The following is a 144,179-nucleotide window of genomic DNA, read 5'->3' as shown; positions in this document are numbered from 1 at the left end:
ATTGAAGTCAATGAAAACAGCGTTTAAATGCCGCGGGGAGTGTTTTAAACATCATTTGGCGTACTTTAGCATACAAGCGAGCAAGTGATATTTGTCTTGGAAATTAATGGTTAATGAGCTAGGAAATGCTTCAGAACAGTAGAAAATGTGCTGTTATCAAATGTTTCACCATTCCTATACTTTGTGGTAGTTTATATGCTTTATCACTTTCTAAGCTTAAAGAAGCCTTTTTGAGAGATATGCGTGCTCCCCTAAGGCAGATAATGCTTATATTTGAATCTGGATTAAAGTCAATGAAAACACCTTTTAAATACCGCGGGGAGTGTTTTAAACATCATTTGGCGTGCTTTAGCATACAAGCGGGCAAGTGATATTTGTCTTGAAAATCAATGGTTCATGAGCTAGGAAATGCTTCAGAACAGTAGAAAATGTGCTGTTATCTAATGTTCCACCATTCCTATACTTTGTGGTAGTTTATATGCGTTATCACTTTCTAAGCCAAAATAAGCCTTTTAGAGCAATATACGTGCTCCCCTAACAGGTCATGTCCTTGGGGTGTGCAACCAGGTCACAAAACTGCCTTGATGCCCTATTGCATGGAGCAATGATATCCCTTTTTTGCTTTAGTGGTATGGAGAGGCTAATGCCAAAGATCTTGGCTAGTTATGCGCTGCGCGCGCGTGAATGGTCAATTTCTTGGCGCACGTATCCTTGGCTGCAGCGCACAGAGACAGCACACTGCTGCACACAGTGGAAAAAAATTAGAGGGAACATTGGGGGGGAGTAGTAAAGATTTGACTTACCAGAGTCCAGTCCTCCTGCTACTCCTGCCAGGCCCTCAGGATGCATGATCGCCAAGACTTGCTCCTCCCATGTTGTTAGATGTGGGGGAGGAGGTGGGGGTCCACCGCCAGTCCTCTGTACAGCTATCTGGTGTCTTGCAACCACGGAAGGCACCTTCCACCATAGGACGTTCCACCTCTTCCTGATGTCATCCCTTGTTCTGGGGTGCTGTCCCACGGCATTGACCCTGTCCACGACTCTCTGCCATAGCTCCATCTTCCTTGCAATGGATGTCTGCTGCACCTGTGATCCGAATAGCTGTGGCTCTACCCGGATGATTTCCTCCACCATGACTTTTAGCTCCTTCTCTGAGAACCTGGGGTGTCTTTGTGGTGCCATGGGTGTAGTGTGTGTGGTATGTGTCAGTGTGTGTGGGGTGATGTGTTGGGGTGTGTGCTGTGAGGTGCATGGATGGTGTATGGGTGATGGTGTTCTATGGCTCTGATTCAGTGGGTGCTCCTGGCGTGTCTCTCTCTCAGTTGTCAATTTTTTTTAGTCGTAAAGGGTTGTGGGTAGTGTGGGTGTGTGTTTTATAGTGTTGTGGGTGTGGTGTGTCTATGTGTGTCAAGTGTGTGTAGTTTAAATTGTCCAATGTGATGTTGTTTTGTTTGGTTGTGTGTATTTTGAGCGCGGCTGTATGTGCCAATGGTTTACCACGGTTGAATGTCCGCCGCGATGATTCGTGGGTCATAATGCTGTGGGCGTATTTCTGTTGGCGTTCGCTACCACCATTTTATCACTGAACTTTGGGCTGGCGGACTTATGTGTGTGTCTCTATAGTGGGAGTTTTTTATGCGTGGGTCATATTACGCGTAGCGGTATACCGCTGTGGTTGCGGTATGTTGCCGGCAGTCAGCATGGCGGTAAACAGCACTTACCGCCAATGTCATAATGAGGGCCTTAATGTCTGTTATTTGAGCATGCTATTTAAGCAACAAAGTTTTAGATCCTTGTGAAAAACTTTATCTTCTATCTGTATGAACCTTGATCAAGGCCCAAGCCTTTAATTTGCCTGTTGACTGATCAAGATGAAACTTGCTGTTTCAGAGGTAGTGAGCTTCTTATGCAAAGCCTCAACACTACAAATCAGTCATGAAAATAAGTTTAATCGAGTGAAGAAGATGATGGGTGGCTCCAAGACAGTTTTGATCAGAAGACAGATCTTATTTTGTGCAGCTTACTTCAATAAATTTCACGTTCGTGCACTGTACAATCTCCCTTCAGTTTAGCCACTGTTCAGATCTTAACACATTGTGCTTCAGTGATGGGGTCTGCTGACCAAATAGTTTCCAGTGACCTTGATCTGGCTTAAATGACAGCCTCTTTACAATATTTGTTATGTTTCCCTATTTCCCATTGCTATGGTGATGTGCTGCCAAAGGGCAAGATACTTAGACCCATATTTATACTTTGTTTGCGCTGAATTAGTGTCATTTTTTTTTTTACGCTAATTCAGCACAAACCTAACTCCATATTTATACTTTGGCGCTAGACACGTCTAGTGCCGAAGTAATTGAGTTTACAATGTTTTTTGGAGGGCAAACCTACCTTGCGTCAATGAGATGCAATGTAGACATTCCTGTCCAGAAAAGGATGATATGGCCGCTGCGCCATGTTGGACTTCTTGCCTTATGCAGGGTCATCCCCAGTCTTTTTGCCTCCTTCCTCCTGGTGTTTCTGACCTCTCGCTGTTGGCTCTAGGACTCTGAGCACTTTATCACTGCTGACCAGTGCTAAAGTGCAGGTGCTCTCCCAACTAAAGTTGGTATGATTGGCTTATACCTAATTGGCATATTTAATTTACCCAGAAGTCCCTTATACAGTGGTATCTCTATACCCAGGGCCTGCAAATTAAATACCACTAGTGGGCCTGCAGCGCTGCTTGCGCCACCCACTGAAGTAGACTTTCAAACCTGTCTCAGGCCTGCTAGCGCAGGGCCGGTGTGCACAGTTTTCTGCCACAGGGACCTAGCATCTAAACTTACTTGCCAGGCCCAGAACTCCCCTTTTACTACATGTAAGTCACCCCTAAGGTACGCCCTAGCTAGCCCTATGGGCAGGGTGCCATGTATGTAGAAAGGCAGGACATGTGCAATATTGCATGGCCTGTCCTGGTAGTGACAAACAGCCTAACTTGGTGTCTCACTCCTGTGAGTGCTGCCTTCTCATAGGATTGCATTAGAAATTCCCTGCCTTATGTGTAAAGGGTATTGTCTGATTTATGAGGGGTAGCGTAGGCGTGTTTGGTATGGTTGTGATGGTGATAATAAATACTGCTTACTGGTGTGGGTGTATTTTTTATTACTATCACAGAAATGCCACTTCTAGAAAGTGCGCATTTATCTGTGCTTATGACTCTGGTGTTTTGCAGCTTGACTCCAATCCATGTCTGGGCAGAGTGACAGTTGGGGCTTTGTGCATACTTTTCAGGCAGCCTGTACACAGGGAGGGTGGAGGTGTCACAGAGGTGCATCTGCATACTAAATAGTCTTCCTGGGCTGAGAGAAGGGAGAGGTGGGGCACACCTACATTTGTAAAGGCTGTGCCCTGGCCTCACACAATAGGGTTGTTAACCCCCCACTGATGTTTGGCGCCTGTGCTGAAAGGAGAGAGGGGGCACTCCCAGAACCAGTTGTAACCGGCTGGAACCTCCTCTCCCTACCATTGTAAAACACTGTAAGAACTGACTATAAGTACAGGGGAATTTTCCCCACAATTTGGAGACTCTTGGAATCATCTTGGAACTGGACACCAAAGGCTTAAAGGACTCACCAGGAACCGCCATGGACTGCTGCTGCTGTGCTGACCTGTGACCTGCTTGGTCACTGTGAAGGTCTTGCCACTTGCTGCCTTCCCCTTGTGCTGGCCTGTTGCTGGGCCCTCCACCTGAGGACCTTTTCTTAAAGCTCTGCTCCCCAGGGGCAGGGTGCTGTGGCCCCTGACCCCTGACCCCTGCATCCATCAATGGCACGAAGAGTGCTCCAAGATCTTCTTTCTTACTAAATGCGCTTTGGAAAATGCTTCATATATGGAGGCCTAGCGCTGGAGGTAGGAAAGCGCTGCCTCTGTTGGTAGCCTAGTGTGTCAGTCGCGCTTTTCACTTGCCAAAGGATCACAGCCGCGATAAGGGCCGTCTTGAAGGCAGCGCCAAAGTCGCGCTGTGGTCTGTGCCCCCGGGGCACGAAGGACACTGCAAAACTAGAGGATTGGAGCGAGCACGCTCCTATCGTGCCCCCGGGGTAAAGCGCGCTCCGTGGAGCACCCCTGGGGCACAAGCAGGCACCAGCTTTGGTGCCTGCTGCTTCACTTGGCCCGGGTAGGCCGTGCTGTGTGTCTGCAGCCAGGCGGGGGGAAGGAGGCCTCATCGGAGGTGCCCCTGCCCCACGGGCCCCTTTTTCCTCGACCCCGAGGGACAGGGGAGAAGGAGGTCTCTCCCTGCCCCGAGCGAGCACTCTACTGAGCCGCGGGCGGGGCGGAAGCCTCATCGGAGGCTCCCCGTGCTGCTGGGCTGAGTTTTGAACTTGGTCGTGGTCCCCCCCGTGAAATGGCCAGTGAAAGGCCTAGGGGGGCCCCCAGGGATCGCGGGCTCCCAGAGGGGCCCGTCACTAAAACCGGAGGGGGTGCGTGGCGCCCCCCTCCTTCACCTTTTCTCTTGTTGTTGGTGGCCCCTCCTTTTTGAAGGCCGCTTGAGGCCTGGAGGGGGCCCCAAAGATCAAAGGCCCCAGGAGGGACCCAGTAAGGATCAGGGAGGGTGCATGCTGCCCCTCTCCCTCTACAGCATCACGAGGCCCGCGTTTTGCGCAGGGAGCGCCGGGGGCCCCCTTGTTTCCGTTTCTTAGGCACTGGAGGTGCCTTTATCATCTACCAGGTATTTCAAAGGGACAATATATATCAGAAGTTCTTATTAGAGACTTTATTGCATTATATATTGCCTACCTGTTTTATGATGTTTTTTGTGTGCATATGCAAATGTTCCTTTTATGGACATGCTTGCTAATTTGTTTTCCTAACTTGCCATATGTTGTCTAATGTTCCTACTATGGGTGTTTTATGATATTCTTATGACAAGTGTTCTAATGTGATAACGTGTTTCCTGACTACTGCTGATGTTGCAGAATACTGAGTAACCTGTGTGTTATGTGTGACTACTGCTAGTTTGCAGGGTAACTAATGTTTAAACGTTCTGACAACTGCTAAGGTAGCAGGATGGTACTGATATGTGATGTTTGGTCTGATAATTGCGTTGTGTACAATACAGTATATTTTCATATAATCTGGTGTTGTGTTTCCTTTGTGGTGGGGATATTGCGTCACATGTGTGTGTGTGTTGTGCAAACGCTTTACACATTGTCTCCGGGTTAAGCCTGACTGCTCGTGCCAAGCTACCAAGGGGGTGAGCAGGGGTTATCTTGGACGTGTAACTCCCTTGCCCTGACTAGAGTGGGTAAATTCTGCCTGGCTGAGGTGCATACCCTAGCCAACCAGAAACCCCATTTCTAACACGCCATATTTGCGCCTCTGCGCCAGGTGCGATTCCCTGTCCCCAGGGACACCCCCATCCACCCCCACCCGTACCAGGAGGTCACCTAAGGATGCGGGACACATCCCAGGTAAGTCCTGGTGAGTATATAAATATTTTTTCCAACACCGCTCGGGGGCCCTGACTCGGGGCCCTCTGCACGGCGCTGGCCCCAATGGCCATGCCCAGGGGACATTCATCCCCTGGGCATGGTAATTGGGGTGATGGGCATGGCTCCTGCCTTTACTGAGACAGGAGCCATGTCCATGGGGCTTGTGCACCAGAACATGGCACTACACTGCTCAGAGGCAATTTTTTTGCCTCTAATGAGTGTAGCGCCATAATTTGGCGCACAATCCCCGGTTCCCCCTATGCCTCCCCGGCCATGTTAGCATCCTTTACAAGGACGCTAACAGCGTCTTAGTGCCGGCTAGCACCATTCCATAAATATGGCGCCCGGCCGGCGTCATGGAATGGCGCTAGCCAGCGCTATACTTTTTGACGCAAACCTGCCCTAATGCAGGTTTGTGTCAAAAAGAATAAATCTGCCCCTTGATATCTGGTCTTTTGCTCCTCCAGCCTCATAATTCAGTGAGGCTTCATGGAATACAACCAACCTGTAGAATGTTTATGTCTCACAGTTGAGTTGTGTTGTGAAATGCAGCGAAAATGTTTTGTGTTTGTATTCAGGTGTTGCTTCTCAGAACAGAGGCAAAGTGAATGAAATTACGTTTTCTCGCATTGATCGCCTTCTACTCTCTCTAAGAATCAGAGCTTTGCAGATAATTATTTTCATAAATGATAGTGAAGAGGAAGGCCTGCCTGTGTCTGCAGTGAATGTATCGATTATTGATAGGAAGCAGCAAGGTTTGCCTGTCCCTGTAGTTACTCCTGGGCATAGGTATGGGAACACACCAGCAGCAGGACTGGGAAAAAGTCACCCATCCTGAGGAAGAAATAATGGACCAATTGGTCCTCTTTCACTAATCTCCCAGAGTCTTTCTTATTACTCTGGAACATTGAGAAACACATTTTAATTGGAATACGAGACGCATTCCTCATAAATGCTCTATGCCATGTCCAGGTACCCTGCCTATGAGAAAACCTCATATGGATTCTTGTAGGTTTGGGTTCATCCAGGCAGATATCCAGCATTTAGGGTCAGTTGGACATTGGCCATTGACTGCAGAACACTCTCATGACGAGTTTCTTCTCTGTCCCCAGTCCGTTCCCAACCCAGCAGCCATAAATATGGCCTGTTGGGAAAAATAAAAAACAGACGATTCTTCCCATGAGACTGTAATGGGCCCAGAGTCTAAGCTAAGTGGTTGTCGATTGTTGCACTATACAGAATCCACTCGACCATTATAAGAAACCCACATGCCTTTGGGAAAGTATACCTCAAAAAAACAGATAAAGGCACTGGTACACGGAGACAAGAGATCATGGAAAATAGAGAGGTACATTACAAAGATAGGGATGTCCTGATGAAAAACCCCAGAGAAACAATTACCTATTTTTAACGACCACCTCAATAAATGTAAACCTTAGCTCTAGGATTACACAAATCGACAGCTCAGGATTCATTTATGTGTGCCTACTTGAACACTTTTTTTCACACCATTGGAACTTTCTAGAGTGTACATTTTTCTAGTACACCTGCCACCTCATTACTATGCACCTAAGACAGAAACTGGCATACATGCTTATTGCACTTGACACATTTAGCACATACCTTTTCTTTCCACTTGGATCAAGAGCTGATGTTTTACAAAAACTTCCAAATGCTGATTTTCACTGATATACCTATATATTTTCCACTACTGTTGTCAATTTCCGAAGCTACTGTAGGTCTTTTTTTGTCTTATTAAAGATTTTTTGCGTTTAACTTTCCTACACTCAATAAAACGCTGACTGTGACAGCATGGGTTCTGCTATGCTTTCAATGCATGTCTACTTTTACTGATGTGGTGGGCTTCTGGCTAAGCAATGACAAACAAGATGAAAAAAAAAACAATTACAACATGTTTTTGTAATTTTTCATATATTCACCTAGGACCTCATTTACAAGGCCTTTGCACCACTGTTGTGTCATTTTTTTTTCCTTCCCGCAATGGTGGCGCAAGTAGTGCTCTACACTGCTCCACATTTACAGGCTGACGCATTGGGCCCAATGCGTCAGTTTATAAAGACTTGCGTCACATTACACCTGCAACAGGTATTATGTATGCAAGGTAGGCGTTCCCGCAGGAAAAGCCACGCAGAACTGATGCAGTGTAATTTATAACATTTCACTGTGTCATTCTGTGAATTCACTGCATCAGAATTTTACTGCCTGCTCAGAGCAGGCGTAAAACTGATGAAGGTTTTTTCTCAATGAGGGCCTCCTGGCATTGCTGGAGTAGATTCATTTTTTTGACACTAGTCCAGCAATGCATCAGTTTAGCGCCACAGATGCATCAGAATTTCTGATGCATCTGTGAAAACATGGGCCATGGAACTCTGTATTGTAAATACAGCACATCCATGGCGTCGATAGGTGGGGTCGTAGGGCAGTGCAAGAAATCTGACACATCAAAGCTGATGCATCAGATTCTTGTAAATGAGGCCTCTAGTATGCAAGCAAGATTCTAATTTTTATCAAGATACATTCTCACATCATTAGGTTTATGGGGAATGACAAAACTGTGAACTTGTGTAGAGATACAGTGCAGATCTGTCCCACACCGGGTAGGCATGTTCAACCCAATATTCAACTCCATTTTGACTATGGATAGATGAACCTCCTCCTCAACAGTATGCATATCTAAGTAAATGCTACAGTAGAATAAGGTACTAGACATTGCTGAAAAGATTGACTTTTGTGGAGTCTGAGCCATGGATTCGAACCACCGCTGATAAATCAATGCAGCATTACCACACCTGCAGATTGTGATATTTGATGTGCATTACATTCAGATTTAGGCATTATGATGGAGGATACACTGTTATTTAAGATTTAACAGTGTCTAAGAGAGCAATGTAGAAATGTGTGGTGTAGGCCTGCAGAATTTGCACACGAGCAAACAACACAGGGTGCAGGAATTATAGCAAAAGTGAGACTCTTCATTCAGGTGCAAACTTTTGTTTGTCCTGAATCGGTATTTTACACCTGATGTAGAATGAGAACCTGTGTGCGGCACACTTATTTATTATTGCATAGGTGTTAATGTGACACACATAGAAGTCACACCTTTGGAAATAGCAACTTTGTTGTCCTGCTTTGATTGCTGCCTTCACGCAGACAATATGAAAGAAACAGCTCACTAAAAGCTTTTAAATCTAACACTATTAATTGTTAAGAGGTCAAGCTTGACTTTTTGTGGCCCTTTTTCATGGCTTAGTGTCTTCTCCTATTTAAGCATTTCAGTGTATTTTTTCAGCCAGCTACCTGGATGTGAGCAGTAGTCTGTTATATATTGAGTACTTTACATTTAGAAGCAACATAGACTCTATTACTTTTTCAATATATAGTAAATTATTACATCATGAACTATCTAGATGTTTCACAAACCACATGTGCAATTGAAAGTGCGTCTGGCGTGAGGTGGCCCCCTGTCAGGAGTCAAATGTAGACACGTTTATAAGAGGCAGCCGTAGCCACTTCTGCTGTTGCAAACTAAACCATAGTGCAAAGGATGTACCCATAGAGAAGGTTCAATGCGTAGACGTCAGTATTAAACTACAGACTGCAGACACTGTCACAACTCATTCGGATGAAGAAGGCACGATTTACCTTCTTAAAGTTTTGAAAGTTTGCAGGCCGGGCCGCACAGCAGACCAGTTAGGGTCCCGAGGCGAATGCCTTCCGAGGGCACAAACAGATGCCTAGAGGAGATCTAAGCCCGCAAATTCTAGGCAAGCTGATTGGAAAGCATGAGCTAAACCAGCCAATCAGGCGGGCCAGCGACAGGCTTCGTGGCGCAAAAAAGGGGTGCAGGTCAGCACCCTACCTCATTGCGACCACCAGCGTTGACCCATCCACACCATCAGCACGGGTGTCGCAGCCGTGTAATTTTTGTCCTGGAGTTGGGGCTGAAAGAGCTCAGTAAAAAGCACAGCACATTAGCCTAAAGAATAAGAGATGCTCGGGTAGGTAGTATCCTTGGGTTCCCTCACTGCAGGGATAAGAGGGAGCAGACAGAGGCCAACAAGGGTTAGCAGTGGGCCAACACAGCACTTGCGGCCCAGGCAAGGCCAAGGACCCCCCTACTGCGATTGGCATCAAGGGAAGCCTAGCAGCAGTAGCGCTGACTGCGGGCCCTCAGGAGAAAAGGCTGTGCTCTAACACTGGTGATTAGCAACATAACCACAAAGAAAACTGAAAGGACAGAAGAATGGTTATCATTATGTGTCAACTGATCTTGCAACCTGCATGAGATGTTTATGTGTATGATGTACATTGAATAAACTGTGGCCGTTAGAATCCCAGCAATGTCGCCCCTTGCTATGTTGGTGGGGCAGGAAGAGGTAGCATGGGGCAGAAACCAAGAATGGCCGGAAGAGGGATCTGGTCTGTAGCCCGTTTGGGAGGGGTTACTCGTTGAGTCCGAAAAAGGTAGAAATTCGAAAGGAATGGTAACGAATCAAACCACTTTTCCAAAAAGAAGAACAATGAAACACCCAGGCTATCTTCTCCCATTGCTTGATAGTATATTAGGGTACCTCTAATGGCATACTACATTCGGAAAGCCATATCTGACTTGGCACACCTTTTTGGGAGTCTTAAAGATGTCTTAATCAACCATAACGGTGTAAATAATTGGTATACAATTCTAACCATTTCCCAATGTAAAGGAATTGTCATTTACATTTGTCACTCACTTTGCCTCGAAATGAAATATTGTGCACAAATTAAAAAAAAGAAATTAAATATTATGCTCGAATTTCAAATAAGTGAAAGTATACTAAAAGAAAGGTAACAGCGTTAATAGTGTGTGAATGTAAAGTACTCAAAATGTTACAGACTGCTACTTCTAGCCATCTTGCAAGTTAAAATTATCGTTGTAAGTATCTAATTAGATGAAGAACCTAACTATAGGTAATGAAACAAGGGCTGTGAAATTGAAAGGTAACCTATAGACTATACTAAACAGTGCTTGATTAATAACATACTAGAGATTGGTCTGCGGTTAAACAATGGGTTTCACCCCTTCTTTCAGCACTTGGACAAATAAACAAATGAGAAAAGTTGACAAGAATATAACTGCAGCAGCGGCAATAAATAATGGAGGAACAGCTACTCAAGGTGAGCTACAGCTATTAAAGCACATGTTTATTCTTTGGTATATGGAACAAAACAACATTTCAACATATCGATATAAAAACATCATGAAAAATGCATTTTCCCAACCGGAGTCAGGGGAAAATGAACAAGTTCAAAACATAAATTTCAAATACGAATAGATAAATGTGGAGACAAAAGGGGCGTGATTAGCACACTGGGGAAAATAGGTGGGACAGAAAAAGAAAAGATTAGTGATACATCAAAAACATATACATCATTTAATTAGACTCAGTGGTGATAACGCGTCCAGCCCTTATAAATTACCTGTACCTGGACACGTTGGAGGTCGGTGAATCTTTTAACCGAGTCGGGCTCTCCTCATCCTCAATAGTCGAGTCACTCAGATCAATAATCAATAACTGTTGTAATCGGTAATCAATACTCAATTAATAGATCAATATAACACATCAGAAATCAATAACAGTTGGTATTTCGGCGCACCATGACCTTTCAGTCATGAATAACCACACCAGTTTATTAAAAGTTAGTGAATTTATTTCCCTATATTAACAAAGCTAGCACGATATATATATGTCTCAAGACCAATTGATATATGTATATGAACATTACTAGCTGTCCATAACGGCGGAAGAAACGCAATCTATGTAAAATCTGAATGATGATACACTCTGTTATAGCAATGCAAATCACTAATGAGACTAACTGTATTTGACTAATTGCATACATTCGGTCAGCATAACAAGATTTCAATTCTTCATGATACATTGAATGAAAACCTCGACTAACCTCTAATTAGCATTGGCATGTGGGACTTCATGCAAAACGAATTTAGTCAACACAAATTTGGAAAACTTCTAGCTAGGACCCTATCAAAATAGCAGTTGGTACCTAAAAGGAAAAACACAATGCATAATACATTTATCCTTTCATATTTACCAAATACAATCAGCATTCAAGAAAAGTCTTCGTCCTTCAGGTACCGGTTGATCAGCATGGGGCAAATTTCAAAGGGGGCAAAGTTAAGGGCAAGCTTCCTTGCAACGGCAAGGAGGATGGGGCAAAGTTACTGCATGGGCAAAACGGGGGCAAATCAAAGTTAAAGTCTCTAGGGTGAGAATTCTTAAAGTCTCTTTCTCTCAGATAGAGAAAAGGGCATCAGGGTGTCGTCCAAAATGGAGTCTGGCATCAGGCTTCAAACTGGCATCGAGGAAAATGGCTGACTTCTCTTTGTCCGGTGGGTTTAAGTAAGAAACATTCCAAATTCTGTAGGGTCTTCCATTGGAGGGTTCATAGGTTGGCTTCAAATTGTCCAATCAAAAATTGTCTTTTACTAGCGCCCATTTATGCATACACTGTCCTTGGAGCCTTGGAACACAAATTATATCATGGTTTGCCAATTATTTTACTATCTGTACCTTCATTGTCCGCACCTGCAGAGACTGACCTTGTATCAAAGGGGATGTAACCGGCCTAGCACGAAACCTTGGAGATAAGTGTACCAGCCAGTTTCTACTGGAAAAATACAACTTCAAGCAAGAATATATGTTTCATTAGTTCAAGGAAAAAAATCACGCAGTTAGAATTTGAAACCAAGCAACTAGGCCAAAGCCTGTACTAAATTTAAGCTAAGCAAAACAGTTTTCAAACAAGAAATCATGGCATACAATTGCGATTATGACGGATTACTACATTTTTAATACTTCATGATTAATAAAGCTCGTTTATAATGATGGCGAACTACCCCGAGGGCACAATTTCCCTCGTACATTATTTCTTTTACTAAAATCACACTTCATTATGTGTATTCGATTACACGGTATACATGAATATATGTCGGACCTTCTTTTTCTGCGTCATCAGTGGCGTAGCATAAACTTTTTCCACCGAAACCGCCAACCCCCACGGCGAAAAGATACAGTAAGGGGGCCCCTCAGATCTTAGTGGCATCCTTATTCTCCCTCAGGACGTCTATCCCGAAGACTACACAAGCCCAAATGCTTCGGAATCAGAATGCTAAACTAACCGTAAGGTAAAACTGAAGGTACGGAGCGCGACTTAGACCACACTGTCAGCCGAGATGTACATTGCTTCATTTGCGTGACTGCTTAAATATCACTTAGATCAAGGAGAAAGTGGTGAGTGTCACTCCAAAAATCAGCAAGGTGCAGGGAACACCACATTTGAACTTGAAGTTCTGCCTCTTAAGGATGTTTCCTTACCCTAGGCTCATATCTTGTGGAACTCGGTAAGGTAATAGCAGACGTTTTAAATACCGTTATATTTTAATGGCCACTGATAGCGCGTCCAGTCTTTATAAATTTCTCGTACTTGGACACGCTGGAGGTCGGTGAACCTTTTAACCGAGTTGGGTTCTCCTCATCCAAGAATAGTCGGATCCCTCAAATCAATAATCAATAACCATTTATAATCAATACCCAATACTCATTCAATAGTCAAACAACACATTAGGAATCAATAACAATCAGTATTTTGACGCACCATGACCTTTCAGTCATGAATAACCACACCAGTTTATTAAAGTTAATGAGTTTATTTCCCTATATTAACAAAGCTAACACAATATAAGTAAGTCTCAAAATCAAATGATATACGTATACGAACATTACTAACTGTCCATAGCGACGGAAGAAACGCAATCTACGCAAAATCTGGATTATAATGCACTCGGTTATAGCAATACAAATCACTAATATAAGTAACTGAACTTGACTAATTGCATACATCGGTCAGCATAACAAGGTTTCAATTTAGCATGGTGCATCCAGTAAATACCTCAACTAACCTCTAATTAGCATTGGCATGTGGGGCTTCATGCAAAACTAATTTAGTCAACACAAATTTAGAAAACTTCTAGCTTGGGTTCTGTCAATATAAGCAGTTGGTACCTCAGAAGGAAAACACAATGCATAATACAATTATCCTTTCATATTTACCAAATACAATCAGCATTCAAGGAAAAGTCTTTGTCCTTCAGGTACCGGTTCGATCAGCATGGGGCAGATTTTAAAGGGGCAAAGTTAAAGCAAGTTTCCTTGCGACAGCAAGGAAAATGGGGCAAAAGTTACTGCATGGACAAGATGGGGCAAAAATAAAGTTAAAGTCTCTAGGGTGAGAATTCTTAAAGTCTCTTTCTCTGCGACAGAGAAAAGGCATCAAATGGTCATTTCAAATGGCATCTTGGATCTGGCTTGAAAATGGCATCAAAGAAAATGGCTGACTTCTCTTTGTCCGGTGGGTTTAAGTAAGAAACATTCCAAATTCTTCAGGGTCTTCCATTGGAGGGTTCATAGGGTGGCTTCCTTTTGACCAATGAACAGTGTCTTTCTCTTAGTACTCATTTATGCATAAGGTGTCCTTGGAGCCTTGGAACACAAGTTGCAACAAAGTTTGCCAATTATTTCTGTATCAGAGTCTTTATTGTCTGCACCTGCAGAAACTGACCTTGCTTCAAAGGGGATGAAACTAGCCTAGCACAAAACCTTGAGATAAGTGTATTAGTCATTTCTACTGGAAAAATACACCTTAAAGTTAAAATACGTTTTCGTTAATACAAGTGAAAACCACGCAGTTAAATTTGACCAGGCAACTAGGCCAAAGCCTCTGCTAAATTTAAGCTAAGCATAAAACAGTTTCAACAAGAAAATCATGGAATACATCTTCAATTATGACGGATTACTACATTGTTAATTCTTCATGATTAATTAAGCTCGTTTATAATAATGGCGAACTACCTCATGGGCACATTTTCCCACGTACTTTATTTTTCTTTGCTAAAATTACACTACCTTATACGATTTTGTTACATGATATATGAATATTTGTTATGAAGTCCGATTGGGAGCACACTGCCTAACATTCCAGTCGAGTTCGGCCCTTGCATCCTGGTACATGCAGTTTGAACAATTAACGCTTCCTTGAAAAAATCTGTAGTATTTCACTAAAGTTAGTGCAGACAGTACTGTTCATCTCTAGACACGTGTTTCTGGGTTAGTGCCCTTCATCAGTAGAGACCAAAGAACAACAAAAATATCTGGGGTTGCTGGAAATGCCGCCGATATCGTCTCAGGTTTAGTACCACTCCCCGGCTCACAGGTGCGTCTCCAGAGCTTGTCAGCTCAATGGCTCGAGGGAGCCTTTTAAACATGAAGTCCGATTGGGAGCACACTGCCTAACATTCCAGTCGAGTTCACCCCTTGCATCCTGGTACATGCAGTTTGAACAATTAACGCTTCCTTGAAAAAATCTGTAGTATTTCACTAAAGTTAGTGCAGAGAGTACTGTTCATCTCTAGACACGTGTTTCTGGGTTAGTGCCCTTCATCAGTAGAGACCAAAGAACAACAAAAATATCTGGGGTTGCTGGAAATGCCGCCGATATCGTCTCAGGTTTAGTACCACTCCCCGGCTCACAGGTGCGTCTCCAGAGCTCGTCAGCTCAATGGCTCGAGGGAGTCTTTTAAACATGAAGTCCGATTGGGAGCACACTGCCTAACATTCCAGTCGAGTTCGCCCCTTGCATCCTGGTACATGCAGTTTGAACAATTAACGCTTCCTTGAAAAAATCTGTAGTATTTCACTAAAGTTAGTGTAGACAGTACTGTTCATCTCTAGACACGTGTTTCTGGGTTAGTGCCCTTCATCAGTAGAGACCAAAGAACAACAAAAATATCTGGGGTTGCTGGAAATGCCGCCGATATCGTCTCAGGTTTAGTACCACTCCTCGGCTCACAGGTGCGTCTCCAGAGCTCGTCAGCTCAATGGCTCGAGGGAGCCTTTTAAACATGAAGTCCGATTGGGAGCACACTGCCTAACATTCCAGTCGAGTTCGCCCCTTGCATCCTGGTACATGCAGTTTGAACAATTAACGCTTCCTTGAAAAAATCTGTAGTATTTCACTAAAGTTAGTGCAGACAGTACTGTTCCTCTCTAGACACGTGTTTCTGGGTTAGTGCCCTTCATCAGTAGAGACCAAAGAACAACAAAAATATCTGGGGTTGCTGGAAATGCCGCCGATATCGTCTCAGGTTTAGTACCACTTCCCGGCTCACAGGTGCGTCTCCAGAGCTCGTCAGCTCAAAGGCTCGAGGGAGCCTTTTAAACATGAAGTCCGATTGGGAGCACACTGCCTAACATTCCAGTCGAGTTCGCCCCTTGCATCCTGGTACATGCAGTTTGAACAATTAACGCTTCCTTGAAAAAATCTGTAGTATTTCACTAAAGTTAGTGCAGACAGTACTGTTCATCTCTAGACACGTGTTTCTGGGTTAGTGCCCTTCATCAGTAGAGACCAAAGAACAACAAAAATATCTGGGGTTGCTGGAAATGCCGCCGATATCGTCTCAGGTTTAGTACCACTCCCCGGCTCACAGGTGCGTCTCCAGAGCTCGTCAGCTCAATGGCTCGAGGGAGCCTTTTAAACATGAAGTCCGATTGGGAGCACACTGCCTAACATTCCAGTCGAGTTCGCCCCTTGCATCCTGGTACATGCAGTTTGAACAAGTAACGCTTCCTTGAAAAAATCTGTAGTATTTCACTAAAGTTAGTGCAGACAGTACTGTTCATCTCTAGACACGTGTTTCTGGGTTAGTGCCCTTCATCAGTAGAGACCAAAGAACAACAAAAATATCTGGGGTTGCTGGAAATGCCGCCGATATCGTCTCAGGTTTAGTACCACTCCCCGGCTCACAGATGCGTCTCCAGAGCTCGTCAGCTCAATGGCTCGAGGGAGCCTTTTAAACATGAAGTCCGATTGGGAGCACACTGCCTAACATTCCAGTCGAGTTCGCCCCTTGCATCCTGGTACATGCAGTTTGAACAATTAACGCTTCCTTGAAAAAATCTGTAGTATTTCACTAAATTTAGTGCAGACAGTACTGTTCATCTCTAGACACATGTTTCTGGGTTAGTGCCCTTCATCAGTAGAGACCAAAGAACAACAAAAATATCTGGGGTTGCTGGAAATGCCGCCGATATCGTCTCAGGTTTAGTACCACTCCCCGGCTCACAGATGCGTCTCCAGAGCTCGTCAGCTCAATGGCTCGAGGGAGCCTTATAAACATGAAGTCCGATTGGGAGCACACTGCCTAACATTCCAGTCGAGTTCGCCCCTTGCATCCTGGTACATGCAGTTTGAACAATTAACGCTTCCTTGAAAAAATCTGTAGTATTTCACTAAAGTTAGTGCAGACAGTACTGTTCATCTCTAGACACATGTTTCTGGGTTAGTGCCCTTCATCAGTAGAGACCAAAGAACAACAAAAATATCTGGGGTTGCTGGAAATGCCGCCGATATCGTCTCAGGTTTAGTACCACTCCCCGGCTTACAGGTGCATCTCCAGAGCTCCTCAGCTCAATGGCTCGAGGGAGCCTTTTAAACATGAAGTCCGATTGGGAGCACACTGCCTAACATTCCAGTCGAGTTCGCCCCTTGCATCCTGGTACATGCAGTTTGAACAATTAACGCTTCCTTGAAAAAATCTGTAGTATTTCACTAAAGTTAGTGCAGACAGTACTGTTCATCTCTAGACACGTGTTTCTGGGTTAGTGCCCTTCATCAGTAGAGACCAAAGAACAACAAAAATATCTGGGGTTGCTGGAAATGCCGCCGATATCGTCTCAGGTTTAGTACCACTCCCCGGCTCACAGATGCGTCTCCAGAGCTCGTCAGCTCAATGGCTCGAGGGAGCCTTTTAAACATGAAGTCCGATTGGGAGCACACTGCCTAACATTCCAGTCGAGTTCACCCCTTGCATCCTGGTACATGCAGTTTGAACAATTAACGCTTCCTTGAAAAAATCTGTAGTATTTCACTAAAGTTAGTGCAGACAGTACTGTTCATCTCTAGACACGTGTTTCTGGGTTAGTGCCCTTCATCAGTAGAGACCAAAGAACATCATCAATCCCACCTCTGATGACTAATTATGTCATCACATTAAATCTTCCATCACAAATATTATTTCATTAAAATTCTGTTTTAGTAATTTGGCACTTCAGTCAATTCCCTCTTCCTTTTGTTCCCTTTGATTTTTTCCTGTATATTTCTACTATTTTATTTTGTTCTTTCTCTTCTCTTCTCCTTTTGCTTCTTGATTTCAATATTTTAATAGCTTTCCATATTCCCCAAATACCTAATAAGCAAATTAATATTATTAATATTCCTTTTACCATTTTTAGTAATATTCCGTTCCAAATGTTGCTGAGCCAATTTCCCACGGAAGCAAATCCTTTTCCAACCTTTTCCCATACTCCTTGTTCTTTCAATTCTTTCAAATCTGCACTCTCGTTAGTTAAATTTGTAAGCATTTTCCTAATTTGCCCACTGTTGTCCGGAATATAAGAACAACAGTGACGTGCACTAAGCATTTTGCAAACGGCGCCATTCTTTGCTAAAAGAATGTCTAAAGCAAGCCGATTTTGAAGAGTCATAGCTCTTTCTGCAGCAAGTTCAGCATCAATAAGGATTATGGCTCCTGAGAATTTTGTCAGCATGTTATCCACAATAGTAGACAACTTTCGTATTTTAATTGAATTCAATATGACTCCTACTGAAGGAATCATTGCTCCAAATATATCTCCTACCAGACCAGAAGCTGTCTCCCTTTTCTGAATGCGATGTGATTCAGACAGCTTTGGAAACTTCTTTAAGTCATCCAGTTGATAAATCTTTGGAAATACTATTCCCAAATAACACATCCCATACCATCCTTTAGGAAGACGATAATAGGCGTTAAGTCCACAAATATAATATACCCCTGGAATAGCTGGGTCTTGTTCATTTAGCATGAACGTCCACTCTAGCCTGAAATGAAAACGTATGTTTACATTCACTCGTTCCCACAAAGATTGTGTCATAATATGATTTAGGTCTATATATGCAAAGTTTCCCTATATGTGATGCATCTAAAGCTAATTTCCCTGTGTCTTTATTGTGGCAAAAGCATAGTTATCTACAGATGTTCTTTTGTGTAATTCCCTTTCTAATTTCTCCTTTACCATTTTACTTCTATCTTCAGTGTGATCTAAAAAACTATTTTCTACAGGTGAAAGTAAGCATGTAAGGTTGTCTCTATGAGCGTGGACTACAGGAAAAGGCAATAGTGGTTCAAAGAAACCTCTAACTAATTTTATATAATAATCTCTTGCTGTTTTACTCAAATATTCAATTATGGGGATAAATGAAAATACGACGTCCTGACTGGAATAAAAGTATTGAATATACTCCTGGTTATAGAATCTGGTTAGTAACAAACTACATGAAATTCCATACGTAAGAGGCATGCTATGATATGTCACTCCTTCTATTACTGAGGTAGGTATTTGTGTGCACACATAACAATCTTTCACATCTATTGTCTCAACATACTCATTCAGCAAGCGATAGAAGACGTTCGAGGAGAGCTCTCTCTTGTCGTGTAAATATTTCTCATCTTGTTCGAGTTTCTGCAAAGGAGTTAATTCAGTAGTAGTTTTAGAAGTAGAAGCATCATTCGCGTCTCTTTCATTCTTGCCATGCATTCCAAGAACTATTGCTATAATTATTAGTACACATGCAGTTATTAGACCTATACACATGTATTTACAACATTTCATTTTATGTCCTTTTGTAGTACTGCCTGGCATGATCTATATAGAATCAGAAAGTTGAAGACTCTTTATCAAATCAGATTTGCAGATATATATAAAGCTGAACGAGTTCAATGTTCACACGGTTTTCTTTAGCAGCTTAGGGGGTTATTACAACTTTGGAGGAGGTGTTAATCCGTCCCAAAAGTGACGGTAAAGTGACGGATATACCACCAGCCGTATTACGAGTCCATTATATCCTATGGAATTCGTAATACGGCTGGTGGTATATCCGTCACTTTACCGTCACTTTTGGGACGGATTAACACCTCCTCCAAAGTTGTAATAACCCCCTTAGGTGGTCATTCCGACCCTGGCGGGCCGGGGACCGCGGGAGCACCGCCAACAGGCTGGCGGTGCTCCCAAGGGCATTCTGACCGCGGCGGTACAGCCGCGGTCAGAAACGGAAAACCGGCGGTGTACCGCCGGTTTTCCGCTGCCCTGCGCCGCCATGGGGATTCCGACCCCCATACCGCCATCCTGTTCCTGGCGGTTTTGGCCGCCAGGAACAGGATGGCGGTATGGGGTGTCGTGGGGCCCCTGGGGGCCCCTGCAGTGCCCATGCCAATGGCATGGGCACTGCAGGGGCCCCCGTAACAGGGCCCCACCATGATTTTCAGTGTCTGCCATGCAGACACTGAAAATCGCGACAGGTGCAACTGCACCCGTCGCACCCCTTCCACTCCGCCGGCTCCATTCGGAGCCGGCATCCTTGTGGAAGGGTGTTTCCCGCTGGGCTGGCGGGCGGCCTTCTGGCGGTCGCCCACCAGCCCAGCGGGAAACCCAGAATACCCGCAGCGGTCTTGTGACCGCGCAGCGGTATTCTGGCGGCTCCCGCCGGCCCTGCGGATACCGCGGCCGGTGGGAGTCAGAATGACCCCCTTAGTCTCTTATCTGATTAGCAGCTTTTGTCTCAAAATTGGTTTCAAAGTCAATCAAGTTATCAATGTCTTATCCGGTTCAAAAGTCAATCAGGTTGCCAATGTCTTATTCGGTAATGTTCATGAAATTTCACTTTTCAAGTACCAAAGTGACGTTCTGCTTCTTCGTTTTCAAGACCGAGAGATAGAAATTCGTCTGACCAATCGTTAGTGGCTGTGTATGCCCACTCTGGACCAGAATATCTTCTGCTTGGTATTCTTTTCCTTTTCAATTTTGCATCTCCTTTTGATTCTCTCTCGCTGATGTCTTGTTCTTTGGCTGTGTCTTTTTCTTCACTCGCTGTTGTTATTACAATAGAAACTTCTTTTCTTTTCTCCTTCAATTTTGGCCCTTCATTTTCTTTTAATACTTTTTTAGTTTTTGATTTCACTGGCGATATGCTTTGTCTTCGTTTCGCGCTGCTTTCACCTGATGGACCTGCAACTGGTTCTGGAAGAATTTGAACGATTTCACTCTGTTCTGTCTTGTTTCCTTCGCCTAGGAGGTCAATCAGGTTTTCTTTTTCTTTGCCTGTATCGTCTGCTTCTGGGAAAGCCCTCCTCTTATTAGGCTCTCCTGCTTCTTCACCTGTGACAGGCTCTTCGTCACCTCCAGGATCTTTGTCACTTCCTGAGGTTTCTCCTCTATTATCCTCAAAAGGATCGACTGCGTCTTCCTCAGAAAATATTTATTCTGTCTTGATTTCTTCTTGTTCACTTTCAGGCTCTCTTTGTTCTGTCTCAGTGCCCAGTACTTTCCTGTCAGTTGCTGGTAATGTCAGCGCTTCAATTACCTCTTCTGTGGGACACGTCACCCTTTTCGTGTGACTGGCGTGAATCCAGTTGGGAACTCCTGCACACTTCACAGCGGTGGTAGTTGTTAGAATCACTTGAAAAGGTCCTTTCCAACGGGGTTCCAGACACGACTTTCTCACGTGCTTCTTTATCATGACGCAGTCACCTGCTTTCAGGGCGTGTCCTGGAACTTGGATCGGTGGCAAGGTTGTTGCCTCCACCTGGTGAGAAAAAGAGCGTACCACATCAGCCAGACCTTTGCAGTAGTCCAATACCATATCATCGGTAATATTTACAAGAGCATTTGCAGGAACTGCTGGAAGTCTCATGGCTCTGCCCATGAGGATTTCGTGCGGTGATAGTCCAGTTTTTCTATCAGGTGTGTTTCTCATTGACATTAACACCAAGGGCAATGCGTCAGGCCATTTCAAGTTTGTGGATGCGCATATTTTCGCCATCCTCGATTTCAATGTGCCATTCATTTGCTCCACTAGTCCTGATGCTTCAGGGCGGTAGCTACAATGCAATTTTTGTTCAATGTTCAGTGCTGCACACAATAATTTGATTACTTCGTTATTGAAGTGACTTCCCCTATCTGATTCTAAAGAGATCGGGAACCCGAAACGTGGTATTAGTTCTCTCAAGAGTAGTTTTGCAACAGTAAGGCTGTCATTTCTGCGTGTAGGGTATGCTTCAATCCAGTGACAAAAAATACACACAATCACCAACACATATTTCAAGCCTCCATGCATAGGCATCTCATTGAAATCCATTTGCATCCTGCTGAATGGCCCACCTCTTCTTCCAATGTGGCTCAAATTTACTACTGTTCCCTTCCCTGCGTTCATTTGTTGGCAAATGACGCAACGATGGCAAACTGCATCAGCAACTTGAAGGAATCTGGGATTAAACTAATCAATTTTGAATAGTCTAATCATGGCATCCCTTCCAAGGTGGGCTTGTCCATGATACAACCTGGCTAATTGCGTCAAAAGACTGTCCGGCAAAACCAATCTCCCTTCACTTGAAACCCACAAATCATCTGGTTTCTTTACGCATTGTAATTTGCTCCATGAGAGTTTCTCATCCTTACTGACATTATTTTGTAGGAATTTCAATTCTTTGATTGTATCTACAACTTTTAGAGCAAAGGCTTCACTTGGTTTAAGTTCTGGCTCATTTATTAAGTTCCATTCGTCTCTGAGCAATATACAGTTCAGTGCGCAAAACCTTGCGACTTGATCTGCATATCCGTTTCCCAAAGAAACAAAGTCTTGTGATTTTGAGTGTGCACTGCATTTTACCACTGCTACTTCTCCTGGTAACTGGATAGCATGTAACAATTCTCTTATTCTTTCACCATTTTTCACTGGTGATCCTGAAGAGGTCATAAAGCCTCTTTGTGACCACAATTGTCCAAAATCATGCACTATTCTAAATCCGTACTGACTGTCAGTGTAAATGGTGACTTTCATTAATGCGGAAAGTTGGCAAGCTCTAGTAAGGGCTACTAGTTCCGCTACCTGTGCAGAGTAAACTCCTTGAAGCCAAGATGCTTCCAGAACACCTGTTATTGTACATACGGCATATCCTGCTTTCAATATTCCCAGTGCATCTCTTAAACATGAACCATCAACAAAAATAATTTTATCATTTTCTTCCAATCGGGTGTCTTTGACATCAAGTCTTGGTTTTGTAGAAAATTCAGTCACCTGAAGACAGTCGTGCTCGATGTCTTCGGCGTTCTCAATTTCGACATTTTCACTGGGAAACAAGGTTGCTGGATTCAACGTAGTGCACCTTTTCAGCTGCGCATTGGGTGATCCCAAAATTACTGTCTCGTACATTGTAAGCATAGCACCGGTCATGTGCTGTGTTCGGGAACGTGTCAAAAGTATTTCGACTGAGTGAGGGACCATAACTGTTAAAGGATGTCCCATCACTATTCCTTCACTCTCATTTAGGCTTATACCAACTGCTACTACAGCACGCAAGCATCCTGGTAAGGCTGCTGCGACTTGATCCAAAGTAGCTGAAAAATATGCTACTGGTCTGTTTACGCCACCATGGGCTTGAGTCAAGACAGACAAGGAACATGCATCACGTTCATGACAAAACAATGTGAGAGGCTTTGTGTAATCAGGCATACCTAAGGCTGGAGCTCTGCACATGCATTACTTTAATTCAATAAAAGCATCCATTTCATCTCTTTTCAACACTATTTTATCCAGCGCATCTTTCTGGGTCAGTTTCAGTAAAGGTTTTGCTAGAGTTGAGAAATTGGGAATCCATTGGCGACAATAGCTCACCATTCCCAAAAACCTTCTCACCTCTTTTCTCGTCTTGGGTGGACTCATTTGAAGTACACTTGTTATTCTTTCTTTCATGATTCTTCTCGACCCTTTCTCTATTTGGTGACCCAAATATTTCACTTTCTTCTGGCAGAATTGCAATTTTGAAGGAGACACCTTGTGTCCATTCCTTCCCAAATGGTTCAATAGGGCAATAGTGTCAGCCGTACAGTCATTTTCTGTCTTGGATGCAATCAGTAAATCGTCAATATACTGTACTAAGGTCAATTCAAAAGGTAATTCCAATGATTCCAAATCTTTCTTTAGAATCTGATTGAAAATTGATGGTGACTCCGAAAACCCTTGAGGAATTCGACACCAACTGTAGACTCTGTCCAGGAATTTGAAGCAAAAGAGAAATTGGCTGTCCTCATGAGGAGGCACAGAAAAGAATGCTTGTGACAAGTCGATGACTGAGAACCACTCTGTATCACAGGGAATTTGAAACATTATCACAGCTGGATTTGGTACTACTGGACAACATTTGACTATTATGTCATGTATTTTTCTCAAATCTTGAACAATCCGGGCCTTTCCACTCGGTTTTATTAGTCCCATGATTGGTGAATTACATGGGCTACTTAGTGCTTCTTTCAGTACTCCCTGTTTCACAAACTCATCAATAAGTTGGGCGACTTTCATGAGAGTGTCTTGTGACATATGGTATTGTGGAGTCTGAGGAAAATTTACATTGGGTTTTACAGTCACTTTCACTGGTTCCGCTCCTTTGACCAATCCTACTTCTTTCCTTGTCATATCCCATACTTCTTTTTCAACTGTTTCCTGTAACTCAGCAGGAATATCTGCTTCACTGAACATTGGATAAAGAGTAATCAGGGGATACTCCTCATCAACAGTTTCCACTTCGTCCCCTCCTAAACTGTCCTCTTCTTCCTCATCACTGTTTGTCTGAATTTTAATTCCATCATTTGAGCACATAATCGAGCATCCCAATTTGCACAATAAATCTCTCCCTAATACGGATATCGGACTCGAGTCACACACCACAAATTTATGTGACCCTTGAAAGTTACCAATTTTGACTTGCACTGGATCTGTGATTGGGTTTGTCAAATACCTATTTGCTTCTCCCACTACTTGAACTGTTCTCCCTGAAAGTGGCAAATTTGGTGCTTCAATACTTCTAACTGTAGAGCGTGTAGCTCCTGTGTCAACCAGAAATGAAACCCTGTGACCCATAACTCTTCCTTCCACGTATGGTCCCTTTTGATCAACTTCCAAAGATGCTGCAAGCATACAATTTCCCTCCTCATCTGAACTTTCACTCTCCCACACATCGTTTATTCCATTCTCACTGTGTAACGGGAATTGGTGTACTGTGTCATTTTGATTCATTCCTTGACCCGTGACCTGTTGAGGAAACATTACTTGTTGCTGATTAATTGGTGCTAAGGGTATTTGCATTTGCTGATTAGGTACCATAGGAAACTGCTGTTGCATTGGCTGCAACTGTGCCATTTGTACACAGGGCATTTGCACCTGCTGTTGTTGTATAGGTTGTAGACCCTGCATTTGATTTACATTTTTTGGAAATTTGGATTTGGACCTCTCAATTTCGGTCCTATCATATTCTGAAATGTATTGACATCATTGTTTTGCTGACCTACACCTTCCTGCACCCACATTGGGCACTCCCGTTTCCAATGCCCGACGATTCCGCACGTGTGACATGGCATCACCTTCTTCATTGCCTGTATACCATTTGGAATCACAACAGTATTTAAATCAGGACCATTATTCACAAAACCTCCTCGGCCTCTGCCTCTCATCTGTGGCTGAAAAATAGCATTTCCGTGCTGTTGCTGCTGCGGCAACTGCTGTTGGAAACCCTGCAAACCTCGCAAACCCGTATGAGCTGCTCTAATCTGCATCACCATCACTTTTTCCTTCAACCTTTTCTGTTTTGTCTCAATCTCATCACTGCAGTATTTTGCATAGTTCAACACCTCATCGATCGATTTTGACTGCCAACAAATCAAATGCATTTTAATCATCTGGCTGATTTCGGGTCTCAATCCTTCCACAAATCTGAACACAAAATGGAGCATGTCTTTTGCCTCAATCGTTTCCGTGCCACTGTAATTTTTAAATGCTTTCAACAATCTCTCAAAGTATGCATGTATCGATTCTTTAACTTCTTGTGCTGTTCTGTCAATTCTCTGCCAATCCACATTTTTCGACGCAACTTTTGTTTTTAAATGCTCAATCACCTTGTGGTATAAACTCATTACAGTAGGCGATGGTGCACCTGTGTCCCTATCTCTTTCTGGTTCACTTGTTGGCCAACCTACAGCCCTTTTACAATCTTCCCACAAATCTGCCGGAACTACAATTTCAAATAAAGTATTCAGGTATTCCCATAGACATTTTGCGAGTTTCACAAATCTATCTGTTTGTTGATACCACTCGATCGGTTTCTCTCTTAATTTAGGGAAGTCATCCTTAAAGGATTGAATATCACACCTGTGCCATGGTACATGGACAAGCTTTCCCCCTGCTGTTTCTCTCATTGGTAACATCGTTATAAGATCATCATTCGGTTGTGCTTTCTCATTCCGATCTGGGGTACTTTCTTTCTTCTTATCCTTTTTCTTAACCCACCTGCTCTTATATTTGTCTGAACATCTCCAAACCTGCGCGCTTTGCAGTATCTCTTTAAGGTGTGTTTTCATTCCTGCAGATCTCATGTGTTCAAAATCGTTTGTCTCAAAGTCTAACCTGTAACTTCTGCTCAAGTGTTTGGTTTTACCTATGTCTACTTTGTATCTATCTGCAATTTCTTGTAACCTCCTATGTATGCTGCTTACTTCTCTTGTGATTCTAGGGCAAATGTATCTCAGCTCTTCTTCTGTGTATGATTCTAACCTGTTCAGACCCATCGTTCCCTCTACTAGTTCGTCTGCTTCCATGCCCAATCTTATTCTATTCAAATATTATTCTCCTTTCCCGCTGGGTGTACTCTGTGGAGAGTTCAGGCTGTTCAACCATTGTGTTAACTGTTGCGCATTCAGTCCCATCAATGTAGCACTTACATCGACTGCTACTGACGGTTTCTGTAACATTTCTGTTTTTGAAGTTAGCGGTACTATTAGTGGTGGACCTGACCTTACCACAGTTGACGGAGCACAAGCTGGAATTGGACTGAATTCCAACAAGGACCCAGATCTATTTATCAGTGTACCTACCGGAGTCGTTTCTTGAGTATTTTCTATGCATCTCCTTCCTGTCTCATTTTGTGTCATTACCCCTTGGTTGCATACATTCGACTTTGGTTGTATATACAGCGGTAATGGTGGACCTATAGTGATAGGCAAGGATTTTGCGTCCGGATTCTGTCTGTTCCCCAAATTCTGTGGCATGTTAATTCCCACAATATGGTTCATCATTGCTGGCACGTCTAACTGGTTTTCTGCTGTTTGAATGTACTTTGGTGCTTCTTGCATCTGTTTTTGAGGCATAAAATTTGTGTTGATTCGGCTTGAATCAATGTCGGTCTTTGGTAATTCTGTCCTCCCTGCACCATTAGATTAGAAGTCATTTCCAAATTATGCTCATCATAACAGCGCCTTTGAACCTGTGGCTGATAATCATTAACAGGTTTCAGTTTAGGCACGTCAGGATATATTCTCTGAACTTGTGGTATTTCTGGTGTAAAAGGCATATCGGGACTACTTTGCCTCTGCAATGTTCTCAAATTCGATGTCACAGTACCCTGTATTGGTTCTGGAGGGGCAGTACTAGTGCTTAGGCCATTTTCGCTTTCCACATATGGTGGCGGGCGGTCATTTAGCAATTGCAGAATAAACTCCTCATTGTCTGATTCGTCTGACCTTTTTGAATTTCTATTGTTTTCTCTATCTCCGAACTGACTCCTGTTTGTTTTACAGGTAGCTTTCCTTCCTTCCATCTCTGCTTCGTCAGTAATTGCTGGAAACAATTTAATTCCCTGCAATATATCTGATCTCCAAACCTTTTGAGTACTATCCCATCTAGCATCCGCTAGTGTCTTTGCTACTTTTCTCAATCTTGTTTCAAATTTCTTTTGTAGCTGTCTCCTAGCCATTTGCTCCCAAATTGCTAATGCTTCAAACTGTGCTGGTCTTGGAGGTACTTTCATGTCGTATAGCGCGAATCTTAGATTCTCCAAAACTCTTAGATTAAACGACCCGTGGATAGGGAATGCTACACTTCCATGCTTTTCTGTTAATTTACACCATTGCTTTAACCAAAGACATGGTGCGACACCCTTTTCTTCAATCACGATGTAAGCTGGTGTACCCTCAGGCGGTGTCTCTTCTCCTACATTTGCTTTATTATATACATCTCCCCTCAAGGCACTCTTAAGTGCTTTCAAAAATTACATCTTTCTGTCTTTTATTCTCTTAAAAAAATGTAATCAATAAGTGACTTTAATTCCCGGAATACTCTTCGCTTGCCTTTCCCCACCAATTGTGCTTCACGGACTGCATCCAATCCGTGCGCAACGGTTCTCACCAACCAACCTATCCCAGCGTGGCTCCTAGTGACGTCACACCCACACTCTGCGGCTGACGAAGTCTTGCGGCTTGTCCTCCTTCATTCAGCTTCAGTCAAAACTAATTTCTGCAATATACCGCGAGCATTAACCAAAAAGGAAGAAAACTCATTTGTAGGTTTACTACAGGAAGGGTAATACAATCGCTTCAGAAACCTTAGGGATTTTTCACTAGCCTCGGCAGTTATTCCATCTTTCTCGGTTTCCCACTTTCGCAAGCAAAATTTGACCCGCAAACTTTACTCTCAACTGATCAATGAACTATTCTAGCGCGCCTTAGAATTCGTCAAATCCCAAAGTCAAAAATGTTCATTCATTCCCCAATATTCAAACTGACTCGTTGACCACGCCCGATCAACCTACTAAACCGAACAAATTACAACATCAACCAAGTGTCTCATACACTTTTCAACATACTCCGGAGTCTCTTGACCTCGCAGGGCCCGTCTCAACATCAACAACCATGTGGACAATTTTTCCTGCACAAATCGCTACACACATATGAAGTTCGACGACTTCCCTACTCTCACACTTTGGAGTATCACTCCTCTAAAATTTTTATTGGAGTTCGTAGCCCCCTAAAATCCTCACAAACTTCACAATTCATCTGCGGCATAAGCTATGCAAGCGCAAAACCCTAACTTCACTCATACCGTCACTAGAAACGCTGAAAACATTCTCACACCTCCATTTCCTCCATTCGCAAGCTCCGAGATTCCAGGAAAGTCATTGGGGCTTTAGGGCATCATCATCTCTCCAACTTGTTTTATCAGAGAAAATTCTAACTTGAATCCGTCTATTGTTCCGATGGGGTCTCAAAGGGCGAAACCATCAATCTCTGCTACCATCTACTGATAGCGCGTCCAGTCTTTATAAATTTCTCGTACTTGGACACGCTGGAGGTCGGTGAACCTTTTAACCGAGTTGGGTTCTCCTCATCCAAGAATAGTCGGATCCCTCAAATCAATAATCAATAACCATTTATAATCAATACCCAATACTCATTCAATAGTCAAACCACACATTAGGAATCAATACCAATCAGTATTTTGACGCACCATGACCTTTCAGTCATGAATAACCACACCAGTTTATTAAAATTAATGAGTTTATTTCCCTATATTAACAAAGCTAACACAATATAAGTAAGTCTCAAAATCAAATGATATACGTATACGAACATTACTAGCTGTCCATAGCGACGGAAGAAACGCAATCTACGCAAAATCTGGATTATAATGCACTCGGTTATAGCAATACAAATCACTAATATAAGTAACTGAATTTGACTAATTGCATACATCGGTCAGCATAACAAGATTTCAATTTAGCATGGTGCATCCAGTGAATACCTCAACTAACCTCTAATTAGCATTGGCATGTGGGGCTTCATGCAAAACGAATTTAGTCAACACAAATTTAGAGAACTTCTAGCTTGGGTTCTGTCAAAATAAGAAGCTCGTACCTAAGAAGGAAAACACAATGCATATACAATTATCCTTTCATATTTACCAAATACAATCAGCATTCAAGGAAAAGTCTTCGTCCTTCAGGTACCGGTTCGATCAGCATGGGGCAGATTTTAAAGGGGCAAAGTTAAAGCAAGTTTCTTTGCAACAGCAAGGAAAATGGGGCAAAAGTTACTGCATGGACAAGACGTGGCAAAATTAAAGTTAAAGTCTCTAGGGTGAGAATTCTTAAAGTCTCTTTCTCTGCGACAGATAAAAGGCATCAAAGGGTCATTTAAAATGGCGTCTTGGATCTGGCTTCAAAATGGCATCAAAGAAAATGGCTGACTTCTCTTTGTCCGGTGGGTTTAAGTAAGAAACGTTCCAAATTCTTCAGGGTCTTCCATTGGAGGGTTCATAGGGTGGCTTCCGTTTGACCAATGAATAGTGTCTTTCTCTTAGTACTCATTTATGCATAAGGTGTCCTTGGAGCCTTGGAACACAAGTTGCAACAAAGTTTGCCAATTATTTCTGTATCAGAGTCTTTATTGTCTGCACCTGCAGAAACTGACCTTGCTTCAAAGGGGATGAAACTAGCCTAGCACGAAACCTTGAGATAAGTGTATTAGTCATTTCTACTGGAAAAATACAATTTCGTTAATACAAATGAAAACCACGCAGTTAAATTTGAGACCAGGCAACTAGGCCAAAGCCTCTGCTAAATTTAAGCTAAGCATAAAACAGTTTCAACAAGAAAATCATGGAATACATCTGCAATGATGACGGATTACTACATTGTTAATTTTTCATGATTAATTAAGCTCGTTTATCATAATGGCGAACTACCTCGTGGGCACATTTTCCCACGTACATTATTTTTCTTTGCTACCTTATACGATTTTGTTACATGATATATGAATATTTGTTAGTCTTTCTTTTTCTGCTTCATCACCACCTGGCTTCATTAGCAAAACGTATTTGGATGTTTGAGTTGCGCTTACAGATCTATGCAGAGGTTACAACTGATGGCTCATCCCGAGGAAGGTAGGGAGGCCGGACAACAGCTTGAGGTGTGCCTAAACAAAGGGCCGGATTTATACTTTTTGATGCAAAAATGCGCGAACGCAGTTTTGCATCAAAAAGTTTAGCGCTGTCTAGCTCCATTTTTTAACGCAACCTGTGCGTCTTATTTCTACTATGACGCTAGGTGGCGCTAAGAATAGGTTAGAGTCATTTTTCCTGACGCTAACCATTGCGCCTTGTCGTAGGGCAAAATGACGTTAATGCAGGAAAAATGACTCTAATCCAGTTCACGACATGTAAACGTGTTGCAAATCGGAAATGTACCATTATTGCCCACAATAGCGTCAAAAAGCGACGCTAACGGAGCAAACAGTGCAAATGAGAGGCAAGATGGATCCACAAAGCCAGGAGAGACCCCAAGGAGACCCCAGACAACCAGGAACCAGCCAAGAGGACATTGAAAAAACCCAGGGGAGAGACAAAAAAAAGAGGAAGTGTCGCTTCAGCGCAGAGGAACATGAAATACTGTTGAGAGAGGTGACGGAGCACCAACATCAACTCTTCATCACATCTAAATTGCCAATTGGAAGGAGAGAGGCAATTTGGCAGCAGATTGTGGACAAGATTAACAGTGTGGCAGAGGTCAGGAGAACTGTCACTGAGTACAAGAAACGCTGGCATGACTGCAAGCGGAGCACAAAGGAGAAAATGGCAAGGAACAGGAAGGCAGAACACATGCAGGGTAGGTTGCATGGGGAACCAAAATGCCTAAATGTCAAGTGCAAGAAGGGGGAGGCACATAGCTACTACACAATGCATGTTAGCCCTTGCAAATCAGGCAGTGGAAAGGGCAATGAGGCAGGGCATGGGACTCCATGCACTGCCTATGCTAGGTGCATGGGCTGTGCAGGGCTATCCAGGGGCACACCACAACACATCACCAACAACTACACCCCAATGCCAAGGCTGGTGGAAATGCTGAAGCAGACCAGGAGGGTAGGGTAGAATGTAAAACTGGTCTGGTGTAACAGGACAGCTGGTATTGTCAGAATGTAAACTATAGGAAAATGCCCAGACTCAGGCCATTGGCTCAAGTGGCATTCCCCATTGACAACAGTCGCCACAACTACCTGTGCTGTTTGCTCTGGTCAATTAGGAAATGTCAGTTAGGTGCCCATAGAACAAACACACTTGAAATGAGGGTTCAGTATGACTACGTGATCAATCTTCAGCAATCCCTATCCAAGTGCAACTCCTGTCAACTGGTCATGTCCATAGACTCAATAACCAGCAGGCACTGTCACATACATAATGATGTACACAGCAGTAATCTCATACCCATGCCAACCATCCCTGGGTTTACCCCTGTGCCTGTGTCAAAATAGCTGCAATGCCACCATGCCACATCTCAGGTATCGTAGTGCAAAGACAACTGCATTAAGGGGGAGGAGAAATGTGTGTAGGAAGGTGAACACACCAGCACAGTCACAAGAGGAAACGGAACTCTGCCAGGTCCAAAAGTACAATGCAATGTAGCACACATGTGCAAACATCAACATGAAAAACTACCAATGGTAACACGTGCATTGGCTTATGGAAATGCAATGCATGGTGTGGTGCTAGGTCTCTGCACTTCATAGGTGTATGTGAAAAATGAAAGACTGGGACAGGGCCATATTGTCATGTGTGGTGTTGTGGCATCAGCACACCAACATTCATTGCAAGGCCTCACCATGCAAATGAAAGCAGAGGGAGGGTTGATGAGGACAAGAAGGTAGCAATCTGCAATTTGGACAGAACCCACACCTAGAAGATGTGACGCAGACAATAGACCAAACTGGCCTTCATTACATGTGACATGCAGGAGGGGCACTGGGCTGAGAGACTGCAAACATTAATGACAGGACCAATGCATGGGAACCATGATGACAATGTACCACCAATAGGAAATCAGTGACGTCACATTACAACTGGCACAACGCAGACACACTAAGGGGCATATTTATACTCTGTTTGCACTGAATTACCATCATTTTCTTTACTCTAATTCGGTGAAAAACTAACTCCATATTTATACTTTGGCGCTAGACCTGTCAAGTGCCACATTTATGGAATTAATGTCATTTTTTGGACATGGAAACCTATCTTGCCTTAATGACATGCACAGTAGGCGTTCCCATGCCTTAATGCCATATTTATACTCCTGTGCAAAAATGGTGCGCGGGAGGCAGGAGGGGTAAAAAAATAGTGCAAAGCTTGCTTTGCCCCATTTGTTTAACGCCTGGGTCAGGGCTGTCATTAGGGGACATGTGGCCCTATGGAATAAACCCACACGTGCCCTCCCCAGGCCCCAGGGATGCACCCACCCACACCAGAGGGACAGCAGAGGAATGGGGACCCCATCCCAGTTAACTACAGGTAAGTATTTTATTTTATTTTTTAAAGTGCCATAGGGGGCCCTGAAATGGGCCCCTATACATGGCACAGGTCCCCTCTGCTGGCCATTGGGGTGGTGGGCATGACTCCTGTCTTTTCTATGAGAGGAGTCATGTGGTATGGATGGTTTGGCGTCAGAAAATGACTCTAGGCAGGTTAGAGTCATTGTTTTTGACTTTAGCCTGCCTAATGTCATTTTTTGGTGCAATCCCCCCTTCTTCCATACCGCCAACCCCACCTGACTAATGTCATTTTTTTTTTTACACTAGCCTTCCATTTGCACCGGCTTGCACCATCCCATAAATATGGTGCCCGGCTGGTGTACAGAAATGGTGCAAGCCGGTGCTAAACGTTTTGGTGCAAAACTGCATTAGTGCAGTTGTGCCCAAAAAAGTATAAATCAGGGCCTTATTCTACAATATCTCATTGCAGAGGATGATGGCTCTCCTGTGGATCTGCCTGTCCTGACTACCCTGATGACCTGGATGACCAGCTGACAACCATCAGCCGGGAAACCCTCCAACATGTCCTGGGAACCCTCCAGAGACCACCTCCAGTCTCAAGGAGAAGCATTCATGAAACAGCCACCCCAGAGGACCCACACATCACACCAATAGATCGACCTGCCAGCTCAAACACAGCTGAGGACTCTGATGACACAGGGACCACCTTTGAAAGGACAGTAGTGGGAGACCAGTGAGAGCTGGCCAAGGAGGTGCAGGTGGGGATGCAAACAATTGCAGCCAGCCTTGAGGGTATGGGCATGTGGTGCATGATAATGGCCACTGAACAGACAACAGCTAAACAAGGCACATAATCCCCACTACATGGAGTCCAACAGTGTGTGAGGGACCTAACCACTGCTGTGAGGGAGTTGCCACAGCACCTGTCCTCCCAATTTTGCTGCTGCATGCATGACAACAAGCAGGACTCCATGTACTGGGAACTGGCCTCCTTCAGGGCAGACATGGCTGCCTACCACAAGGGTGTTGCTGCCATACTCAATAATCAGCAGCTCCCCCTTGCTGCAATGATGTCATATGTAGTTCCACAAATGGCAGCTGCCGGGAATTTGGTGTACCCTTCTCCAACCACTGAAGTGTATGTGTGGCCCCCTCAAACCCACCAGCACCACCATCAAGGGCAGAGGAGACAACACACACATCAGAGGATGAAGATGTGGAACAGATCATCTTCACCCGTAGGAGTACCCATTAGCACCAGCCCATGCCACATGGGCAGTGATTTCCCTTTGTTCTGTGCTTGACAACATGCCAGTGTTGCTACAGTTGGTGACATGCACCCTTCTGGTATTAACCAGTGCCAATATACTGACACTGGTGCACTTCCAAATCACATGTGGGCCTACATGTGGCTACTAATCACCTTATTCACACGCTGCTTCCCATTGTTTTTTTTTCCTTCCTATTGCGCAGCACAAGACTCCCAAGATATGACTCTCTACTTGTGAATGGGTAACCCTTGCATGGAACACTGTCAACATCCAGCCTACTAAGATATCTGATCACGTGACAGCTCATCATATCTTGCAATGACTACAACACACAAAAGTCACTCACACAACAGCCACAATCACTACACGGGACAGACATTATCACACTTGCTGGATACGTCTGGGTTCTGAAATCCTGCCACTTCCCCGATGGCATATGGGGCAGGTCCACCTGTAAGACATGGATGGAAATATATGCTCAATGTCATATCACTCTACATACGTGTGGACAACATATCACTGTGTGTTACGTTTTACATGAGTGAGCTGGTGATCCTGCATGAAGACAGTGCAACAGAGATACCACTGCAAACTCACACTGACACTCCAGTGAGTGATAGCCACACATCTGCACACATGCACTGGCCTAACAATCATGTGGTGCTAAACCCTACTACAACCATATGTGGCTAATCCATTTCAGATGGTACTCCATGGCATGATTTATATTTGGGTGAAAATGTCCATGGCACTTCCCTGGTGGACTGCAATACAAGTGACTCAGGTATTGTGGCTTGTGCATCAAGGGACACTGAGTTACTGTCTGATGGACATGTGGCTCAATTTTCAGTCTGCAATTATCATGCATTCAATGGCCCATGACAGATGTGGCACAGTTGTATGTTGGTAACAAATGCCCCATTGGCAGTGTCCACTAAGCCGGATATGCCCCCTTAGCCAACATAATGTCAGGGATCATGTGTGTGTGTAATGATGACAACGCAGCGCTAAATATGGATTGCCCACTTTGCTGTCCAGATCCAGTGAAATGTGGTATGCAGACAGTGTCTTACCTGATCATCATTGACAAAATGCATGGGAACAGGTGTTACCATGGCATTTGAAATGTGTGACTAAGGGCCATATGTACAAAGTGCAATTTGTGAGTAGGAAAATCTGATTTACAACACTGTCAAGCACACTGTTTGCAATTCACAAATGGGGTAGCAAATGACATCCTCATGAATATTCATGAGGTAGGTCTCAATTTGCAAACCCATTGCGAATGGCGGCACTCACAGGGATGGTGGCCTGCTGGGCTCAGCAGACCACCATGTCTGTGACTGCTTTTAAATAAAGAAGTATTTTCTTTTTTGAGATGCAGCCTGTTTTCATTAAGGGTAAACAGAATGCATGTCGAAAACAAAAATGTTAGCTTTTATTTTCATTTTTTCAGAGCAGGCAGTGGTCCGTGGGACCACTGCCTGCTCCGAACCAATATTTTTGCATGCACTCACAAAGGGGAAGGGGTCGCATGGGGACCCCTTCCCTTTTGTGAATGGGTTAGCACCAGCTTGAAACTGGTGGTAACTGCAATTGTTTTGTGATGGCATTCGCGGTCACAAAGCAATCATGCATTGGACTGTGACTCGCAAATAGGAAAAGACCACCCTTTCCTAAATGCCACTAGTAAACCCATTTTTGTGTTTCAGCAATGTGAATGCAGAATGGCAAAACTGGGTTTGTGCATTGGAAAAAGCATTTTTCTCGACAAAAACTGACCAATTCTGCAAACTGGGCAGTTTGTGAGGATGAAAAAGAGCTTCCCACATGTGGCCCTAAGTGATAGTCGTACATGACTCAAAAAACCTCAGACCTGCATTGCTAACATGTATAGGCATGTGGACTCCATCTCAGTACTGGGACCCTAACACTTGGTTCTGGTTGCATTCATCCTGGCCACAAACATTGCATGCTGCACACCAACATATCTGCTACTGTCACTCAGGAGCATTCTACTGTACACATTTGTCAATGTGATACTCACCAACAGGGCCACTGATCACCACACCTAGGTCGTCCAGCAGATCCTGCTCTCTGTCCGCAAGGCCAGCCCAGCGATGCTTTAGCTGGTGCTCATACCGGCTTGTATGGTACACCCTCTTCAGGTGGTAGAGCACCTTGCCCCACCGCAGTTGCCTTGCCTCTGTGTGATACCCCTGTATCACCCGCCCACCCATCTCGAGCATCATGGGTAGGAAGTGGCACACCAGACATACAAAGTCCCCAAGCTCCTCCTCCCCCATGCGTGTCAGCCTCACCCTTCCTGACATGTCCCTCAACCACAAATTCAAACAGTAAATGTTGAAAAAAAAGGAAAAGAAATCAAAATAAAGGAAACTTACTGCCCAAACCTAAGAACCCCAACTAACCCAACTAATCTAACACCCAGACAGACACCCGACAGTACAAATACAATATGAAAGACACTAAACTACACAAAAGCACATACACTGGTACAAGTAATAAACAGATTTCACCACAGACACAACAAGAGAGACACCACAAGATACAATAAACACAATCAATACACCAGCAACACTGAGACACAGCCACACAGTCAACAAATTGCACAGACTGTAAAGTGAAAGTGAAAATACACCCATTGTACCATGCCTGTAAACAGGATTTCCTATTACCTCACTTACTAGCCCCTTGTGGCATATTTTACGTCATGTGTGTATTATTTTGACACATACGATGTTTGTGTAAATATTTTCAACGCATCATCTACATGTGTGGTAAAATACCACGCATTACCTGTATACTTCAATTTCAATGGAAATCTGCATGAGTGTGGTGTGCAGATGGAATTCACGTTAAGGGCCCATGTATGGTTAGTTTGCGTTTGCAGGTGTTTTCGACGCATTTGCATAACATTTTTGGACTCTATCTGTGATTGAGTAATTTTCTAACATTTAACATGGATGCACCCTGTATCAACATGAAGACAGAATGGTATGGCCTGCAGTGTATAATATAGTGTATGGCCACATGTGGTAGAGCATACTACTTTGTGATTTGAGTATGAATGATCTGTAACAACAATGTGTGTGTTTCTGAAGGAACGGCATGCAATACTTTGGACGTCATGCAAATGTATGAATGTGTGCCAAATGTGTATCTACTTCTGATGGCAATCAGTGATCTACAGCAGTCATGGTATGTGCTTGTAACTTGTTGACTTATGTGATGTGTGTAGTTGTTTGACTTAGGGGACATTACATTTCAGACAACAAACAAAACTCAGGTATCATTGAGGGCGGCTGATGAGTGCTATGTAGGAATTGTTGGTTACGAGTTCATGGTGACTTGTGTGTGGACTACACAAATGTCTGACATGTGTACATGTTTGGTATGTACTGTGTTTGAGACACTGTGCCTAAATTCCAGTTTGACTCATTACAATTAGCTATGTTACTTGTGTTGCTGTGGTGGACCTGCTGCCCTGGCTGCATGTGTTCACATATTTTCAGATGTGCATTCCACAGAAGTGTCCAGTTCAACTTCCCACAACAACAGGGAACGTCAATGTCTCTGTGCAGATTACTCCTACAGATAGTTACCTCACAAGTCCTATAGAAAGGAGGCAGCAGAAGTGATTCTGTCTCTGGACCCTTAGGGCGCAAACAAGGATTGTACTTACATACACAAGACTAGCCCTTGGGGGTCCAGTTGGAGACAGACTGACATTTCCTGAAAAGCAGTAATAGCACACTGTCACTTCTAGGCACTAAAGACTACATGCAACACTAGACAAAGGATGGGGGCTAGAATTGCCTCCTGGAAACCAGGGGCCAGCCCCAGTACAAAGGAAAACACTTATACACAGGTGAGGACTGATAGTACACTTACAAGGGAACAAGCTCAGGCTGAAGCAAAGGCAGGAACAGGACTGGAAAGCAGAAAGCAGGTTCTGGCTGGAACAAGCAGGAACAGGACTGGGAAACAGAGAGCTGACTCTGACTGAAACAGGCAAGACCAGACTTGGGAAACAGAGAGCTGGAACAAGCAGGAACAGGGCTGGCAAAACAGAGAGCAGATCAGGCTGAAGCAGGACTGGAACACAATCCAACAAGGGGTCTGGAACACAAAGGAATCAAACTTCAATGCATGACGGGGAGCTTCATGGAATGGCAGCTTATAAACAGTTCCAGGCAGCAGCAAGCCCAGGGCGGAGTCACATGGCTGGGCTGCACAAGAGAGGTCACAGGTGTGTGCAGCTTTAGCCTCTCACAAGTCCTGGAGGAGTGAATCCAGTATAAAGGAACAACCAGACTTTTCCCATAGGAAGAAATGGACAGAAGATTACAGGTCTTACTGACTACCAGGCAGTGCATTATGGGACCTGAAGTGCATGGGAGCAAATGTAATTCTTCTATAGCATGCCATATCGAAAAGGGAAACAAACAGGAGTCAGAAAAGGACTCTGGGGGAGTGTTAATGATGACTCCTAGGCAACAGATAGTCCGTTTACAGCGCCCCCTAGAGATGGGATGGCAGAGAAGTAACACAGGGCAGTGGCAGGACTGATTTCCAGTGATGGACTGCGCAGGGCATGAGTTGTGAACCTTGCTTGTCATACCTGGCACAATCATGCTATCCATCATCACAAATTATGCCCCCCCTTGTCACACAAGCTCCTTAGAGACATTGCAAGTGTCACGCTTAGTAATGTCTGGGGTCTGTCAATACATTCTTGTATTTCTGATATTTCACATTCACTACCTCATGTGTGGAGCCCTTATTTACCTTATGATTGGAGATGTCATAGTTGTGTGTCATGTGCAACAGTTGGCCATGTTGGCAATGTGGATGTGTGTCATATGTTGTGGTCCATTGACTGTGTCCTTCATATGTGGCATTCAAGAGATTAGTATTTTGTATATGTGTGTGATGTTTGCTGTACAACCATATGCATCACATGTGATGTTGCATCAGAAGTAGTCAGATTTGTCTTTGTAACATGCTCCCTGAGGTAATATTCACATTCCTAAGGTACATGTGATGGAGAATGAAGACACCAGAGCAGGATTGTGTGATCAAGTAAGGTGTTTAATTTAATATCTTATCAAGGTGTGTAGAGTGACTATTAAGTGAAAAAGTTGTGTACAATTTGCTGTCTTCTGCACATTCCTGCAGCTGTATTCTGCTGTATTCTGCTTTCCCCCCATTTTCCCTGCCACCATCCTCCTCCTCCTCCTCCTCAGGCAGTTCTTGGTTCAGCTCATATAATGGGATGTTCATCCTCACACAAATGTTGTGCAGGATAGCACATGTCAGTATTATTTTACACACAATGTCATATAGGAGGCTGCCTCCTGTGATGTCCAGGCACCTGAATCTGGACTTCAGGATGCCAAATGTCCTTTCTACAATGGTGCGTGTCCTCTGATGTGCCTCATTATAGGCATGCTCTGCTGCTGTGCTTGGGTTGGGGAATGAGGTCATGATCCATGGCTGGATCCTGTAGCCCTGATCCGCTGCAAAAGATAATAGGAGTGAGTATATTTTTAGTGCTTGCAAAAGGAATGTCATGTAGCATGACAGTTGATGTTTTGTGTCATCTGTGACTCATATGTGTTTTAGTATTGTGTGAGTTCCTGGGTTTCTATGAGGTCTTCTCTGCACTGGGTTGTTTGACATGACAACTTGTGTTTGGCTCATTGACCTGTGATCTATGATTTGGTTTCCGAACTGTTGGCCAGTATGTATGTACCATGCATTGTGTAGTGTCCCTCATGTTTTAGTGTGCTTTCACTGGAGGGGACATGATACATCCACACACACACACAATGGATTCAGATGTAGTGGTAACATGGTTGCACTACATGGCCTGGACATCCCATCCATTTAGACACATGACATTGCAGATGAAATGCGACACTGAGGCCCTTTGAATTGGGTAGGTGGCAATGCACAACACATCTCCATAAGCTGGCAGCACTGAGCTGTTCACTATTGACAATGCACAATTGGCCCATGTGTGACTTGTTTCTATGCAAGCCTTTGTTGTTCCCGCTGCGAGCAGCTAATGTGCAACTGTGCACCTATACTACCGAACTCGCTCCAGTGCACCTGGCTAACTGCCTTGTGGAGGTGGATGTATCTGTGCAGGAAAGCCCATCTCCCTGTACAGATGCCATTTTGATGGACAATTGGGCCATTCAGTGTGTGCAGCAGTGTGCAGTTTGCATTGGTGGCACATCAATATGTGTTCATAGCACAGTCCACTTCCTTACTGCAACCTAGAAACGGCACCCCAGGAGTGATGTATGATGTTGGGACTGCCTCAGTATTTCCATGTCACCCACATGTGAGTCTGCATCATCATGCGATGTGCCTCATGGTGTTAGACCTGCTGCAACACACATTGCACACCCCTTCCACGCTACATACTGTTTGGGAGGGTGGCCAATTGACTATGTGGCCTAATGTAATTGTAAATGGTTAATCTTCCAAGTTGTACTTACAGTGCAGGCCATGTCATTGTCACTGTGGGCATTGACATTGGTTCCTTGGTGCTCTAGAGTGGTAGATAATGTTTGTGGCAGCCGTCATTTGTCCAGAGGCGTGTATCCCATTGTGTCGGTGTACAACATAACTGCCAGTGTCACACCTCAGTGTCACCCTGCCCACGTGTCAATGTAGTGGTGTATGTTTTGTGTGTCCTACACGGTTGTTGTGCTGTGTGTATATTGTTAGGTTTATTGACTTACCGACAAGAAGGCCATTGCATATTGTATATCCTGGAAGTGCTGATTGATCCTGCTGGAATGTGAATGAGTCATGGACACTCCCAGGATACTTGGCCAAGATGTTTGTGAACAATACCTGGTGGTTAACTATGGCCTGCACATTGATAGAATATGGGCCTGATTCAGACCTTGGCGGACGGCGGAGGCCGTCCGCCAAGGTTCCGCCGCCGAATGACCGCACCGCGGTCAAAAGACCGCGGTGGCCATTCAGACATTTCCGCTGGGCCGGCGGGCGCTCTCCAAAAGAGCGCCCGCCGGCCCAGCAGAAATGCCCCTGCAACGAGGACGCCGGCTCAGAATTGAGCCGGCGTAGTTGCAGGGGTGCGACGGGTGCAGTTGCACCCGTCGCGTATTTCAGTGTCTGCAAAGCAGACACTGAAATACTTTGCGGGGCCCTCTTACGGGGGCCCCTGCAGTGCCCATGGCATTGGCATGGGCACTGAAGGGGCCCCCAGGGGCCCCGCGGCACCCCCTACCGCCATCCTGTTCATGGCGGGTTTCCCGCCATGAACAGGATGGCGGTAGGGGGTGTCTGAATCCCCATGGCGGCGGAGCGCGCTCCGCCGCCATGGAGGATTCATTGGGGCAGCGGTAAACCGGCGGGAGACCGCCGGTTTACCCTTTCTGACCGCGGCTGAACCGCCGCGGTCAGAATGCCCTCGGGAGCACCGCCAGCCTGTTGGCGGTGCTCCCGTGGTCGGTGACCCTGGCGGTCACCGGCCGCCAGGGTCAGAATGACCCCCTATGTGTGCTTTCTGTTCTTGAATAGGTGCTCTGTTGCTGCAGGTAGGACGATCCAGATATGGGTGCAGTCAATTGCACCGAGCACATGCAGGAAGCCATGGATTTGACAAAACCCCTGTTTTATCTCCTGCTGGTTCTGCTGGGTGTTGGTGAAGCTGATGTGGAGGGGTTTGAGGGAGATTATGGCATCTAACACCTTGGGCAGGAAAGCCGAGAATGAGGGCTTTGATACCCCAGCGACCAGGGCACTTGCCAACATATTCAGGAAAGCTAGCAGCTTGATCACAGGTGGTATGTTGTGTGGTGTCTGCAGGCTAGCTGTTAGTTGTGGCTCAATATGGCGCAGCAGCTGCTGTATGGCTTGCCAGTTGAGTCGATACCTCTGAATGATGTCCTGTTCCCTGAGGCCATGGAGGGTTGTCCTGTTTCTGAAAAGTCTCTCCTGCCTTATGTGTTGCCTTTGTGGGCCACATTGGGGTGGTGGTGGCTGACGCCATTGGTCCTGTGCTAGGCGTTGTCTTGCAAGCTGAATCAATAGCACCTCCATGTTGTCCTGTTGGCCTGTAATTTTGCCTGTGTGTGTTTTCCTTAAGTAGTGGTGTGTTTGCCTCATTTTAATGCCTGCCCTGACCAAGGTGTTAAAATTTGATGCAAATCGGGTTTAGCGTCATTATTCGGTTCCACCTCCCACCCGTGCATCATTTTTGCCCTGTTGGATAAATATGGCGCTAGGACGTTTGAGTCATTTTTTGAACGGGAACGCCTACCTTGCATCTCATTGACGCAAGGTGGATTCACCCATCCTTAAATGACGTTAACTCCATATTTTTGATGCTAGACGGGTCTTGCATCAAAGTATAAATATGGAGTTAAATTTGCGCTGGATTTGCGTAAAAGAAATGACGCAAATCCGGCGCAAACAATCAATCAGGAATTTGTAAAGCACACTACTCACCTGTGAGGGTCTTAAGGCGCTGCGGAGGGAAGGGGGGATAAGGTGGTGGGGAGGTGCTTCTACTGCCCGAACAGCCAGGTCTTGAGAAGTTTCCTGAAGGTAAGGAGGTCTTTGGTCTGGCGCAGGTGGGTAGGAAGAGTGTTCCACATTTTGGCGGCAAGGTGTGAGAATGATCTACTGCCGGTTGTAGTTCTGCAGACGCGTGGGATGGTTGCGAGGGTGAGGTTGGCGGAGCGGAGATGCCGGGTCGGGGTGTAGAAGGAGAGTCGTCTGTTGAGGTATTCTGGTCCGGTGTTGTGCAGTGCTTTGTGAGCGTGGGTGAGGAGTTTAAAGGTGATTCTCTTGTTGACTGGGAGCCAGTGCAGGTTTTTCAGGTGGTCTGTGATGTGGCAGTGGTGGGGGATGTCCTGGATGAGGCGTGCGGAGGCATTCTGGATGCGTTGCAGCCTCTTCTGAAGTTTGGCCGTGGTTCCTGTGTAGAGGGCATTGCCGTTTGCGGCTTACAAGGGCTTGGTGACTGTTCTTCTGGTTTCGGTGGTATCCATTTGTAGATCTTTCGGAGCATGCAGAGGGTGTTGAAGCAGGAGGAGGGGATGGCATTGACATGCTGGGTCATGGATAGTGAGGGGTCCAGGATGAATCCTAGGTTGTGCGCGTGGTTGGTGGGAGTCATCCCATGCGGAGGAGGTGGAGCCAAAGATGAGGACTTCCGTCTTGTCGGAATTGAGTTTGAGGCAGCTGCTCTTCATCCATTCGGCAATGGCCTTCATTCCTTCGTGGAGGTATGTCTTCGCGGAGTCCTTGATGAGGGAGAGGATCAGCTGGGTGTCGTCGGCGTATGAGATGATGTTAAGGTTGTGGGTTCGGGCGATGTTAGCGAGCAGGGCCATGTAGACATTGAAGAGGGTGGGGCTGAGGGATGAACTCTGGTGTACGCCGCAGATGATTTTGGTGGCCTCCGAGCGAAATGGGGGAAGGCGGTCTCTTAGGGTTCTGCCGGTGAGAAATGAGGTGACCCAGTCCAGGGCTCTGTTGCCGATTCCAGCATTGCTGAGGCGTGAGTGTAGGGTGCGGTGGAAGACGGTGTTGAACGTGGCCGAGAGGTCCAGGAGGGTGAGGGCCGCGATTTCACAGCTGTCCATTATGGTTCTGATGTCATCGGTGGCAGTGATGAGGGCGGTTTTGGTGCTGTGGTTGCAGCGGAATCCGTATTGGGAAGGGTCCAGGTTGCGGTTCTCCTCTAGGAAGCGGGTTAGTTGTCTATTGACAGCCTTCTTAATGATTTTTGCCGAGAAGGGGAGCAGGGAGATAGGCCGGAAGTTCTTGATGTCCTTTGGGTCCGCCTTGGGTTTTTTGAGGAGGGCGTTGATCTCTGCGTGTTTCCAGCTCTTCGGGAAAGTGGCGGACTCGAAGGAGCTGTTGATGACCTTCCATAGTTGGGGTGCGATGACAGAGCTTGCTTTGTTGAGGATGTGGTGAGGGCAGGAGTCCGATGGAGAGCCGGAGTGGATGGTGTTCATGATTTTGATGGTGTTGTTGTCATTGTCGTCGACGGGGGTCCAGGAGAGCAAGAGTTTGGTCGTAGGTGAATCTGTGGTGTTGGTTGCCGGGGGGTTCTGGTTGCTGAAGCTGTCGTGGATGTCTGCAATCTTGCGGTGGAAGTAGGAGGCTAGGGAGTCGCAGAGGTCTTGGGATGGTGGGATGTCGTTGGAGCTGGGGTTGGAGAGTTCCTTCACGATGTTGAAGAGCTCCTTGTGGGGTCCCTTGGGGTGGTGCAACTTGTTTTGCAGCCTCAGAGACCTTCCTTAGTGCCCTAGGTACCAGGAATACCATTTGTGCGTTGTTGTTGATTCGGTCTTTAAAGGTGGTTCTTTTGGCGGCTCGGATGAGTTGGTGGTGTTTGCGGATGGTGTTTTTGAAGGCTGTGTGGTTGTCCAGGGACTGATCTTGGCGCCACTTTCTTTCGAGGCTTCGCCAGCTTTGCTTAGATTTGTGTAGGCCGGTGGTAAACCAGAAGACCTTTCTGTCGGTGCGTCTATTGGGGGGATTCTTGATTTGGGCGAGAGAATTGGCACATGTGTTGACCCATTGCCTGAAGTTGCGGGCAGCTGCATCAGTATCGGTGGTGTCGATGGGTGGGTTCTGGGAGAGGGTCACGATAAGTTGGTCTTCAGTGACCTTGTTCCAACTGCGGTGGGGGATCCATTGTGAGTGGTGGTGTGTTGTGGGTTTCTTGAAGGAGAGTATAAATATGGTCCAAAGTCCCTTAGTTGAAGAGAGGGAGTAAAGTAGCCCTCAGTGGCAGACAAACAGAAATATTACAAATATAAAAGATTATTCCATTGCTACTGCTCTTTTTATGGACAGAAGGCAGGAGAGACTTTTTAGAAACAGGACAACCCTCCATGGCCTCAGGGAACAGGACATCATTTGGAGGTATCAACTCAACTGGCAAGCCATACAGCAGCTGCTGCGCCATATTGAGCCACAACTAACAGCTAGCCTGCAGACACAACACAACATACCACCTGTGATCAAGCTGCTAGCTGTCCTGAATATGTTGAATATGTTGGCAAGTGACCTCAAATCAGCCTAGAAGAATATAGGTACGGTCAACTCTCCGAATTCATAACTTTCTCTAGTTTTGAAAAGCTGTATGGTTCAGTTCAGAGTGAGCAGAATCGTCATTCCATTTATGGACTTGGCACCTATCTGGGCCGCACCTATTAGGGCTATCATTTTGTCTAGAGCATTTCAGTGCCCTTTTTTGGGGGATAGAAGCAGAGCAAGTTTCCAGAATCACAATGGCTGGTCGGTAGATGTCCAGAATAAAGAAATTGCTCATGCAATGCTTTTTTAGCAACTTTTTCACGGGCACCTATGGGAGCAATAAATAGAATTTAGCAAACTATGCTTGACCCATAGAGCTGATTGGGATGAAGGCCTTTGTATCGTAAAAGTGCCTTTTTAAGATGTTGCCCAATAAAGCAAAGGAGATCATCAGCTCCAGTGAGACTCCCAGATGCAAAAAGTATTGGCGGTGGAGCCTCCTTGACCTCCTGTACAGCATCACTATGGGACCAGCAGCATAATATTAGCTCCCTTGAGGTAGGGGGCTCCGGAGCTCCAGGGGGTCCCCTCATCACAGAGCACACGAGGTGGGCCCCTGTTGTAAGAGTTCCTGACTGGGTAGGGTCTCCATGTACTTTGCAGGGAGCCCCTTTGAGTTTTGTTACTCCCCTGTGTGGGACATATACCTAAGTTTATATAGGGGATTGTCCACCATTACAGATTTACTCATCACTGGTTGGACTGGCGTTGCTGTGCAACACATTTTGAAGTGACTCACCATGTTGCATATGCATGTTGTTAGGACAGAAAAGTCGACTTCATGGTGATGGATGTATATCCCTGCCCTGAGTTCCCAATTGTACTGTTGTCTCGATCTCTAATGCTGATTTTTGTTGTCATAGGCAAAAACGGATCATGCATGTGCGCCATGACATTGACATGACTCACAGATTGCAGTCTTGCCGGACCAGGAGGGGCACCCAAAGTGCTGCCTTCATAGTAAAGGAAGGCTACTCCCTTCATCAAGAGTTTAGCAGCATGGTGGTGGTGGCATACTGTGTAGTGATCAGTAGGTGTAGGCAAGTCCTTTTTAACCTGTGTCCAAGGACTGAAGCCTACAGGCTCACTCACCTTTTTAAAGTACTGCCGCTGTGTGTTTAACTCACCCTTGGCCTCCATCAGTTAGATGTAGAGTGCTGCATAGCACAGGAGTGGTGACTCAGCACTGGATGTGTGCTTGGGAAGGGTACAGTACAAGGATAGAGCAGTGCTGTGCGTTGCATGCATGGTTAGTGAGTGTACTGGCTGTATGTAAATCAGAGAGGAATACATTACATGAAAGATATAGGCCCTCATTACATCCCTGGCGGTCTGTGTTAAAGCGGCGGTAACACCGCCAACAGGCCGGCGGTAAAAAAATGGGATTACGACCACAGAGGAAACTGCCAACATAGACAGCCACCTTAACACTCCGACCGCCAGGGCGGTAGCAACAAACACTGCGTCGGTCACCGCCAACAGACAGGGGGAAGACAATGTACTGCCCACCCTATCATGAGAGGCCAATCCGCCAGCTTTTCCGGGGCGGTACCAATGACATCAAAAGCATGGCGAAAACAGTACATCGAAGGGGAACCACTCACCTTCCGACACTCCACGAAGAACCAGGACGCCATGGAGCCCGAATTGCAGATCCTCCCCATGTTGGTCATACACCAAGAAGTAGAAAGAAGGCGGTAGTGGCGACGACGGTGAGTACTGCACCTAGCACACAGGGAGGGGGGAGGGAAAAGAGAGTGACACACACACAGGCGGCACGCAACACCCCCACCCCCCAGCCTCACCCACAACACCATACACACTAACACAACCAACAACATTACTGATACACCTCGTCACCCCCTGGAAGAACGCAAGGACAAAAGGAATTGAGTTTAACAAGTGATATATTGGAACATTCAGATATAGCAATAGAATTTTAAATAATCAGTATATACAAAATTTTACATTATGTACACAAGGCCGTACACTGTCCCTTGTAAATGTCCGTGGACCAGTGGTCCCAAAAAGCATGGGCGAAGCCCACACATGACACCTGCCTCAAAACAGAGAGAAGACTGCAGGGGCATCAGGTCAAAAAAACACAGGCACCTCAGGGGGAAGGGTAGAAGGGGGCACATCAGCCGGAAGATGGTACGACGCCACTGCTTCTCGAAGGGGCTCCATGCCCACTGCCTGGTCCTGGGGAGTGCAAAGCCACAGTCTCTCAAGTGGGTGGTCTGCCCACTGCTTGGTCCTGGGGAGTGCAAAGCCACAGTCTCTCAAGTGTTTCAAGTGGGTGGTCTGCCCACTGCTTGGTCCTAGGGAGTGCAAAGCCACAGTCTCTCAAGTCTCTCAAGTGGGTGGTCTGCCCACCGCTTGGTCCTGAGGAGTGCAAAGCCACAGTCTCTCAAGTGTCTCAAGTGGGTGGTCTGCCTACCGCTTGGTCCTGGGGAGTGCAAAGCCACAGTCTCTCAAGTGTCTCAAGTGGGTGGTCTGCCCACTGCTTGGTCCAGGCGAGTGCAAAGCCACAGTCTCTCAGGTCTCTCAAGTGGGTGGTCTGCCCACTGCTTAGTCCTGGGGAGTGCAAAGCCACAGTCTCTCAAGTCTCTCAACAGGGTGGTCTGCCCGCTGCTTGGTCCTGGGGAGTGCAAAGCCACAGTCTCTCAAGTGGATGGCTTCTTCCACTGGTTCTGGAGGGGGCATTGTGCCCAGAGTGCTTCATCCTGCCAAAGATTGGGTGAGTGGATGCATTTCTCCACTGGTTCTGGAGGGGGTATTTTGCCCAGAGTGCTTCATCATGCCAAGGATTGGGTGAGTGGATGCATTTCTCCACTGGCTCTGGAGGGGGCATTGTACCCAGAGTGCTTCATCCTGTCAAGGATAGTGATAGTGAATGCATTTCTCCACTGGTTCTGGAGGGGGCATTGTGCCCAGTGATGCTGCACCTGGGGTGTGGTGGTTAACATTCTCTCAGCTGGGTGTCTGAGCCATGAGATGTACATGGAACAGGTAGCATGATACTCCATGGAGGCAGAGCCACACTCCCTCCTGCGGCGACTTAGGCTGCAAACTGCTGGTAGTGCCAGTGCTGGTGGTGGTGCCTCATGTGGTGTGTCCAGGGTCCAGGACGTCACCTGCAGCCTCAGACGGCTGCCCACTGGGGATGCTGCTGATGTCCAATGTAGTGGCACCGGCTGGGCACGTGGCGGTGCAGACGGTGGTGCAGGTGGTGATGGCTGCGGCAGAGATGCTGCTGGTGCTGCCCGTGGGGCAGGTGTCTGTAGTGGTGGAGGGAGACATCAGACCATCTCCGGCAGTCTCGGATGGCTGATCCTTGAGGAGGAGGATGCAGACTGACGTTGTGGCAGCAGCGGTGCAGGTGGCAGTGCAGGCGGCGGTGCAGGTGGTGGTGCAGGTGGCGGTGCAGGTAGCGGTTGTGACCGTGGCACAGGTCGCTGGCATCTCTGGGAAAATGGTGGTCACCAGGCCCTCACCAGGAGGCTTCGTGCCCTGAGGTGACTTGGCCTTTGTCTTGTGTCCCTTCCCCACCTTGGTAGTTGCTGCTGGGACCTTGGCACTGTCCTCTTTGTGTTTGGATGACGCCTTGGTGGGTGGGTGGTGCGACTTTCCCCTGCTGCATGCCGGCCCCTTCTTGACCTTGGCAGGTGGCAGAATCGGGTGGCCCTTCCCATCTGTAAGTGGCACACTGGCAGCTCTGACAGGTGCCCTCTTCGATTCCCCCGGACTTGCAGGGACCACAGCGGATGCAGATTTGGTGGCTCAGATGCTGGGCCAAAATCTAGACATTGTGGCCATAGGGAAAAGCCGGGTGGGGAGGTGTAGGGAAGAGGTTAATGTTGGCTAGGAAACGTTTTTTTGACACACTGGGATGGGAAAATGGAGGGGGTGTGAGAGTGGAGGAAGAGGTAGTGGTTATAGGAGGTGTACGTCTGCTGAGTTTGGGTGAAGGTGCATGGGCTGGAAGCTGTTGTGAGGTGGATGGCGGTTGAGTAGGTGTGTGCCTGCGTTTGTGTACTTTGGGAGGAGGGTTCACAGACACACTGGGAAAGCACACAGGGGACGTGTGTGGTTGTGGGGTGGTGATTGCTCGTGAGCGGTGTGTTGTGATGGGCGTGCTGGTGATGGAGGCAGTGGCTGATGATGTAGTGCATGCAGGTGTGAGTGGAGACGAGACTGGGAGGGAGGTGGAGGACGTAGAGGAGGGGGACACAGCGGAGGAAGTGGATGTTGGTATGTGTGCATGGGTATGGTGCTTGTGTGCCTGTGTGATGATGTGTGGTACTTATGTTTTCCTGAGCCACGTTTGTGTGTTGATGTGTGTGCCTGCTGGTCTGAAGGTGTGCTTGGGATAGGGTGAGGTAGAGGGGATTGGGCCTGGGCAGTGGAAGTTGGAGGGGGGGTCTGGACACAAGGACAATGGCTGCCATCAGTGCTGAGGCCAGAGCCTGACATGCTCTCTGTTGGGCTGCCACGTCAGAATGAATGCCCTCCAGGTATGCATTTGTTTGTTGCAAATGCCTCTCAAAACCCTAGATGGCATTCAGAATGGTTGACTGCCCAACAGTGAGGGATCTCAGTAGGTCAATAGCCTCCTCACTGAGGGCAGCAGGGCTGACTGGGGCAGGGCCTGAGGTGCCTGGGGCGAAGGAGATGCTCACCCTCCTGGGTGAGCGGGCATGGGAAACATGCTGAGGGGCTGCTGGTAGGGCGGTGCTGGTAGGGAGGGTTGCGGCTATACCTGTTGCTGGGGTGGGCACAGAGGTGTCCGCTAGGGAGCTTCCATCAGAGGAGGAGTCGCTGTCACTGGTATCCCCTTCTGTCCCCGTCATGGAGCTTCCCTCGCCCTCCGTCCCACTGGTGCCTTAACCCTCTGTGGATTCACCCTCATGGGCCATGTGGGATGCAACTTCCTCCGTCGCTGGTGCCCCTGCTGATGATGCTAAGGACAGGGTGACAAAACAAGAAGGGGGGGAAAGACAGAGGACACTTATGGTCAATGCCAGCAACACCACTACCGTTGGCGGATAAAAAAACACACCGAGCTGCCCTATGCACTAGGGCTTGGCCAACCACTCACTATGGTAGTCACCAGCCCATGGGGTACAATGCCTAATGCCAGCACGTGCACACCTGACACCCACAGGACCCTGCACACTAGTAGTTGCCCAATTGTACCATTGGGATAGGGGTGCTTCTGAGCCTGCAAACAAGGGACCTACACTGGCATGATTGCCCTGGCCTAGGGGCACCCACAGCCCACATCCCCCACCCAGCTACTTCCTAAAGCGCGCAAAGTCAGCTTAATGAAACTGTACTCACCCACTTGTGGTTGCTGTGATGCCCTCAAACGTCCATCCAACTCCGGATAGGACACTGCCAGGATGCAGAACATCAGGGGGGTCATGGTGCGATGGGCACCCCTTCCACGTTCGGAGGCCAGCCCCAGCTGGGCGTCGGCTGTCTTCTTGCTCCAGCGGCGCAGGTCCTCCCACTGACTGTTCCCTTTGGATTTCCTTTTTTCAGATCTTCGCCCCTATTCTGCCTTCTGCTATGTGTACTGCTGCCCAACAACTGTCATACATTGGTATAATTCAATGAACATAGATGTTGCAATGCTTTGAGAATGTTGTAAGAATACATATTTCCAATCATTACACTGACTCCAGTATGTTTTATATTTAAATGGTGTTTATTTTGTGTGCTAAATAGGATGGGGGTATGTGCAAGGGACTCGGGTGATGGTGGAGAAAGGTCCATGGTAGAGTCCAGTCTCTTGGTATCACAGGTGCATTGTCCAAGGGGGCATAGAAAGTGGAGCAATGTCAGTTCAAGGTGGACAGGGAAACAGAGTGGGACAGAAGGGTGACAATCAGGAGGGTCCTATTTCCTGGTGGGGGTCTTGGCAATGTTCTCTGTCTTCTGCCTGGATCGCAGGGACCGTTTGCGTGGTGGTTCTCCTTCTGCAGGGGGTGGGGTGCTGGTGGCCAGTTGGTCCTGTGGAGGGGCCTCCTGTCCGCTAGCGCCAGCGGAGGTGGAAGGCTGTTCCTTAGTTTGGCTAGTGTCAGGGGCCCTTTGTTGAGCCACTGCCTCCCTCATGGTTTTGCCCATATCAGCCAGCACCCCTGCTATGGTGACAAGGATGGTGTAGATTTTGGTGAGGTCATCCCTGATCTCCATGTACTGTCCCTCCTGCAGCCGCTGGGTCTTCTGAAACTTGGCCAGTACTGTGCCCTTGGTCTCCTGGGAATGGTGGTATGCTCCCAGGATGTTGGAGAGTGCCTTGTGGAGGGTCGGTTCCCTGGGCCTGTCCTCCCCCTGTCGCACAGCAGTCCTCCCAGCTTTCCTGTTGTCCTGTGCCTCTGTCCCCTGAACCGTGTGCCCACTGCCACTGACCCCAGGTCCCTGATTGTCTTGGGTTTGTGGGGTTGCCTGGGGTCCCTGTAGTGGTGGACACACTGCTGATTGATGTGTCCTGGGGACAGTGGCATGGGCCCGCTGGGTGGTGTTGTTTCCTGAGGGGGTAGGGTCTGTCGTGTGTTGGGACTGTGGCAGGGGAACTGACTGTCCAGAGGTCCCAGATGGGCCAAGCTGGTCATCGTGATCCAGGCGTGGAGAGTTGCTGTCATCACTGTGGGCCTCTTCTGTGAGGGGACTGGTTGTAGCTGGCACCTCATGTCCGGTGACGTTGGGTAGGGGTCCTGTTGGGATGAAAATGAATTGTTATTGTGTCTGTGTGCGCCATCTTGTGCAATGGGTGTCTTTCCCTAAGAGAATTGTGCTTTCCTTGTCACCTTGGACTTGTGTGATTGCTGATTGTATCAGGTGGGTGAGTCTCTCTAGTGTGCATGCTGTGATGATGGGTGTCCATGCAGGTCTGTGATGGGGGTCCATGCATTGGTGGAGCATCCAAGGCTTGGTATTGGGAGGTGTGGGTTGTGATAGTGGGGTATATGTGAGGTGGTGAAGTGATGGGGGTGAGGGTAGGGGTCGGAATTAGTGACGGCATGCAGGTAGGGTGGGGGGATACAGTAGTTAAAATGTGACTTACCAGAGTCCAGTCCTCCTGCTACTCCTGCGAGGCCCTCAGAATGCATGATTGCCAAGACTTGCTCCTCCCATGTTGTTAGTTGTGAGGGAGGAGGTGGGGGTCCACTGCCAGTCCTCTGTACAGCAATCTGGTGTCTTGAAACCACGGAACAACCTTCCCCCGTAGGTCGTTCAACCTCTTCCTGATGTCATCCCTGGTTCTTGGATGCTGTCCCACGGCGTTGACCATGTCAACGATTCTCCGCCATAGCTCCATCTTCCTTGCACTGGATGTCTGCTGCACCTGTGATCCGAATAGCTGTGGCTCTACCCGGATGATTTCCTCCACCATGACCCTTATCTCCTCCTCAGAAAATCTGGGGTGTCTTTGAGGTGCCATGATGTGGTGTGAGTGTTATGTGTGAGGTGATGTGTTGGGTGATGTATTGTGATGTATTATGTGATGTGCGTGGATGGTGTATGAGTGATGGTGTTCTGTGCCTCTGAGTGAAGGTGTGCTCTTTGCTTTTCTCTCTTTGCTTGTTCTAATTTAGTTGTTGAAAGAGTTGTGGGTAATGTGGGTGCGTGTTTTATAGTGGTATGAGTGTGAGGGTGTGGTGTGTGTATGTGTGTCAGGTGTGTGTATTTCGATTTGTCCAATGTGGTGTGGTTTTGTAAGCGTATGTGTATTTTGAGCGGGCGGTGTGTACCACCAATGGATTACCGCGGTTGAAAGACCGCGCATTGATTCGTGGGTCGTGATACTGTGGGCGTGTTCCTGTTGGCGTGATGATGTGGGATTTGCTATTACCAGTTTATCACTGACCCTTGGTGTGGCGGACTTGTGTGGGTGTCTGTATTGTGGCGGTATTCTTTGTGTTGGTCATAATACGCGGTTTACCGCCGCGATCAGGGTATGTTGGCGCCCGTCAGCACGCGATAGGCAGCATTTACAGCCAAGGTTGTAATGAGGGCCATAGTGTTGTTCATTGCGTGCTCAATGAAGCATGTGCTGGGTATATGTGTGCTTGCAAAAAGTGCAATACATGAAAAGTGAAAGGTTATTTCGATGTCTTCATCTCTTTCACACACACATCTCATTTGAAATCTCTACTTATGTATAATCTATCTTTAAACTCTCTGTCCATCCTTTTCTCTCAGATGTCTCTTTCTAACATGGTTGAGTCACCCTACAACTCTCTCACTTTTCTTTGCTTTGTCTCTCTTTCATCTGTCTCCTCACACGTCTCTTAGCTGCCTCTTTATTACCCTATTCTAGCTCTCTCACTTGGCTTCCCCATGTCTCCCTCTCTCTCATTTGACAACTCCTCACTCTCTTAGCTTTCTCTTTATCACGTCTCAATGACCTCTTTCTCATTGTACTGCCATTCTGCCTCTTAGCTATCACCTCCCTCCCTCTCTTACTTTTGCCTCTTTTATTTCACTTATCCCTACTCCTCTCCCTCCATCTCTTACCTGGGTGTATGTAGTGTCAACATAATCCATCTTCCGTTCTTTTCTCTTCCCTTTCCTCACTATGCTTTGTGAATTTTTATGTAGTTTCCTCTCTGCTCAGATGCTTTATTACAGAGAAACAGGGCCTTCTTTTCCAGGCCTGAGCTAAATGTAAATTACACTGGAGTAATTCACATAATTTGGGTATTTTCATGTTAAGGTTGTTACAAAAAATTCTCAAAATTACACCATTACGACACTTCACATGATTATGCTTCATTTGTGCTAAAGATGAAGGCTCTAATTTATGCCAGAGTGGCACAGCATGGTGCTGTGCCAAAAATAGCAGCCCACGCCACTTTTAATATGCAGGGATGCGTCGTATTTACAGGAATACGGCACACCCCTGCATTTCCCTCTCTGCTGGTGCTAAATTAAGCTCCCTGTGCCAACGCAGGCATCCTTGCACCATAGTGCCTCTTTTCTGGAACGGGCTCAGGTTGCCACAAACACATTGGTGGGCCTCCCTCATGCCCACTTTGGAGGGAGGAGCGGACACAGGAACTTATGACGATTTGGGTCTTGGTAGTGACAGTCTAGCAGGAAAGCAGGGAAGTCTTGTGCCCCGGCGGCACTACTCAAAGCGCACTCATCAGTGCTCAATCCATTGGCTCCTCACTACCTCTCCTGTGTCAATGAGTGTGGGAAGGCACTGAAAAATAAGGTGCCCTGGCAGACAGCGCTGTACTCCACAGATGAGGTGCTTTCTCATGCACAGTGCCCAGAAGGCGCTCCTCACACGCTCAAGGAGGGAAGAGGGCACCCCACTTGTCCAGCAAAAAAAATAGAACTACAGCCACAGAACGGCAGGGGGCGCACACCACCCAGCCCCTGGAGGCAGCTATGGGGACACCAGCTTCAGTGCCCCAGCAAGCAGGCCAGCACAAGGGGTTAGAAGCAGTGGCAGCCCTTTATAGTTACTCAGCAGCTAACAGGTCAGCACAGTAGCAGAGCAGTCCCCAGGCAGTACCTGGTAAGTCCTTCCAGCATCTAGTGCCCAGTTCTTTATTCCAGTAGTGTCTAAAAATGTGGGGCACAACTGCCTGCACTTATACTCATTTTGCACAGCTTCCGCAAAAGGGCAAAGTGGTTCCAACCAGCACTATCTGGTTTCAGGAATGCCCTTCTCTCCTCCAGCACTGGCTCCAGACATCAGCAGGGGGGGAACTATCCCTTTGTGTGTGAAGGGAGGACACAGCCTATACAAATGTAATTGAGACCCACCTCTTCCAGCCCAGGAAGGCCATTCAGTATGCAGATGCAATTCTGTTGCACCTCCACCCTTCCTGTGTACTGGCTGTCTGAGAATTATGCACAAAGCCCAGCTGACACTCTGCCCCATTGGAGTCATGCTGCACAACACCAGAGTCATAAGCACAGAGAAATGCTCACTTTCTAAAAGTGAACACACTTAGGGGCAACCCAGTATTCCCCGAAGAACTGGGTACAGACAATGTCTCTCTTAAAAATGCTCTTAGAGGAATTGTTTAGATATAGTTTGTGTACATATGATCCAGTCTTTAATTAACGAATAAGACAACTCCGTACAGTTAAAATCCAATATATTACTCAATAGGATTTAGGAAGTTTGAAAAATGTACAACAAATTCAACGAATGTCCAAATCATAAACAACAACACTGTATATAACCCCCTAGAACAAAAGATTAAATCCCAGCAGAAGATCCAGGAAGGGGTTATAACCCTCCTCTTGACACATTCTTGCATAATAATTGCCTAGTTTTCAGTCCCAGTTCAAGCAATATCATGGACATTCAATTCAGCTTGTCAACTGGGAAGGTAATGTCGACGTTTCGGTCTGTGGTGGCAGTCAGAGGTCCATCGGGCCATTATCAGCACTCAGTGTTGTAAAATAATACCTACACATAAGGAAAATTAATTATAAAACAGTACATGCAATCTGCCAAACCATATAATGTGTACCACCTGTTGAACCCAAGAAAACACCACAAACACAGGTGTGGATACTAGTATAAGCCACCACCTACATGACAAAGAAAGTTTAAAACATAGTTTAAAAACATAGCAAACGTGCACCTTATAATACACTGTGTCAGGCTCTCAACCAGAACAGCTGCATTCTGCTACTTACAACAGGTTGCAAAACTAGACTCTGTAGCGACACACAAGGTAATTCAACCTACAAGTCCAAGTAAACAAATCCACAAAGATTAAAATATTAAAATTGCTTAACCATCATACAACATAAACTCTAGAATAACGCTGCCTCCATTGCAGCGTACTCATACCTTCTAAATATGGGACCGCTAGTGTCTGTGTCTATCAGCATCCGCTCAACCCATGTGAGTCGGAATCAATGCCTAATACCCAGAGTTGAGAGACAGTTGTAATTACAGTAAGTATAGTGTTGTGGACCTCAGTACCTTAATAAATAAACTATCCATCCAGGCCATAAGCTCAGTCCATGTTAGTAAGATACACACACTGTCTGTCTGGTGAATTGCAATATTTTTGGGGTACTTAAGAGCTTGTATTTTACTCATTTCAACACCTAACAATACAATTGCGTTAATCTCTGTTTCTTTTCAGTGAATTTCTAGTGTTTTTTTTTTATGTAAACTAAGATCTTATTGTCATACCTAACTATAACGTTACTTTAAGTTTTTTTTTTTTCAGTGAATTTCTGATTTAAAAAAAAAATGTTTTTTTAATGTTATTGAAGACCAGTTAACCATACTTGACTATAATAACTACATAACCATTGTTTTTCTTAGTCAATTTCTATTGTTTTTTTAACATGTTCAGCCAACACCGCCCCTGCACACAGCCTTCAGCCATTCGCAGCAGGGGGTTGCAACAGAACCAAGCCTTGCTGATGGCCAACCCACCGCAGCCAGTCTAGCCTGGTCAGCTTACTCCCCCTGCTTGCACTCCCTTCTCCATCTGTGTATTCATTTCCCCACCTGCTGACTTCTGTGTTCACCTTGCTGCCCCTGCCCACCTCCTACCTGCCTTTTGGTCTCCATTTGCATGCCCTAGGCCCCTCCTACGTGCCCTTCATCATCAGCTTGCTACTACTATTCTACTTTTTCCTGCCCTCTGTTGTAAATCTGTCCATCTCCTGTCACTTTTCACTTGTATTTTGAGGTGGAAGGATAACTCTTTTTGTGTGCTGGATATACCATTGGATTTAAAGGCTTTGAGAGCATACTTAGAATGCCCTAGCACCACCTTGCGCCACATAAATGTCAATATTTTTTACATTAATGTGGCCCAACGAGCCTGCGCCCCGCGCCAAATTTACAGGGTGGTGCAATGCATGCATTGTACGACTCTGTAACCCTTTGTGCTACATTATGCCTAGGCCAGGGATAATGTATGAAAAGGGGGCATTCCCGTTAGGAGAGCCAGAAAAATGGCATTAGGAAATCTATGAGATTTCCTTGCACCATTTTTTATGGCACTTATCATGCCTGCTCACGAGCAGGTGTTAAAAGGGGGCTTCCATTCTTTAGAATGGGGCCCTATGTACTCTGCAGGAGTAGCGCTAATATTTTGGGCCTACTCCTGCAGAGTACATCAATGGCGTCATGAGAAATTATGCTATTGCCCACTACCCTGTGCTATGGTGAACCGTATTGTAAATATGGCTCACACATGGTGGCAGTAGGGGAATGCTAAGGGGCGCAGGGAAAGTGGCGCTGCACTCAGTGCAGTACCACTTTCCTTAAATCTGCCCCTTTGTTGTTGTCACACAAGTAAGTTAAAAAATGATTGAATAAGGGTGTTGTTTGTTTGCTTGGGCTTGCACCAGTATTTCTTTGTACTTTAAGTTGATTTTAACATTTTTATAGTGGTGGGTGGTCTAGAGTTTGAGTATGGGCCTTGTTATTTATTTTGCATTTCATTGATTGTTCTTCTTTGATAAAGGAATATTGTTGCACAGTTCAGTACCTGTCCTTTTTGTACATGCTGTAACATTTGCAATATTATTTGACTATATGGCCTAGATTTCCAAAGGGCCATCTAGCCAGTAGGCTCAGTACACTTAGTTCATCAGTGCATGAAATAAATATTTCAGTGGTATATGTTTTTAAAATTTCATTTAGGGCAGGGATGTTATTGGATGAAATTAAAAATATTGGCTCTTTGCATTTTTTTTGTTGCAAAAACTGAATATGTTGTGGGGTAATAATTGATGGCATTGGAGGATGTGTAATGTTGTTGTGAAATATTTATTGGTCAGTTAATTTTCGTGTTTTGCCTTTCTGAATTCATGTTAGGGGTTTCTTCAGTGTTACCACCATGCCTCCTTATGGCCATTATGTGTGTGTATGTTTGTCATCGTCCACCATGTGTCATCGTTCTCCATGTCGTGTAGCCAGGGGCCATTTTGTGTAGTTATAATAGATAAGCTTGCAGGTGCTCTTTGTTCTCCATGCCTCCTTGTTCGCAGTTGTTGTTTGACCATGTGGCTGACAGTCATTTTGTGCATCCAGCTAGTGTGTCTTTGCCATAAGCTTTCATATAATTTTTTTTAATTATTGATCATTTGTTAATTTTAAGTTTTATTGTTTATTTTAATTGTCTATTGTAATTTTGTTTTTAATTTTGTATTCAGTTTTTGCTTGTAGTTTAATTATTTCATTTTTTTTGTTTTGTTGTATTTGTAGTTTTTATTTTAAATTGTTCTTTGAATTTTTAATTTATTAATTTTAATTTCTTGTGTTTTATTTTTATATATTTATTTTAGTTTTTTTTTAATCAATTGTTTTTCTTTTTTTTAATTTTTTATTTCATTTTAATTATCTCTGCATTTTGCCTTTAACCATTCATCCATCCATCCATATCCATTCCTCCATCCTTCCATCCATCAAAGGCGCATAGCAGCACAAGAGCTTTTGGTTTCTTTAGGTGTACATTAATTCCATTTCCTCCTGGACACCCTGGCTGCAGTGCACTGCAGACAAATCAACAGCATAATTTTTTTTTTTAATGATTATTCCATTTCCCCTCAACCACCTTGCCGCTATAGGTTTTTTAAGGATTAGAGCTGCATGATGTGCTGCCTGATTTGAAATTAAATGTTATGTTGTGGTGGTACAGTTTGGCTTTGCAGTGTTTGATTAAATGGTGTTTATTATATACGTAGCCAACCAAACTAATATTGCATTTTTCTGTACTATTTCAACCTGCAACAATGCCTTGTTTAACTAGCTGCACATTATTCTTACTTGTTTGCTTTAGGTGCAGAAGAGAAGTCTCATCACCCGCAGTACTGCCAAAGATAAGGCCTACACAGTTTTATGTCCTCAAATCTCTTCTGCCTGTGCAGCTTAGTGCCACTGTCAACTAGGAGCTTTAAGTTCACCCCAAAGAAAGTTGCTCCCAAGAAAGTGGTCAGTGAGAAGAAGCAGCTTTCCCCCATTGGTGTGCTAACTGCAACCTTTTTCGGGAGATGTGTGCTTGCCGCACTGGCCTCCGGGGAGAAACCCAGGAGCAGCACTCCTGCATCTACAGCACCACCCCAACCTAAGCCCATGACCATGTCTGTCAGTGAGGTAGACACTGCAATCATGGGGACACTGACAAGCAGTGACATTGAATTGGATTTGTCCCTTTCACAAAGTAGTGCACAAACATTTCAGGAAACAGAGCAATGTGGATAGCACTCGCAGCCAGAAATAGTAGATCTTCCTGAAGTTGGAGCAGAACAGGAGGTCGAGCTTCCTGCGGAGCAAGAACCTCCTCTTTTAGAATCAATAGCTCCCAGGAAAGGGACTACTCCACCATATTCTTCAAGCACCACTTCTGTTGACGATGTTAGGGACATGGAGTGGGCACCGGAAGAGTCTGGGAGATGCCAGGAGAGGCAAGGAAAAGAAAAATTCCAGAAAGCCGTAGAATCATGGAAGAGGATGATGAATGTAAGGAGGATGATGATGATGAGCCAGTCATTGTGGAAGCTGGTACAGAGGAGTCCAACACTACTATCTATCCTGCTCGGAGGGAAGTGGCAGAGGCAGCACTGCCAGCTCCCATATCTTTAAGGACCCAGAAGAGACCTGCACCACCCCATATCTCAGTAGAAGTATGCACTGCAGAGAGAAAATCAACACACCCACCTACCTTCAGTTCTTCAGACATTGCCAGTGGTTCAATAAGAAAGTGCTTCGCCCCGTGTGGGTCTTTTTTACGACTAGCACACAGGAGGAGAACATTGCGAAATGCTCCATTTGCCACACGAGTGTTCATCGAAGTAAGCCTGGTTCAAATTATGGTTCTAGAGGCCAGACAACCCATATGAAAAAACATCATGCAATCTGGTGAGAGGAGCACCTTAATAAATGGCTGAACATGGTCACAGTTGTGAAGGTGAGGAGATCTGGGAGACATCAGCTATAACTAGTCAAATCACAGTGAAGGTGAGGAAGAAGAGGTTGACATCCTCACGCGAAGCAGCCCTGTCCCCAGCAGTGCACCAAAATCTCCTGCCTCAGCGACCTCACAGTGGCACAGGAAAGCTCAGAGTCAGAGGGAGACACCATGGCATACAGTGAGATACATCTCAAAAGTCACCTGAGTCAGTGGCCCCACAAAAGAAGAAAATCCATGCTACCATTACAGACATGTTTAGGCAGGAGGGGCCCTATGACTGCAAACACCCAATGGCATTTGCACAGTTGGAAGCTGGCAAAAATGTTATTGCTGGTGCTCCTCCCTTTTCTTTTATGGAAGGAGTGGGATTCTTAGAGTTTGTGGCAGCCATCTACTCAAAATGGAATTTTCCATGTCAGACCTATTTTGCCATTGTTGCTGTTCCAGCACTGCATCATGATGTGATGCATTTGGTTGGACAAGTTTTGCAGCAAAGTGTTGTCCACACCATCCACCTAACGAGATACATGTGGACTAGTTGTCAGGCTACTGATTACATGTGCATCACTGCACATGGCATCTCTTTTGCAGGGGTAAAGCAACAACTATATATAGGTTATGGCCCTGAAGAATGTTTTTAGAGTGTTTAATGGTATGCAACAATAGCCATGTTTGCCATGGAGAAATCACAAACAACTGCAAACACCTTGGACAAATTTAATAGCAAGGTGTCTGAATGGCTTCGACCCAAAGGTCTCCAAATTAAATTTGTTGCCACAGACAATGGCAGTAACATAGTCAAGGCCATGGCAGAAGGTGGCTATTTCAGGGTCCTTTGTTTGGCGCACTGCATCAACCAAGTTGCAACATACTGACCACCTGCAGACAAACTCATTTCAGCCATTTCTTTAAAGCCAAGAAGCAATTGTGGATTATTCAGCGTGGTAACAGAGTATCAGTTAAAGCCCTGATACAGGAGGTGCCAACACGTTGGAACTCAACCTATTATATATTGCAATGTCTATTTGAGCAGTACAGACAGATCAATGACTATGTCATTCTTAGAGGAAGGGATGCAATTCAGAAAGCTATGACCATGGATGCGGACAAATGGGACCTAGTTAAATGCCTGACAGATGCTGCTCCCTATTGAGGTTTTCATGGGGGAAGTTAGCAAGCATAACAGTACAATGGGCCAAACTATCCCATTGTTGCGTCTGCTGAAAAGTTTGCACTTGTAGGTGTGAACAAAACTCAGAAGCGCATGCCTTTGTTGAGAGCCTAAGCTATTGTTTTACTTGTAATGCAAGGCTGCAAAATGACATTATCAAGTTCAAAGAGTACATCTGTGCCACCCTACTTGATCCATACTACAAAAAAATTCTTCCCACTTTCGATCCTTATTCTGAAGGGGGTGTTTTAAAATACAAGAGGTGGCTTGTTGAGTAAGCCAGAGAACTGGAAGAAGAACGGCTTGAACTTAGAGTCCAACTTTGCAGTTCTGGGGTGCGGCCTTCAACTTCCAGAGATGGCAGTCTGTTCTCCCTCAGCCACCACCAGCAACAAGAACACCAGCAACAACAGCATCAAAAGAGTCAGACCCAACCTCTGTATTGGCTTGGTTTCAAGTGGCAGGTCTTAAGTCCAGTGCAGAGGCAAAGGCAAAAGATTTTGAGCAAGCGGCAGGACAAATGACACTTTAGAGGATGTTCCAGTAGTATCTGCTTGACCCAAAAGAGGTTTATGTGGGTCAAAATCCATTGGCATATTGGTATGGTAAGATGTGCCATTGGCCAGAACTCAGCAGCCTGGCAATAAATTATCTGGCATGTAGCCAGTGTGTCTGCTGAACGTGTGTTCAGTGCAGCTGGCACAATTGTTAACAGTGAGAAGGACCAGTCTTTTATCTCAATACATGGAGACATTAACCATGATCAAAATGAACCAGCGTTTTATACCACTTGATTACACTGTTCCCAAAACACCTCAGGAGGAGGAAGAGGATGATTGGTCAGAATCAAGTGTGTTTGCTGACCAACTTCTGGGTGAACCATCCGAGTTTGAGGATGAACTCTACTTCTCAGGTCTCAGGCCAGTGCCACCATAGAACTTTTTAATTATTTCTTGTTGAACTTCTTTCTTTCTTCGTAAAAAAAAAACTAGTGGAACATTATGTTTGTGTCGGGTTTATGCTGCCCCACCATTTTTTTGTCACATATATGGCTGGATTGGAGTTGGACCCGTGTGCAGAGAAGAAGTCCCCACATTCAGTGCACGACATTGGAGACAATGTCAGCCTTGCTCACATGTCATTACGTATCCTTTTTTTTATATCACCTACCAGCGCTGCCCTAGAAGATCATTGATTAAAAGACTGCCAGTGCCAATGCCAAATTCCATAGTGTTGCTACCATCAAAGAGGAGATAATATTTTGCATCAATCACTGTGCTTGGATTTGAAGAGGTAACTACTAACTATTGCACCAATAAGTGGTGATATATTGAGTGATGGTGAGTGAAGAATGTTCAACAATTCTATACATTTGATTTAAATGATTTGCAATGTTTGGGGACTGATGCGTGATCATTTTGTTTCCTGAAAGTGATTGGCCTTTCAGACTGCAAAATGTACCTGCAGGGTCTGCTCCATTTTTCAGGTTCCTCAGCGACCAGAGCAGTCTCTTTAGTTACTAAACACTAAGCTACACAAAATACTCCAATTCTGTTTCTCTATTTGTTCGTCAACAGCAGTGTACTACACAGGTCTCCCTCGCATGGTTTGGGAATGGAATGGAGTTACTCAGAATCAGGAGGAGGAGGATAGAATGACTCAGGGCGGGACTAGACAACCTTAACAGTAGAAGGAGAAAGTTATTGACTTCAAAGAGAAACCATGATGATGGTGAAGACTCTGAGGCCTAGTACTTACTCAGCTCTGTAGACTGGAGAGAGGTACATTGATTTGGGAAATGCTGCTGAGTGTGTGTCAATCATGAAAATCCTCTTTATGTTCTTGTTTTGCCTCTGAGTCTTCTTGGTACACCCCTGACTCTTCATGAAGCTGACCTTGCTTCCTTTTGTCCTTCTCCCTTTACTCTAAAATACAGTTACTATTTTTCAGTACTCAGACCTTCTCCCAGCCCTCTCCTGCACAAACAAAACTGTGTGAAAGCTCATCACTGCAGCTTACCTACCGAACAGAGTTAGCCCATGCTCAGGAGTATCAGACATTCCAAAACAAATCAGATGCACCACCCAATTTGGCAATACAGTATCATTTTCCATTTAACAATTATAATTTTTGGAACTGGGTGGGTCAAATTTAGTACTCCATACTTTGTATTTTTCAAACCTGGAAGATATAACATTTAGAGGGACACTGTCTTGGGTCTCTCTGGGGCAGAAGGACTGTTTGAAATGCATTTAACTGAGTTGTGTCATACTTATCCCTTCAACGTTTCCTTCCATAACAGATTAATAATGGTGTGCTGCTTAGCGGCCCAATAAATATTGTTATGGTTTCTTTTGTGCAGTGTTTGTCTTTGTCACACCTTTCCCAAAATCCCCTTTCACATCCATTCATTGGGTCCCTAACCCACTTTCCAGGGGCAGTGTGAGTTATTTAGGTGTGGCTTAATTTTACACCACAAATGGATTACACACTTGCTGAGGGGAATATGGTGAAAGCAACACCAACTCACTGCATGACCTTCTATTACCTGAGCACTATTCCATACCAGCCCCATCAACATCACCATTCAGGCCTTGTGTTGAGTGTTGTGTAAACTCATAACCTTGTTGTAGAAATATGGCTCCCTGTTACAGTTACCCCCCCACTTTTTGCCTGATATTGATGCTGACTTGACTGAGAATTGTGCTGGGACCCTGCTGACCTGGCCCCAGCACCAGTGTTCTTCCACTAAAAAAGTACCATTGTTACCACAATTGGCACACCTCTGGCACACAGATAAGTCCCTTCTAAAAGGTACTAGTGGTACCAAGGGCCCTGTGGCCAGGGAAGGTCTCTAAGGGCTGCAGCATGTGTTGTGCTGCCCTTAGAGACCCCTCACTTAACACATGCACACTGCCATTGCAGATTGTGTGTGTTGGTGGGGAGAAAAAGGCAAAGTCGACATGACATCCCCCTCAGGATGCCATGCCCACAAAATACTGCCTGTGGCATAGGTAAGTCACCCCTCTAGCAGGCCTTACAGCCCTAAGGCAGGGTGCACTATACCACAGGTGAGGGCATAGCTACATGAGCAATATGCCCCTACAGTGTCCAAGTCTACTCATAGACATTGTAAGTACAGTATGGCCATATTAAGTCTATGGTCTGGGAGTTTGTCAAAAAGAACTCCACAGCTCCATAATGGCTACAGTGAATACTGGGAAGTTTGGTATCAAACTTCTCAGAATAATAAACCCACACCGACGCCAGTGTTAGATTTATTACAAAATGCACACAGAGGGCATCTTAGAGATGCCCCCTGTATTTTACCCACTGACTGGTCTGTGCCAGCCTGCTGCTGAAAGACGAGTTTCTGACCCCCTGGGTGAGAGCCTTTGTGCTCTCTGCGGCCAGAAACAAAGCCTGCACTGGGTGGAGATGCTTAACACCTCCCCCCTGCAGGAACTGTAACACCTAGCAGTGAGCCTCAAAGGCTCAAGCTTCATGTTACAATGTCCCAGGGCACTCCAGCTAGTGGAGATGTCCGCCCCCTGGACACAGCCCCCACTTTTGGCAGCAAGTCCAGGGGAGATAATGAGGAAAACAAGGAGGAGTCAGCCACCAGTCAGGACAGCCCCAAGGTGTCCTGAGCTGAGGTGACCCCTGCCTTTAGAAATCCTCCATCTTGATTTTGGAGGATTCCCCTAATAGGAATACAGATGTGCCCCCTCCCCTCATGGAGGAGGCACAAGGAGGGTGTAGCCACCCTCAAAGACAGTAGCCATTGGCTACTGCCCTCCCAGACCTAAACACACCCCTACATTTTGTATTTAGGACCACCCCAGAACACAGGAAATCAGATTCCTGCAACCTGAAGAAACAATAAGGACTGCTAACCTACAAGCCTGCAGAGAAGGAAGAAGACGACAACTGCTTTGGACCCAGCCCTACCGGCCTGTCTCCAACTTCAAAAACTTGCTCCAGCCATGCATCCGACAGGGACCAGCGACCTCTGGAGCCTCAGAGGACTGCCCTGGACTAAAGGACCAAGCAACTCCCGTGAACAGCTGCCCTGTTCAAAACCAGCTACTTCTTTGTAACAAAGAAGCAACTTTCAAAGACTGCTCGTTTTCCGCCGGAAGCGTGAGACTCACACTCTGCACCCGACGCCCCCGGCTCGAGATCCAGAGAACCAACACCTCGCGGAGGACTCATCGGCGACTGTGAGCCCGTGAGTAAACAGAGACGACCCCCCTGAACCCCCACAGCGACGCCTGCAGAGAGAATCCAGAGGCACCCCCTGACCGCGACTGTCCGTGACAAGTGACCCGACGCCTGGAACCAACATTGCACCCGCAGTCCTCAGGACCTGAAGGAACCGAACTTCAATGCAGGAGTGACCCCCAGGCGACCCTCTGACTTGCCCAGGTGGTGGTTGTCCCGAGAAGCCCCCCTATGCCTGCTTGCACCCCTAGAGTGACCCCCGGGTCCCTCCATTATTTCCTACCTGAAACCCGATGCCTGCTTTGCACGCTGCTCCCGGCCGCCCCTGTGCTGCTGAGGGTGTGTTTTGTGTGCCTACTTGTCCCCCCCCCCAGTGCTCTACAAAACCCCCCTGGTCAGCCCCCCCGAGGATGCAGGTACTTACCTGCTGGCAGACTGGAACTGTAGCACCCCTGTTCTCCATAGGCACCTATGTGTTTTGGGCACCTCTTTGACCTCTGCACCTGACCGGCCCTGAGCTGCTGGTGTGGTAACTTTGGGGTTGCCTTGAACCCTCAACGTGGGCTGCCTATGCCCCAGAACTGAGACTTGTAAGTGTTTTACTTACATCCTAATCTAACCTTTTCTTACCTCACCCAGGCACTGTTGATTTTTGCAGTGTCCACTTTGAAAATAGCTTATTGCCATTTTTACAAAGACTGTATATGATATTGCTTTTATTCAAAGTTCCTAAAGTATCTAAGTGAAGTACCTTACATTTAAAGTGTTTAATGTAAATCTTGAACCTGTGGTTCTTAAAATAAACTAAGAAAATATATTAAACAAATGCTTAACACTATCCTCTGATAAGCCTACTGCTCGACCACACTAGCCCAAAATAGAGCATTAGAATTAACTACTTTTGCCACTATCTTACCTCTAAGGGGAACACTTGGACTCTGTGCACACTATTTCTTACTTTGAAATAGTATATACAGAGCCAACTTCCTACACTTGTCCAACTACTCTTGACTCTGAGTCCGCTTCTCCTGACTCAAGGATTCTATTTCCCAAGTTCAGTTTTAAATGCAGTTTTTATCATCATATCAGGTCTTCTTTGTTGTGTGTCAAATACTGTTACTGTGGTTGTCTTGTCTCGGTCTTCCTAAAATTATGATATACTATATAACCCACTAACTCTGTTTTCTTTCAATCTAGTTGTCAATGAAGGATAACCCTTTGATTAATCCTGCAGTTAGAGTTTGCATAGGTGGGAGTGGCACCTTCTGTCTTCCCTGTTAGGGCGCTAGCCTGCTACTACTACTACCACCTCCTTAAGATAAAGCCTGGAGAAAACCCCTGCAGTAAAAAGACTGCAGTATTAGCTCTCACTTCATGTATTCAGGCAAGAGAAGAACAATGGGTCGAAGGGAACTTGTTTAGTTAGGGATTAACGTCTACTGAAGAAGATGTTGTTTGTTTTTGTAGGCAGAATAGGCAATATACACTGTAGTGACAGAGAGCAGTAGAGCAAGGGTATAAGTAAATGACATACACTTTTTAGTAGATGTAAAAAACTGGCTACACTAAAAGACAGTAGTGCAAACTGAAACACAAAAATAAACAATTGAGGCATAAATGAAGTAAAATATTCTCTTTTATTTTTAACAAATAGAAAAACCACACTTTCCACCCATTACAGGCCCACCACTGTCCCCAAACAAATAGGTCCATCCCCAAAAAGTACAAGGAAAGTCCAAAGTGAAACCCAGTCTCAATTCCCTGAACAAGTCCCTCCTACCAAAACAAAAAAAAATAAAAAAGGGCTTAGAAGAGGGCATTGTCTATTTGGGTACAGAGCTGGTCCAGGCTCTGGTCAGTTCTGGAGAGCCAACTCTGCATATGGTCCATCAGCCTCAGGATGCGTTAGAATAATGCCCTGTCAAAGTACAGGGATTGCCGGAGGTTCATTCAGGGACCCTGACAGCTGGCGCCGGCGATGTAACGGCTGGGACTGGTGTACTGCTGAACTGGATCCTGGGTCGGAGGCAGCTATTTCCCCCTCTTCATCCTCCAGGACCACCAGCAGCCAGTCTCCATCCTCTGTCATCACAGACAGGTCACTATCTCCTGCCTGGTGAGTGGTGCTGATCAACCAGCAGGAGTAGCTATATCAAGAATAATAAATATAAAAAAGTCAAATTGTAAATAATGCTCTGAGCAAAGACTTCTTTCAAAGTAAGAAGTGGGTGGCACAGTAGCAGTACATTGTTGATCCCTTAAGGACATTGAAATTTAATGTGATTATGATTAGGAGAGTCACAGGGCCAATTTTATTTGTTTACCCACACATGCCTCACATAAAAAGGGCTGACTGACTGGTAGAAAAGAATTAAGGAAGAATAACATCAGATTTTTAAAAAACTGTGATTTTTTTTCTTTTAAAGGCTTTTCTAGTCACTAAACAGGCACTTCTAGTAGAAAAATGAAAATCATTTACCTCTCATTAATGAGTAAGGCATTATGCACTATGGAGTACAAGTTGTGCAAAATTAATGGAGGCATGCTAGCCAGCGCTCTGGGTACTTTGCTACTGTTTGCAGCTGGAGTTGCAGTTGACAATAAGCAATCTTCTACAAATGCCTTTCACTTCGTTTCTATCCTGACTCCAAAGTGGCAGATGAATAGTAAGTATGATACGTCACACACATCATGTATGAAATGGGGATATATTATCCTGTCTGCATTAAGTAGATGGGGAAAACAATGTATTGCACTACAGGAAAAGGAACAGACTATAGAGATTATGGCCCATATTTATTGCACCCAGCCATGTTAGGGGGCTCATTTCAGGGCCCCCAATAGTACTATATAAAAGAGTTTCTTAATACTTACCTCTACTTACCCTACTTACTTGGGATGGGGTCCCACCAACCTCGGGTGTCCCTCTGGTGTAGGTGTTCCTGGGGCTTCGGGGGGCCCCTGCGGGCCCTTTCCATGGTGTTTGACCGTGGAAATGGGTTCACAGGTCCCCTAACGCCTGTTCTGACCCAGGAGTTAAATAATGGCACTAAGCAGGCTTAGCGCCAATATTTGAGCCTGCCTCCCCATGCACCACTTTTGCACAGGAGGATAAATAAGGCTCTGGGAGCTTTGAGCCATTTTTTGGACAAGAATGCCAACTTTGCATCTCATTGACGCAAGGTGGTTTCACACATCCAAAAAATGACTTTTACTCCATTATTTTAATGCTGGACAGGTCTAGCGTCAAAATATAATTATGGAGTTAAGTTTGCACTGAATTTGCATAAAAAATGATGCAAATTTGGCGTAAACAGAGTATAAATATGACCCTATATTTGTCACAGAGTATCCCTTACGCCAAACTTGAAATCAAATCATGTACTTACTAGTCCCACTTTCCTCACTTGTCTAGCCAACCGTCACAAATTATTTACAACAAATTAATTTGATGGACAGTAAGGAAAGGAAGCCTGATTTACTCTACTGCAGTGTAAGGCAGAGGGATTAGGCAGGTAGGTAGATATTTTGCTACAGAATAGAGGGGTGTCACTGATCATCGTTTCCTCATGTGCTTAAGCTTTGGCTTCTTCAGTAACTCAATAGACACAAGTCTAATGGGAAAAATCTGATTAGGTGTATAATAAATCTATTAAGGGGAAACCATGAAATATATTTTGCCATAAAAATGTGAAACATGGCGAGAATAAATGTTTAAATTTTTTCGATAGGCTGTGATGGAAGTACTTAGGAAAGAATAAAGGAGTGGAGTAAAAAGAGCTGACTTAGGGGGTCATTACAACATTGGCGGTATAAGGTGCTTACCGCCGTGCAGAAGACCGCCAAAACACCGCCGCGGCCGCGGTAGACCGCCACAGCAATTATGACACACATCTTGGAATCCGCCGAAATTCAGACACCCACACAATACCGCCACACCAAAGGTGAGCGATAAACATGCGGAAACAAATCCTCCACCTCCACGCCAACAGAAAAACGCCCATGCTATTACGACCCACGAATCCACGTGGCGGTCTTTCAACCGCGGTATTCCATTGGCGGTACACACCGCCGCACTCAAAATACACACACAGCTCCAAAACACCGCCACAAAAATTCTGAAAGAAGGCCGGAGAGACAGTACTGATTAGATAATCCCACCACACAGAGGCACACAACACCATCACCCACACAACATCCACGCACAAAACACCACATACCACTACACTCATCAACACATACACCACCCCACGCATCACACACAACACCCCATGGCACACCAAAGACACCCCCGCTTCTCCGAGGAGGAGCTCAGGGTCATGGTGGAGGAAATCATCCGGGTAGAGCCATAGCTATTTGGCTCACAGGTACAGCACACATCAATAGCCAGGAAGATGGAGCTATGGCAAAGAATAGTGGACAGGGTCAATGCTGTGGGACAGCACCCAAGAAATAGGGAGGACATCAGGAAGAGGTGGAACGACCTACGGGGGAAGGTGCGTTCAACGGTATCCAGGCACCACATCGTGGTACAGCGGACTGGCGGAGGACCACCACCTCCTCCCCCTCAACTAACAACATGGGAGGAGCAAGTCTTGTCCATCTTGCATCCTGAGGGCCTCGGAGGAGTCCTTGGAGGAACGGATACTGGTAAGTCAAATCTTAACTATCATAACCCCCACCATGCCTGCATGATATCACACACCCCCACCATCACACCCTCCCCTATCACCCCAAATCCTCACCTATCTACCCATTTCACCAACCACCCATCCCAAACCCAAGCCCTGCATGACATAACTAAGCATCGACACCCATCACCAAAGCATGCCCACTGCACAGACCCAGAACACCCCCCAACCATCAGCACACAAGCCCCTACACAGGAATGCCTGTACTGGTGTTCACGCACACCCAACCATTGCACACCATGAAACACACACATGCAATAATCATGTACTTATACCCCCGCAGGAACCTGAAGGAACATCACCACACCAGAGGGTCCAGACAACACCACTCCACCCCCAGAAGAGGCCCACAGTGACGACAGCAGCTCTTCCCCACTGGATCTTGATGACCAGCTCGGACCATCGTGGGCCTCAGAACAGTCGGTTCCCCTTGCCCAGCCGCAGCCCAACACCGAGCTTCCACCCTCTGGTAACACCAGCACAGCACCCACCCAGCGGGCCCAAACGTCCCTACCCAGGACAGGTCAATCAGCAGTGTGTCCACCACTACAGGGCACCCAGGCTAACCCACCACCCCAACAACAACAGGGACCTGGGGGCAGTGGTAGTGGGCACACAGTCCAGGGGACGGAGGCACAGGAACATAGGGGAACTGGGAGGGCTGCTGTGCGACAGAGGGAGGACAGGCCAAGGGAACCCACTCTCCACGAGGCCCTCTCCTCCATCATGGGAGCATACCACCACTCCCAGGAGACGATGGCCACGGTCCTGGACAAGTTGCAGGAGACCCTGCGTCTGCAGGAGGAACAATATTTGGGGTTCAGAGAGGAGCTCAGGACCATTGGCTCCACCCTGGGCACCATCGTAGGTGTGCTGACAGACATTCAAAAGACATTGAGGGACATCGTGGCACTCCAAGGGGCCCCTGACACTAGCATGGACGAAGAACTGCCCACCACCTCCGCCGGCGCTAGTGGACAGGACGCCCCGCCACAGGACCACCACACCAGCACCCCACCCCCTGCAGACGGACAACCACCACGCAAGCGGGCCCTGAGATCCAGGAACAGGACAGAGCAAGATGGCAAGATCCCCGCCAGGAAATAAGACCACCCTGATAGTCCTCCCACTGTCCCACTTTGTTACCCCGCCCAAATCGGAACTGCCCCAGCTCCACTTCCAATGCCCAGATCTGCAATGTACCTGTGAGACTAATAGACTGGACTCTGCCATGGACATTCCTCCACCATCACCCATCACCATTTTACAACCCCCCTTCATTTTTGTGCACTTAAATAAACACCCTTCAAACACAAAAAGATATTGAGTCAGTCAATGATTTGTAAATCTGTATAATCAATTACAGTTGCATAATGGGTTACCCATTGGAAGGCTAACATACCTATGTCACACATCACAAGCCCTTCAAGGATGCAAACAGTTGACACGTAGGTAACCACATTTGTGGAACTGAAATGGAAGGGGACAACTCAGTTAACAAATAGTGAGTGAATTTGAGGTACAGGATAGAGGTAGATGTGTGAAAGTGAATGTAATGGTAAAATAGAAAATGTGCTCACCTGTGTGTCACTGGAAATATTGCTGTATGACTGACTCCCTGTTGTCGTTTTCGTCTTCCTCAGCTTCATCCTCATCACTGTCCACAGGCTCCACAGCTGCCACAACACCGTCATCTGGATCATCCTCCTGCAGAAAAGGCACCTGGCATTGCAAAGCCAAGTTATGGAGCATGGAGCAGGCGATGATGATGTCGCACACCTTCTTCGGTGAGTAGAATAGGGATCCACCTGTCATATGGAGGCACCTGAACCTGGCCTTAAGAAGTCCGAAGGTGCGTTCGATAACCCTCCTAGTCCGCCCATGGGCCTCATTGTACTGTTCCTCTGCCCTGGTCCTGGGATTCCTCACTGGGGTCAATAGCCAGGAAAGGTTGGGGTAACCAGAGTCCCCCAATAGCCATACACGGTGCCTCTGGAGTCCACCCATCATATCAGGGATGCTGCTATTGCGCAGGATGTATGCGTCATGCACTGAGCCAGGGAACATAGCATTTACCTGGGAGATGTACTGGTCTGCCAAACACACCATCTGGACATTCATCGAATGATAACTCTTCCGGTTCCTGTACACCTGTTCACTCCTGCGGGGGGGACCAGAGCTACATGGGTCCCATCAATAGCACCTATGACGTTGGGGATATGTCCAAGGGCATAGAAGTCACCTTTAACTGTAGGCAAATCCTCCACCTCAGGGAAAATGATGTATCTCCTTACGTGTTTCAGCAGGGCAGACAACACTCTGGACAAGACGTTGGAAAACATAGGCTGGGACATCCCTGATGCCATGGCCACTGTTGTTTGAAATGACCCACTTGCAAGGAAATGGAGCACTGAAAGCACCTGCACGTCAGGGGGGATTCCAGTCGGATGGCGGATTGGTGACATCAGCTCTGGCTCCAACTGGGTACACAGTTCCTGGATTGTGGCACGGTCAAACCGGTAGGTCACGATTAAATGTCGCTCCTCCATTGTCAACAGGTCCACCAGCGGTCGGTACACCGGCGGATTCCGCCATCTTCTCATATGTCCCAGATGACGGTGCCTACGAAGGACAACAGCAAGGAAAAAGTCACTATTCTTCCAGGTATGTACCCACAGTCACACACAAGACTACCCCAGACAATAAACCCTTCCTGTATGTGTGTTGAGTGTAGGCCTCAGTATGTGTGACGCAGTTGCAAATGAATCCATGTGGACCCCTGAAATGGCGGCTGCCTGACCTCTAAACTGGGACAATGGGATTGTGGGGTAACAGCGCTGGTGTTGCTAACCGTGGCGGTAGGCGGTCGTAGAGCGCGGCGCAATGCTGCATTGGTTAACAATGGACCCTATGGGTCCCAGGAGCCAATGAACAGGTGCGCCGGCGGTGATGATGCGGCCCGCCGCGGACGTCACCGCCGCGGACGTCACCGCCATTTTCTATCTCTTCATTCACTAGATACCTGACCTTCGACAGGAGAGGACCTACACTGCTAGTGCTGCTGTGACCTCGGTGTGGAAGCGACGATGGCTGCTGCATCTGGGGAAAGTGCCCCTGCCTTCACATCGGAGTGGTTGGAGAAACTTGTGGATGGGGTCCTCCCCCAGTACACGCTACTCTACGGTCCTCCAGACCAACAGGTTAGTAAACAGGGAGCACGTTGTAGGGGCTAGGCCTGGGTGGAGAGGGCTGGGTGGAAGAGGGAAGGGGGCAGAAGTCATACTACAGTAAAGCATGGGAATAAATGGGCCACATGGTCAGATTATGGAGGGGGACACACACATTGATGGTGCAATTGGTAATGACTGTTCCTCTTCCCTTGTGCATGTCATGTAGGTCAGCGCCCACCAGAAGAGGGACATTTGGCATGCCATCGCCAAGGACGTCCGGACCCTGGGGGCCCACCAGAGACGGGGCACCCACTGCCGGAAGAGATGGGAGGACATTCGCCGCTGCAGCAAGAAGACGGCGGAGGCTCAGCTGGGGATGGCCTCCCAACGTGGGAGGGGTGCCCGTTGTAACATGACCCCCCTGATGTTCCGGATCCTGGCGGTGGCCTATCCGGAGTTGGATGGGCGCTTAAGGACATCACAGCAGACACAAGGGGGTGAGTACAAACTCATTCTGCGGACTTTGCGTGCAGTGGAGGGGTCTGGGTGGGGGAGGTGGGCTGTGGGTGTCCGTAGGCCAGGGCGAGTTAGTTAGGCCAGGCCCCTCCGTTATGTAGGCCATATGGCACTCTACCCCACCTCAGCAAACTAGCAAGTTGAGGTGTAGTTGCCCCTGTGGCATCCATGTGCGCTGCTTTCCAGCATTGCCATGTAGCCCATATCCTTGAAATTGCATGTGCAGAGGGCAGGAGCGCGGAGTTGTGCATGGGGCAGCTGCGTCTGTCTTGTCTGCCAACGGTAGCAGTATGCCATGTACTAAAACTCTCTTTCTTCTGTCTTCCCCCCCCTTTTCCTGCTCTCCCTGTCCGTTTGTACATCAGCATCAACAGGCGGAGGTACAGTGGCACCGGAGCACGAGGGAGCTGCATCCCACATGGCCATGGAGGGCCACACCACAGACTCTGAATGCACCAGTGGGACGGAGGGCGAGGGGAGCTTCACATCGGCCACCGGATCACCAACCAGCGACACAGACTCGACCGCCGATGTGAGGTCCCCTGTGGTGGCGGCACCACCCTCCCAGCAGCCCCTCAGCCTTTGCCCCGTGCCCGCTCACCCAGGAGGGTGGGCATCACCTTCGCCTCTGGCACCTCAGGCCCTGTCCCAGTCAACCCTGCTGCCCTAAGTGAGGAGGCCATTGACCTCCTCAGGTCACTTACTGTTGGGCAGTCTAACATTGTGAATGCCATCCAGGGTGTAGAAAGGGAGTTCCAACACAGTAATGCATTCCTGGAGGGCATTCATTCTGGTCAGGCTGCCCTTCAGCAAACCCTGCAATCTCTGGCCTCAGCACTGATGGCAGCAATTGTCCTTGTGTCCAGCCTCCCCCCTCCAACTTCCTCCACCCAGACCCAATGCCCTGTATCCCAGCCCATCCCAAGCACACCTACAGACCAGCATGCAGACAAGTCAACACACCCAAGTAGCTCAGGCAAACATAGGCACCACACACACCACAAGCACTCACACAAGCATCACACCCATACAGATACCCATACAGACACAGCAACATCCACTGTCTCCACTGTGTCCCCCTCCTCCTCTTCTCCCTCCTGCCTCCCAGTCTCGTCTACACACACACCTGCATGCACCACATCTACAGGCACTAGGACTCGCACCAGGACACCCAGCACCACACGCCGTTCACCTGCACTCACCACCCCCACTGCCATTTACACGTCCCCTGTGTCCTCTCCCAGTGTATCTGTGAAGTCCCCTCCCAAAGTACCCAAACGCCGGCAATCACTCACCCAACATCCATCCACCTGACAACAGCCTCCAGTACCTGCACCCAAAACAGCTAAAGTGACACCTCCTACAACCACCTCCTCTTCCTCCACTCCCAGACCCCCTCCAGCTACCCATCCCAGTGTTCGTCAGAAACTGTCCCTCTGTCTGCCAGTGGTGCCTGTTCAAGGTTTTTGGAGTGCACCGTCCACCAGGGCAGGCAGTAGGACCCGGAGCCAAGGCACAGGCAGCCCACCCCCTGTAAAGGCTCCGAAATTGGAGAGTGGACGACGGGACCCTGTCAAGACTCCTGGTGGGACAACAAGTGAAATGGGATCGAAGGCGATTGGTGAGTCAGCTGTAACTCCTAAAAAGATGGGGAAGGTCCAGAGGAAGTCTGCCAAGCCTGTTGTGAGTGTCACGGCGGAGAAGTGCGCCATCCTTTCTGGCGGTCCAGACACAACCGCCAGCACCGTCATCACTGGTCCAGAGACCACCGCCAGAGTCACAGCCCAGGAGGGCTCAAGTATCGTCACTGGTCCAGAGACCACCGCCAGAGTCATAGCCCAGGAGGGCTCAGGTATCGTCACTGGTCCAGAGACTACCGCCAGAGTCACAGCCCAGGAGGGCTCAAGTATCGTCACTGGTCCAGAGACCACCGCCGGAGTCACAGCCCAGGCGGGGCCAGGATGCCACAGCACTGCTGGTCAATGATGGAACGTCATGCCACACACCAATGTCCAGTGTGGAAAGCGTCATGCCACACACCAATGTCCAGTGTGGAAATCGTCATGCCACACACCAATGTCCGTATCAGAACCGCCATGTCAAAGCACCGCTGAATAGTCCTGAAACGCCATGTCATGGCACCGCTGAAGAGGGCAAAGACCGCCATGTCATGGCACCGCTGAAGAGGGCAAAGACCGCCATGTCATGGCACCGCTGAAGAGGTCAAAGACCGCCATGTCAAAGCACCGAAGAACAGTCCTGAAACGCCATGTCATGGCACCGCTGAAGAGGGCAAAGACCGCCATGTCAAAGCACCGCTGAAGAGGGCAAAGACCGCCATGTCATGGCACCGCTAAAGAGGTCAAAGACCGCCATGTCAAAGCACCGCAGAACAGTCCTGAAATGCCATGTCATAGCACCGCTGAAGAGGGCAAAGACCGCCATGTCAAAGCACCGCTGAAGAGGGCAAAGACCGCCATGTCAAAGCACCGCTGAAGAGGGCAAAGACCGCCATGTCATGGCACCGCTGAAGAGGTCAAAGACCACCATGTCAAAGCACCGCAGAACAGTCCTGAAACGCCATGTCATGGCACCGCTGAAGAGGGCAAAGACCGCCGTGTCAAAGCACCGCTGAAGAGGGCAAAGACTGCCATGTCAAAGCACCGCTGAAGAGGGCAAAGACCGCCATGTCAAAGCACTGCTGAAGAGGGCAATGCACCGGGTAGGAATGAATGGCCCACCACATCAGGCATCCTTATCCCATGTGCAGCTGGGACAGTGACAGGACACTACCATTCACGGGGAGACTCATCCAGTCTGGGCACCAGTCACCCCCCAGTATCAGTATGGACCTGTATCAACTTGAGAGACTGTGGCTTTGCACTCCCCAGGATGTAACAGTGGGCAAACCACCCACTGTAGAGACTTGAGAGACTGTGGCTTTGCACTCCCCAGGATGTGACAGTGGGCAATCCACCCACTGTATGGACTAGAGAGACTGTGGCTTTGCACTCCCCAGGATGTGACAGTGGGCAATCCACCCACTGTATGGACTAGAGAGACTGTGGCTTTGCACTCCCCAGGATGGTACAGTGGGCAAACCACCCACTGTAGAGACTTGAGAGACTGTGGCTTTGCACTCCCCAGGATGTAACAGTGGGCAAACCACTCCCTGTAGAGACTTGAGAGACACTGGCTTTGCACTCCCCAGGATGTGACAGTGGGCAATCCACCCACTGTATGGACTAGAGAGACTGTGGCTTTGCACTCCCCAGGATGTGACAGTGGGCAATCCACCCACTGTATGGACTAGAGAGACTGTGGCTTTGCACTCCCCAGGATACATCAATGGGCATAGAACCCCGTCGTGGATCTGGCTTTGCGTTTATGTGGCTGAGGTGCCCCCCCTTCCCTTCCCCCTGAGGTGCCTGTAGTGTTTCTATCTGATGCCCCGGCAGTGTTCTCTCCGATTTTGGTCAGGTATCTATTGTGGGCCTCGCCCATGCATTTTTGGACAGTTTGTGCACGGACATTGTTGTGTACATATCTGCACTACTTCTCGGATTGTATATATGTAAATAAGAGTGATTTTAGTATACATATATTTGTTTATTTTTGTATGACATGTATATTGGCACATTACAAAGTTTGACCGAATTTTGCATTGTCTTTGCATTCTTCCGGAGGAATTGTGGGTTGTTACTGTGATGTTTGTGACTGCATTGGTGTGTATGTTGTAATATGCGAGGGTGGGGGTGTTTGGTGGGTGTCCCTCTAACTTTTGCCTCCCCCGTGTTGTAGGTGCTGTACTCACCGGTATCTTCTGCGCCTATGTCGCTGTTGGTCGTGAAGGAGCAGAAAGACAAGGGCAGGTAGTATATGGAGTTCGGGGTCCATGGAGTCGTCGTTCCTCGTGGGATGTGTAGAAGGTGAGCGTTTTCCCATAGCAAAAGCTGTTTCTGCCGTGTTTTTATCCACGATGAATCCACCCTGGAAAAGGTGGCGGATTGGCCTGTTGTGATACTGTGGGCGGTACATTGTCTCCCGCCTGTCGGTTGGCGGTGACCGCCGCGCTGCTTGTCTGTACCGCCGTGGCGGGCGAAGTGTTAAAGTGGCTGTCTTTGTTGGCGGTTTCCGCCAGGGTCATAATTCCCTTTTTTTGTCCATCTGGCTGTTTGCGGTATTACCGCATCTTTAACATCGTCCGCCAGGGTTGTAATGACCCCATTAGTGGGTTTGTGTGTTCAGTTCGCAGTGCATTGAAAACTTTGTACTTGCAGAATTAACTGAAGCAAACACACATTGCACAGCCAACACTGCAGTCACAAATGGAACCATATTGCACGTTTTCGGTCATGGGTGGCAGAATGCTATGGGCAGGGAGGGGGTTGATGAATGATGATGGGTGGAATACAAATCTGCTGTTGCTTAACAAATACTGTGACAAATGCAAAAAGAACAGATGATGGACAGAATGCTGAACAATACAAACATTCACCCCAAGTCAAACAGATCTGGGTTTAATCTATTGTTGTTTTTGCTCACCAGGGAATCCCAGTTTGCTTTAAGCCATATACAAAGCAGTCATGACCCTGCTCCCCATGGGAATAGTCCAGACCGGATTGCCAAGCCAGGTCCTCCATGGATCGGTAACAAGCATCCTACGACTGGTTTCAGATCATCTCCCTTCATCAGCCAGGCTAGCTTGAATCCACTGGTGCAGTGAGCACGGGACCCATGTCTGGACATACCCTTCCCACTTAAGGCAACAAATGCAAAAAGAACAGATAAAGGACAGAATGTTGAACAATGAAAAGATTCACACCCAGTCATAAAGATCTGGTTTTAAACCAATTTTTTTTTTGCTCACCGCACCACCCCAATTTAGACCCAGACATATGCAAATCAGTCTTGACCCTGTTCCCCATAGGAACAGTCCACCCCAAACCCCCAAGCCAGTTCTTCCCTAGACCAAAACAAACATCTTAGGACTAATTTCAGAATATTACCCTCCGTTAGGCTAGTTTGAATCCGGTGGTGCACTGAGCACGGGACCCACGTCTGGGCATACCCTTCCCACTTAGGGCCATATTTATACTTTTTGACGCACAACTGCGCTGGCATAGTTTTGCGTCAAAAGGTTTAACACCGGCCAACGCCATTTCTTTGCACCACCCGGGCATCATATTTGTACTTTGAAGCTCTGAGGCGCAAACCACAGGTTAGAGTAATTTTGTTTTACTCTAACCATTGCACCACGTTGTAAAGAAAAACCACATTAACACGGTGAAAATTACTTTAATCTGGTTTACGACATTGCAAACTGGATAGGCGCCATTATTCCCTGCAAGTGCGTCTAAAAGCGGCGCAAGAACAGCAAAATGTGCAAAGGAGCCCCAAAATGGGTCCTAGAAGCCTTGAGAGACCCCAGGAAGACTCCAACAGACCAGGAACCAGCCAGGAGGACCAAGACAAGACCTAGGAGAGAGAGAAGAAGAAAAGGAAGTGTTTCAGTGCAGAGGAGCAGGAAATACTGGTGAAAGAGGTGACAGAACACTAGCATCAACTTTTTGTCACCTCAAAATTGCCAATTGGGAGGAGAGAGGCAATTTGGCAACAAATTGTGGACAAGATAAACAGTGTGGCAGAAGTACGGAGAACAGTCACTGAGAGCAGGAAACGCTGGCATGACTGCAAGCACAGGACCAAGGAAAAGATAGCAAGGAACAGGAAGGCAGCACTGCAGACTGAAGGTGGGAGTCTAGCACTGCAGGAGGCCCTGGACCAGATGGAGGAGATGGTGGTAGCACAGGGATTCAAGGACAAGACAGCGCAGACTACCAGGAAACCACACAGATGCAGGGTAAGTTGCATGGGGGACAAAACTGCCTAAATGTTAACTGTAAACAGGGGGGGACATACCTACTACACAATGCATGTCAGCCATGAAAATCAGGTAGTGGAAAGGGCAAAGGGGCACGGGTGCATGGGCTGTGCAGGGCAAACCAGGGGGCACAGCACAACACTACACCAACAACCTTTGCATGGGGGTACTCTGCCATGCCAAGGATGTTGGAAAGGCAAAGCCAGTCCAGGAGGGTAGGGTACTACGTAAAACTGGCCTGCTGTCACATGACAGCTGGTATTGTCGCTACATGAACTAGGGCTCAATTTCCAGTCTCAGGCCATATTCGCAAGTGGTATTTACCATTGACAACAGTTGCTACTACCACCTGTGCTGTGTGTGCAGGTCAAGTAGCTAATGGCAGTTACGTGCCCATGGATCAAACACATCCACAATAGAGGGTTTAGGATGACGTTATCAATCCCCTGTAATTTCTAATAAAGTGCAAATCCTATCAAATGCTCATGTCTATAGGCGCTATAAACATCAGATATTGTTACTTACATTATGAAGTACACTGCAGTAATGTCATACCCATGCTGCACATTCCATGGTCTACCCCGTGCCAGTGTTACAATAGCTGCGATGCCACCTTGCAACATCCCAACTGTCATACTGCTAAGACAACAGCATTGAGGGGGGAGACATATGTGTCTAGCTAGTTAAACACACCCGCACCGTCATAAGAGGAAATGGAACACTGCCAGGATCATCAGTGCAATCCAATGTAGCACACATTCCCCAACATCAACATTACACACTACCAATGCTGACACCTGTATTTTGCCATGCCAATGCTATACATAGTATGTGCTTGGTCTCAGCAACATATAGGTGTATGTGAAATATCCGAGACTGGGTCAGTTCCATATTGTTAAGTGTGCTGCAAGCGGCATCAGAACACCCACAGCCATTGCAAGGCCTCACCATGCTAATGGAAGTAGACAGAGAGTTGAGTAGGACACGAAGTTGGCAACATTCAATTTAAGCAGAACCTGCACCTAGAGGATGTGATGCAGACAATTCCCCAAACTGCCCACACCACATGTGACATGCAGGTGGGGCATAGGCCTGGGAGAATGCTAATATTAATGACAGAAACAATGAACAGGAACCGAGATTACTATGTCTCACTAATAGGAAGTCGGTAATGTCACATTACAACTGACACAACACAGACACACTAATTGTACAATATCTCATTGCAAAGGACAATGGCTCTCTTGGGGATATGCCTGTCCTGGACTTGCCTGATGACCTGGATGACGAGCTGACAAACATTAGCCAGCAGACCCTCCAAGATGTCCTTGGAACCCTCCAGACCCCACCTTCAGTCAGAAGGAGGAGTACAGATACAGCAGCCATCACAGAGGGCCCATCCACCACCCCAATAGTACGAACTGCCAGCTCCAACCCAGCTGAGGACTCTGAGGGCACTGGTACCACCTTTGAGAGGACAGTAGTGGGAGTACAGCGGGAGCTGGCCAAGGAGGTCTGGGTGGGGATGCAAAATATGGCAGCCAGCCTTGAGGGGATACACACGTGCGTGATGTCATCTGCAGAAGAGGCAGCAGCCATGCAAGCGCTACCATCCCTCCTGAAAGGACTACAACAATGTGTAAGGGAATTCACCACAGCAGTTAGGGAGTTGTCTCAACACCTGGCATCCTAAACCTTTCACTGCGTGCACGAATGCAATCATGACCCCTTCAGGGCCGACCTGGCTGCCTACCACAGTGATGTAGCTGCTATACTCAAGAACCAGCAGCTCCTCCTTGCTGCAGTAATGCCCTTAATAGCCCCACAGTTGGCAGCTACTGGGAATTCTGACTCCCCATCTTTAAACATTGAAGTGTGTGTTGCCCCTTCAAACCCACCACCACCAAGGGCAGAGGAGACGACACACACATCAGAAGATGAAGACGTGAAACAGATCACCTTCACCCGTAGGAGTCCCTGGTAGCACCAGTCCATGCCACATGGGCACTGATATCCTAGGTCCTGTGCTTGTTAACATGCCAATCTTGCTACAGTTGGTCACATGCACTGTTCTCCAGCACACTGTTTACCTTGACACTATGCACTGTAATTGTCTCTCACTACCTCATTGGCAATTTATGTTCCTCTGCACTGTATGACACTTCACCCCAGCATGTCCATTGACATGTCCCTCACCATTGCACTTGTGTTGTATCACAATAGAAGGCGTCACACTAATGGACTCACAATCCTGGACTATGTAAATATTGCACTACAGCACTTTAAAATAAATAGCACTTACACAACCACTTTCTCTCTGTGTGATGTGACACATCAACTGTGTAGGAGATTAGTGGTGTATGTCACATGTCATTGGCCATAGAATGTCAATACAACAGTGTTGAAAGAATGTGGGCTGATAACTATGCACTGGGGTCTGGATTTTATCATCATCTGTGCTTCCTTATTCTTATTTCTAAAGTTAAAGCATCATAAACAGTATAATGCTGTGTAGAACAGAAAAAGTGAGCTTTAAAGTATGTATAAACTGAAACTCAATGTGGTCAACGTTCCCTTCAAGAGAATCTTTATGTATGTGACATCTGACTATAAACTTTAATCTCTCACACATACACCATACAGCAGGAATGGATGTGTACGAGTGTACAGGGAGTGCAGAATTATTAGGCAAGTTGTATTTTTGAGGATTAATTTTATTATTGAACAACAACCATGTTCTCAATGAACCCAAAAAACTCATTAATATCAAAGCTGAATATTTTTGGAAGTAGTTTTTAGTTTGTTTTTAGTTTTAGCTATGTTAGGGGGATATCTGTGTGTGCAGGTGACTATTACTGTGCATAATTATTAGGCAACTTAACAAAAAACAAATATATACCCATTTCAATTATTTATTATTACCAGTGAAACCAATATAACATCTCAACATTCACAAATATACATTTCTGACATTCAAAAACAAAACAAAAACAAATCAGTGACCAATATAGCCACCTTTCTTTGCAAGGACACTCAAAAGCCTGCCATCCATGGATTCTGTCAGTGTTTTGATCTGTTCACCATCAACATTGCGTGCAGCAGCAACCACAGCCTCCCAGATACTGTTCAGAGAGGTGTACTGTTTTCCCTCCTTGTAAATCTCACATTTGATGATGGACCACAGGTTCTCAATGGGGTTCAGATCAGGTGAACAAGGAGGCCATGTCATTAGATTTCCTTCTTTTATACCCTTTCTTGCCAGCCACGCTGTGGAGTACTTGGACGCGTGTGATGGAGCATTGTCCTGCATGAAAATCATGTTTTTCTTGAAGGATGCAGACTTCTTCCTGTACCACTGCTTGAAGAAGGTGTCTTCCAGGAACTGGCAGTAGGACTGGGAGTTGAGCTTGACTCCATCCTCAACCCGAAAAGGCCCCACAAGCTCATCTTTGATGATACCAGCCCAAACCAGTACTCCACCTCCACCTTGCTGGCGTCTGAGTCGGACTGGAGCTCTCTGCCCTTTACCAATCCAGCCACGGGCCCATCCATCTGGCCCATCAAGACTCACTCTCATTTCATCAGTCCATAAAACCTTAGAAAAATCAGTCTTGAGATATTTCTTGGCCCAGTCTTGACGTTTCAGCTTGTGTGTCTTGTTCAGTGGTGGTCGTCTTTCAGCCTTTCTTACCTTGGCCATGTCTCTGAGTATTGCACACCTTGTGCTTTTGGGCACTCCAGTGATGTTGCAGCTCTGAAATATGGCCAAACTGGTGGCAAGTGGCATCGTGGCAGCTTCACGCTTGACTTTTCTCAGTTCATGGGCAGTTATTTTGCGCCTTGGTTTTTCCACACGCTTCTTGCGACCCTGTTGACTATTTTGAATGAAACGCTTGATTGTTCGATGATCACGCTTCAGAAGCTTTGCAATTTTAAGAGTGCTGCATCCCTCTGCAAGATATCTCACTATTTTTGACTTTTCTGAGCCTGTCAAGTCCTTCTTTTGACCCATTTTGCCAAAGGAAAGGAAGTTGCCTAATAATTATGCACACCTGATATAGGGTGTTGATGTCATTAGACCACACCCCTTCTCATTACAGAGATGCACATCACCTAATATGCTTAATTGGTAGTAGGCTTTCAAGCCTATACAGCTTGGAGTAAGAAAACATGCATAAAGAGGATGATGTGGTCAAAATACTCATTTGCCTAATAATTCTGCACTCCCTGTATAGACAAATATGTAACCTGGAAGTACAATGTAAGAAATGATAGGTGTGATTTATGTATACAGAACTAAATAAGATTATAACATCACTCAGCTTATCAGGGTTCACATGAACATCAGGCTGCAGGCTGACGTCCCACAGTGCCCAAGATTCCAATTCAGGACCCAAACGATGACAGATTTAAAAACACATCCAACCTTCACAACACATTGGGACCCATAGTAACCTTGGGTGGTGGGTGCAGTGGATGGCAGATACATAGAGAAGTAGCTTTGGTGTAGCTGCTAATGTGACAGCTCATTTGGAATTGGGAATAACCATATCAATAAGGGGGTTCTGATGCAGGAGGGAACAGAAATGCAAATACTAAATTGACACTGTACACCCATGCCAAGGCCCTGATCCCCAAGCATATGACACATACTGTAAAGGAGTACCTAAAACTTTATTTCACAGTAATAAAATAAACTTAAACTAGGGGAAACAGCTTAACTAACCTAATCTATCCTAACTATACATTACCCACAACTGGCCCTACATACCCTAAGCTAAACTTACTTATCACATTTAACTAAACACTCTAAACCCCCCTTATATGACGGGACACGTGTATGCCAACATATACTAACCTAAACACATACTAACTTATCCTAAACAAATATATATATTTTTGTATTTGTTTTTATAATTTTTATATATTTTTTATTTTTTTTATACACATAACCCTAACATCATCCCCCACCCACCCACAAAAAATATGTAATAATATAACCCCCTCCACCCCCAACCCACTTATACTAACTAAACTAACAGCCTACTCTAACCTAACACTAAGGGGGTCATTCTGACCTCGGCGGTAAAAGGCGCTTACCGCCGGCCAGAAGACCGCCATAACACCGCCGCGGCCGCGGTAAACCGCCACGGTCATTCTGACCCGCAACTGGCAAACCGCCAAAAACCCGACATCCACAAAAGTCCGCCACAACAAAGGTCAGCGAAAAAATGGCGATGACCAACCTCCACCGTCACGCCAACAGAAATACACCCATACCATTCCGACCCACAAATCCCTGCAGCGGTCTTTCTAACGCGGTATTCCATTGGCGGTACACACCGCCGCGGTCAAAATACACACACACATAGAAAACACAGCCACATTGGTCAGTTTGAAATACACACACCTGATCCACATACTAACACCACTCCCACACACCCAACACAATATAAAACACCCACCCACATCCCCCACATGCCCCTATGACCCGGAATCATTGACGAAGGCTAGAGACAGAGCACAGAATAGAGAATCCCACAACACAGAGGCACACAACACCATCACCCACACAGAATCCACGCACCAAACACTCCACACCACCACACGCACCACACTCATCACCACAAACGCCACCCCACACCTCAACCACACCACCCCATGGCACCCCAAAGACACCCCAGGTTCAGTGACGCCGAACTCAGGGTCATGGTGGAGGAAATAGTCCGTGTAGAGCCCCAGCTCTTCGGGACACAGGTGCAGCACACCACAATTGCCAGGAAGATGGAGCTATGGCAAAGGATAGTGGACAGGGTCAACGCGGTGGGACAGCATCCACGCAATAGGGAGGACATCAGGAAGAGATGGAACGACCTACGGGGGAAGGTGCGTTCCATGGTCTCAAGGCACAACATTGCGGTGCAGAAGACTGGCGGCGGCCCCCCACCTACTCCCCCAGAATTTACTGCGTGGGAGGAGGAAGTCTTGCACATCCTGTATCCTGAGGGCCTCGCAGGAGTAGGCGGAGGAATGGACTCTGGTAAGGCAAATCTTCACTACTGCTTCCCACCCCCACCCCACCTGCATGCCAAATCATACCCCCACCCTCACCCCCTCCCCCATCACACCAACCCCTAGCAAAAGGCTCACCATCACAACCCACCCATCCCAACACCAAGCCCTGCATGCGACCACAAAGCATGGACACCCATCACCAAAGCATGCCCACTGCACACACACATCACCCCCACAAGCCACACTCACAAAAGCCCCCACAAGGAAATGCCTGCACATGGGTACACGGACACCCACCCAGCACACGAAATGCCACACACAGAAGCAATAACCATACCTTTCTACCCCTGCAGGACCCGAACGCCACCACACCGCCACGGAGGGTCCCGAGATGTCCATCCCACCCCCAGAAGAGGCCCCCAGCGATGACAGCAGCTCTGTCTCCCTGGAGCCAGACGACCAGCCCGGCCCATCGGGGACCTCTGGACAGTCGGTTCCCCACAGACAGCCACAGGCTACACCAGACCCAAACCCCTCTGGGAACACCGGCACAGCTCCCACCCAGCCGGCCCATGCCTCTGTCTCCAGGACACGTCAATCAGCGGTGTGTCCACCACTACAGGGCACCCAGGTTAACCCACCACCCCAACAACAAAAGGGACCTGGGGGCAGTGGTAGTGGGCACACCGTCCAGGGGACAGAGGCCCAGGAACACAGGGGAACTGGGAGGGCTGCTGTGCGACGGGGGGGGACAGGCCCGGGGAACCCACTCCCCAAGAGGCCCTCTCCACCATCATGGGAGCATACCACCGCTCCCAGGAGACGATGGCGACGGTACTGGCCCGGTTCCAGGAGATCCAGGAACTGCAGGAGGAACGGTACATGGGGTTCAGGGAGGAACTGAGGAACATCGGTTCCGCAATGGGGACCATCGTCCTGGCCCGTACCCAGATCGTCACCACATTGCGGGACCATGTGGCACCCCAAAGGGCACCTGTCACTAGCCCAGGCCAGGAACAGCCTACCACCTCCGCCGGCGCTAGTGGACAGGAGGCCCCCACACAATGACGGGCCACCAGAACCCCACCTCCTGCAGAAGAAGAACCACCCCGCAAGCGGAACCTGAGATCTCACAAGAAGACAGAGTAGGATTGCAAGACCCCCGCCAGCCTAAGATACCCCCTGATTTCATCCCACTGTCCCACATTGTCACCCTGTCCAACTTTGAACTGCCCCTGCTCCATCCATCCCCAGGCATATGGACAATGCACCTGTGTGACTGAGAACTGGACTCTGCCATGGACATTACTCCACCCCCACCCATCACCATTTCCCAATCATGTACCTATATGTAGCACTTAAAATAAATCACTTATTCCACCAAAAAAAACAGGAGTCTGCTTGTATTTTCAACAAATGTATTACACATAACGGTGCAATAATGTCCAGTTACTTTGTGATGACAACATACCAATCTCAATAAGCTTTAGTCCATGGGCACACAAAGCTGATGCCTGGCAGTGGGTCATACAGCTCTGAAAAGGGAAGGGAAAGTCACAAATCAGTTAACAGGAACTGGGGGGAAACACAGACAGTGGAGACGCATGAGGCCCTCAGTAAATGTAAAATGGGGTGGCTGATCCTTACCTGGGTGCTACTGAAAGTATTGTCGTATGACTGTCTCCCTGTTGTCCGTGTTGTCCCCGTCGTCTTCCTCCTCTTCACTCTCCACAGGCTCCACAGGTGCTACAACACCACCATCTGGACCATCCTCCTGCAGAAAAGGCACCTGGCGTCGCAAAGCAAGATTGTGAAGCATACAGCAGGCCACGATGATATGGCACACCTTCTTTGGTGAGTACATGAGGGATCCCCCTGTCATATGCAGGCACCTAAACCTGGCCTTCAGGACCCCGAAGGTCCTTTCTATGATCCTCCTAGTTTGCCCATGGGCCTCATTGTACCGATCCTCTGCCCTGGTACGGGGATTCCTCACTCTGGTCAGTAGCCACGACAGGTTGGGGTAACCAGAGTCACCTATTAGCCACACACGGTGTCTCTGTAGCTGTTCCGTCACATAAGGGATGCTGCTATTTCGCATGACATACGCGTCATGCACTGACCCAGGGAACTTGGCATTTACATGGGAGATGTACTGGTCAGCCAAACAGACCACCTGGACATTCATCGAATGATAACTTTTTCTGTTTCGGTACACCTGCTCACTGTCTTTGGGGGGAACCAAAGCCACATGGGTCCCATCAATGGCACCAATGATGTTGGGGATATGTCCAAGGGCATAGAAATCACCCTTCACTGTAGCCAATTCGCCCACGTCAGGGAAAATAATGTAGCTCCGCATGTATTTCATCAGGGCAGACAACACTCTGGTCAAAACCTTAGAAAACATAGGCTGAGACATCCCAGATGATATGGCCACTGTTGTCTGAAAAGACCCACTTGCCAAAAAATGGAGTACTGACAGAACCTGCACCAGAGTGGGAATCCCTGTGGGTTGGCGGATGGGGGACATCAGGTCTGGCTCCAGCTGGGCACATAGTTCATGTATGGTTGTTCTGTCAAGCCGGTATGTAAGTATGATATGTCGTTCTTCCATTGTCAACAGGTCCACCAGCGGCCGGTACACAGGAGGATTCATCCTTCTCCTTGCAAGTCCCAGTGGACGGTGCCTAGGAAGGACAACATGGAGCACAGAGTCAAGCAACCCACAGGTTCGTTCACACAGCTTGCACAGTACACGAATCGCTATGCATTGAATAGCTTGTATGAGTGGCAATGCAAGGCCTAGGCCTGTGTGACGCAGTAGTAATCATGCCATGTGGGCCCTTGAAATGGCGGCTGCCTGACCTGTGAAGTGTGACAATGGGATGTGAGGTCAATGCGCTGGCGTGGCACACCGTGGCGGTAGGCGGGCGAAGTCCACGGCGCAAAGCCGCATTGGTTAACATTGAACCCTATGGCTCTAAGGAGCCAATGACGATGTGCGCCGGCGGTCGCGGTGACCGCCATTTTCTATCTGCTTAATCACTCGAGACCTGATCATCCACAGGAGAGGACCTATACTGCAAGTGCTGCTATGACCTCGGTCTGGGAGATACAATGGCTGCTGCAACTGGGGAAAGGGCCCCTGCCTTCAGTTCCGAAGAATTAGAGAAACTTGTTGATGGGGTCCTCCCCCAGTATGCGCTACTCTACGGTCCTCCAGACCAACAGGTTAGTACACAGGGTGCACGTTGAATGGGCTATACCTGTGTTGAGTGGGGTGTATGTAAGATGGTGGGGAGGGGAGCGAATGAGGAGTGCAACGCACAAAAGATGAGAGCATGTGCCACATGGCAAGGTTGGGGAGAGGGGGGCCACTCACATTGACCAGGCAGAAAACTGATGCGATTTCTTTTACCACCCTGTACATGTCACATAGGTCAGCGCCCATCAGAAGATCGACATTTGGCGTGCCATCGCCCAGGACGTCCGGGCCCTGGGGGTCCACAACAGACGGGGCACCCACTGCCGAAAGAGGTGGGAGGACATCCACCGCGGGACCAGAAAGACCGCCCAGTCTCTGCTGGGGATGGCCTCCCAACGTAGGAGGGGTGCCAGCCGCCAATTGACACCCCTGATGTCCCGGATCCTGGCGGTGGCCTACCCCGATTTGGATGGGCGCGTGAGGACATCACAGCAGACACAAGGGGGTGAGTATCAGCACATTCTGCTATCTTTGCGCGCAGTGAAGGTGTCTGGGTGGGGGAGGAGGGCTGTGGCTATCTCCAGGCCAGGGCGCATTCTGTAGGCTAGGCCCCTCCGTTAGACACGGCCTGGTGCCCCCGCCCCCCACCTCTGTAGGGTGCCAAGTACAGCTATCCATGGTCCGGCCTCACCCATGTGTGCATTTGTCGTCCATAGACCCGTAGGACTAGTCTCAATAACTGAGTAGTGTACCCCCATTGCGCGGCCTAGTTCAGGGGGCTTCTGTGTCTGTCCTCTCCGACAACGGTGTTGCCAATACATGCACTCAACCTGTCTTCATTTCTACCCCTCCCCCATTTTCTTTGTCTTGCTGTTCATGTGTGCATTAGCATCATCTGGCGGAGGAGAAGTGGCATTGGAGCACGAGGGAGCTGCATCTCACATGGCCCCGGAGGGCCATACGATAGACTCCGAGTACACCAGTGAGACGGAGGGCGAGTGAAGCTCCACAACGGGGACCCGTGGAGACGTCAGCGACACCGACACATCCTCGGAAGGGAGCTCCCTAGCGGTGGCGGCAACATCCGTGCCCACCGCCACAACAGGTACAGCCGCCACCCAGCGCACCAGCCCCGCCTTCCCAGCAGCCCCTCAGCCTTCGCTCCGTGCCCGCTCGCCCAGGAAGGCGGGCATCTCCTTCGCCCCAGGCACCTCAGGCCCTGCCCCAGTTACCCCTGCTGCCCTCAGTGAGGAGGTCATTGACCTCCTCAGGACACTCATTGTTGGGCAGTCTCCCCTCTTGAATGCCATCCAGGGTGTAGAAAGGGAGGTGCATCGGAGCAATGCATACCTGGAGGGCATTCATTCGGGTCAGGCTGCCCATCGGCGATCGTTCAACGCTCTGGCCTCAGCACTGACGGCAGCCATTGCCCCTGTCTCCAGCCTCCCTCTTCTGACTCCCTCCACCCAGTCCCAGTCTCCTGTTCCTCTGCCTATCCCATCCACACCATCAGACCAGCCTGCACACACCTCTACACCCAAGGGCAGCTCATCCAGACATAAGCACCACAGATCACACAAGCATTCACACAAGCAACACCCAGACGCAGACATGCCAACAGTCACTACCACCTCTGTGTCCCCCACCTCCTCATCTCCCCCCTTCCTCCCTGTGACGTCTCCACTCACACCTGCATGCACATCACCATCAGCCAGTACTTCCATCACCAGCACACCCTCCATTACAGTCCGCACACGTGCAGTCATCACCCCCACTGCCATTTACACGTCCCCTGTGTCCTCTCCCAGTGTGTCTGTCACCCCCTCTTCCAAAGCACACAAACGCAGGCAGCCACCCACCCAACAGCCATCCACCTCACGACAGCCTCCGTCACAAGCACCTGCACCCAAAGACAGCACACTTGACTCTGCTACAACCACATCCTCTTCCTCCACTCCCAAACCCACTACACCTACCCGTCCCTGTCCTCCCAAAGTCCTTTTCCTTTCCAACCTTGAACTCGTTCCAATCACTGACCCACCCCCTCCATCTGGTAAGACCAAAAAAAGCACCTCAGCCACCACCAGCCCTGCATCTACTGTGACCATAGTGCAGGGCTATTGGAGTCCACCAGATCCTAGGGCAGGAACATCGGCCAGCAGCAAGGGGACAGCCAGCCCCCCCCTCTGGGAAGAGGACAAGGAAGAAAAAGGCCCGGCGCGACAAGCCTGAGACGGCTGCCACCAAGGACAGTAGCCTTGCCCCGTCACCTGCCACATCATCCAAGGGAGGCAAGGGCCACAGAGCTCCAGCGAAGGAGGGCAAGGGCAGCAGGGCGGAGAAGTCAGGCAGCAGGCGAGCTGCCCAGGAGGTCCCCACCAGCCCCATCCCGAGTGTGACGGACGACACCCACGGGCCCAGGACTCCATCACAGGAGGGCGCCGCGACCGCAAGTTCGGATGGGGAATGAGCAGGAAGTGTTGCCCAGGTCTGGCTCCCTAGACACACAGGACAAGCACTGCTGAACAGGGCCCCGCCGGGCCAAGAACCGCTGAACAGGGCCCCGCCGGGAGGAGCACTGCTGAACGGGCCCCGCCGGGCCAAGAACCGCTGAACAGGGCCCCGCCGGGAGGAGCACCGCTGAACGGGCCCCGCCGGGCCAAGAACCGCTGAACATGCCCCGCCGGGAGGAGCACTGCTGAACGGGCCCCGCCGGGCCAAGAACCGCTGAACGGGCCCCGCCGGGCCAAGAACCGCTGAACAGGGCCCCGCCGGGAGGAGCACCGCTGAACGGGCCCCGCCGTCTCAAGCACCGCTCCGCTGGGCCCTTCCTGTCAAGCACCGCTCCGCTGGGCCCTTCATCTCAAGCACTGCTCCGCTGGGCTCTTCCTGTCAAGCACCGCTCTGCTGGGCCCTTCCTGTCAAGCACCGCTCCGCTGGGCCCTTCATCTCAAGCACCGCTCCGCTCCGCTGGGCCCCGCCGTCTCAAGCACCGCTCCGCTGGGCCCTTCCTGTCAAGCACCGCTCCGCTGGGCCCTTCATCTCAAGCACCGCTCCGCTGGGCCCCGCCGTCTCAACCACCGCTCCGCTGGGCCCTTCCTGTCAAGCACCGCTCCGCTGGGCCCTTCATCTCAAGCACCGCTCCGCTGGGCCCCGCCGTCTCAAGCCCCGCTCCGCTGGGCCCCGCCGTCTCAAGCACCGCTCCGCTGGGCTCCGCCGTCTCAAGCACCGCTCCGCTGGGCCCTTCCTGTCAAGCACTGCTCCGCTGGGCCCTTCATCTCAAGCACCGCTCCACTGGGCCCTTCCTGTCAAGCACCGCTCCGCTGGGCCCTTCCTGTCAAGCACCGCTCCGCTGGGCCCCGCCGTCTCAAGCACCGCTCTGCTGGGCCCTTCATCTCAAGCACCGCTCTGCTGGCCTCCGCCGTCTCAAGCACCGCTCCGCTGGGCCCTTCCTGTCAAGCACCGCTCCGCTGGGCCCTTCCTGTCAAGCACCGCTCCGCTGGGCCCTTCCTGTCAAGCACCGCTCCGCTGGGCCCTTCATCTCAAGCACCGCTCCGCTGGGCCCTTCCTGTCAAGCACCGCTACGCTGGGCCCTTCCTGTCAAGCACCGCTCCGCTGGGCCCTTCATCTCAAGCACCGCTCCGCTGGGCCCCGCCGTCTCAAGCGCCGCTCCGCTGGGCCCTTCCTGTCAAGCACCGCTCCGCTGGGCCCTTCCTGTCAAGCACCGCTCCGCTGGACCCCGCCGTCTCAAGCACCGCTCCGCTGGGCCCTTCCTGTCAAGCACCGCTGGCCCATTGACAGTGCCGGTTCAGTGTCGAGCAGGGCTTCAGGGAGCACTCGGGGCACCATGCCTCCTCCAATCACAGTGGAGTCGGTAATCCATCTGATGGACTGTGGCTTTGCACTCCCCCAGGATGGGACAGTGGGCATGGAGGCCCCTCGTGGATCTGGCGTCGTGGACTCATGTGGCTGAGGTGCCCCCCCTTCCCTTCCCCCTGAGGTGCCTGTAGTTTTCTCATCTGATGCCCCTGCAGTGTTCTCTCCAATGGTATCTGGTCTCCTGTGTGGGCTTTGCCCATGTGTTTGTGCACATTGGCCCACGGACTATGGAACTTTGACGGAATGTGCAGGACTTTTTGCCTATGGATATCTTGTTGACTATCTTCATTCCATATTTTTGTATCTTTTATATGGCATATTTGCCATTCCTTCTATGGAGCTATTTATACATATATTTTTTCGAACATTTAAATTGTGTCTTTGCATTATTCCGGGGGGTTTGTGTGGTGTCACACTAACTTGTTGCTCGGCATTGGGGTGTAGGTATTTGTGGTGGGGGGGTGGGTGTATGGCGCATGTGTGTACCCGTAATCTTTTCTCCTCCCCCCTCCCCTGTGTCGTAGGTGCAGTACTCACCGTTGTCGTCTGCGCCGGCGTTCGTACTCCTGGTAGATGAGCAGGTAGACAAGAGCTGGTAGGATGTGTAATTCGGGCTCCATGCTGTCCTCCTTCCTCGTGGAGTGTGTATAGGTGAGCGTTTTCCTGTTCGTAGTCTGTTTCCGCCGTGTTTTTATCGGCGGGGCTCCCGCCCCGGAAAAGGTGGCGGATTGGTGAGTTGTGATAGGGTGGGCGGTACATTGTCTGCCGCCTGCCTGTTGGCGGTGACCGCCGCGCTGTTTGTCGGTCCCGCCGTGGCGGTCGGAGTGTTAATGTGGCGGCCTGTGTTGGGGGTTCCCACCAGAGTTAGAATACAATTTTTTTGACCGCCGGCCTGTTTGCGGGTTGGCCGCCGCTTTATCACCGACCGCCAGGGTCAGAATGACCCCCTAGGCCCCTTAAACCCCCTAAAGATAAGAACGAGAAAAGAGGAGGGAGGGGAAGGAATCATGGGTGAGGATCCATTAATTACAAATTGGCCCTCCGCAGGATTTATTTGATACCCCCAGTCTCCTGCTATTGCGGGACACCTTCTGCTGCAGCCTGTCCATCCTGCACAACATGCTTTGCATGTCACGTTTCAGTTTCTGTATGTCCTGAGTGTCTATCGCAGCAGCTGGGGTTGTTTGTGTTCCACTTGTTGATGCCATTGCTGGTGCCGTGGTTGGGGGGGGGGGGTGCAGGAGGCCGGGTCTTCCTTGGGGCCACTGTGGTCTGAGCTGTAGTGGTGGTGGTGGTGGTGGCTATTGTGGGCAAGGCTGGCCCCCCCTTAGGCTAATTCCCTCCAGACCCCTGTGGCTCTCTCACGGCGATAACGGCATGCCATATTGTGGAACCCAGCCTCCACATCTAGTGTGTAATTATTGCAGTAATGCATTGCCTGCCTCTGGAATTCCCTGATCTCATGGGCATTCATGTTGGCAGCTGTAAAAATAGAGAAAGCCAAACATTAGTGACATCATTGTGTGATACATCTGCAGATGATATTCTAACACTTCCTCAAAAATAGCACATACAGTCCAAATCACAGTACAGATGATAGAATGTCCCTGAGGAATGACATGCCAGCACAGCCTACACATCTACTATCTAACAACACAGCAATGCACATTAAGGTGTGTACCTAATTAAATGACCTGTGCATCTTTGTACTGCTATTAGTCACATAACAAACGCTGCAAGTACTCCACATGTGTTAGGCCAACTAATGACTATCTTCTGGGTGACAATCAAGGCCCACAAGACCTGTGATTTGTAAATGGAACTGCCTGGACGGTATGCAGTTGGTAATCATGAGGGGGCATCGTAGGTTGGAACACATGAATGTTTGAATTACATGTCTGCCTTCTACACTGGGATCCTCACACCTAGGTACACATATTTCCTAACCCTAACCCTGTGCCTAAGGGGGGATGGACATGCAACACATACTTTCAAACATCAAGGACAGCCAGGAAGCTTTGGACAGCTGTCTATGGGTTTAGTCAGTCCACCACAGGTAAGGAGGTCTGCCAACTAGGGTTGACTCAAACATTGGAAATCACATCCACATTTATTTTTCTAATGGTGGACTATTGTCAACATCATTAGATCTCACTGATACCTTTCCAAAAACAAGCACATTGATGCAAGCACCCATCTGACCTTGACCTGCATGCACGCCTATGACATTTCACTCAAGTGCCACACAAACGGAGCACAACATGTGGAGCTAGATGCTGCTAGGAAGTCAAACATACAGTCCTACATGTTCATTGCTTAACAGGGATGCTCAAGTCTGTGGGTAAGACTTCGGCATCACTGGTCTGTGTGAATCAGGGTATGACTTGCTGACTAAATCATGAAACTGGCCACCTCCAAATTAATCATTGGCATACATGAAGCAAAAAATCACCCTGTTCACCTACCCATACCTATAGCACAGCAATCGACTCCCAATATATGACACATTATACTTTGCAATGAGTCCAACACACAGGAGTCAATCACACAACAGCTGCAAACACAACACAGGACAAACATATTAATACTTACTGGATACGTCTGGGTCTGCAAATCGAGCCACTTCACCAATTTTATATGGGGCGGGTCCACCTGTTAAACATGGAAGGGTGAATTGTGCTCAATGTCTGCTCACTGTACAAAACTTGGATCAACAAATTACTGTGTGTGACATTTTATATGATAAAGCAGCACATCAGGCATGTAGACACCCCAACAGACATACTACTGCAAACATGCATTGACACTGTCACTCCAGTGAGTGATAGACACACATATTTACACATGCACTGGCCTTAACAATCATGTGGTGCCAAACATGATTACTCAATATTGTGCCTAATCATTTCTAGAGGGTACTCCATTTCATCATTTGTTACTATGATAGACATGCAAAGCCACATTCCTGGTGCACTGCAATACCAGTGACTCGGGTATTGCGACTTGTGCATCAAGGGACAATGAGTTACTGTGTGATGCTCATGTGGGTTGAGTTTTGTTCAGGAATTATTGTGCTTTCAATGGTCCATTATATGTGTGCCTTTGTTGTATGTAGGTTACATATGCCACATTGGCAGTGTACCCAGAGCCGTATATGCCCCCTATGACACCATGATGGCAAGGATCCTGTGTGTTACTTAATGGCAATGTTACGCTAAACATGGATTGGCCATTTAGCTAAATCAAAACAACAAAAACATATATGCTAACAGTGTCTAATTTGATCATCCGTGACAGAATGCATGGGCACAGGTATAGTGATTGCACCTGAAATGTGTTCCTCTGGGCCCTGTGTACCTGTATCAGGTATTGTAGATCACAGTTTGCCACATTCATTATCTTAGACTTGCCAAGATGGGTGGTGTGTGGTTATACAACTGAACTGACACTGTCCGCTAATTAAAACATGGTTTAGCAAATATTCTACTTCTGCAATCTTGATGAGGTAGATCTCTATTTGTAAGCACCTTTGGAATGGCAGCACTCACAGGAATGCTGGCCTGCTGATCGTAGCATACCACCATGTCTTTGATAGCCTTCATACTGAGAAGTTAACAATTGTACATATGCTGCACTAGATCAGCAGAGGTGTACAAAAGTAAAACCACAACTTATTCCTTCACTAAAATAGTATCATGGAAACAGTCAGTGGTCCCTTGCACAACATCATGCAAATAAATAATTTGTGACCATGCATTCACAAAGTTCAGGGATCCCATGATGACCCATTAACTTTAGAAAATGAATGACGTAAACACACAGAAACAATGAACTTAGGGCCAGTTGTTCTTTTTTTTATGTGCAGCATTTGCTTTATTTGTTTGGACTACATTGGATCCTTGCATTAGCATGTGAAATACATCTCATTCCTGGTACACTCATATGCCCTGATTAATACTTTTGTTTGTGCCGCATTACCATCATCTATGGATGCCAAAGTGGCACTAATTTACAAGATAAAGTTGTCTACTGTAAGTTTTTGCAGCTTCTGCATCAACAATTGACGGTCATGCGTAGCAAAAATTGGATAAATCAGGGCCACTGTTTGTTCAACTTGCATTCCACATGTCCACAAACATTGCATGCAGCATGTCACAAAATCTGCTACTGTCACTGCAAAGCATTTTACTGCACACATTAGGCTAATCTGTGCTCACCAACAGGGCCACCAATCACCACCCCCAGGTGGTCCAGCAGGTCCTGCTCTCGGGCCACCAGGTCAGCCCAGCGATGTTTCAGTTGGTGGTCGTTGCGCTGGCTGTTGAACCGTCTTCTTAGGTTGAACAGCACCTTTGCCCACCTGAGCCTCCTAGCCTCTGTGTGATACCCCTGTCTCGCCCTGCCACCAGCCTCCAACATCAGGGGCAGGAAGTGGCACACCAGCCACACAAAGGCCCCCAGCTCCTCCTCACCTGTTCTCCCCAGACGTGGCCTTCCCAACATCTCAACAATAATAAGGATAGGAAAGGGTAAAGAGGGAAAAACAGGGAAAGGAGGTATGGAAAGGACATTTGAAGAACCCACAAACAGCCCAACAATACCCCAACTAACAATACCCACTAACACACTCCCAACAGTACAAAGACAAATCTAATCTCAAAAAACACACTGACACTGATTTACACAGACACTTACAAAAACAACAGATGACAATGGCAATAGCACACAGGAGACAAAAGCACAATATTCACAGACACAACTCTATACACAGCCACACAGTCTAGAAGAATCACAGACTGCAAAGTGAAAGTACACCCATTGTACCATTTCTGTAAACAGGATATCCTATTACATCACTTCCTGTCTCAAATGCGGTGCATTGTTATTATAATACGTGAAATGTTATCACGCTTACGGGCTTTGCGTTAATATTTTTTGACGCATATGCTTAAAAGTTCCGCTGCATTCAAGGATCAATACATTTTTAATGGTTAACCGATTTCATGGGGTGCAGTGTTGGAATTAACGTTAGGGACCAATCAATGTATTATGGGTGTCTTCATAATTTTTTAACGCATATGCATCAGATTTTGATGCATATGCATCTTTTTTTTATGATTTGCGTAAAGAAATCTGTCTATAACTGTGTTTGTGTCATTTTTCTTTTTTAAACATCCAGGAAGGCTGTAACTATACAAAGATAGGATGTTATGACCTGCTGTGTGTGTTCTAGTGTTTGGGAACATGCAGCAGACCACACTACTGTGGACCATAATACTCATGTTGTGCCAGATTTTCTCTCTTAACTGACGCAACAGCAACACAAAGTTTTGGAATACAATTGGTATTTCCTAGTTTTTGCAGGTGTTGCATCAATAGAGGATAGCAAGGCTATGCAACTAAGCAAATAGACTCATGGCCTGTGTGTTTATGTCTGTGAATTGGCTATTTCAATTGTTGTTGTGCCTCTGTGTGAACGTCACAAGAAGTGTTTTGCATAATGTGCATGTATGAATGTGTTGTAATTGTGGATAACCATCCTTTGCCAATCATTGAGGTACATCAGTCATGATATGTGTTTGTTATATCTGTTGCGTCTTATCCTGTGTGAACTTCCCTGACTTTGGGGACAAAACATCTCCCATGACAAAGTATACACAGGATAGATAGAGGACGGTGGATAATGGCAATGTCAGAAATGTAACCCATCACATTTAATGAAATGTTGGATACTACTTCATGGTCACTTGTTTGTATACTACCCATGAATCAGGCATTTGAACATGCTAGGTAGGTACAGCGTTTGTGACATAGAGTCTCAAAACCAATCCAATTGTTTTTTTGTACACCACAGTTTGAGTCAGGTACATGACCTATGTTTCTCCTGTGGCTGTGGAGGACCAGCAGACCATGCTGCATGTGTTCACATATTTCCAGTGGTTCATTACACAAAGGTGTCCAGTTCAAGAGGGTGGCCATGTGTACCCTGTGTCAGTATTGGCCTCCATGTTGTCATAGTTACGTGCAGGTCTAGTCATGAGTCTGTGGAGCCCTTCCCTGAATTAACAGAGTATCCTTCAAAGCAGATTTGACCTAAAGCCAAAGATCAACTAATGACACACATGGTGATAGTCCAGTTATGGCACTGCAGAACTTTAATAAGGCTGACCACAGGGCAACCTTGGTGTGCTAAAAAACTTTATGGATGAGTAATAGGTAACAGGCAGCTTTCATCACAACATGTGTACACAGGGTGGTCTTGAAAGTTCCCACTGCAACAGGGAACATCAGTGCCTCTGTGCTAATTAATCTCACAGCTAGTCACCACGCAAGCACCATCAAAAGGTGGTGGCACGGCAGAAGTGAATCTGTGTCTGGACTGTCAGGGCACAAACATGTTTTGTCCTCACATACACATTGGCAAGCCTTGTTTGTTGTGCTGGAGGCACCGTACCAAAGCCATGCATTCCACCATAGCAAACTGTCACTGTTTGGCAATAATGAATACATGCAAAACCAGGCAAGGGATGGGGGCTGGATTAGGCCATTTGAATACATGTCCCAGAACTGATTTCAATTAGTAAAATGATTAAACTGTACTATCTATTTGAGTATTCATTGTAGACCTACCAGGCACAATACCCCATGAGGAAAGAGAGGGCATGGAAAGCAACTATGAGACAAGTGTATCCACAGGGAGCCTCTATGGTTAATGCAAAGACAGGAACCAGTCTGGCTAACAGGATGCAGGCTCTGTCAGGAACAAACATGAACAAGGCAAATACACAGTGAGCAGACTCTGACTGGGAAAAGCTGGAACACTACTGTGGGAAATAAAAACAGTTTGTGCTGTGGTCTGCAACGTTACACAATCCCCCAAGGGCTCTGGTACACAAGAGATTTGTACGTTTATGCACAACAAGGAAATTCTGAAAATGGCAGCTTCTAAGCAGTTCCAGGCAGCAGCAACGGCAGGGCAGGTTAAAATGGCTGGTCTGCATGGTAGTGCTCACAGGTGTGTGCAGCTTCAGTCTCTCACAAGTCCTGGAGCTGAGAATCAAGTTCAAAGGGCCAAGTGGACCTTTCACATGTGAAGCAATGGACAGCTGATTACAGGTCTTACCGACTACCAGGCAGTGTATTATTTGACCTGAAGTCCATGCAGACTGATGAACTATGACTATGGCATGCTCTACTGAAGTGGGAAGCACAGAGGAGTCAGAATGGGAGTCTGGGTGTGTGTAGCTGAAGATTCTCAGGTTACAGATAGTCCATTTACAGGGCCCCCTAGAGAGGGGTGGGGAGAGACTTAAAACATGGCAGTGGCAGGACTTATTACCTGGGAAGAGTTGCGAGGGCATGTCTTGTGAGCAATGCTTGTCATACCTAGGGCACTCGTGCTATCCATTTTCAGCCTAGATGGACTTCTTGCCACACATGCTCCTTGCAGAGATAGCTGATGTCACACTTACTGCTGCCAAGGGTCTGTTCATACATTCCTGTTACCAATGCAATAGCACATCCACTGCCTCATGTATGAGACACATTTTTTCCTTATGATTGATGGTGTCTTAGTTGTGTGTCATTTGCTGCAATAGACCATGTTGGCAACATGGATGTGTCTCATAGTTGTGGTCCTCTGATATTGCCCTTCACATGTAAAATAGACAGGGTATATGTCATTTACACTGTGTGTGATGTTGGCTGTACATTCATACCCATCAAATGTGATGTGGCTTTTTCAGTATCCTAATCTGTATTTCTGCAATGCTCCATGAGGCTAAACTCTGATTATGATTCCTAGGGATCATGTGATGCATACAAAATTTACCCTGAGCATGATTGAGTGATGAAGTTAGATGTTTAATGACATATGATAACAAAGTGGTGATGGTGACGATAGTTAGAAGAAGTTTAGTACGATGTGTTGTCTGCTACGCAATCCTGCAGCAGTGTTTGGATGTTCCTCCTCATTTTCATGGACAACATCCTCTTCTTCCTCCTCTTCAGGCATTTGTGGGCCTGGTTCACAGAGGGGAATGTTCCTCCTTACACCAATGTTGTGAAGGATGGCACAGGTCAAAATGATCTTGCAGACCATTTCAGGTGATAATAGGAGGCTGCCTCCGGAGATGTCCAGGCACCTGAATCTGGACTTCAGGATGCCGAAGGTCCTCTCAACTATGGTGCGTGTCCTATGATGTGCCTCATTATAGGCACGCTCTGCTGCTTTGCTTGGATTGGCAAACTGGGTCATGATCCATGGCTGGATCTTGTAACCCTTATCAGCTGAAAGAGAAAATGAGGGTAAATATTTGGTTGTTGGTTGCACCTTGATTATCACTTTGCGTGGCAGTTGTTATCTTGTGTCGTTTGTGACTCATCTGTATTAGTGGTATTGTGTGGGATCCCAGGCTTCTGTGATGTTCTTTTTGCATTGGGTTGTTTAACTATCAAAACTGGTGTTTTGACCTGATATCAGTGATATATTTCAAAATGTGCTATTCAGTGTGTATCTCCCATGCATTATGTAATGTGAAAGAAGTGTTTGTGTGCCTTCACTGGAGGTGACATAATACTTACACACACACAATCAATTCCACTGTGGTGGTAACACGGTTGCACTATATGGGCTGAATATACCATCCAATTCGGCATATGTAATTGCATGTGAAATGCAACAGTGAGGCCCTATGATTTGGCTAGGTGACAATGTACAACACATCTCCATAAGTTGGCAGCACTGAGGTGTTCACAATTGACAATGCACAAGGCTCATGTGTAAACATGTACCTACACTACTGAACTTGCTCCAGGTAAGCTGGCTAGCTTGGTTGTAGGGGTGAAGGTTTTAGCGTCAGAAGGTCCATGTGCCTGTACATCTGTTTTGTAAATGGGGAATTGTCTCAATCCATATGTGTAGCAGCGTGCACTTTGCATTAGTGTCACATCCACATGTTTTCCTAGCACAGTCCACTTCCTTATTGCTAGCGGCTAGTGTCACCCCAGGAGTGATGTAAGATGTTGGTACTGCCTCAATGATTCCATGTCACCTTATTAGAGTCAGCATCATCATGCTGTGTGTCTCATGGTGTTTGACCTGTAGCAAAACACATTACACACCCCTTACACAGTACGTATTGCTTGGAAGGGTGTGTGATTGAGTGCTATTGATGTGATATTGGAAGATTCATCTTCCAAGTTGTACTGCCAGCTAAGGCCATGTCATTGTCACTGTGTGGTTTTAAATTGGTCCCATGTGGCTCTGGAGTGGCATCTCTTTTTATTTGCATCTGTCATTTGTCCATAGGTATGTATCCTATTGGGTCAGGATATCAAACATGACTACCAGTGTCACAACCTCAGTGTCTTCCTGGCCACATGTCAATGTAGTGGCGTATGTGTTGTGTGTCCTATAGGGTTGCTGTGCTGTGTGTATATAACTAGGTTTCTGTACTCACCGACAAGTAGGCCATTGCCATATCGTCCATCCTGGAAGTGCTGATTAATGGTGCTGTGGCGGAAGATGAATGAATCATGTACACTCCCAGGATACTTTGCCACGATGTTGGTGATCAATCCAAAGTGATCCACAATGGCCTGGACATTGATGGAGTGTGTGTGCTTCCTGTTGCTGTATAGATGCTCCATTGCAGCAGGTGGCACAATTCGTACATGTGTGCAGTCAATGGCACCTAGCACGTGCGGGAAGCCATTGATTTGATAGAACCACTGTTTGGTCTCCTGCTGCTTCTGCTGTGTGTTGGGGAAGCTGATGTGGTGGGGTGTGAGGGAGATGATGGCATCAAGTACCTTGGGAAGGAAGGCAGAGAATGAGGGCTGTGAGATCTCAGCAACCAGGGCCCCAGTGGTTTGAAAAGAGCCACTTGCCAACATGTGCAGGACAGCTAGTAGCTTGGTCTCTGGTGGAATGATGTGGGGTGTCTGCAAGCTGCGTGCCAACTATGGCTCAATGTGGCACAGCAGCTGCTATATGGCTTGCCAGTTTAGTCTGTACCTTTGGATGACGTCATGTTCTCTGAGGCCCTGAAAGGTTGTCCTGGTCCTGAATATCCTCTCTTGCCTTCTGAGTTGCCTTTGGGGTCCCTGTTGGTGTGGTGGAAGCTTCTGCTGTTGCTCCTGTGCACTGCGTCTTCGTGCATGCTGGATGAATAGCACCTCTATGTCTTCCTTTTTGAGCTCTGATGTTGCTTGTGTGAGTTTTCCTTAAGTACTGGTGTGTTTGCCCCCTTTTAACGCCTGCCCTGACCCAGGCATTATATTTTGCTGCAAATCGAGATTTGCGTCATTTTCCGGCTGCGCCTCCCAGCCATGCGCCTTTTTTGCACAGTTGGATAAATATGGCGCACGGGTGTTTAAGTAATTTTTTAGATGGGAATGCCTACCTTGCATCTCATTGACGCAAGGTGATTTCACGCATCCAGAAAATGATGCACACTGGGATATTTTGACGTTGGACGGGTCTAGCGTCAAATTATAAACATGATGTTAGCTTTGCGCCGAATTTGCATCAAAATAAATGACGCCAATCGGTGCAAAGGGAGTATAAATATGGGCCTTAGAGCAACAAATGCAAAAACAACACATGATGGACTGAATGCTAAACAATGCAAACATTCACCCCCAATCACAAAGATCTGGGTTTAATATATAACTTTTTTGCTCAAAACGCCACCCCAGCTTGGACCCAGCTATATGCAAATCAGTCTTGATCCTGTTCCCCATGGGAAAAGTCCAGCCCAAACTGCCAAGCCAGGTCCTCCCTGGACCAGAAACAAGCATTCTAGGATCGGTTTCAGAGTTTCATCCTCCATCAACCAGGCTAGCTTGAATCCAGTGGGGCAGTGAGCACGAGTCCTACGTCTGGGCATACCCTTCACATTTAAGACAACAAATGAAAAAAGAACAGATGATGGATGGAATACAAAAAAATATAAACATTCCCCCCCTGTCACAAAGACCTGGGTTTAACCCAATTGTTTTGTTGCTCACCACATCACCCCAGTCTGGACCACACCATATGCAAATCAGTCTTGACCATGTTTCCCATGGGAACAGTCCAGACCAAACTGCCAAGTCAGACCCTCCCTGGACCCATTACAAGCACCCCAGGAGCAGTTTTAGAGTATCACTCAGGCTAGCTTCCATTCAGTAGTGCAGTTAGCACAGGACCCAGGTCTAGCCATACCCTTCCCACTTAGGGAAACACATGCAAAAAGAACAGATGACGGACAGAATACTGTACAATGAAACGATTCACAACCAGTCACAAAGATTTGGTTTTAGTCCATCGTTTTTTGCTCACCACACCACCTCAACTCGGACCCGCCATATGCAAATCAATCTTGACCCTGTTCCCCTTGGGAATTGTGTAGTCCAAACTGCAAAGCCAGTTCCTCCCTGGACTGGAAACAAGCATCATAGAACCAATTTCAGGATATCACCCTTCAACAGTCAGGCTAGCTTGAATCCAGGGGTGCCGTGAGCACGGGATCCACCTCTGAGCATACCCTTCCCACTTAGTGCAACAAATGCAACAAAAAAAACAGATAATGGATGGAATGTTGAACAATGAAAAGATTCACCTCAAGCCACAAAAATCTTGGTTTAATCTTGTTTTTTTGCTCACCAGAGCACCATAGTTTGGACCCAGCCATATGCAAATCAGTTTTGACCCTGATCCCCATGGGGACAGTCCAGACCGAACTGCCAAGCCAGGGCCTCCCTGGACCGGTAACAAGCATCTTAGGACGGTTTCAGGTTATCACTCTTCATCTGCCAGGCAAGCTTGAATCCAGTCGTGCAACGAGCACAAAACCAAGGTCGGGCATACCCTTTTCATTTAGGGCAACAAATGCAAAAAGAACAGATGATGGACAGAATGCCGAACAATGCAAACCTTCAACCCCATTCACAGAGATCTGGGTTTAATCCATGATTTTTCTACTCATCGCACCTTCCCAATTTGGACCCAGCGATATCCAAATCAACCTTGACCCTGCTATCCATGGGAACAGTCCAGTCCAGCCCACACTGTCAAGCCCGGTCTTTCCTAGACCGGAAACAAGCATCCTAGGACCGGTTTCAGAGTATCACCCTTCATCAGCCAAGCTACCTTGAATTCAGTGGTGCAATGAGCACGGGACCCACATCTGGGCATACCCTTCCTATGTAGGCTGACAAATACAAAAGGAATAGATGATGGACAGAATGCTGAACAATGCAAAAATTCACCCCAAGTTACAAAGATATGGGTTTACTCTATTGTTTTTCTGCTCTCCATGCTGCCCCAGTTTTGACCCAGCTATATGCAAATCAGCATTGACCCTGTTTCCTAAGGGAATAGTTCAGCCCAAAATGCCAAGCCAGTTCCTCCCTAAACTGGAAACAAACATCTTAGGGCTGGTTTCAGGGTATCACTCTTCATCAGTCAGGCTAGCTTGAACTCAGTGGTGCAATGAGCATGGGACCCACATCTGGGCATACCCTTCCTACGTAGGGCAACAAATGCAAAAAGAACAGATAAAGGACAGAATGCTTTACAATTTACAAATATTCACCCCCAGTCACAAAGATCTGGGTTTAATCCATTGTTTTTTTTCTTTACAACATCACCCCAATTGGGACCCAGCCATACGCAAATCAGTCTTGACCCTCTTCCCCATGGAAAAAGTCCATACCAAACTACCAAGGCAGGGTCTCTCTGAACTATTAAAAAAACATTCTAGGACCAGTTTTAAAGTATCACCCAGAATAGCTTAAATCAGGTGGTGGCGTGAGCATGGGACCCTCTTCTAGGCATACCCTTCCCACTTAGGGCAACAAATGCAAAAATAATAGATGATGGACAGAATGCTGAACAATTAAATCATTCAAACCCAGTCACAAAGATCTGTTTTTAATCCATCATTTTTTTGCTCACCACGCTACCCCAATTCGGACCCAGCCACATACAAATCAGTCTTCACCATGTTCCCCAGGGGAACAGTCTAGCCGGAACTGCCAAGCCAGTTCTTCCCTGGGCCACAAACTAGCATCTTAGGACCGATTTCAGGGTATCATCCTTCATCAGTCAGGCTAGCTTGAATCCAGTGGTGCAGTGAGCACAGGACCCACCTATGGGCATAACCTTCCCACTTAGTGCAACAAATGCAAAAAGAACAGATGATGGACAGAATGCTGAACAAAGAAAACATTAACCCCAGTCACAAAGATCTGGTTTTCATCTACTGTTTTTTTTGCTTACAACGTCACCCCAATTGGGACCCAACCACATGCAAATCAATCTTGACCCTGTTCCCCATGTAAAAAGTCCAGACCAAACCACCAAGCCAGGGTTTCTCTGGACTAGTTAAAAAACAAAAACAAATTGTAGGACCAGTTTTAAAGTATCACCCACAATAGCTTAAATCCAGTGGTGGAGTGAGCACGGGACCCACGTCTAGGCATACCCTTCCCACTTAGGACAAAAAATGCAAAAATAATAGATGATGGACGGAATGCTGAACAATGAAATCATTTAAACCCAGTCACAAATATCTGGTTTTAATCCATAATTTTTTTATTCACCACGCCACGCCAATTCGGACCCAGCCATATGCAAATCAGTCTTCCCCATGTTCCCCATGGGAGCAGTCTAGCCTGAAATGCCAAGCCAGTTCTTCCCTGGACCACAAACTAGCATCTTAAGACTGATTTCAGAGTATCACCCTTCATCAGTCAGGCTAGCTTGAATCTAATGGTGCAGTGAGCACAGGGACCACCTCTGGGCATACCCTTCCCACTTAGTGCAACAAATGCAAAAAGAAAAGATGATGGACGGGATGCTGAACAATGAAAACATCCACACCCAGTCACAAAGATCTGGTTTTAATCCATTTTTTTTTTTTTACTCACCACATCACCCCAGATCGGACCCAGCCATATCCAAATCAGTCTTGACCCTGTTCCCCATGAGAACAGTCCAGCCCAAACTGCCAAACCAGGTCCTCTCTGGACCGGAAACTATCATCGTAGGACCAGTTTTAGAGTATCACCCTTCATCAGCCAGGTAAGCTTATAGCCAGTGGTACAGTGAGCAAAGAACCTATGCCTGGACAAACCTTTCTCACTTAGAGCAACAAATGCAAAAAGAACAGATGATGCACGGAATGCTGAACTAAATAAACATCCTCCCCAGTCACAAAGCTCTGATTTTAATCCATTGTGTTTTTGCTTACCATGCCACCCCAGTTCGCACCCAGCGATATCCAAATCAGTCTTGACCCTGTTCTCCATGGGAACAGTCCATAATGAACTACCAAGCCAGATCCTCTCTGGACCAGAAACGAGCATCCTAGCACCGGATTTAGGGTATCACTGTTCATCAACTAGATTAGCTTGAGTCAAGGTTGAAGTGAGCATGAGACCTACGTCTGGGCATAACCTTCCCACTTAGGGCAACAAATGCAAAAAGAACAGATGATGGACAGATTGATAAACAATGTAAACATCCGCCGCCAGTCACAAAGATCTGGTTTTAATCCAACATTTTTTTGCTCATCACTCCACCCCATTCAAACCCAACCATATGCAAATCAGTCTTGACCCTGTTCCCCATGGGAACAGTCTAGCCCAAACTGCTAAGCCATGTCCTCTCTGGACCAGAACAAGCATTTTAGGACCAGTTTCAGATTATCATCCTTCATCAGCCAGGCTATCTTAATTCCAGTGGTGCAGTGAGAAAACGACCTATGCCTGGGCATAACCTTCTCACTTAGGGCGACAAATGCAAAAAGAACAGATGATGGACGGAATGCTGAACAGAACAAACATTCACCCCGAGTCACAAAAATTTCTGGTTTTCATCCATTGTTTTTTTGCTCACCATGCCACCCTAGTTCGGACCCAACCATACTCAGATCAGTCTTGACCTTGCTCCCCATGGGAACAATCCAGCCCAAAGTACCAAGTTCTCTGGACTGGAAACAAGCATACTAGGACCACTTTCAGAGTGTCAACCTTCATCAGCTAGGCTAGGTTGAATCCACTGGCGCAGTGAGCACAGGTCCCATGTCTGGACATACCCTTTCCACTTAGAGCAACAAATGCCAAAACAAACAGATGATGGACGGAATGCTGAACAATGTAAACATTCACCGCCAGTCACAAAGATCTGTTTTTAATCCATGATTTTTTTGCTCACAACACCACCCCAGTTTGGAGCCAGCTATATCCAAATCAATCTTGACCCTGATCCCCATGGGAACAGTTGAGCCCAAACTATCAAGCCAGGTTCTTCCTGGACCCGAAACAAGCATCCTAGGATCAGTTTCAGGGTATCACCCTTCATCAGCTAGGCTAGCTTGAACTCAATGGTGCAATGAGCATGGGACCCAAATCTGAGCATACCCTTCCTACTTAGGGCAACAAATGCAAAAAGAACAGATGATGGGCAGAATGCTAAACAATACAAATATTCACCCCCAGTCACAAAGACCTGAGTTTAATACATTGTTTTTTTTTGCTTACCGCATCACCCCAATTGGGACCCAGCCATACGCAAATCAGTCTTGACCCTATTCCCCATGGAAAAAGTCCATACCAAACTACCAAGCCAGGGTCTCTCTGAACTAGTAAAAAACCATTCTAGGACCAGTTTTAAAGTATCACCCAGCATAGCTTAAATCAGGTGGTGGTGTGAGCATGGGACCCACTTCTAGGCATACCCTTCCCACTTACGGCAAAACATGAAAAAATAATAGATGATGGACAGAATGCTGAACAATTCAATCATTCAAACCCAGTCACAAAGATCTGGTTTTAATCCATAATTTTTTTTGCTCACCACACCACCCCCATTCGGAACCAGCCACGTACAAATCAGTCATCACCATGTTCCCCATGGGAACAGTCTAGCCGGAACTGCCAAGCCAGTTCTTCCCTGGGCCACAAACTAGCATCTTAGGACCGATTTCAGGGTATCATCCTTCATCAGTCAGGCTAGCTTGAATCCAGTGGTGCAGTGAGCACAGGACCCACCTGTAAACAAACTCCCTAGAAACAAGCATCTTAGGGCTGATTTCAGAGTATCACCCTTCATCAGTCAGGCTAGCTTGAATTTAGTGGTGCAGTGAGCATGGGACCAACATTTGGGCATACCCTTTCCCACAGAGGGAGACAAGTGCAAAAATAACAGATAATGGATTTAATGCTAAACAATCAAAAGATTCACACCCAGTCATAAAGATCTGTTTTTTATTCAATGTTTTTTTTTGCTCACAACTCCACCCCAATTCAGACCCAGCCATTTGCAAATCATTTTTGATCCTGTTCCCCATGGGAACAGTCTAGCCCGAACTGCCAAGCCAGCTCCTCCATAGACTGGAAACAAGCATCTTAGGGCTGATTTCAGAGTATCAGGACCCACATCTGGGCATACCCTTCCCACTTAGAGCGACAAATGCAAAAAGAACTGATGATGGCCGGAATGCTAAATAATGCAAACATTCGCCCTCAGTTACAAAGATCTGGGTTTAATCTATTGTTTTTTGCTTACCACACCACCCTAGCTATATGCAAATCAATCTTGATCCTGTTCCCCATGGGGTAAGTCCAACCTGAACTGCCAAGCCAGTTCCTCCCTGGACCAGAAACAAGCATTCTAGGACCGGTTTTAGAGTATCGCCCTTCATCAACCAGACTTGCTTGAATCCAGTGATGCAGTGAGCACAAGATCTGCATCTGGGCATGCCCTTCCCACTTAGAGCAACAAATGCAAAAAGGACAGATGATGGACAGAATACTACAAAATACAAATATTAACTTCCAGTCACAAAGATCTGGACTTTTTTGTTGCTCACCATGTCATCACAGTTTGGACTCAGCTATATTCAAATCAGTCTTGACACTGTTCTGCATGGGAACAGTCCAGACCAAACTGTCTAACCGGTTCCTCCCTGGACTGGAAACAAGCATCCAAGGACCAGTTTCAGGGTATCACACTTCATCAGTTAGGCTAGCTTGAATCCAGTGGTGCAGTGAGCACGAGACCTATGTCTGTGCATTTCCTTCTCACTTAGAGTAACAAATGCAAAAAGAACAGATGATGGACAGAATCTTGAACAAAACAAACACTCATCCCCAGTCACAAAGATCTGGTTTTAATCCATTGTTTTTTTTCTCATCATGCCACCCCCGTTCGGACCCAGGCATATCCAAATCAGTCTTGACCCTGTTCCTCATGGGAACAGTCCAGCCCAAACTGTCAAGCCAGTTCCTTCCTGGACCAAACAAGCTTCCTAGGACCGGTTTCAGGGTATCACACCTCATCAGCTAGGCTAGCTTGAATCCAGTGGTGCAGTGAGCATGAGACCTATGTCTGGGTATACCCTTCCCACTTAAGAAAACAAATGCAAAAAAAAAAAAAAAGATGATGTATGGAATGCTGAACATAGCAAACATTCACCCCACTCACAAAGATCTGGGTTTAATCCATCGCTTTTTTGCTCACCACACCACCCCAGTTTGGACACAGCCATATGCAAATCAATATTGACCCTGTTCTTCATGGGGGCAGTCCAGCCCGAACTGTCAAGCCAGGTCCTCCCTGGACTGGAAACAAGCATCCTAAGACCAGTTTCAGGGGGATCACCCTTGATCAACCAGAGTAGTTTGAATCCAGTGGGGCAGTGAGCACAGGACCCATATCTAGGCATACACTTCCCACTTAGGGCAACAAATGCGAAAAATACAGACAATGGAGGGAATACTAAATAAAGCAAACATTCACCCCAGTCACATAGACTGTTTTTAATCCTTCATTTGTTTTGCTCACCAAATTTTGCCAGTTTGGACCCAACCATATGCAAATAAATCTTGATTCTCTTCTCCATAGAAATAGTCTGCTCCAGACTGTCAAGCCAGGACCTCCCTGGACCAGAAATAAGCATCTAAAGACCAGTTTCAGGGTATCTCCCTTTATCATCCAGGCTATCTTGAATCTAGGAGCGCAGTGAGCACAGGACCCACATCTGGGCATACCCTTCCCACTTAGGGCGACATATGCAAAAAGAACAGATGATGGGCGGAATTCTGAACCATTCAAACATTCTCACCCAGTCACAAAGATTGGGGTTTAATCCATCATTTTTGTGCTCACCATGCCACTCCGGTTTGGACCCAGCCATGTGCAATTCATTCTTGACCCTGTTCCCCAGATTTCTGCACTGGGGTGAATATTTTACATTGTTCAGCATTCTGTCCAGAACTTGTTCTTTTTGCATTGGTCGTCCTAAGTGGGAAGGGTGTGCCCAGACGTAAGCCCCTTGCTCCTCCATGCCACTGGAGTCAAGGTAGCCTGGTGGATGAAGGGTGAAGGGTGATATCCTCAAATCAGTCCCATGATGCTTGTTTCTAGTCAAGGGAGGACCTGGCTTGACAGCTTGGGATGGACTGTTCCCATGGGGAGAAGGGTCAAGACTGATTTGCATATGGCTGGGTCCAAACATGAATGGCATGGGCAGCAAAAAAACAAAGGATTTAGGCCCAAATCTCTGTACTGGGGATGAATGCTTGACATTGTTTAGCATTCCGTCCATCACTTATTTTTTTTGCATTTGTTGCCCTCAGTGGGAGGGTTATGCCCAGACGTGGGTCCTTTGCTCACTCCCCCGCTCCCCGCCCCACACAGCCCCACCCCCACCGAGTCAAGCTAGCATGGTTGATGAAGGGTGACACTCTGAAACCGGTTCTCAGGTGTTTATTTTTAGTCCCGAGAGAACCTGGCTTGGCAGCTTGGGCTGGAGTTTTCCTATAGGTAACAGGGTCAAGACTGATTCTAGATGGCTGGATCCAAACAGGAACGGCATAGACAGCAAAACAATGATGGATTTAGGCCCAGAAATCTATACTGGGGGTGAATGCTTGACATTGTTTTGCATTCTGTCCATTGCTTGTTTTTTTTTTGTCATTTGTTGATCTAAGTGGGATGGTGTTGTGTTGTTATGTTAAGTTGTTATTTAAAAAGAAAAAACTATTGTACTTGTGCGAGGCTGTTGCGTGTCTCCGTTCGGATTCCAGAGTGGGAAGATTCGGAAGCCGGTGGTGGAGATCGTGGTCGGTGGAGAGACACGCTACACGCACAGCAGACTCGGCAAGCCTTGTAATAATTATTTCTGAAATAAAAGCTTCTTAAACAAAAGTATAAGGACTTCGACTTTACAGATTGGCGACGAGGGAATTAAAAGTTATCTATACATTAAAGAACCTACGCAGCGCAGAAGAAAAGATGCGCATCACCGGTAAGGCTTGCCGGGATAATTAATAAATTATTGTATGTGCGTTTCACCGTATGCGTCCATCCGTGTTTTATCTACGGATTTCTTCCGAATTATCTTTTTTGATTAATGCGGATAAGAAGCAGAAGTGTTACCGTTGGTTCAGGTGACTTTGAAGCAGAAGTGTTACCGTTGATTCAGGCGACTTCTGAACCGTGCTCTCCATTCTATGTCTGGAGCGCTGCTGGAATGGATCCAAACAATGTTGTACGCGCTCTTACGTTTACGCGTTAATTAAAGGAAAAACCATTAGCAACGCCTTCTTTAACTAAGGAGTCTGTTATTTGACAAGAAGCATTAAGCAGGAAGTCGGAGCGCTTTGTTGTGTCATCGGACGAGGAGCAGCCAAGCAGAAAGACGGAACGATTTGTCACCAACAAGTGTGTCGAGAAAATTTTGGACTACTTTTGGTCATCAATTCAAAGGTTTTGAGACCTATAGCAAGGGAATCATCTACGCATGTACATTTGATAGAATACTTCATCCTAGTGACATTTTCAGTATAATACGACTATTTTATCGAGTTTTGTATGGTTTTTATTTTTCTTTTCATTTCAGAGTGTATAGATTATTGTACATAATTTACAGGAACAAATTCCTTTAGTATACAATTTTGAACGTTAACAGTTTCAATATGGCCACACAGCAATTTTCACTTCAGCCGCCACAAACATTTTGGCCAGCAGGTGGGAATCCATGTATGAAATGGACAGAATGGAAATCATACTTTCTAAATTTTTTAGAGACTATAGACGAGGAAGGAAGAATGAGCTCAGAAAGGAAGAAAAAGATTTTTCTACATTTGGTGGGCCCTGATGGACTAAAAGTATACGAATCTATGACAAAGATTAGTGGCAGTGGGGACACCAATGTTTTTGAGAATGTGTTAAAGGAGTTTGATAATTACTTTGCACCCAAAGTATGCATAGGCATTTTCAGATACACATTTTTTCAGAGAAAGCAAGAATGTGGTGAGACTGTGGATGAGTATGTTGCTGCGCTCAGAGTATTGGCGAATGACTGCAAATTCGATAATTTGCAGGGACAGTTAATTGGAGACCAAGTGGTAATGCATACCCGTGATCCAGCAATTCAGGAAAGACTGTGGATTAATGGAGATGCTGAGTTGGATGATATTTTAGCTATTGTAAGGAAAGCTGAATTGTCAAGTCGTAGTGCGAAGGCAGTTAAAACTGAAACTAAGGAGTTTGGGGAAGACACAGTTAACAAAATAAAATATAAGGAATTGGGTAGACTAAAGAAAGAAGGTGGGAAGAACCAACAGGCATCAAAGTGCGATGGTCAAAGGTGTTATCGCTGTGATAGCAGTTCACATTTGGCTTTTTATAAATATTGTCCAGCATTGAAGCAGAAGTGTGCGGACTGTGGAGTTATAGGATACTTTGCTAGAGTGTGTAAGAAAAACAAGCGGAATAATACTGTGAAGTATGTGGATGGAGTAAGTGATAATTCAAGTGAAGATGAGGATAAGATCAATAGGATTACGCAGGGCAGCAAACCAATAAGTAAGGATCAAATGTTTGTTTTTAATGTATGTGAAGAATCATTTTGCAGTAAGAAGAAACCAGTATGTTTAATGTGTATAGGAGGGGTCGAAATTCAAGTTTATGTCGACTCAGGTTCTCCTTTTACTATCATTAATGAGGAAGTCTGGAGGTCAAAATTTGTGGGAAAACTAGGGAATAGTTTACAAAAACCTGATATTAGCCCAGAAGGTTTTTCTGGAGAGAAGATAGACTTGTTGGGTTTCAGGGAACTTTCGTTTGCTTTTAAGAACAGGAAGTCTATTGGAAAGCTATATTTAGCAAGGAAGGGACCCTCAGTCCTAGGTTGGAAGGACCAGGGAGAATTGCACATTACACTTGATCCGAATAGCTCTGAACCAGTCATGGTAGTGGATGAAGAAGAAAGCATTGCAAAAGAAATGTTAAAAAGATTTCCTAAGGTTTTTAGCGGGAAAATTGGTGTTTTAGATGGTTTTGAACATAGTATTGTTCTCAAGTCAAATGCCAGTCCAAAGATTCACAATGTGAGAAACATCCCCATTCTAATCAGAAGTGAAGTTGAGAAAGAATTAGATAAGTTGAAGGAAGCTAACATCATCGAACCAATTGAATCTTCCGAGTGGATTTCTCCAGTGGTAGTAGCAAAACGTGCGAATGGAAAGATTCGTTTATGTATAGATTTGCGCCACCTGAATAAGAATATTGTAGTGGACACATTTCCCCTACCACAAATTTTAGAGATGTTGACACTAATTAAGGGGGCAAGATGGTTTTCCACCACAGATTTATCCGCAGCGTATCACCAGATCAAATTAAGTGAGGCGAGTAAGAAGTACACAGCGTTTATTACTCCATTGGGGTGTTTTCAATACAAAAGACTACCGTTTGGTTTAGCTTCTGCAGCTGCCATCTTTCAGAGGTTAATGTATCAATTATTTGGGAAACATACCAATGTAAGATGTTTCCAAGATGATATACTATTGCTTGGTAGGGATAGAATGGAACATGATAAAGTCTTGGAGAATGTGCTAGGTATTCTGGAAGAGAAGGGTTTGACTGTAGAACACTCGAAGTGTAAGTTTGGGGTACAATCAGTAACCTATCTTGGTCACGTGTTATGTGGTGATGGTGTGACCATGAAACCTAAGTTAGTAGATGCCATCCTGAATTCTCCACACCCTACGTGTGAAGAAGATGTCAAATCATTCTTAGGAATGGTTGAGTTTTATGCGAAATTCATGAAACGCTTCTCTAGCAGGGTGTACAATATCAGACAATTGCTGAAGAACCACGTAAAATGTAATTGGTCACGAGAGTGTGAAGTGGAGTTTGAAGATGTAAAAAATGCAATGGTACAAGCTCCTATTTTGAGTAGTTTTGATCCAGATTGTACAAGTGTAGTGACCGTGGATGCCAGCAACAAAGGATTAGGTGGTGTGCTGACACAAATTGATGCTTCAGGAAAGGAAGCTATAATTGCTTTTGCTTCTCGTGCATTATCACCGAATGAAGAAAAATTTTCAGTAATAGAGAAGGAAACACTTGCATGTATTTGGGCACTGGTGCATTACAGATCTTTTGTGTGGGGTAAGGAATGTATTCTGCGAACTGATCACAAACCGTTAGTGAAATTACTGACCACCGAAGGAATGTATAACGCATCAGCAAGAATTGCAAGAATGTCAATGCGTTTGCAAGATTTTGTATATAATATCGAATATGTTCCAGGAAGAAATAATGTACTGGCAGATTATTTGTCCCGAATGCCCACTGAGATTTTGGAATGGGATGCAGATGAAGGGGAGGAGTTACAAGTTGCATTGATTCATGATGATGATACCTTGAGCATAAGGGAAGAGGTGTGGAAGGAAGAATATTCTAAGGATTGTGATTTACAGTCTTTGTTGGAATGTGTGATGAATGGTTGGCCTAACAAGTCTAAAATGTATAATTATATTTTGTGATTTATTCATAATATGTATGTATTATCTTTGTTTTGTACATTTTTTATTTAAGGGGAAAGATGTGTTGTGTTGTTATGTTATGTTGTTATTTAAAAAGAAAAAAATTATTGTACTTGTGCGAGGCTGTTGCGTGTCTCCATTCGGATTCCGGAGTGGGAAGATTCAGAAGCCGGTGGTGGAGATCGTGGTCGGAGGAGAGACACGCTACACACACAGCAGACTCTGCAAGCCTTGTAATAATTATTGCTGAAATAAAAGCTTCTTAAACAAAAGTATAAGGACTTCGACTTTACAGATGGGTATGCCCAGACGTTGTCTCCTTGCTCCCATGCCACTGGAGTAAAGCTAGTCTGGCTGATGAAGGGTGATTTCCTGCAATCTGTCTCAGGATGCTTATTTCCAGTCCAGGGAGTACCTGACTTGGCAGTATGGGCTGGCCTGTTCCCATGGGAAACAGAGTCAAGACTGATCTGCATATAGCTGGGTCCAAACTGGAATGGCAAGGCAGCAATAACTATGGATTTAGTCCCAGATCTCTGTAATGGGGGTGAATGATTGACATTGATCAGAATTCCGTCCATCACTTTTTCTCTTAACAAATACAGTGAGTCAAGGGATTAGCACACAATATTAAAATACACCCCACTTTGAACTAGCTTTGATAACCATAAAACAAAGTATGCAAAGTAGGTGAGCAGCATGCCCCTCTCCAGAAGAACTGCCTTGTTTATTTATCCAAGCTATTATTCAATTATCCTTTCATTCTTCCTACTAAATTCACCCATAGCCACCATGATTTAAGCTTTACTTTCTCTCATCCAATCTTTTATCAGCATTCCAAATCCATTATCCATCCATTCAATATCCACCCTTTCCTTAAATCATCCTTTCACCCATCCGTCCATTTAACCAATACTCTCCCACACATCCTTACATCCACCAAGGCATCCTTTCCTTTTGCTCATTTCACCCATCCTTTCTCTTAATCTTCCATTTTTTCCAGTTTCCATCAAGCCATCATTTTTAACGCACATTGTGTGAGCTTTTGCTGAGTTGCAGATAGAAGTTTCAATAATCCAGCCACTGCTGTAGCTGGTTATACGGGGGTGGGGAGTTCATGATCACAACGACACCCTTGTAGATATTAATAAGCAAGCAATGTGACTTACTACCGCCTGTCCCTGCTGTCGCTTCTCCCCCTCCAGCTGACTCTCCTCCTGCAGTGGTACTTTAGCTGGAGGTACTGGTGGTTGGTGTGGCCAAAAAAATACATTACACATTTTTTAGGTACCAGATACACCTCCACTCAATTTAAATGCAATGGCAATACAACACTACAGTTTGGTTAGCACTGAAGTATCTTCTATCAAAAATATCATTCTGGGCATTGTGTTGGTCCACAATGTTACAAAAGCCGATAGTTAAGCCAACCAAAAACCTTTCGTAATGGGGGGGAAGATCTATATTCTATTATGATGATGATGACTCGGAATCATTAAAGCGCAATGAAAGGGTGGAATAATAATGGTCAATTAAAGACAGAAAAAAGGTCTTGTAGGCATAACAGGAATTAAAAAAAATTGGATAGGGCAGTTCGAAAAAAAGGAGACAGTATTACAAAAATAAACGAGGCAAAATTAAAAGTAGTATAATGGTGGGCAGAGGTAAAAGTTAGGGAAATAATAATAACGAATAATAGGACTTAATGAGATGAGCAGAGCCCTCAGCAGTGGTTCTGGGGGTCAGGGCCTCCTCCTCCCCAGCTCTTTCAGGACCTGTCTCAGCACTGCCCTCTTCTTGCCCTTGGGTGCTGATGTAAGAAAAAAAGAAAAAGAAAAAAAAATGGATTAGTGGCACAGAAAATCTCCACAATAATCTCATAACAGGCAAATGCAGTAACACTGTACTTATCTAAATCAGATCACCTATGGTACTATCGTTGAGTTGGTTGTACTAGTCCCAAAATCCCTATTCTAAATTTCCTTAACATAAACTACATTTGAAACTAATGCATTGCAATGAAATATCTTTGATTTTATTCTCATTTCTCAACCTCCTTGATGGACCAAATCAGTCTCCCTTCTTAAAAAATAAGCCAAAGTGATTAATGATGAGTACAATTAGGTAGCGCTGAGAACCTGCCCAGATCAAACTGGATCACGTAATAACATTAACATAAACTAAATGTTTGATTGTGAGCAGCTAGATATTCTGAAAAAAGTAAGCATTGTATAACACAAACACAACAAATAACATAGTCAATAGTCACCAAGCCCCAGAATCTCAATGCCTAGCAGGTCGAGCAGGTCCTTCTCACTGTCGGGGATATCCGCCCAGCAGTGCTTCAGCTGCTGAGTAGTGCGCTGGACCTGCCCACCCTCCGCCAATGCAGCTGACGCTCCCGCCGGGGGCACCCTGCTGCCAGCATGGAGGGGAAGTGGTGCTGCACATAAAAAAACAATGCTGCCACCTCTGCCTCACAAAAGATGGGCTGGGCCTGCACCCCTTGGCAGTGCCGCCACCCACAAGGTAGGTGACGGTTGCTGCTGGCTGCTCGGGGCCTGCCTCTTCCTGCTCACTGGTGCTCCCTTGCTTTGCATGGCTATGGGTGGGGTAGGGTAAAGAAAACAAAAAAGAAAGAGGAGGAGGTAGGAAGGAAGGAAGGAACGAAAAAGTAAGGAAGTAAAGGGAATAATAAAAATACAAAATGTCACGAAAACATTTTTTTTTTTTTAAATGTAAATTTTACAGACAAAAAAACACACTAATACAATAAATAAAAATGAGGGTAGATTACTTAGGAGGGCGGAGGATTGAAAAGATATAGAAGGATTAAAAAAACAGGCCGATCCCCATCAACAGACTGAAAAAAAAGATAACCGCACCCTTACGAACTGCGTGGTGCCTCCCTTCTGCCCTCCATGGTCTGTTTGGCTGCTACTGCCCCTTTTGCATCTCCTGTGTGATCTATTGTGCTTCCTCTGCACCCTTCCCCTGCCTTCTATGAGTCCATCCCGTACCCCTCCCTTATTCCCTACATGAACCTTTGTGCATGCCCCTGCCCTCCCCTTGCCTACCATGGTCCGTTGAGGTGCCAATAACCCTATGCCTGCATTCAATGTTTGTTGTGCTGCCTCTGCCCCTCTGCCTTCTGTGTGTGGTCAGTTTGCTGCCCCTGACCTCCGCGCACCTTACATCCATTTCCCCTGTGCGTGACTTTATTCCTTCCCTACTGCCCCCGATGAGTGTGTTGTGCTTCCACTGCCCCTCTGCTTGCCATGAATTCTCAGCTTGCAGCTCCTTCCTGTTGCTCTCCTCCCTGTCCTCTCTTGTCCATGTGTGGGCCCCTAAATCCCCCTTCCAACCCTCCATGATCTGTTGTGCTGCCACTTTCTGCCTGTCCTGCATGGCTTGTTGTGCTGGCACTGCCACCTACCTGTCCTTTGTGGTCAGCTTGCTGTCCCTGCCCCATGCCACGCCCTCAGTTGTCCGAGTCTATGCCTTTGACCCCTCCCACCTATCTTCCATGGCCTGTTGTGTTGCCTCTGCTCCTCGTTCCTGCCTGTCTAGTTCACTGTGTTGCCACTTTCCCTTCCTCCTGCCTTGCTTGGTTTGCTTCTTGCCTTTGCTGCCTCCTGCCTGCCATGTGTGAGTTTGAACCCATTCCCTTCTCTGCTGGCTAATGTTGTCTAGTTCCAGGTCTCTGCCCCCTCCCTCCTGCCCTCCATGGTTCGTTCTGCTGACACTGCCTCTCCTGCCTGCACTGCATGGTCAACTTCCTGTCCTTGCCTCCCTCCCACCTGCCCTATGTTTTCTGTGTGCATGCCGCTGTCCCCTCCTTATTGCTCTCCATGGTCTGCTGTGATGATAATGCCCCTTCCACCTGCCCTCCATGTTATCCTTTCTTTCTCTCCATTCAATGTTTGTGTGCCTGCTCTTGTCCCATCCCTCTTACCCGTCAATGGTTTGTTGTGCTACCACTGCCTTCCCATGTGACCTGTATGGTCTATTGTACTGCCACAACCCCCGCTGCCTGCCATGTATGGTCAGCTTACTTTCCTTGCCAGCTCCCTCCTCCTCTTCATTGTTTAAGTCCTTGTGGTGATTCGATTGTCACGACTTTTCATTTTTGTTTGACTACATCAACGGTACTCAAAGTACGGCCCGCGGGCCGCCAGCGGCCCCACGGACCTAGCTTGGCGGCACGCGAGATGCACACCAAACGCCACATCATATTGGCAGCAGTATATAAACATAGAAGAGGGCCACGGGAGCATGCTCCCGCGGCCCTCCTCTATGTTTACATACGGCGGCCATCGTTTATGGCGTTGCCCTGACGATCCTGGAAGCCAAAGCCCCATAAAAGTCAGCGCTTGCAGCTAACTTTTATGGGGCTTTGGACGTCTGCTTCCTGTCACCGGCTCCACGTCTGCTGCCCGCCTGCCTGCCTGCTGTTCCACATTTGTGACATCTTTACAGTGCTTTGAGTCAGGTAAGGCTCTTTGGTTATTTATTTATTTGTTTTTAATGTAGTGTGTGTTACTGGGGTAGGCGTGAGAGCAGATTGCGCTGTGTGTGTGCGCTGTGTGTGTGTGTTACTGGGGTAGGGGTGAGAGCAGATGGTGCTGTGTGTGTGCGCGCTGTGTGTGTTACTGGGGTAGGGGTGAGAGCAGATGGCGCTGTGTGTGTGCGCTGTGTGTGTGTGTTACTGGGGTGGGGTGAGAGCAGATGGCGCTGTGTGCAGATGGCGCAGTGTGTGTTACTGGGGTAGGGGTGGGAGCAGATGGCGCTGTGTGCAGATGGCGCAGTGTGTGTTACTGGGGTAGGGGTGAGAGCAGATGGCGCTGTGTGCAGATGGCGCAGTGTGTGTTACTGGGGTAGGGGTGAGAGCAGATGGCGCTGTATGCAGATGGCGCTGTGTGTGTTACTTGGGTAGGGGTGAGAGCAGATGGCGCTGTGTGTGTTACTGGGGTAGGGGTGAGAGCAGATGGCGCTGTATGTGTGTGCGCTGTGTGTGTTACTGGGGTAGGGGCATTGTTTTGAAAAAGGGGGTGGGGTGGTTGTTCCCCCTCTAAGCCCCGCCCCCTCTAAGCCCCGCCCCCCGCTGTCACTTCAGTGCGGCCCTCAGCCGCAAACCATACTGCAATTTTGGCCCCCGAGAAAAAGTTTGTGAGTACCCATGGACTACATGTTATTGTACACCGTATATAATCTTAACTTGCTCACGTTTGAGTGTGATTTAATAACTAGATTGCCCTCGAAGAGTGATTTTTACATTTCTAGTTAACCATAGTTAGAGTACATTCACATTGAGTTACCCATAGTTTCTGCAAGTCTCAGAGTGGAAATGTTCAATGACTTAAAAACTGTGTCTTTGACTGTTAAAATGTTATCTCACTCTCTGTTCTTGTCTAGGTGCCAAATCAGCTACAATAGTTAGAATAAACAATTGATTCAGTTGTTGTAATCTGCATGAGAACTTTTTGTTTATAGTTTCAATGTAGCTTTCTAATTAATTTTGTACATCTGTGCTCAGGGGTTTGACCAGTCAGGATGCAATATCTTCAAGGCCGTGCAGCTGTAGGCCTTCTTTTTGCGATTCCTGGGAAAGAAGACTTTGACATGTTATCACAGAAAATTTAATTATCATTGGTTCCAGTCTCAAGGGAACCAAAGCATGTTACTGGTTTTTAAATCTGATGTTTTAATTGTGTGTGTTAGACAGTCAGACATGTTTCTGTCACCTTTTGGATGTAGATGCCCCTCTGCTTCTCTTCTGACTTTTTGCTGGCCTTATTTCTGCTCAGAGAGCTAATCTCTCAAGCAAGCACACTTCTTTTCTTCCTTATCAGAAACTTCATTTGTTTCTTGCTTAGAGAACATAAATATAGCTAACAACAGCTTCTTAAATGTCCCCGCCTGATTCCACTAATGAACTTAGCATTAGGTACTTTTCCTGATTCCATAGATGAAATTAGCTTAGCATTAGGGGAACCAAGGCCCATATTTATTTTTGACGGAAAACTGCACAAACGCAGTTTTGCGTCAAAAAGTATAGCGCCGGCTTGCGTCATTCTAGAGCACCAACAGGGTGCCAAATTTATGGAATCCCACAAGCCGGCACAAAGGATGGGCTAACATCTGGGAAATTGACGTTCGCCAGGTAGGGGCGGGGGCATGGGGGGAGGGGGTTTTGCACCAAAACATTACACTAGGCTGGCTAGAGGCAAAAAAAATGCCTTTAACCAGCCTAGCGTCATTTCCTGACACAAAACCATCCATACCACATGACTCCTCTCTTATAAAAGATAGGAGTCATGGGCGACACCCCAATGGCCACCACAGGAGACAAGGGTCCCCTGGGAATGGCCATTGCACCAAGTACCATTTAGGGGGTCCCATTTCAGGGCACCCAATGGCAATTTCTAAATTTTTTTAAATACTTACCTATACTTAGCTGGGATGGGTTCCCCATCCTGTGGTGTCCTTCTGGTGTGGGTGGGGGTGTTCCTGGGACTTGGGGTGGGCACCTGTGGGCTGTTTCCATGGTATTTGACCATGAAAATGGGTCCACAGGTCCCCTAATGCCTGCCCTGACCCAGGCTTTAAATAATGGCGCGAAGCAGGCTTAGCGCCATTATTTAGGCCCGCCTTCCCCCGTGCACCATTTTTGCATGGGAGGATATAAAAGGCGCTTGGGGCTTTGAGCCATTTTTTGGACGGAAACGCCTACCTTGCATCTTATTGATGCAAGGTGGTTTCACGCATCCAAAAATTGACTTTAACCCCAATATTTTGACACTAGATGGGTCTAGCATGAAAATATAAATATGGACTTAAGTTTGTGCTGCATTAGCGTAAAAAAAAATGACGCTAATTCAGCACAAACACAGTATAAATATGGGACCAAATCTTTTATGATTTGACTGTGCATTGCTGTTCTGAAGTGTTTGGATTTATTCATTATTGGTTTAAGGCTAATCTGATACTAAACCTTCATGGTTTGCAAATCTATTACTTTCTGTCATGCTTGTGAGGCAAAATATACTTCACTATTATTGATATGCAGTTAAATTGTTAATGTTAAGCCTCATTTTGAGACAAAGATCCATCACCCGAAGAAAGGTGAATTCTGAATTTACACAAGTCTTTGCACTGTGCAAACACCATCCCTATCTGCTTGTCATGTGTCCCTGCTCCAATCCTCCTGCCCTCGAGGGTCCATTGTTCTGCCAAAGCATCTCTCGTCTGCCCTTCATGGATAATGTGCTTTGTCAACCACCCGGCCCGTCCTCCATAGTCTGTTATTCAGCTACTGCCACTCCCACCTGCCTTGTGTGGGCTGCTGTACTGCCAGTGCCCCTCCCACCTGCCTGGCATGGTCATCTTGCTGCCTCTGCCCCTGCTCCTTCCCTCCATCATTTGTCAGAGTCTATGCACCTGTCACCTCCCTTCCCACAGAATTCTAAGGAACAACTAGAACACTGCACATTGTGTATTTATTACAAAAGTGTGACACTCCCAAAGTCATCTTGATGGAATCAGAACTGTAAAAACTGAAGCATTTCCATTAGAAATAAACAAACCTTGGGGGTGTTTTTTCCTAGAAAGTTTGATTATGCTCTAAAAAGCTAAAATTGGGACTCATTTCGCAAACAGCAACAAAAAGGTTTTATACTTGTTGCTAATTTTATGTTTTTTTAAACCAATTGATAACTTGATTTGTTGCGCGAGTTACTTAAGAGGTTTGCACTCCCTTTTAATTGGGCTATATTTGGTCTATGTTCAAGTGATAATTGGGCTACATGTGGGCTCTTTTTTTCTCTGGCAGCCATCTGGGAAGCTTTTTTGTAATTAAGCTCCCTCAATTCCTAATTTACTGCATTATCCTCTGTAACAGTGGTTGTGAGCGCAGATTTGGCATGAAATAATGATTTTATGTAATTATACTGATGCACTAACATGAGAAATGCTTCAAATGAAAAATAAATGTTAACATGGAAAGTGTGCCTGTTTAGGAGCTGCCATCAGAGTAAAAGGCCTGCACATATTTTTTAAAATGTGTTAACTTGGTGATGAAAGAAAAATATTCTGTCTTTTTAAGAACATGTGCTTTGAAAAATAAATGTTGAGATAAATACAAGTGATTCTTGAGTTTCCTGCGGTGCCTTTCGGCAGAACAAGGCCAGAGCTAATGTTGAAAGACTGCCAAAAGGAACTGAAGGCATTTGTTCTCTTCTGTGTGTCAAGCAAGCAATGTCACAGCATATAGGGCCTGATTCCAACCCTGGCGGGCGGCGGTAGCCGTCCGCCAGGCGGGAACCGGCATTTGGCCGCCATGAGGCCAAAATACCGCTTCCCCTATTCTGACATTCCCGCTGGGCCGGCGGGCGCTAACCAAGTTAGCGCCGGCCGGCCCAGCGGGAATGGAGGCCGCAACACAGGCGCCGGCTCCGAATGGTGCGACGGCGGTGCGACGGGTGCAGTTGCACCCGTCGCACTTTTTACTGTCTGCTAGGCAGACAGTGAAAAGCTTCATGGGGCCCTGTTAGGGGGCCCCTGCACTGCCCATGCCAGTGGCATGGGCAGTGCAGGGGCCCCCCGGGGCCCCAGGACACCCCTTACCGCCAGCCTCTTCCTGGCGGTGAAAACCGCCAGAAACAGGCTGGCGGTAAGGGGGTCAGAATCCCCAGGGCAGCGCTGCCCTGGTGGATTCGCCCAGCCGGGGCAAAAACGGCAGGAAACCGCCGGCCCCGGTTTTCTGACCGCGGCTTTACCGCCGCGGTCAGAATGGGCTTGGAAGCACCGCCAGCCTGTTGGCGGTGCTTCCGTCATTCGTGGCCCTGGCGGTCTCGGACCGCCAGGGTCAGAATGACCCCCATAGTTATCTGCCTGCCAAGCCAAGCTAAAGTATTATATATATAAAAAAATATTTGCAAAGAATTACAAGCTTCCTTTGTCTTAATCACACTAATGGAATGTGTTTCTCTCGAGGGGAAGATCTGATTTTAGAAAATGTTGCTACTCCTTCCTGACTATCATCCGGCAGCAAGTGCATTTCTGAAATGTGTTGAACCAAAGACCTTCACCAACTTGTGCAGAAAAGACCTTAGGGATAATAATTAATATCGTTTGGGCTTACGCAAAAAGGAAGAGGTAGAGAAATACAAAACATTTAAGCTAATTGTGGAACATTATCTGATGTGCTGATGTTCTGAGACATTGGCATTCATTCATTGCTTCCTGGTTTCCAGAGACTTTACTTCTCATTTCTTATGATCTGTCAATTTGATATTTCATGCTTCAACCAGTCAGTCTACTGACTTCTGGTATTTGTAAAAAATATTTTGTATTTTTTTTCTAGGCTCCATGTAATAATGCTCGTAACTACTTTAGCACTTAGGCCCTCATTACAACGCTGGCGGTCGGTTTTAAAGCGCCGGTAATACCACCAACAGGCTGGCGGTAAAAAAAAGGGAATCACGACCATGGCAGAAACCGCCAGCACAGACAGCCACTTTAACACTCCGACAGCCACGGCGGTAGAAACAAACACTGCGGCGGTAACCGCCAACAGACAGGCGGAAGACAATGTACTGCCCACTGTATTACAAGGCACCAATCCGCCAGGGAAACCACTCACCTCTCGACACCCAACGAGGAACCAGGATGCCATGGAACCCGAGTTACAGGTGCTACCAATGTTGGTTTACCTCCTCTTCTACCAGGAACATCAAAGAAGGCGGTGACGACCACGGTGAGTACTGCACCTAGAACACAGGGGAGGAAGGAAGGAAAAAGAGAGTGACATACACAGAACACGCAGCACCCCCACCCTCACTCACAACACCATACCCACAAATACATGCATCAAAATTACATATACACCCCGTAACCCACTGGAAGAACGCAAGGACAAAATGAAATGATTGTAACGAGTGTAATCATTGAAAATCCAGATAGGGAAACAGGTCTGTAACAGATCATTATATACAAATATGTACAGCAACTACACATTGTCCGTGGACCAGTGGTCCCAAAATGCATGGGCGAAGCTCACACATGATACCTGCCTCAAAACAGAGAGAACACTGCAGGGGCATCAGGTCGAAAAAAAACAGGCACCTCAGGGGGGAAGGGGAGGGAGGGCACCTCAGCCGGATGATGGGACGATGCCACTGCTTCACGAGGGGGCTCCATGCCCACTGTTTGCTCCTGGGGAGTGCAAAGCCACAGTCTCACAAGTCTCTCAGGTGGGTGGGTTGCCCACTGATTGGTCTTCGGGAGTGCCAAGCCACAGTCTCACAAGTCTCTCCAGTGGGTGGAACAATGCCAATCTATCAGTGTTAGACTTTCCCAAAACGGTTTGAATTTAGGAATAAGCCGAAACCCAGCTCTTTAAAGAATACATCATTATGCAGTAATAGTCCATAAATCAACTTCCACTCCTATCTCATGATGAATGTGTCTTTGCTTTTGACCCTGTTCAGTGCTCTGCTGCCTTTCAGCTAGATGTGCACTATATAAATATCCCAAATAAACATACATGTTTGCATACATACATTAACCAATTTGATACTCACTGTGAAAACACTACAATAAGCAATTACATAAATTCCCTCAACACTTACTGCCATGAGAAAAAATGTCAGGATCTTATACCTTAAGAGATAAACTGAGAGAACTGTCAATAACCCACCAGAAAGAGTTTACAATTGTTACAGACACTTCTAACCCTCTTCCCTTCATCCTCATAGAAACCTCCAGCCCCAAACTATGCAATGAAATATGAGGACCAGTCTAATTAATTCAAGGTACTGCTGGGCACAGCATATGAGGCAGGAGATAACAACTTCATCTAATTTGCCCACCCCTCCTCTTCTGATTGATGACTTATGGCACCATCTTATTCTTGTTGGCCTTCAAAAAACAATCAGTTCTTTAAAACCTTCCAGATTTTAATTAGATTTAATTTAATCCAGTTTTTCCCACCATGGTCAGGGTGACTTCTCAGAGTCCTTGTCAGCCTAAGCTTACAATTTTTATTCCATACCAGTGGCAAAGAATATTCAGTGACTTTTTGAAAGCTGTGCCCAACTTCCCATGCCATAAAAGGCTATGGTGACTTCTCAAGATCTGGGCAGTGACTGATCTATTACTGACCTGTTCTAAAACAAAAAAGGCAAAAACTGTTTCTGTACGACATACGAGGAATCTGTAGAAAATGATTTTGGTGGAAATCAATGTGTCTGTTTGTGAAAGTGTAACAAACAAGTAGCCACTCTGCCAATGATGGATGGTCTATTCTGTATCCTGAACACATGAAAAGCATTCCTGCTTATCCTTGTACTCTATTTTTCCACCTTCAACTCTGTAGGTCATACAACGCTAGTTGAAACCTTTAACATTTCTATGGCATCGACACCACAAGGCGCAAATGAACATACGTAAAAAAAACTGAACAAGCCAAAATGTTCATGACCAAATCAAGCTCTGCCCCAGTGCAATATCACAGCCGGAATTAGAAGATGGACTCCAGCATGTGCAAATGCAAAAGGCACTCAGCGGTGGCTGCTGCAAATCTCAAGGGGAGGGGCGAGGGGCGGGAGGAGCGGTGGTAGGAAATGAAACTAATAATCATTAAAAAAAACTTACCTATTTCTGGTACCACCGGCCACCTCTCTCCTCTTCTAATGGTGTCCCAGCAGTCCCTGGGACACCAGCAAAGGCTCCCCATGACATCATGATGCTGCTCTCATGCTATACCTAGCATGAGAGCAGCACCAGGATTGGTCTGAGCGACATGTTCTGCCACTCAGACACTGCATTGGAGTCTGTGCAGTTTCTCCAATCCAGCTGTGCAACACAGCCAGGTTGTAGAAGCCTGAGTCGGCCGGCCAAAAATTACATGTTCACTTTGTGCACTCATTGACTCCACTCCCCCTACCCTCTTCCCCATACCATGGCCCGGCCCCACCCTTCCCTGCACATGCTGGCTGAGCCAGGGGCTGAAAAATAAAACAAGAGTATAATATTGTTTTATTTTTCAGATGCTGGCTCTTAGTCGGGGGGAGATGATCCTTTGCCACTGCGAAGGAGCTGCCCCTGAAGGCAATACATGAATGTGCCCGACAAACACGTCAAAAGGCACCCCTTCCATGTTTACAACCTCTGTAGTTTTTAAGTCCATTCTAAGTGTCAATTGTTGTGACAGCAAATTGTCATGGTGTACCACTGCTTGAGCAGTAGCTCAAACATTTGTGTTCTTGTGTTTTTTAGATACTGCAAAGGTCACTGTAGGAGGCTGGCCTGGCTTATAGTGGGTACCTTGTGGTACTTACACCTTATGCCAGGTCCAATTATCCCTTATTAGTAGAATAGAGGTGTTCTAGCAGCTTAGGCTGATAGAGGTAGCTATGAGACATGCAAAGCTCCTACTATACCACTTATATCATAAAGCACTATATCATAAGAAAACACAATACTCAGAGTTAATAAAAATAAAGGTACTTTATTTTAGTGACAACGGCCCTCATTACAATATTGGCGGTAAAAGCCGCTTACCGCCGTGCAGAAGACCGCCAATACACTGCCGCAGCTGCGGAATTCCGCCACAGCTATCATGACCCACTGCTCGGAATCCGCCGAAATTCAAACACCCACACAAGTCCGCCACACCAAAGGTCAGTGATAAACCGGCGATAACAAATCCTCTACCGTCACGCCAACAGAAACACGTTCATGCTATCATGACCCACGAATACACACCGCCGCGCTCAAAATACACACACATCTCCAAAACACCGCCACATTGGACAATTCAAAATACACACACCTGATACACATACAAACACCACTCCCACACACCCAACACAATATAAAACACACACCCACATCACCCACAAACCCCTACGACCCAAAATTAGAGACGAAGGCGACAGAGAGAGAGCACAGCAATAGAGAACCCCACCACACAGAGGCACAAAACACCATCACCCACACAACATCTACGCACAAAACACCACACACCACTACACATCACCACACTCATCACCACATACACCACCCCACACATCACCTACACCACCCCATGGCACGCCAAAGACACCCCAGGTTTTCGAAGGAGGAGCTCAGGGTTATGGTGGAGGAAATCGTACGGGTAGAGCCACACCTATTTGGATCACAGGTGCAGCACACCTCTATAGCCAGGAAGATGGATCTATGGCGAAGAATCGTGGTCAGGGTAAACGCAGTGGGACAGCACCTAAGAAATCGGGAGGACATCAGGAAGAGGTGGAACGACCTACGGGGGAAGGTGCGTTCAGTGGTCTCCAGGCACAACATCGCGATTCAGCAGACTGGCGGCGGACCCCCACCTCCTCCCCCACAACTAACAACATGGGAGGAGCAGGTCTTGACCATTATGCATCCAGAGGGCCTCGGAGGAGTTGGTGGAGGAATGGACACTGGTAAGTTAAATCTTAACTATCATATCCCCCACCCTACCTGCATGCTATCACACAACCCCACCCTCACCCCCTCCCCTATCACTCCAACTCCTCACTAATGTAGTAATAACACAAACCACCCATCCCAACACCAAGCCCTGCGTGACACAGCTAAGCATGGACATCCATCACTAAAGCATGCCCACTGCACATACCCATAACACCCCCGAACCATCATCACACAAGCCCCCACACAGGAATGCTTGCACTAGGGTACACGCACACCCACCCATTGCACACCATGACACACACAGATGCAATAATCATGCTTTTATACCCCTGCAGGACCACTACGTAACGTCACCAGACAGGAGGGTCCAGACATCTCTACCCCACCCACAGAAGAGGCCCACAGTGATGACAGCAGCTCTGGCCAGCTGGATCCAGATGACCAGCCGCTGGAGCAAGAAGACAGCGGAGGCTCAGCTGGAGATGGACTCCCAACGTGGGAGGGGTGCCCGTCGCACCATGACCCCCCTGATGTTCAGGATCCTGGCAGTGGCCTACCCTGAGTTGGATGGGCCCATGAGGGCATCACAGCAGACACAAGGGGGTGAGTACACTCACATTCTCATGACTTTGCACGCAGTGGAGGGGTCTGGGTGGGGGAGGAGGGCTGTGGGTTTCCCTAGGCCAGGGCGGAGTTCTGTAGGCTAGGCCCCTCCGGAATGCAGGCCATGTGCCACTCCACCCCACCTCTGTAGAGTGCCAAGTACAGGTATACATGCCCCTGTGTCATCTATGTGGGTAGATGACACTCATAGCCATGTAGGCCATATCCCAGGAACTGCATCTGTAGAGGCCAAGAGCACGGCGTAGTGCAGTGGGCTGCTGTGTCTGTATTGTCCGCCAACGGTAGCGGTAAGCTTTGCACTCAACCTGTCTTTCTTCTGTTTCCCCACCCCTTTTTGTGCTCTCCCTGTTCTTTTGTGCATCAGCATCATCCGGCGAAGGTACAGTGGCACCGGAGCTCAGGGGGCTGCATCCCACATGGCCATGGAGGGCCACACCGTGGACACAGAATACACCAGTGGGACGGAGGGCGAGGGGAGCTTCACGTCGGTCACCGAATCAGCAATCAGCGACACAGACTCGTCCTCCGATGGGAGCTCCCTTGTGGTGGCGGCACCATCTGTACCCCCCACTTCTACAGGTACAGCCACCACCCCCCCTACCAGCACCGGCCTCCCAGCAGCCCCTCAGCCTTCGCTCCATGCCCGCTCATCCAGGAGGGTGGGCATCACCTTCGCCCCAGGCACCTCAGCCCCTGCCCCTGTCACCCCTGCTGCCCTCAGTGAGGAGGCCATTGACCTCCTCAGGTCCCTCACTGTTGGCCAGTCTACCATTGTGAATGCCATCCAGGGTGTAGAAAGGGAGTTGCAACACACTAATGCATTCCTGGAGGGCATTCATTCTGGTCAGGCTGCCCATCATCAAACCCTGCAATCTCTGGCCTCAGCACTGATGGCAGCCATTGTCCCTGTGTCTAGCCTCCCCCCTCCAACTTCCTCCACCCAGACCCAATCCCCTGTACCCCAGCCTATCCCAAGCATACCATCAGACCAGCCTGCACACACCTCAACACACAAGGGCAGCTCAGGCAAACATAGGCACCACACATCCCACAGGCACTCACACAAGCATCACCCACATACAGACACAGCAACATCCACTGCTTCCACTGTGTCCCCCTCCTCGTCGTCTCCCTCCTCCCTCCCAGTGTCGTCTACACTTTCACCTGCATGCACTATCACTACAGCCATTAGGACTCGCACCAGAACACCCAGCACCACACCCCACTCACCTGCACTCACCACCCCCACTACCATTTACACGTCCCCTGTGTCCTCTCCTAGTGTGTCTGTGACCCCCCCTCCCAAAGTACACAAACGCGGGCACCCAAACACCCAACATCCATCCACCTCACGATAGCCTCCAGAACCTGCACCTGCACCCAAATCATCTAAAGTTACACCTCCTACAACCACCTCCTCTTCCTCCACTCCCAAACCCCCTCCAGCTACCCGTCCCAGTGTTCCTAAGAAACGTTTCCTGAGCAACCTTGACCTCTCTCCCACCAGCCCCCCCCCTCCAATTCATAGGTCCCGTACTAGCACCTCAGCCAAAAAAAGTCTAGTACCAGTGGTGCGTGTTAGAGGTATGTGGAGTGCACCGGCCACCAGGGCAGCCATTGTGACACGGAGCCAAAGCACTGCCAGTCCACCCTCTGTAAAGCACCAGAAGTTGGACAGTGCCCGACGGGAGAGGGGGAAGCCTCCTGCCAGCAAAGCCGCTCACAAGGGCCCCAGGGGGAGTGTCGAGTCAGCTGTGACTCCTCCCAAGGTGGTGAAGGGGCAGAAGAAGTCTCCAAAGTCTGGTAACAGCAGCACGGCGGAGAAGGCCGCCATCCTCCCCGCTGGCCAGGACGCCACCGCCAGCCCCATCGTCACTGGTCCGGAGACCACTGCCAGAGTCAGTGCCCTGGAGGGCAGCACTATCGTCACTGGTCCGGAGACCACCGCCAGAGTCAGTTCCCTGGAGGGCAGCACTATCTTCACTGGTCCGGAGACCACCACCAGAGTCAGTGCCCTGGAGGGCAGCACTATCGTCACTGGTCCGGAGACCACCACCAGAGTCAGTGCCTGGAGGGCAGCACTATCGTCACTGGTCCGGACACCACCGCCAGCGTCAGTGCCCTGGAGGGCCCCGGCAGCCACAGCCCCGCTGGGCACTGAGGGACCGTCATGCCACACACCGCTGCACAGGTCAGAGACAGCAAAGTCAAGCACCGCTGAACATGGCAAGCACCGCTGAACAGGGCAAGCATCGCTGAACAGGGCAAAGACTGCCATGGCAAGCACCGCTGAACAGGGCAAGCACCACTGAACAGGGCAAATACCGCCATGGCAAGCACAGCTGAACAGGGCAAAGACCGCCATGGCAAGCACTGCTGAACAGGGCAAGCACCACCAACTCAAGCATCGTTAGCCCATGTGCGGCTGGGACAGTGACGGAACTGGGACCGTCACGGGGAGCGTGATGCACTCTGGGCACCAGTCCCCCTCCAGAACCAGTGGAGACTGTTATCCACTTGAGAGCCTGTGGCTTTGCACTCCCCAGGAACAATCAGTGGGCAACCCACCCACTTGGGAGACTTGAGAGACTGTGGCTTTGCACTCCCCAGGATGGTACAGTGGGCAACCCACCCACTGTAGAGACTTGAGAGACTGTGGCTTTGCACTCCCCAGGATGGTACAGTGGGCAACCCACCCACTGTAGAGACTTGAGAGACTGTGGCTTTGCACTCCCCAGGATGGTACAGTGGGCAACCCACCCACTGTAGAGACTTGAGAGACTGTGATTTTGCACTCCCCAGGATGGTACAGTGGGCAACCCACCCACTGTAGAGACTTGAGAGACTGTGGCTTTGCACTCCCCAGGATTGATCAGTGGGCAAACCACCCACTGTAGAGACTTGAGAGACTGTGGCTTTGCACTCCCCAGGATTGATCAGTGGGCAACCCACCCACTGTAGAGACTTGAGAGACTGTGGCTTTGCACTCCCCATCAATGGGCATGGAGCCCCGTCGTGGATCTGGCGTCGTGCACTCATCCGGCGGAGGTGCCCCCCCTTCCCTTCCCCCTGAGGTGCCTGTTGTATTTCTATCTGATTCCCCTGCAGTGTTCTCTCCGTTTCTGGACAGGTATCGTGTGTGGGCCTCTCCCATGCATTGTGGGCCCAGTGGTCCACGGACATTGAATTGAAAAGCTGTTTCCGCCGTGTTTTTATCCACGGTGAATCCGCCCCGGAAAAGGTGGCGGATTGGCCTGTTGTAATACTGTGGGCGGTACATTGTCTTCTGCCTGTCTGTTGGCGGTGACCGCCGCGCTGCATGTCTGTACCGCTGTGGTGGTCGGAGTGTTGAAGTAGCTGTCTATGTGGCGGTTTCCGCCACGGTCATAATTCCCTTTTTTGTTCCGCCAGCCTGTTTGCGGTATTACCGCAGCTTTAACACCGTCCGCCAGGGTTGTAATGACCCACAATATGCCAAAAGTATCTCAGAAGATACCCTCACTTAGGAGGTATGTAACATACATGGATTATATGCACACAAACCGAAATCAGGTAAGTAACAGAAAAGTAGTGCAAACAATGTAGAATCACAATAGGAGGCAATAGGTAGAAATGGGCCTAGGGGCAACTCAAACCATATACTCCAAAAGTGGAATGCGAACCACGAATGGATCCCAGGCCTAGTGTAGGTTGTACAGGGCCGCTGGAAGTGTCTGAAAACACTAAGGGTGTCCAAGATACCCCACTCCAAGACCCTGAAAGGTAGGAGTAAAGTTACCCTACTACCCCAGAAAGACGTAAAGTCGAGATAGGGGATTCTGCAAGGACAACAACTGCCAGCAAAACACTGAAGACAGATTCCTGGACCTGAGGACCTGTAAAGGATGGGGACCAAGTCCAAGAGTCACGCAAGTGTCCAGGAGAGACAGGAGCCCACTAAACCCCGGATGAAGGTGCAAAAGGGCTGCCTCTGGGTGGAAGAAGCCAAAGATTCTGCAACAACAGAAGGTGCCAGGAACTTCTCCTTTGGTCAGAAGATGTCCCACGGAGTGCTGGAGGATGCATAGTTATTTCCATGCAGAAAGATTGCAAACAAGCCTTGCTAGCTGCAAGAGTTGAAGTTGAGGATTTTGGGTGCTGCTGGGGCCCAGGAAGGATCAGGAGGTCGCCCCTTGGAGGTGGAGACAGAGGGAGCACTCAGCAACTCAGAGAGCCCCCACAGAAGCAGGCAGCACCCGCAGAAGCTCTGAAACAGGCACTTAGAAGATCTGAGGACAGCAGTCGACTCAGAGTCACAAAGGAGGGTCCCACGACATCGGAGTCCAACTCAGCGAGTTAAGCAATGCAGGACAGAGTGCTGGGGACCTGGGCTAGGCTGTGCGCAAAGGAAGTCTTGGAAAAGTGCACAGAAGCCCGAGCAGCTGCAGATCACGCAGTACACAGGATTACTGTCTGTCGTGGGAAGGCAAGGTCTTACCTCCACCAAATTTGGACAGAAGGGCCACTGGATTGTGGTAAACACTTGGACCCAGCTCTTGTGTTCCAGGGACCACACTCGTCAGGATGAGAGGAGACCCAGAGGACTGTTGATGCAGAAGTTTGGTGCCTGCGTTAGCAGGGGGAAGATTCTGTCGACCCACAGGAGATTTCTTCTTGGCTTCCAGTGCAGGGTGAAGGCACACAGCCCTCAGAGCATGCACCACCAGGAAACAGTCAAGAAAGCCCGCAGGATGAGGCGCTACAATGTTGCTGGTAGTCGTCTTGCTACTTTGTTGCAGTTTTGCAGGGGTCCTGGCAGAAGTCAAACAGGGAACTGCAGAGGAACTCTGGTGAGCTCTTGCATTCGTTATCTGAGGAATAGCCCAGAGGAGAGACCCTAAATTGCCCACAGAGGAGGATTGGCTACTGAGAAAGGTAAGAGCCTATCAGAAGGAGCCTCTGACGTCACCTGCTGGCACTGGCCATTCAGAGCAGTCCAGTGTGCCCCCAGCACCTCTGTATCCAAGATGGCAGAGGTCTGGGACACACTGGAGGAGCTCTGGGCACCTCCCCTGGGAGGTGCAGGTCAGAGGAGTGGTCACTCCTCTTTCCTTTGCCCAGTTTCGCGCCAGAGCATGGCTGGGGGATCCCTGAACCGGTGTAGACTGGCTTATGCAGAGAGGGCACCATCTGTGCCCATCAAAGCATTTCCAGAGGCTGGGGGAGGCTACTCCTCCCCAGCCCTTAACACCTATTTCCAAAGGGAGAGGGTGTAACACCCTCTCTCAAAGGAAATTCTTTGTTCTGCCTTCCTGGGACCGGGCTGCCCAGGCCCCAGGGGGGCAGACACCTGTCTGAGGGGTTGGCAGCAGCAGTAGCTGCAGTGGAGACCCCGGAAAGCAAGTTCTGCAGTACCCGGGTTCTGTGTTAGAGACCCAGGGATTAATGGAATTGACCCCCCATACCAGAATGGTATTGGGGGGCCAATTCCATGATCCTAGACATGTTACATGGCCATGTTCGGAGTTATCATGGTCACGCTACATATAGGTATTGACCTATATGTAGTGCACGCGTGTAATGGTGTCCCCGCACTCACAAAGTCCGGGGAATTTGCCATGAACAATGTGGGGGCACCTTGGCTAGTGCCAGGGTGCCAACACACTAAGTAACTTTGCACCTAACCCTCACCAAGTGAGGGTTAGACATATAGGTGACTTATAAGTTACTTATGTGCAGTGAAAAATGGCTGTGAAATAACGTGGACATTATTTCACTCAGACTGCAGTGGCAGTCCTGTGTAAGAATTGTCTGAGCTCCCTATGAGTGGCAAAAGAAATGCTGCAGCCCATAGGGATCTCCTGGAACCCCATTACCCTGGGTACCTAGGGACCATATACAAGGGAATTATAAGGGTGTTCCAGTGTGCCAATGAGAATTGGTAAAATTAGTCACTAGCCTGCAGTGACAATTTTAAAAGCAGAGAGAGAATAAACACTGAGGTCTGGTTAGCAGAGCCTCAGTGATACAGTTAGGCACCACACAGGGAACACATACAGGCCACAAACTTATGAGCACTGGGGTCCTGGCTAGCAGGATCCTAGTGACACATATCAAACACACTGACAACATAGGGTTTCCACTATGAGCACTAGGGCCTTGGCTAGCAGGATCCAAGTGAGACAGTAAAAACACCCTGACATATACTCACAAACAGGCCAAAAGTGGGGGTAACAAGGCCAGAAATAGGCTACCTTCCTAAACAAACCTCCCCCCACACCCCAAGCGAAGGACAATAAGGCTAACCTTGGCCAGTTGAGTCTTTATTGCCTAAGTGGTGATAATTGGAGAGTAGTACTGCAATGGATTGGTTACTTCATTTATCATCCACTATATGGTTACTTCCCTGTGGGGATGTTAACCACCCTGTTTGAAGTTTTTTTGCTAGCCAACAATGTGAAGTTATATTCTCAGAGTTCCTATTAGTATGTTTAAGTTTGGAGCAATGGGATCTACTGGACCTATATCAAGTGATGAGAATGCCAGACAGGGATACTGTCTCAGTAAAGCCATAGCTGGGCAAAAACGTTGTCCATATGGCTGTAAGAGAGAACAGGGATGCTGTCTCTTTTGAGTTGGAGCAGGGCAGGGATGCTGTCATATGAGCTCCACACTAGGGCAGGGCTGCTGTCCTAAGTGTTGTGAGGCAGTGCAGGGTTTCTGCACTAAGGTTTCTCTGGGAGGGTTGGAGGGATGCTCCAGGTTAATTAAAATGGTGCACTTTTTCCCATCAATATTAGTTATCCCGCAGAGAGGTACTTCTACCTCAGGTAGTTCAGCTGTGCTAGCTGATGGTTCCCTTGGTACAGGTGCCACCCCAGGAGAGGTTTCTCCCATCACAGGAATGGTATCCTGAATAGCAGGGTGGGTAGGGAATACTTTGATGCCCTTTTTACCTGTTGTTGGAGAAGGATCCTGAGTATTCAGGCCTTTTTCTCTCCTTTGCTCTTTCATTTCAGCTGAAATGAGAGGAAGCAATTCCTCAGGGATACCCAGCATGGCTGCATGGGTATTAAACTCTACCTCAGCCCAACCTGAGGCCTCTAGGTCATTACCTAAGAGACAGTCTACAGGTAAGCTCGGTGATACTACCACCTGCTTAGGGCTAGTAACTCCACCCCAACTAAACTGAATTATAGCTAAGGGAAGGAACTTAGTGGAGTTATGGACATCAATAATTCTGTACTGTTGTCCAATGATGTTTTGTGCAGGAGACACTAGGTTTTCAGTCACCAAAGTGATACTGGCACCTGTGTCCCTGTAGGCCTGAGCCTCAACACCATTTATTGAAACTGTCTGCCTGTACGTATCCATTGTAAGGGGACAAGCAGCCAGTGTGGTAAGGCCAATGCCACCAGGTGTGACAGAAACTGTCTTGGGACTGACTACCCCAGTTTCTATGATGGACCCAAAAGTGAACCCAACTGCACCCTTATTTTGACTGTTGCCAGCAATCCCACCACTATTACCACTACTGCTAGGGGCACTAGAGTTTGATCTATTAGTGGTGGTAGGCTCAGGGGGTTTACCTGGGCAGGACTTATCCCCTGGCCTATGGCCTTTATTTTTACACTCATAGCACCAAGGCTTTTTAATGTGTGTGGGTTGTGAAGAAGAGGAAGAAGTTGATTTATCCCGACCCCCTGAAGAGTGTTTAGGATTTGAAGAAGGATCTTTAGTTTTACCCTTATCCCCATGCTTATCCTGAGATTTCTCACCATCTTTCTTCTTGCCATCCTTGTTAGCTCCTGTATGAACTTTTCTGTTCAATCTTGTTCTGACCCATTTGTCTGCCTTCTTTCCCAATTCTTGGGGAGAGGTCAGATCTGAGTCTTCCAAGTACTGGTGTAACAAATCAGACACACAATTGTTAAGAATATGCTCTCTCAGGACCAGATTATACAGGCTTTCATAGTCAGTCACCTTACTGCCATGTAACCAACCCTCCAAGGCCTTCACTGAACAGTCTACAAAGTCTGTCCAGTCTTGAGAGGACTCTTTTCTGGTGTCTCTGAACTTAATCCTGTATTGTTCAGTTGTTAAGACAAATCCATCCAAGAGTGTATCCTTCAAAACTTTGTAATTATTGTCATCACTTTCTCTGACAGTAAGGAGCCTATCCCTACCATTTCCAGTGAAATATAGCCACAAGATAGCAGCCCACTGCCTTTGAGGGACCAACTGTACCATACAAGCCCTCTCAAGTGCAGCAAACCACTTGTTAATGTCATCCCCCTCCCTGTAAGGGGGGACTATCTTATGAAGGTTTCTGGAATCTTGCTCTCTAACAGGATTACTATCTGAAACTCTGCTGCTGCCACCATCGGGAACTAACCCCATTCTCTGTCTTTCCCTCTCTTTATCTAGGGATTCCCTGTCTAAGGCCAGCTGCTGCTGTTTAAGCTTCAGTGTGGTCTCTTCCAACCTCAGCTTTCTGGGGGAGGAGCCAAAATGGCGGCTGAGGAGGACGCCTAAAGCATGTGCTCCGACTCGGGCTCGCCGGAAAAATCCTACAAGGCACTCCCGGAGAGGCGTCCGGCGCCTGTAGGAGCAGTGTTCAGGCTTGGGGAGCCGGCGTGCGGCAGAGGGGCCGGCCGGAGCCGTGGATACCGATGCAGCATCAGAGATTTGGCAGCGGCCGTGAAGGAGCCGGCTGCTGCGGCGGTGAAGAAATCAAGGAGGCTGCGAAGGCTGAGGCGGCGCGGAACACGGCCTGCTGCCCCAGCCGCGAGACACCGGCGCACGGTGAGTGGGCGGCCACGGTGGGCGGCCACGGAGGGGGGCTCTTAGTCGGGGGAGATAAATCTTGATTGGGGCTCTCTCCCCCCTCTCCCATCCTCCCCCCCAACTTCGCCGGGTGGAGGCGGCCACCGCAACTCCGGCACCCCTGCTGCTGGGCGGGCCACCCCAGCACCTGACGTGCGGGGGATCGCGCCCGGAGGCTTGGGGCCACGCGCTGCTCGGCATTGGGTGCCTGCCAGCCGAAGCGGTAATAAATACGGGCAAAAAGGAGCTGAATCGGCTCGGGGGAGCCGCGCTGCATCAGTGATTGTCCTCCCGGGCGTGGCAGTGATATCCAGGAGCCGGCTCCATAGCTCCCTGCACAGTATACCTTATTTCCCCTCCTGGCAATGCGAGCAACGGGAATACAGAACCCGTGAAGGAGCTGCTTGGGTGGGCAGGCCCGGAGCTCTCCCCCCATCTTTCCTCACCACTGTCCCCCGATTATCACTGTTGCCCGCCCCCCGCCTTTCAACTGGGGGCCACACCTGCATGTAAGAGCAACACAGAGGCTGCACAAGAGGGAGTGCCTAAGCCGCCCAAGGCCCTGTATAACTGGGGACGACCGGGTGGCCCGCTGGTGGCAATATACTCCTGTCCCAGAACATCCACAAATTGGAGGAAATGCCTGTCAGCCAAATGCCCGCGGCTTGTGCCGCCGATGCCTGGCTCGCCCAGGGGGAAGTGTAAGCGGTTTCGGCAGCATCAAGGCGAAGAACCACACACGGTGGGTCGTGGGCGCACCAAAAGTGAAATCTGCCGTTTAGGCAACACCTAGTCATGCTGCGTTACACCTCGAAGGTGCCCAACAGTAAAGCAAAATGGCTGGGAAATCCAAATCAACAAAAAGTCAAGACCGAAGCACTCATGGACCAGCGTCTACCGACCAACAGCTAATACCAACCTTACAGTCACTGGAAAGCACACTCCAAGCCCATTCTACACAATTTGAAAAAGTGCTACAGGCGATCATGGACACTAAATCCTCACTGGAAAATAGAATAGACTCAGTATCACAAGACCTGAGCCTACTCAGAGTGGACCACCGCAAATTGGCGGAGAGAGTGAAATCAGCAGAAGAGGTGTTGAATGAGCTGACCCGTACGGCCTTGGATAATCAAAAATAAATTTAACGTCTGGATGCAGAGGTGAAGATATTATTGAGACGGGCAGAGGAGGCAGAAGGTAGATCTCTCTGCAATAATGTACGCTTTCTAGGGTTTCCCGAAAAACGACTGGAGCAAAGCACGGAAATATTCCTAGAACAATGGCTAATCAAAGAAGTACTGAATGGGGCACCATCGAAGTTCCTTTCCGTGGAAAGGGCGCACAGAGTCCCAGGGAGACTGCTGGCCCTGGGCCAACCACCCAGACCGCTGATAGCCAGATTCCTAAATTACAGAGACCGCGATGCAATACTGCAGCAGTTCCGCAGCAAAGGCCCATTCAGATATGAGGACTCAGTTGTTAACGCTTACCCAGACTTCACCCAAGAGGTACAGAGACAACGTAGTTCCTATGCTAAAATTAAACAACGGCTCCGCGAGCATAATATCAAATATTCCCTGCTGTTTCCCGCTAAACTAAGAGTGACATCGGATGACTGCACCCATGTGTTCACTTCTCCTGAAGATACCTGGACGTGGCTGCACGCCAAGGGGCTTGCACGATCCCAGGAGGGCACGGACGAGGGCGAGGAATGGCTCACTTCCCCCTCGCGGAGGCGCTCCAAGAAACAACCTAAGGGACAACCCACTGAAAAACAGGCAGCAGAAGAAAGGGCAAAAGTCTTGAAAGAAACTCCTCTGCACACACAGAACTCCTTTGAGGCACTTCGGGCGTCACCCGTGGATAGCTTGGAATCCGACTCGACTAACTCAGACTCCACATTAACAGACGTACTAAAGGGCCCGAAGCTCACCCCCAGATCTGCGGATGCACTCTGACTGCAAACTGCCAAGCCGCTTTTCCTTCTGAACTGAGCGTTAAACTTGTAGGTTGGCACAGGACAACCGTGTGCAAAGCTGAACGATGGCGGTTGTAACCTCTACCTCTGAGTATCTTTTGTACAAACTTCCACCTTTTTGCTGAGCGCACTGATCGATGTCGTTGAACATGTGAATGGGGGGGGCAAGAACTCCGGGAGCGCCCATTTGTATATGCAGACCAGGTCTGCGGAAGGATGTGAGCCCCGTAAAAGAGCCACATCTGGTTGCTAAAATAGCTCCCCCATAAATATATCCACATGGATACAGGTTTTCTCACACAACTGCGGGTTGTGTAGTTTGTTACCTGTGCATAGTTGGGCTAGTGAATCAGTTAGGGAGGGAGGAGGGGGGGAAATAGTTAACTTGTACACTATAGGTCTTTCCAACATACAGAAAATACTGCTGAGGCTGTCAGTCTTAACTTTACATCCAGTAGGGACGGGAGGAGCCTGGAAGGGCTTGGTAAATAGGAGTGTGTCACATGCAGCTACATCTTACAATGTTACATGGCTCAAAACGTAAATCACACCACTCATCAATATGAAATAGTCACTTGGAACGTGAGGGGTCTGGGGACACCAAGCAAAAGATCCCGGGTATATGCACGCCTCAGGCGCCAGGGCACACACATCGCCATCTTACAAGAGACTCACCTACTGAAGCCTGATTTACATGAGATGCGTGGGAAGTGGGGAGGACAGGTCATAGGCACAACATACTCAGCCTTCGCTAGAGGAGTATTGATATGGATAGCTGGAGGCATCCCATATGTCCAAACTTCGCATAGGATAGACCAAGGGGGCAGATATGTGGTAGTGGAGGGCCAGTTGGACGGCAGACAATTATCGTTAATTGGGAGATACGCCCCCAATAGTGCGATAGCTGAATTCTTGGGCACACTTACTCCGGCACTATTGGTAAACCCCGAAGCCCCGGCTATATGGGGCGGTGACTTTAATAGCACACCAAACGCAGTATTAGACATGTCAAACACTCACCCAAAAGCGACAGCAAATAGAAATGCCAGATCCCCTCTGCAGGCATGGGCTGGCGACATGAGTCTATATGATGTGTGGCGCACGAAATACCCACAACAGAGGGAATACTCATTCTATTCAATACGACACAAAGTATATACCAGAATAGACATAATATGGGGAACCCAGGACATATGTGCATTGGGCAATAGGATAGAATACTTAGCTAAGACACTATCGGATCACTCGCCGCTTAGAATAACACTGAATTGGGGTAGGAAACGCCCAGTAATCCCCACCTGGAGATTGCAGGTGGAAGCTCTTCAAGATCAGGCATTCACAGAAGCACTGAACACAACACTTAGACAGTACTGGGAAATAAACGACGAATCCACAAACTCAAGAGCTGTAGAGTGGGATGCACACAAAGCAGTGGTCAGAGGTTATTGCATCTCAACTACTTGGGGAGTGAGACGCACCTTACATGCAGAGGTCAGCAAACTGGAAAAGGAACTGAGAGTAATAGAAATTGCAGTGGCACGCAATGAAACACCCTACATAGGGCTAAAAGAAGGGCGTACAAAATATAACGATGCAGACATTAGACTCCGCCAACATGACTGCAAATACCACTTAATGCGCCTGCAAACAGAAGGAGACAGATCGGGCAGGCTGCTGGCATGGCTTTTACGCGAGGACCGTCAGCAGTCCCCCATTGGGGCTATAAGGGCAGGCGTAGGCACACTGGTCACCACGCAAGAAGAGATAAATGGGACATTCAGGGAATACTACACGAACCTTTACACCAAACGTACAACATGCACGTCCCAACAACTTGGGTCCTTTCTTGCAGGCTCACCCCTGGCGCAGCTTTCACAGGCAGGCAGGGAGACATTGGAGGCCCCTCTGATGCTGGGAACTAGCCCTAGCTTTAGCGCAGAGGCCTAGGAACAAAGCGCCAGGTACTGATTGCCTTCCGATAGAATACTATTCGACTTATTTGGCACGCTTAAGGCCCCACCTGTTGAAAGTATTTCAGGAGGCATGGGCCAACAAGATATTGCCTCCAACACAGAGAGAGGCAATGATAGTGGTTCTTCACAAGCAAGGGCGCGATCCCACAGATGTTAGATCTTACAGACCACTTTCGCTTCTAAATCTAGATTGTAAAATACTAAGTAAAATATTGGCCAACAGGATAGCCCCCATCATACACACCCTGATACACGAAGACCAAAACGGATTCATCCCAAAACGCAATACTTTTTTAAATATCCGGAGGTTGCTGAGCGTAATGGGAGACACCTCCCCGACTGCACACGACAAAATGGTACTCTCACTAGACATCGAGAAGGCATTCGACACACTAGAGTGGGACTTTCAGTTTGCCACTATGCAGCGAATGGGAATTGGCCCTAATTACATACGGTGGGTACAGACATTATACACCAAACCACAAGCTAGGGTGGAAACGGGTGGGGTCATATCCGATAGCTTCCCGATCACTAGGGGCACAAGGCAGGGATGCCCCCTTTCCCCCCTATTCTTCGTCATAGCGATGGAACCACTAATGACACGAATACGTGCAATGAAAGACAGTTGGGGAATAATTAGGGACGGGTTATATCACGCAATATCATTATATGCTGACGATGGCTTAATGTATGCACGGAAAGGAAGTAAAGTGATACCCTCAGTAATATCACTACTGACTGAATATGAAGGGATATCGGGTTTGGTGGTGAACTGGGAAAAATCGTGCGTGTACCCACTAACTAGTTGGCCCCCGTTAAGAAAAGAAAATGCCCCAGTAGGACGCCTGAAATGGTGTTTCGAAACGTTTAAATACCTAGGGGTCTATATATACCATAAAACTGAGGATCTTAGAGATGGTAATCTGGGGAGAGCACTGGCTTCAATGAAGGGGTGGCTGCATTTTTGGAATAAACTACCACTATCACCACTGGGCAGGGTGGCGGTGGCCAACATGCTGATACTGCCCAAGCTGCTATATTACTTTGCGGCACTGCCACTCAGTGTCCCCAAGAGCTTTTTCCGTAATTTGAACGCAGTCCTGCTGCAGCTTATATGGGGAGGGGGCAGGACGCGCGTAGCACTTTCCACGCTGCAGCGCCCAGTTGGCGCTGGCGGTCTGGGCGCCCTCAACTTCCAATTCTGCTACACTGCCGCACAGCTACAGTGGATACTGAAATGGATCCATAGGCCCGTGTTGGCGGAGTGTTGGTGGAGTCCGCATGGCTTACGGCCCGACTTCAGGGAGCACCTCTGCTCACATGGCTAACAAACAAAAAACTAAAAGGCGAGTCTGGCAATCCATTAATGGTAGTGGCACATTCATGCTGGGGGAGGTATGTACAGAGAGGATACAAGTTGCTCCCCTACTCGCCGCTCATCCCCCTGGAACGGCTCCCTGGCTGGGCGGTGGCTGGGTCGCATTCACTTGCGGCTTGGTCAGAAGCAGGCATACAATTGGTAGGAGACTGCTTTGAAGAAGGGAAACTAATGACATTCGAATCTATACAAGCCCTCACAGCAGTGAACCAGGGACAATTTTTTGCTTATCATGCCATATGCCATTCAATCAAAAAAACATCGGCGGCCG

This window comes from Pleurodeles waltl, chromosome 9 (genome assembly GCF_031143425.1).
Source record: "Pleurodeles waltl isolate 20211129_DDA chromosome 9, aPleWal1.hap1.20221129, whole genome shotgun sequence".
In the NCBI taxonomy this organism is placed as follows: domain Eukaryota; kingdom Metazoa; phylum Chordata; class Amphibia; order Caudata; family Salamandridae; genus Pleurodeles; species Pleurodeles waltl.
The sequence above is the reverse complement of the archived record's forward strand: the minus strand, read 5'-3'. Positions refer to the sequence as shown.